Here is a 118651-nt window from a genome sequence, read left to right on the forward strand (position 1 = left end):
GTTCCCTCTATCCTTTTAGTTTCTTGGGTGAGACATCCCTGTAATAAAAGATTAAAAGAAGATAAAACGAAAGTTTAAGTGACAGAAGTATTTCCTGAATATGTGGGAAGAGACCCAGGAAAACTGAGTAACTCACCAAAATGGCTGAGGCCGCCACCATAAATACCATTTTCAGCTGAAGACAAAAGATGTTAGCAGCAGGAGTGAGTTGTGGGTTACCAGGTGAAATACAACAAATAAAGAGTGAGGTTGCCATGGGGGATAAGGAGTAACGGGTTACTGGCAACGTCATTTATTGAACTTAGAACCGATTTTAGACAGGAGGGAGTTCAATTGGATATTCAGGAAGAAATAGCCAGTTGGCAACTGGATAAACCCATCTAAGGCTTCAGGTCTAGGCTACAACAGTATATTTGGTAGTAAAAAATATATGCGTGGGTGAGATTATCTAACATTACATTGAGGTGAAATCATAATAGTAAACATTTAATAAGAGTGCTTGGTATGTGCCAGGCACTGGTTCCAAATCCTGAACATGAACTCATGTAATTATTACACCTCCTGTAGGAGGAAAAGAGCCCCATGGAAGCTGGGTAAGTACTAAAACTAAACAGGAAAGCAAAGTCAACTAAGAAGAGCTGGTCAGGGAGAGGAAAACTGCGGGAAGGGTGTTATGGAAAACTAAGATAATTTTAAGAAAGCTGAGGCAGGCACAAGATCAGGTGGATCTGACTACTGAGTTATTGAAGACCTCAAGAGGTACTGTCACTAAGCCAGAATGCAGATCGCAGGTTACCTAAGGAAAAGACAGAATGAAGGGCTATTAAGTGTTGGACCAGGAAACCAAGCAGGTGCAAAAGAGGAGATGCTGAGTACAGGGAGTAGGTGCACCTGCCTCTTTCCAGACACATGGTAAGGACAGGTGCTGGAATGAGTGGATGGTCTTACAGAAAGTGTTCCAGAAAGTGGGGGAGTTTACAGCTCATGACCTCTGGGTTCCCTGGTCATTTGGTAATAAGCAGGGTGGTGAAGGCCGGAATTGTTGCTGGAAGGTGACCTCAGGAATAAAATGAACAGACTTCTGATCACTGTTCAAAAGCCTGGTGAGGCTGGAAAATGTAGACGCGTCAAGCTGTTGTTATGTGGTCCTTCCCCAACATGCTAGACAAGGACTGGATTGGCCAGAAGTCCGTTATGTTTTTTCCACACGATGGCTGTAATAGTATTTAGTTGACTTTAACTTCAATCAAAACAATCTTGTTAGATACTATTGTGACAGCTGTCATATCAGTGTGCATTACAAAAAAACTTTGAATTTTTGTGCACCCATATTAATATTGAAGATGGAAGAACATATACAGTATTTTCAGCATACTATGCTTTATTATTTCAAGAATGGTAAAAATGCAACTAAAATGCAAAAAAAGATTTGTACAGTGTATGGGGAAGGTACTGTTGACAGATCAAACGTGTCCAAAGTGGATTGCCAAGTTTCTTGGTACTACTGACATTTTGGCCAAATCATTCTTTGCTATGGGGCTGTTTTATGCACTGGAAGATGTTTAGCAGCAGCCCCGACTTCTACCCGCTAGAAGCCAATAACGGGAGATAGCTGACATATTCAAAATATCCAAATCAAAGTTACTGGTGAAAATGAAAAATGTTTCTTATTTTACAGAAAAAACATAACAGACTCTTTGGCCAACCTAATATAATAATTGACGGTTCAAAAGGGTTGAGATGAAAAGCCATACAACTACTAATGGCAATCACCAGCATCACTCCGATCAGTATACCCTGTCAACGTGTTTCCCGATCTAAACCATCAGTATACTTATTCTGAAAGAAATACACAAACCATGTTCAGGTACAGCAGTGGAGAAAGCTAGGTAGCCTTGGCTTAACCTCATTAGAGCCAAGTGACTAGAGAATATTACTAAAAAGTTGAGTGTCTTCAGCTGTCTTCCATAGCACATGACTTACAGTCTTAACAAATGCTTCCAAAACCAACAACTGTCTGGGGAGAGGTGCAGGTCTGGTGTAATCTCTCATCTTTGCCCTACAGCAGCACGGAAGGCATGACTCAACACGGAAAACTGCGGTGCGAAGAGGAATACGATTAATTACCAAGGCACAGAGTACAGGCTTTGAAAGCGGAAATATTTAGGAAATGTTTAAAGAGGCAGAATTTGGTTTCCTCTCAAATGGGATAAGAATCAGGTGAGTTTTTCTTTGAACTTTTATTAAAAAGTACCATCAGGTATGTTTATGGGAAAGATAAGAGATCACAAAGGGAGCTGTTGGGTTATAAAAATCGCTGTCAACTCTAGTATCAGATGAAATGTACAATTAAAGGCCACAATATATTAAGTATCGGTTTATTTAAATTTCTGAAAGATGTAAAAATAGACTTTTCTTTGTAGTAGAAAGAGCATTAAGATGTGGAGTCAGACAACCTAGCCTGGTGTAAAACTAGGAAATTCACAGAATCCCTCTGGTACCTCCACTTCCTAATCTGTAAAAGGGCCTAGAGTATTATTGTTCTTCCTAAGCCTCAAAGAGTATGATTGAGAAACAAAGCGTCATGATTTAAAATCTATATTCTTTAAGTGCAGCCAACATTAAAATAGTAAATTCATTATGGTAAGTAAAATATTATAGTTCCTGTGAGTGATTAGAAAGGAAGTGACAACATGCAGTTATTTGCCAAATATGAATGTAAGAGAACAAAGCAGAAGGATCTCTTACGCAGCAGTTGGGAAGGAGAGGATTTCCATTCTTAGCTAAAATGATGTTTCAAACTAGCTTTTGAATATTGTTATAAATATCACCAGAGACCAAAATGCAAGATAAATTTCTATATTTCAGAAAACCTACTTGAATACACTTTGAAACAAGAGTACAACAAAATAGAATATACTTCAAATGTTGAATATACAAACTATTATAGTTCAAATCTGAACACTGGTACTTTCCCTCTTTAAATTTCAACAAAAAACGAAAAAAAAAAAAAAAGGAAGAAAACTCCAGGTATTAAGCATTACCTGACAAAAATTCATGCTGAGCCTTAACTTCCAAGTGACAGGAGAACCGAAACTGGTGTGTGTGCACAGACGCCAGGGCTGAGTGACACAGGCAAGTCACAGCAAAGGCCAGGGCCCACTGTTCATTTGTCAACAATCAAGAAACTGACAGACTTAAACTACCATATAAAATGTTACATGTAAATTCTATAACAATACTGTGCTAGGTACAAGGTTTTTAAAATTTTTCTTTTAATAAAAAAAGCTTTACACAAACAAGCCATTAGCTTATTTCAATAAAGAAAATCGAAAATTAGTCTAAGGCCTTTGTTTTAAATCAGCTTAAGCTATATGATATAAAAAAAAATCGCACTAGATCTTTTTTGCTACCCTCTTTCTGAAGCTTTTGGATCCATTCTTCAGTTCACATTCTAAAATACCTATATTAGCAGAGTCTCCACATAGCACCAGTTAAGTGAGTTCTGTGTGAACACAGTAATATTTGCTGGTATGCATATAAAATGCATCAAAAATTGCTCTATGTAACAATGAGATCACCCATCCCAACCCCTCCCCACTGAAAACTGTAACCTCTTACAGAGCGTTAGTGTTCCAAGTCTTAGTGTAACTTGATAGTGTAGTGAGCTGCTTGGTCCCTTTCAGTCCTCCTCCTCATTGATGGGTTCAGTTGCTTCCTCCTGTAAGAGGCAGTTTTCCGTCAGCATCTCAGTATGGAGTTCACGTCCCACTGAAACATGGGATAGGTAACGTATTTCCAGTAAGTTGATTGTTTTCCTATATGCATTAAAAATGTTTGAAAGTCTCCTTTTCACCTCCCCTGATGACACCGCTCGCAAATGCCTGTCAGCACAAGCACCGACAGTCTTGGGTCCGCAGGAGCCGCGATCTATTTCTCACACGTCACCAGTCCTTCCGTTTTCATTGTTACGGGAAGGGCGATCGCCGAAGGCGCACTCACAACCACCACGTGGGTCACTGTCTTATTTCCGTCAGCCGGTTTTTCTTCTTGTACCAACTGCAAAGTTTTCACATCGTGTTCCTGCTTTTTGGCCGCGGCCTCTGATTTAACCTCCGGCCCTTTTATGACCGCACTGATAACTCGGGGAGGAGTCTGGCCAGGTGACTGCTGAGCAGGCACGGAGAGTCTCATGACAGGCGCGCCATGGGCTATGGACACGGGAGTAAGCGCTCTCACGGCCAGTGGGGTCCCGACAATGTTAATGCTTCCCGACCCGGACAGGTTTGACTTGGCCTGCAGCTGGCACTGGGCAAGTTGTGTGGCCGGGATGGTAATGATTTTGGCGGGCTGCATGGTGATTTTGTCTCCGTTTTCAGCAGAGGCTGGCATCACGGTGGGGATCGTCTGAATAACTACCTTTGGAGAGGCTGCTGTGGTTGGACTAGTGCTGGTTATTAATGGGGCACCTGCATTAACTGACTGAACTGCCACAGTGGAAATTTTCTGACCCAACGATGTCATTACAACAGGAACTTGCATTGCCACACGAACTGTCCTAGTGAAAAAAATAAATAAAAACGTTGATTGCATGTAATGCTAAATTAATTAGAAAACAGGTCTCTTGAGCAAAAGATGAATGCAAATACAAAATGTAGAAACCAGTGCTCCCAAATCCCTGACATTTAGAATGTGAAGTACCATGAAATAAATATATTTAGAGAACTAAAGCCCACATTAAGTTCCACTTATAAAACCATAAAAACCAGCCACGGTTAAACGAGACATCACCTACTTTAACAACAACATACATTTAAAATGTCAGGTACTTTTCTAAGGCCTGACCAACCGTGGATTCTTAGAATGCTAATATTTCTTAAAAACAAAAGAAACATCGTTTTGCCACGTTTTCTAAAAAGCAATTCTAACTGCCAGTGTCCCGCGCTTACCTGGGGGCCGCTGTTGCCGACACAGATGTGGCGGCAGGAGGAGACCTGGACGAAGAGTCCTGACCAGGGGAAGTGATGTTCACAGCTCTAGCGCCGCCCTTCTCTGCCCTGGAGCAGTTTAAAGGAGATGAGTTCTTCCCCCCGCGAACAGAAGCGGCTTTCAGCAGACTCTCTGCAGACAGTGACACGCGTTCCAATGACTTTTCATCAGCAGCTGCTGCTAAATCTTCATTACAGGCGTCACTTTTGTCATCGTCTATGACCACTATGTTTTTGGGCATATCCTTGAACTGATAGACGAGCCTCTGTCCTTCAACCTTTGCAAGAATGCCCCTTTGGTAATAATACCTGTAAGGAAAGATACTCCGTGACTCAGGTACATTCCATCCCCCACCCAACAACACAAACACCACCACCACCACCATACAGAATGGATACTGACAGAAACATTCACTTCTTTCTGTAAGAGAGGAAGGAGCTCTTCCTGCTGGGATTGTTCAAATGGCCGAGAATGTGAAGTAGGAACAGAGCTGCAACCTGCTGCCATAGGCCCTATAACCTTGAGATACATAAAGGAGCTAAAAGCTCCTTCTTAAAGGAAGTGATGTAACCTAAATACAGACTATATTTTACTGTATTTTACAAACACAGGGAAAAATTCAACTCTGATTTACACAGGCTATAAAAACAATCTGATGTTATATGGAAAAAGTAAGCTGTGCTTCATAGAGATGAATCTGTGGATATGTTAACTACTGTCACGTAAACTGTATGTTCCTTTAGAAGCCATGTACATTACAACTTTGTGGGTTTCACAAGCTGGCAATACTTAAAAATAATTTCCGTGTCAAGATAAACCCTTTATAAACAAATTCACAAGAACTGAAGCAAACTAACAATCTGGAAACTGTTTTGTTTGGGTTTAATTTTCTTCAACGTCTACAACTTAACTTTGTATTAAACAAGAGTCCTAAGTGTAAAAGCACATTTTCTGCAAAAATGGATTTTCCAATCATGTTGAAATTTTAGACATCCAGGCCAAACTCTTCTTTCCCAATCTATCTCCACATCTAAGAAGCTCCTCTAAATAAAAGTTAAAATAAATAAAAAATTTTCACAGCTTCTCTTTGAACAGCTAACAGACAATGTAAAGAGCTACGTAAGTTTTGTCTGAAAACTTGTTCCTTTGTGCTCTTACCTCAAAGCTCGTCCCATAGTTTCGTAGTTCATGTCTGGCTTGTTCTTGTGCTTCCCCCAAAGCTTAGAGACAGCCTTTGAATCGACGAGCTTGAATATGCCTTTTTCTCTCTGAGTCCACTTAATATATCGGGGACAAGTATTTTTATCTTGAAGTAGATCTAAAAGAAACTCCCACAAATAGGTTGTGTTTCCTTTGAAAACAATGACAGACATTGATTAAGAATTAACATAATTAAACACACAATTAAAAGTAAATATTTAATTATGCTGGATAAAAATCAATTCATGTACTAGGAGTGTATCATTAAGTGAATGACTATACTGGCAATCTTTGTACAGTGTCAAACTATGTTGTTTAGTAAGTAATATAAAGTATCTTTCATTATCAGAAAATTCATAAATATGCTTATTTGTTGGATTTTTAAAATAACATCCTGTGAATGTTTCCAGTCATGATACTAATAGAGATCTTGGATGTTTCCTATCCTATTACCCTGTCCTAGATCTTGAATTCAATAAAGGCCGTCATAATGCATAGCACAAAGTAACCTAGAACAGAATCACGTTTATTAATTTACAGATTTAAACTCTGAATAAATTTGAACCTATGTTTACTATATAAGCCCAAATTCTACAATCAAAATTCATCAGAAGGCATTTTTTAATTTTTTGAAAAGGCAAGCAATATGCAATGAAATTGGCAAAACCTTTAGGAATTGGTCTTATGGTTTGTTTGTAGGAAATATACTTTGCTTTTATTTTTTAAAGATTTTGTTTATTTACTTTTAGAGAGTGGGGAAGGGAGGGAGAAAGAGAAGGAAAGAAACATCAACGTGTGGCTGCCTCTCGCACGCCCCCAACTGGGGACCTGGCCCGCAACCCAGGCCTGTGCCCTGACTGGGAATCGACCTCCTGGTTCACAGGGCAGCACCCAATCCACTTAGCCACACCAGCCTCCTGTAGGCATGCATTGTGAGGTACATATGTTATGAAGTGCAAACTACTCGTGACTAGTTAAAGCTTCCTCTTATCATCTTTGTCAATGCAAGCTACTGCCTCTAAAAACAGATTTTTTAAAACTGCTAATCTTTCTACTGATCATATCCAGTGAAGATAATATATTAGAAGGATTTCATTATATATGAACAACTCAGTTATATAAGACATTTATGCTTCAGTCTTAATACATGAGCTCCTCAAATAGAAACACTAAAAAGTAATATGCCAACTCCTTAGTCAAATATTCATCAAATGTTAAAAATATAACATTTGATCACACTACACAAAAAATTTGAAAATGAGTAAAAATGTTGAACTATTTCTGAAGAATAAAATGAATTTCATCACCCTATGCTTAAGTGTAGTACAGGACACTGAGAAGCATTTAAAACCTGGTCCCTGCCTCAGGAAATTGATGCATTTATTGGGGGGAGGGGAGTAGATGCAAGTTAAACATCGTCGTCGGCAGCCGTCCGTCTCAAGAGACGATGGTGTAGCTTCCTCAGAGTCTATCTGCACCGCCGAGAATGGCTGTGCAGTCCGACTCGGGAGTGACATGGTATCTGTCTCCTCCTGTGTTGAATTGACATCTTGCGATGACGCTGAAGCTACAGAGCCTGGGCAGGGTAATATGGAGGGTCTGCTGTTGCCCATGCAGCAGACCCCCCCTCTCTTCGCAGCTGAAGGGTCCAAGGGAAAGACGGAGTCGATACAGCTTGGGTTCAGGTGCGCCGCAGGAGTTGCCGGTGTTGACTACAACGTCAAACCGCCTTAGGGACTCCGGCTCCGGATTTTCTGTCGGGGTTTACTCCCTTAGCCTTTCCCCTGAAGAGGTATGCCGCAAGGCAGCGGAGGTTTTTTGGAGTCAGAGTTTTCCTTCTCTGATGTACCCTGACTGGAAGATCGAACCAGCGACACTTAGCTCGCAGGCCGACGCTCAATCCACTGAGCTAAACCAGCCAGGGCGATGCAAGTTAAACAACAATGTAAGAAATAAATAATGGTATGAAACCATGAAAGATACATCACCAGGCCATGCATAATTCTATTTCAGATGAATGCTAGAATATAATGTCTGCGATTTCGGGAGTAATAATAAAGTATATTGGAAAGACATCATGAAGTCTTAGAAGATGGCTAAGACTTGCATATAAGAAAAGAGTAGGTGAGCTAAGGAATTTAATCCCAAAAGGAAGAAAGCATCACTTTCTTTTCCTTTGGAAGGGGCTGAGCGAGGGAGAGAAGTGGGCAGTGGTTATGAGAAGGCCAGGCTTTACATGCTGCTGTTTTTCTTTTATTCCCTTTGTAAGCCTCTAGGTGCAGAGATTCTTAAATAGATGCAAGAACATAAAATAATCCTGAGGAAGAGTAGAATGTATATGCCACCACTGAGTCACCAGGTCACCTCTAGGCTCCTACTCACAATCCCTTTCCTATCCTCAAATCCAGATCCAAGGTACAGGCTGCTTGAGAAGAACCTCTAAGGGTGGGAGGCTTTCACACCAAGCCAATGCTACCCAACCTAAACCTGACTGTTCTTCCTCTAGCATTTCATTTTCAACAAGTGGTAACAGTTCTGGAGATTGTTAATCCAGGTGTGACTTCAATCATTTTAACCTTCGCATTACAACATGCTGCCTCAATTTTAATAAAGGCAAAAATTTTAAAGAAAGGTCATTTCATTGGTAAAAATAGATCATCACAAAGTTTTACTCCATTGTTAAGTATAAGGTCTTTGAATACAAGAGATACCAATGATGATTAGAATTACTTAAAAAATAGTCATAACAGACTTCCGGGCAAGATGGAGGCATAGACAGACACACTGCATCTCCCTCCACAACTAAGAAGGAATACAACTACCTCAAAACTATAAACAACCAGAAGTTCCAGGAAATCAAACTGCATGGAAGTCTAGCAAACAAAGATATAAAGAAGAAATACTCATCCAGACAGGCAGCAACAGACTGGCAAGCAGTATTCAATGTGATGAAAGGCAACCTGCAACCAGGATTACTCTACCCAGCAAGGCTATCATTTGGAATGGAAGGGCAGATGAAGTGCTTCCCAGACAAGGTGAAGCTAAAGGAGTTCATCATCACCAAGCCATTATTATATGAAATGTCAAAGGGACTTACTTAAGAAAAAGAAGATCAAAACTATGAACATTAAAATGACAACAAACTCACAACTATCAACAACTGAATCTAAAAAATAAAAACAAAATCCAACTAAGCAAACCAGAATGGGAACAGAATCATAGGTATGGGGATCATTTGGAGGGTTATCAGCTGGGAGGGGGGAGGGAGAGAAATGGGGAAATGGTGCAGGGATTAAGAAGCATAATTGGTACAAAATAGACAGGGGAAAGTTAAGAATAATATAGGAAAGGGTGAAGCCAAAGAACTTATATGCACGACCCATGGATATGAACTAAGGGGGGTGGGATTGCTCGAGGGAAGGGGGGATACTGGGCAGAGGGGAGCACAGGGGCAAAAAATTGGAACTACTGTAACAACATAATCAATAAAATATATGTTAAGAAAATAGTAATAACAATTTATAATAACTATATTTAGCTTTCTCATATTTACAACTATTATGTAAGTTTTAAAGTTTTCAATATATATTAAAAAATTAATCCTAAGATGTTAGAAATGTAAAATGACCAAAGACAAACAAGGAAATAGAAGTATCCCTAAATCTGTCCCATGTGGAATTATCAGTTCCTAAATAAGAGTTCACTGTAATTGGATTTTGTGTGTGTATGTGTGTGTGTGTGTGTAAATTTCTTGGTATGCTTATTAGAGACTTCACTTTTACTTGAATTATTTAAAATTAGGTACATCAGACCACCTGTTGAGGATGGAATAAATTTGAATGTACTAATCCAAAATGACCCAACTACTAAATATTGGCCTGGAAACATTTATTCATGTAAGTGATAAATTTTTAATCACATTACCAGAACATACATCCCTGAAACCATTATTAAAATATTACTCGACACCAACTTGCACAACAAATGAGGAGTGCAGAACGTAGAAGGCTGGTTGCTTTTTTTGTTTGTAATGGGAATAAACAAATTCTAAAGCAAAAACTGGTAAATTTCTGTTTTGACTCCTGACATGACTCAAATTTGTTGAGTGGGAAATTAAAGTCAGCTTGTTTAATTACTGTACTGCTTCTATCAGTTAAGAAATTGTTATGAAAAGTAAGTCTTAGCTGTAAACTTCTTTCAATTCTCAGTGGGCCTCCGTGAGGGTGTATGCTGTCACCCTTACAAACATGCTCTCGGATGATGGTCCTTAAGAAAGGTGTGCACAGGACCTTTCCCAGACACAAACGCCCCCTCCCTTGCACTTCCCTAGTGTATCTATGGCTACAGAGTCTCACTGGGGTCGGGACGGGGTGCTGACAGTTTGAAAAAGTCCCAGGGATGCTAACACACCCCTGCCGACAAGTGCTACTAAGGACAGTGTTCCCACACGGGCCTGTGCTAGAAGTAATTTTCTGACAAACGCAAAAAATGTCACCTGACTGGAAAAAAAGAATTTTGCCTCCAAAATAGCCCTCTCCAAATTACCTTTTCCTTCTCTGGGCTTCTTCTTTATACCCAGCTCAGGAGACCCATTGGAAATGGGTGATTGCTGGGTCTTTGGTTTACGGCCAACTGAAAAAGTAAGATATTGAAACCATACATTTAAAACAAGAATAGTAAGCATGACTAGCACTCTTTGATAACACATTATTCATGAAACTGGACACTAATTTGTAGACTAATATAATCAGTATATATAGTAATATTTATCTGTACAAATCAATCAGTAATAATACTAACATCATATGGTCTCCTAAATTCAAGCACAAAAGCCACTTCCTTAATAGAAAGGTTAGCCCAAAAAGGCTTAATTGATTTTCTTATAAAGCAGCATTTCCCCAATCACATTCTTGAGAAACAGATAATTCATCAGTAGGCAAGGATTCTACAATCAAATAAACTTTTAGAACAATACATGCTATCTTCTCTCAGGAATTCACAACACATATTAGTATATTAAAACCTCTATAAATACAAAAGGCTGGGTTATTAAATAACCGACCTAACTATATGTCCCAAATGTACTTAGCCATAAATAAATAAATCAGTAATCTTACATGTAATGTTTAAGTGGTCATTCAGGTCATCTATTTCTTTTTTCAAAATTTTAAAAAGATTTTATCTATTTTAGAGAGAGGGCTATTTTTAAATATATAAAATCAGTATTGGCAAATTATTTCCTGGTTTATGTCAATACACATGGGTTAATTCCATATATCAACCTGTTTATCTAGAGGTCTTGGTTCCCTAAATGATCAGTTTTTCACAGCCCTTAGCATCTTCTTTTATTTTTTAATTTTTAAATTGCTTTTAACTAATTAAAAACAAGTATTAATACGTGATGCTTATTTTTTAATCTAAAAATTTAGCCCTGGCTGGTGTGGCTCAGGGGATTGAGTGCCAGCCTGCCACTCAAATGGTCGCTGGTTCAATTCCCAGTCAGGGCGCATGCCTGGGTCACGGGCCAGGTCCCCAGATGGGGGCGCACAAGAGATATCTGCACATTGATATTTCTCTTGCCCTCTTTCTCCCTTCCTTCCCCTCTCTCTAAAAATAAAATAAATAAAAACAGTATGAGCATGTTAAATACAAAATTAAAATCTTAATTTGTTGATTCTTTTGAGAATATCAATAGTTAAGATCACATCAATCATAAATCTACAGTATGTATTTCCAACATCCCTTGATAGGGTAAACAATACCAGAAAAAAATGTCACCCACTTTTCCAGAAATGCATAAATATATTCTACCTTTTTTCTTTTTCATTGGTTCGTGGCTATCCGGTGATGTAGGAACAGGAGAGGTATCCATTGGTTCAGATTCTTCAGTTGACACCTCCACTACAGTTTCTGTTATGACATCTGGCCTCATAGCAGCATGAATAAATTCTGGAGTTGATACACAAGGAGGGACAAACACTTCCACTAAAAAAAAAAGTTGAAAAATTAAAATTTCCCAGCCCAATTAATGCTTCTTAAAGTGGACAATTCAATATTTAGTAGAGGTGAGGTTTATTAAGAATTCATCAAAACAGGATAAGACCTTGAAATTAACATGCAATTTCATCTAAAGTATGTAAGGAAATAAAATGCAAGAAAAGTCTACTTTAAGGAAATGTTAATCCTTTGGGTAAGGGAGGGATGAGTAGTAACTGTAACTCTCTGTTTTTACACTTTATAGACAGGGAGGGGAAAAAGTAGGTTTACAGTTGTTCATATGGAAAATAATACAATACTATACTCTGTTTCACATACAACTGTAAATCTACTTTTTCCCCCACTCTGTATTTTCAAGCTCACTGTACAGACTCTGCATTATTTTGACAACTGGAAAACTATGTGAAAATAAAATAGGGAGTTCTTTAATAATTACTTTCCTTCCACATACCCATCAGTATTCTCTAGATAATTCATGCACACAGTATAAAATTTAACATAATAAATGTGATTTCAGTAACAAGCACTTATAGTTCACTTTAAAATAAGTGATTTCAATGACAGGTAAGCACTTACAGTTCATTTAAAATATGAAGGAAAATCTGCTCATTACAGCCAAATGAGTATCACCTTTCAATATTTAAAACTTTATTTAATGGAACAGCCCTGAATTTTGGGTCACTAAAACAGTACATACAGATTGCTATTTGGTACTCTATTACATACAGTAATGTTGTTCTAGCTTCCTTCCAATGTGCATAAATAATCAGGATATGACATTTCTATTTCAATTTAAGTTAATATACTCTCATGGATTAACACATATTCTAATTTTCTTCTCTTACCTGTGAATACATTAGATTCCTATCCTACTTTAAAAGTCTGGTTGCTCTTAGTATTTATTGTAAAACCCTATAAGAAGATCCAAACTTACTATATCAAGTCGAAATTAACATCTGAACGTTAAAATTAGGGCAAATTGAAAATTAGGACAACATAACTCTCAAAGGCAGTCTTAAAGAAAAATAAGGGACCAAAAGAAAAGGAAAACTCTCAGCCTGAGGCAGCGTGAGGAACTAGGGGAAGCTACTCCTACCTCCACAAGGGACGACTCCCTGGAGTCAACGCCTATCTATCACTGAATAAAGAACGTAAAGTGGCCCTGGCCAGTGTGGCTCAGGTGGCTGGGCAGCATCCTGCAAGTGAAGGGTTGCCGGTTCGATTCCTGGTCAGGGCACATGCCTAGACTGCCGACCCGGTCCCCCATTGGGGTGCATGCAAGAGGCAACCTGTTAATGTATCACTTGTACATCGATGTTTCTCTCTTTCTTTCTCCCTCCCCTCCCTGATCTCTAAAAATAAACAAAATCTAGGCACAAAGTTATGTGATTATGTGACATGTTTAATATAAAAAGGGCAGTTCACATACCAGGACTTCTTGAATCCCTCAGGCAGGTAGGAGACTCCATATGAAGCAGGGCTTCAGCAGCTTCAATGGTCTTATCCGTACAGTGCGCATTACTGCCATGAACGGACGCTTCCACTGGGGGAAAGAAGCGCTGCTCAATTACAGTGCACCCAACACAGTACTAAACGGAAACACACTGCTGCAGAAGACACAAACTAACTCTCATGTGTGTAACCAAGTCATCGGCACATCTTAGTCTACATAAACTATCTACAGAAATACTTTAAACACCAGAACAATCTAGTACCCTCACTTTGTAAAATGAATGGTGGTTATAAAGCAACTACTGAGACTCATTGGAAATTACTGAGAAATTTCTGAATCTCATCCAAAGGAAAACAAAGAACTTGAAATTTTAAACTTGTATCATTTTTAGACCAAAACTAACGTAGGCAAAAAAAAAAAAGATGGCTGTGGATTAACAATCCTATAATAAAGTCAGTTAATATACTGTTGCTAAAATCAGGAGTGGTACCTATCGGAACCGGTCAGAAACACATTCTTCTAAATTAACTTAATGAGCCAGTCCAATCCCTACAGCCCCTCCTGGGTGAATGCATTAGCTACAGCACCAGAACACTCGGGAATGTTCTTCACAATAACCTTGCTCTCTCCTTCACGACCGCACTGGACTTTGCTGGGTTTTATCCAAGAAATTCTTTTTAAAAAGTTTTTGTGGTTTTTTTTTTTTTTTCATGAAGCCTTTTCTAATTTTACCGCCTTCTGCAACTCTCTCCTAGCACGTAGTTTATGCTTTGCTGATTAAATTATCTGTGGAGCAGTCAAATGTGCGGCAGTGGTTGGGCTTCCAGGTCCAACGCCACATATCGTTTCTGCTACCCTGGCCAGCAATTTAACTTCTTGTAAGGCTGGGTTTCTCCTGTACAGAACAGTAGTATTTCTTACCTCATCTAGTTATGATACTTAAGTGAGGTGACGCCCATAAAAAACACAAATAAGAATTCAGTAAGTGGTGATAATTCCTTACCACTCCTGTAAGATTATAAAATCTTTGATATCAGAAGGGCTATATTAATTCATCTTTATTATTATGTCTCCTAACACAGACTTTTAATATAGTAGGCATGCAAGTGTGTCTTTTAGGTACTGAAGAAAAACCCACCAACTTTAAAGAAAAATAGGCAATTCAAGCACAAACATGTTATCTTAATGAAATACTAACTTCACATCCTGACTTAAAATATTCAATGTTTTACTTGGTAAAAAGTTCTGAAACATGAATATATAAGTTTCTAATTCGGTCAATTTTCCTCAAGGTGTCCTCTAAAACTAAAAGGAAATATTTATAGAAATTCTATGAAACCATATTACAAACTCTCAAGTTCTACACACTGAAGATATGAATTTTTTAAAACTGTTTCCAGGGAACTTTTAATTGAAAAAAAATTTCCCTTAGTCTCAAAATTCCCCAAATGCTAGGGCTCAGCCTTAAACACCAGTCATTTGAAGAGCATTTATTTAAAATAAATAAATAAATCCGGCGACTGTTTTAGCACCTGTTGCACATCATCCACACTCTCAACCAAGGTACTGGGTCTCTCCAGTTGCTCTTTCCATTTATGGAAATCTGCTCAAAGCTAAACGGTTCCAGAGCGGCAGCCAAACCTCTCAGTAAATCTATCTTTAGGTGACCCTGCTTACTCTTATCTGCAGCTTCACTGAGGCAAAGGATTCGATCAGTGCTTCCAGCTCAACTTTAAGAAACTGAGTGTTAGTAAGTATAAAATGTATTACAATCCTCAAGTATTTTTTTCAAAGTACCTCCCTATAATACATACACTAAAGAAACAAATTTTCAGGTTTTTAGAATTTATACTAGGAATTCTTTCTCTGTAAAGGACGCTTGTGTTGCAATTTAGCTGTTGTCTTAGGTGCTATTAATAAACAATTCTGGATAAACTAATTCCTTATGTAATTGTATTAAGACAAAACCTAAAAACTACCACATTAAAATCAGAGCTTCAAATACTGGATAATACAGCAACCGAATTTTATCAGATATTTAAATTACAAGCAAAATGAAACTTGCCTAGAAATTATATATAATGCTGCCTGGAGTTCTTAACATAGTTTGAGGTACATTTTCAAAACCATAATTTCATATTAGTTATGTGAGTGGGAACTGTGTTCTAGCTCATATTTCTGACCTCAACATACTATTTATTATATTATTTCCCAGAAATATTTCACATTTACAGATTAAAACAAATAAAATATATACAAACTCAAGAAACTTTACTTATTTATCCTTTAAATTTAGAATGAGAAGACAGAAAATGCATAAATTGTCTACGAAGTACCGATCAGAAGATCTAATCCTCTCTGTGCAGTGGCCACGTGGTTGGCTGAGCGTTTACCACGTGCCCGACCCTATGCTACAAACCTGAGACGCAGCAGCGTCACTAGATTGCTGGCCTCGTGCAGCTTATACTGATAGTTCAGAGAATGCCAAAACAGTAATGGAAGTAAAAGATTTCAAAACTAAATAAAAGTGCAAAAATAATTTAAAGTTACACTGTAAGCTAAAAGCTTATTAAGAAGAGCGCCAATTTCCTTTTTTTTTTTTTTAATGCTTCTGGTTTATTTAGTCATTTTTATTTCTGAAATAACCCTACGCACATCTTTAAAAAAATGAACCCCTAAGAACTCACACTTAATTTACAATAATGTCCCATGATAGTCACCAAGAATATTTCACCCATTTTATAAAAGTAAACACTATTTCTTTTTACTTTCCTCTCATTGACATAGGTCATTTCTGATAACATAAATTTAAGAAATATTGATCCTCTTTAAGTATCTATAATTTTCTCAAAAACTTTTAAATACTAGTTTGTTCTGATCAATAATTCAAACACAATTTAAACTAAAAATTTTGCACAACTCTTAAGGATAAACATGAATTTAACAATGTTATACAATCAAAATAAGCAAACTACTCTATGAGCAAGGGCTGAAAATTCCTTTTCTTCCTCTTAAAACCTGATTTACTGGTATCTTTCTAGACCTGTGTATGAAACATATGGAAGGAAGTGATAAGCAACTCATTTTAGAAAAAGAAACAAAGACGCGAAAAGTAATCTGACATATTTTCTAGTTAACACTAGTAGTTAGTGTTGCTACTTAATACTCATGGAAGAAATAAATGTATCAGATAAATTTCAAAACTATTTTATTTTTAAACATAGTGTCATTAAATTCGCTTATGCCTCCCGTTACTATTGCTAAGAGTCTTCTTGTTCCATTTCTAGCTTTCTAATCAACTGGTGTTTGGATGGTAGACCATTCCAGACTCACTCAACAGCTGTTACTAAATACCAAACTTGGTAATTAAGTCTGACAAGAGACATACCTCTCAGCTTTGCAGAAGAGAATGCTGGCAATGGATCTAGCTCATAACAATGTTCTCAAAGTAAAAAAATAAAAAATAATAGCAATTTAATTTAAGAGCAATGGGAAAAAATTAGAAAACACTTCATTAAATGATAGTGGTATTCCCCTCCAAGCAGGACCATAAACAGTGCAAGGTCATCACTAAACTGCCACTCCTGACTTACTTCGGCTTATCCTCTAATGCCCCAGGGCCCGAAGGCCATAGGTAACAGGTGAGGGAAGAACACAAATGAATGCAGTGAAAAGAGGGAAAAAATAAAGATCGGGGACACTCCATCTTTGCCTGTTCCCCTTTGACTTTCTAATCAATATAGTTGTGCCATAAGGTTGTTTTCTGTTTGTTTGTTTCCACTTTTTTTATTGTTGTTCTATTACAGCTGTCCCATGTTTCCCCCATTGTTCTCCCCTGCCCCGTGGGATGTAAGGTTTAAAAGGGGAAAAGAATAAAATTATCTTCTAACAGTAGAGCTGTCTGACAAAACTACAACATGAACTACATAATTTTAAAATTTCCAGTAGCCATATTTAAAAAAGCAAAAGGTGAAATTTAATTTTTATTTAACCCAGTATAGCCAAGATATTGTCATTTCAACATGTAATCGACAGTTTTCCACTGCTTCAGCTTTCACATTTAAGCTAATTTTAAAATCTTTTAATTAAAAATTTAGTTTCTAAGCCATATTTCATCTACTCAATAGATCATGTGGCTAGTAGCCAGTACTGAAAAGTGCTGGCTAAATAAAACTGTATTTCAGCTATTCTCAAAGTGTTTTGGTAAAAGGACCCTTTTACACCCAAATTATTAAGGATTGCAGAGATTTTGTTTGTATAGTCCTATGTATATTTCTCCTATCTGAAATTAAGAAAACTTTAAAATGCTTATTAACTCATTTAATAAACTCAATACTTGTAAGTGCAAGTAATTTTTTTAATTCAAAATAACCTTTCTAAAATAAAATAAAATAATTAGTGAGAAGCTTTGTTTTACACTTTCACAAATCTTTTAAATATGTGGTAGATAACAGCTGGACTCTCCTATTTGCTTCCTCATTCAATCTGTTGTAACAACAAGTCTTGAAGCCTCCAGAAAACTCCTCTGAACACTTTTGAAGAGAAGAGGTAAATAATGTGTTAATATTATTACAAAAAATTTGACTTCACAGACTCAGAATCCCCAGACCAGAAATTTTAGGTGTTTAGAACTGCAGCTATAATTATCAGATATAATTAATAACACCCAAATTCTATCCTTATGTTTCTGTGAGTTTTAGCATCAAACATAAACATCAATGTATAAATTAAAATTTATGATTCCATTTCCATAAGCGCAACAGTATTTTGTCCACTTACACATAAAAGATTTTTAAGTTTTTCATAAATATTTTGTTGCATTCTTTTCATCATTTAACCTACAGATAGTACAAGGCGTTCAAATAATTATCAAGAACACTCTCATGCCCGCCCCTCTCCACCAAATCTGTTTCTGAAGGAAATTGTTTTATGTTGAATTACCCTAACTGACTACACTGATGTTACTCTAACTCGGTTTTTATATGAATTTTAGTACTAATGCTGCAATGAATTCTGAAGAGTAATTTCTAAACTCATTTTCAAGAAAATGTTAAAAAGATAATGCCATTCTTTCAGTTTTATTTAACATATGCTTCATCTTTTCACATCCTGCTAAACTTTTTCCAAACTGCTCTTTTCAAGATTGATATTAGATATTCCAATATATGATAAATTATAAATAGGATTTTCAAGTTCAAATTTCACGAGGATCTTTGACAAACCAGATACATCTTTTGTCTTGTTAGTGAAAACAGTAAGGCTAAATTTCCAGAAAAAAATTTCCCCTTTCATTGAAAACTGCCTTAAAGTAGAACAAAGCTTCTGGTGACCCTATTTCTCAATTCTCAAATTCTCAAAAAAAAAAAGAAAGAAAAGTCAAGGAAAAGATGTTTGAGAATAAGAGGGCAGAGTATTTTAACTTGAAAATCTTCTAGAAAATCCAGACTATACCTACACAACACTTCTGCATAAACATTAAGAAAGTAACGTTTTTTCCCTACAGACAACCATTTTTCCTATAATACGCTATATATACATATCCACTAGAAATAAGCTTACATAGTTAAATAAACTGTATCAGTCATATTCAAGTTCCAATTTAGGACAAAGACTAGCTAAAAGAAACTACCCTCCCAATTACATAACCTTAGACATATTCATTCACATGGTGTAATGTAAAGAAATCCAAGAAAAAAAGAAGCCTTGACCTTCTGTTAAATATTTGAGCCACTTATAACTGTAGAACCTTAAAGGTTATTAGAGATCACCTAATCAATCCTAATGAAGCCTTAAAGAAGTTCAGTCACTAGTATACAGACAGTTCAGTGACAGGTGGCTGCAGGTCCACATCTCCTGACTTCAGAGATAAGGCTCTTTCTCACATATCCTGTTGCCAGTGGAAGTTTTATAAAGTATGTCAAATCTTCACCACAAAAATGTTTTGTATGCTGAGTGATTTTTATTGACTTGAGAGACACAAACAGACAGACATTGCTTTGCTTTGCTGTTCCACCCATTTATGCATTAATTGGTTGTTCCTTGTATGTGCCCTGACCCAGGATCAAACCCTCAACCTTGGTGTATCAAGATGATGCATTAACCAACTGAGCTAGCCAGCCAAAGCTGAAAGTGATTTTTAATAACACTAAGCTTATTTATTTCACTCTTTAGTCAAACTCCTCTAACAGCATAAATGTTTGTAACTAAAGCTGAAGTTGATAGCTAAAGTTGATACTTAAGCCTCTAAAGGAGGGAAATAAAAGCAAAATATATCCTCTAGTACCTTAACAAATAACAATAGTAGTGATAACACTAAGTGCCTTATTACTAACTTAGAAAAAATTTATGCTAACAATATTCGACTTAAAAGCTTATCTCCTCCATAAGTTTTCCTTATTATCATTCTACACTAATCATCAACGCATTATAGCAATCACTACATATTAACATTTATATATTTATATATAGATTTTCATCTGTGTCTTCAATTAAGACTGTAAAATCTTTGAGGAGGAATTATGTGTAACACCTGATGACTTCCCTCAAGATATCACTATGTCCATTTTACAAACATTACAAACTACTCTCCCAACCGTCACTGGAAACTAGCAGCAATAAAAATTTAGATCCATGATTCTTCATTTTCTGGGCCACCTTTCCTCCCCAACTTTTAACTCACTGAATAAGCCTTGGGTAAATCAGCAAACCTATATCAAGTTTCCTTCTAAAATAGGGCTTGTAAAGGAGTCTCAGATTACATGAACATGATTGAGGAAATACTTTGAAAACAATTACACGTAAAACATATTCTTTAGAGGACATTAAAATCATGATGCAAACCTCGACTGTAAGGTTTGTATATACTAAAGAAATGCAACAGGGCTGAAAGTCAACATTTAAAAAAAGAAAAACCCATAACAAAGAGAGAAAAAATTGTATTTTCAAACTGTGGACTGTCTACACTGTCTACATGTATCCAAGCTAAATATCTACAGGTCACATTCAGTTTCACCAATAATTCCAAAAGCTTATGATACCTTCCACCGGCAAAATTAAGCCCTCTACCTTTACAATATTTTTCAAAATTCAGACTGCAAGAGTTATTCTAAGGTTCTCTCGGTAGGTTCAAAATCACTGGAAAGACTTCTTGAAATGTACACGTTTATCACTCACAGAAATATCACTGACCCAATCAATCGTATAAAGCCAAAAATTCCATCCTTTAATTCACAGTGTTATTAGTGGACTGAGCATACACAAAGAACCAAGTTTTCCTTGGACTCTGACTCTTATTCACTAACACTTTTAAGTTCTTGCCCTGATCAGAAAACTGTCAAATGTGTTTTAATCACTACTCAGTAAACTGATTTTTCTTTGGGACCTTTGAAACGTTTAGTATTACATTTTTTAGAGTAAAGGTTGGTCCCTCGTTGTGTTACATAATGCATATGGTTATACTGTAATATTCCAGACTATTTAAAGTTGTTACATTTAGAGACACACATGTGGTCATGATTCTCCCTAACCGAACAGAATCACAGTTTCACCAACCAAACTTAATTTCACGTTCCCTACCTAAAAACAATGGAAGGGAAACAGAGGGAAAGATCTTTTACAGCATTACTCTTTGGTGCATATTTCCCACCTTCTAATTCCCATCGACGGCGATATGAAACAGAACCGGGGGAGGAACATGTATGTTTATTATTCCAGTAAGTAAATAGGATGCGAGCACCGCTGCTTCGATTCCGGACCCTGGCTGCTGTGTCTATTAAGCAAAGCTGCTTTTTCTCTGTAACTTAAGTCCGTGCCCTTCCGCTGCAGCAGTGGCGCTGCACATCCCCCACCCCCGCGGCCACTTCCGTGTTTACACTCCTCTTCCCTCCAATTCCATGCGTACATTGTCAGCTCCACTCCCGCCCAGCCTTCATTGGCCCAGCGCGGGCCCGGAGTCCCGCCCCCAGAAATCAACGTTCTCAGTTGGAACGTCTCAGCGAGCAGATTGGAACCCGAGGCCTGTCAATCCCGGTGGTTCTGTCCTCTCCGAGGCGCTTCCGCTATGGTGGGAGGTTTGGGGGGGAGGGGGAAAGGGGGCAATTCCGTGCTGAGACTTCCCTGGGGCCAAGACTCCCTCCCGCCGCCCCACTCCTTCACATTCACCCACTGTTTACAAAAATAAGTCCTCTTCTCTAACGCCCCAACGCTCCGGGTCAGGGGTACACGAGATATTCCGTGTCCTTCCCATTCTCTCCCCATTAAAAAAATAAAAAAACCCACGAGGGAAGGGGCATAAGCCTACTTCTTCACAGCCACCCGCTCCCGAAGGAAAGGAAGGCGGGTGGCCAAAAGAAACGGCACCCCGGGCCGCCCCGCGTTCAGTGACCCTTTCCAGAACCGTTACTCCCGAGATTACACAAGGTGGGGATGCGAGGGTGGTGGGTCAGAACATTTTTTTTTTTTTTTTTTTTTTTGGCGGGTAGCGGTCTACCGGACAAGGCCCGGGGCTGCCTCGTCCACGCGGAAGTCGTGGATCTGCGGACCGAGCCCGAGAAGAACGGGGCGGGGGTGGCGAGCGTTCACCGGGGGAGCCCTCCGCCCCCGGCCGCGGGCGCTAGCGGCCTCTCCGGCCAGACAGCGTGGCAGGCGCAGCCCAGACAACAGCCTCACTCACTTCCTGGTTCCTCGGCAACTGGGGTGAAGCGCACAACTCGTCCGCCCCCGAGTCCCCAACTTAACTGCGCCTCGGTCCCCCGGCACCCGCTGCCAGCGCTCCGCCCGACAGCTGCCGCCGCCGCCCGCCGAACCCACCCCGGAGCGAGAGCGCCGGATTCGAGGCAGGTTACTCGCCAAGGTGATCACTTCCTGATTCGTCGCCTCCATTACTTCATTCACTACCCCCCTTTCCCCCGGCCGCCCCAGCGGCTGAGGTGCACACTGTACCCCCGGCACTGACCACCGCAGGGGAGTCACCCCGCCTTCTGTGCACCCCTCTGCTGCCGCCCCGATGCGCAGGAGGAAAGTTCCCCTGCCCTTACCAGCCCGAATGAGCAGATCCAGCTGGTTCGTGGGTCCCTCATGCAGAGACGTCGCCATGTTTATCCCGGGGCTGGAGCTGCTGCTGCTTCACATTGACTTACACCGTGAGCAGCGGCGGCGGGGGAGGAGGCGGAACCCACGGCCGGGGCCACGCCGTGCGGCCGACACACACTCACGCACTCGCACACACTCAGACGCCCAGATCCTTGCGCGTCCTCCGACAGGAAGCCGAGGCCGGCCCGCCTCCCGCCGCCGGGCTGAGAAACCCCACCACCTAACGGCAGGGGCAGGGGCGGCGGCGGCGGCGGCGGCGGCGGCGGGGGCCGCCTCGGCTGGCAGCGCGATCCTTCCGCCCCGCGCCAGACAGGAAGTCCCGACGCCCGCCCGACAGGGCCCGGCCCGCGGCCACAGGGACACCTGAGGCTGGGAGCCGCGCCGGGCGCCGCGGCCCGCACGGGGCCCCTCGGCAGGAAGAGGCACATTTCACGCTCTGCGCACGGAAACTCGGCGATTGTCCCCACTCTGGAAACGAGCCATTAAGTCAAATGTTCTTCCTGGAAGAGATCGAACACGTCGGCCCGCGGCGGTCAGTGAAGGTGGCCGCTGAACTTGTTGGGCCGTTTCAAAGCTTATGCAACATGTACGCCGCTCACTTGAAAGGGCTGCTCTTTAGAACAGAAATACCAACCCAAAAAGTCATACCAAGTATTCCAAAAACTGGACTTGGAAAGTACTTTCGGAGACCGACTGCGTCCTTTTTCCTCTGTGGAAGGCACGCTAAGCAGGCACTTCTTTATAAACAACAGGACATGCCAGCCTCTGGGAGCTTTGATTAGCCTCCCCCAATGTGCTGGTCGTGAAATTCAAGCACCCGTTCATTTCTAGTTGGTTTCGTTTGAGAACAAATAAACGCATTCATTTACAGCATCATCTACTTTTAAAAATCTTTTCCGTAAAGACATTATTACCAATAAAGTTCACATTAAGATACAACAGAAGAGGGAAATGAATTGTCATTCAGTGACACAAGAAATCAAACCAATAAAATGACTCAGATGAGGTTTCATTTAAAAAAGTTTCCCTGGTTTAAGAATTTCATAATATAAAAAATGTTTGAAATAAAATCTGCCCTAATGTTGCTCCTACACAAAATTTACATAACTGCCTCCTACACAGTAAGTGCTCCATAAGTATTTGCTGAATAAACATAAAAAATGATTTGGCAGTTACAAATTTAGAATAAGGCATAATTTTTATGATCTGGAGTGAACTGGGCTGATAATCTAGAGGAAAAAAATTTTCCAGTGGTAATATTAATGCAATATCATTTGACAAATATTTGTCCAACATGTCAGTGCAACTTAAGACTTTTTTTCTTTCTTTCCATTTCTTCTAAATATTCATTTACTCTCTGGCCCCTTTCCCTGGGCCCCTCACTGTGATCCCCACCCTCCCAAAAAAGAACCTATAGGCCATTTCCAAAGTACAACTCCCCTTTGAAAAAAAATATGGATCTCTTTCTTGCACTGGGTAACCTTCCCACCCATTGGCCCAAAGGAAGTATAGGACTGGTAGTTTGTATTTTTTATTTCTAGTCAGTTTAAAATAAGGATCATAGGTTGATAGGCAGCATCTGAAGACAGCCAGGTTCCAGATGATAAGGAACACAAAAGGAGTAACTGCTGGCTTTAGGCAGATAACTGAAATTATAACAAATCCAAATTTCCACTCCTATCAATCCGTTTTCCAAGTATTGTATTTAGAAAGGAAAAGAGTACTGTAAGCCAAAGGTTCATTTTTCCCTGGATGTGACAGGTAAGCTTGGCTCAGGAAGGAGTACTCTCCCCAACGTAGGCGTCAGTTTCAAGCCTGATGCCTAACTTTTACTTTACTAGTTGCTTCCTGATCTGTATCTTAAGCAGTGAATAGTATGTGTATAGGTGTGTACTTACTTGCTGTATATCTTAATTACATGTATCCATGTCAACCTTATATTTTAAATTCTAAAAAAACAGAAGCTATATCCAATCCTCCATTATACATCAGTTACTATACACACACCTATATACTAGATATGCATGTGTGTGTTTAAATGACAGAAATTAATGAAGAAAAACTGATTCCTATATATTTAGTGCTCTTGTGAAAATACAAGTTCCTGGCCTTTACTGCACTTCTGAGATGCTATCATCGTAAGGGGAATTCGGCCTTGCTACTGTAACTAGGCTTTCAAAAGCCGCCAATACTTTTTAGGAACCAGTAATACTAGACTAGGAATAGCAAGTAAGGATAGACTGTTGCTAGTAAAAGAAATTGACACAAATTTTCAGGAAAGCAATGTAGCATTATGTATCAAAAGGGTGAAAGAGGTTCATATATTCTGACCCAGGAATTTCATTTCCAGGGTCTAGCCTGAGGAAACAATCAGGACAGTCCATGGATTGTGCTATTAAAAACGTGTTTGAAGAATTTAACATGGCAAAATATTAAAATATAAATGTGGCAGGATTTAAATATATATGTATTTTTTCCATACAATGTGACTCAAACCATGTAGTATATATGAATATACTTGTATATATATAATATGTATGCGTGTGTGTATGCACACATCACACACATATCTGCATTTCTCAAGTCTTTAAGATGAAGCAGATATTAATAAGCAGAATAAAAAATTGAGTGAAAAGGTAGGTTAACATGGTAGACATTAGAGAGCAAATTCATATTCTGCTAATAACATCACAGAAGGCCATCTTCATATAAATGTTACTGCTGTGTCTTCGCAGGAAAAAAAAAAAAAGTAAAAAGTAGCCAACTCTTATTGAATGGAAAGCCACTATGCTAAATGCTTCCTCTTCCCTTTTCTCACTTAGTCCTCTCTGCCTTACTAGGAAATAGATATTACTATTGTGCTCATTTTATAGATGAGGAATCGACAGCTCCTTGACTGAGGTGTGAGTTAATGGAAGGCAGGGCCAGGATTTGAACTCAAGCACCTCTGACTCGTATCCTCAAACACTCCCCAACCACCAAAGTAACAAGGCCTGTTTATCTGTTATGATGCATTTAGCACCTATGGATTTTCTTGTCTGAAAAATTTTTTTCTATTCCTCCCTTCAAGAGGGGGAGCCTTATTCCTCTTCTGCTTTTGAGTGTGGGCTGAACTTAATGGCTCACTACCAACAAACAGGAGAAAGCTTTAAGTGATGGTGTGCGACTTCAGAAATTCTCTGCATGACCTCTGCCTTTTTAGTCCCACTCTGGAAGGAAGCCCACTGCCATGTTATGAGTATACTCAAGTGACTCTGTGGAGAAGCCCCTTAGTCATGTGACAGAGCTATCTAGGAGACAGAACCTCCAGCCCTAACCAAGCCTTCAGATGACCGCAGCTTTTTGAAAGTCCCTGAGCTAGAACCACGCAGTTAAGCCGCTCACCAAACCTCAACCTCAATACCATACAATAAATGTTTGCTAAGATTTTTTTTTTTTTTTTTTAGAAAAAAGGGGAGGGGAGGGAGAAAGAGAGGGAGAGAAACATTAACGTGTGAGAGAAACATAGGTTGGTCGCCTCTCACATGCCCCCTACTGGGGACCTGGGCCCTGACTGGGAATTGAACCTGCAACCTTTTGGTTTGCAGGCTGGCACTCAATCCACTAAACTACACCAGCCAGGGTTAAATGTTTGTTGTTTTAAGCTGCTAAATTTGGGGTAATTTGTTAATCAGCAAAAGACGAATAAATACAGAAGGAAGGAACAGTTTAAACTCCCAACTAGTGACATTTCCCAGCTTAGCTAAAGGAAGAGCAGGGTGAAGTTTGTAAATGACCTCCAATTTTCAACTACAAAGCCCTGCGCAGTTCTCTCCATTCCTTAATCCTTTATAGTCTGGGCATTGAGTCTTTTATCCTCCCATCTCTCTATTTTGAAAACAAGTCTTTATATTATAATAATTATCATTAAAGTCTAATGAAACTAAAAATAATTAGATATCCTTGGCTATTCAAATGATTTTATGGTCCAATAGTAACCAAGGTGGGAAAAATTCTTGGGTGATATATAAATATACAACTGTTTCTAATACAATATAGGTTTTCAATTTTGGGTTTTTTTTAGCTTGCCCTGGTGATTTCACTTGTGTTTTCCTTTTATCTGGTACACAGAATCATAAAATGTTACGGCTGGAAAGGAGCCTAGAGACAACATCACTGAGAGGTTTGCAAAAAATAAGGGACCTGAATATCACGATCTCTTTTCCTGACTACCATGAATGAAATACATATTATGCTTTAAACACACACACACACACACACACACACACACACACACACACACACAAACTGTATGCTCTATCAGATACTAGTAAAAAAAAAAAGGTCAAAACAGGCTTTAAGGTTTAAAAAAATTATAGGTAGGCCCTGGCTGGTGGGGCTCAGTTGGTTGGAGCAGACCAGAAGGTCACAAGTTCGATTTTCTGTCAGGGTACCTACCTATGGTTCAATCTCTAATTGGGGTGCATACAGGAAGCAACCAATCGATGTTTTCACTCTCAAATCGATGTTTCTCTCTCTCTCTCTCTCTCCCCCTTCCCCTCTCTCTAAAAGTGGTGAAAAAATGTCCCCAGCTGAGGATTTTTTAAAAAAATCAATAAAAGGGAAAATGCCATTTAAAAAATAATAAAAATTAAAAATTATAGGTTGGAATCAAAGGGAAGAGATATTCTATCCATTAATGTTGTCTTTCTATAATTTGGGAAAAGGATGCCAATTTCCTACTTTAGTAATACTGACAGCTCTTTAACGACCAATGGTAGAGTTATTTGAGAATCACTGATTTTTCCCAAAGACCTCATTTTACACATCAGGAAACTGAGACCCCAAGAAGTGAAATAATTTGACCAAAGTCACACAGTATCTGTGATTTCAAAGACAAAAACCCTACAAAACAATCTTCATCTATAACACATAGAACATACAAAATAGATTAAAAATTAAATCAACTGTAAATTGCAAAATGGTGGTTTAGCTTTTCTTTAATCTCAAAAACTAAAGCAATGGTTAATCTTTCTAAGAAAAAATTTCTTAAAGATTTTACTTATTTGTTTTTAGAGAGGGGAAGGGAGGGAGAAAAGAGATGGAGAGAAACACCAATGCGTGGTTGCCTCTTGTGCGTCCCCAACTGGGTTCCTGACCTGCAACCCAGGCATGTGCCCTGACTGGGGATCGAACCAGCGACCCTTTGATTCACAGGCCAGCGCTCAATCCACTGAGCCACACCAGCCAGGGCTTGAAATCTTGTTTTTAAGTAGAAAAAAATTTTGAGCAGTGAATGGTGAAAGAACAATAAGAGGAGGCCAGTCTTAAGCTTTTCTGATCAAACTAAGGAGGAAATCCAAAGCTGGGTTTGGTGTGTTGGGCATGTTTAGGAAGGAAAGAAAGGGTCAAGAAAACTAAGTGAGCAAGTGATTTAGGACCATTAAGTAAAGCCTGGTTCACCAACATTGGAAAATAGGCAATAAATATAGGAATGCAGTCTACAGATGTACAAAGAGGAAAGAAAATGAATTTTTTCATATTTTTATACTACTGTTTAATTCTCTGTTTGCAGTTTTTCTACTCTTATTCTATTTAATGGTCAGGTTTTATAAAATACTATTAAAATGAAGATGTTTGAGCCCATAATCACATATTCATTCACTTATCCAACAAATAATTATCCAGCACTTCGAGCAAGTTTCTGTTGCAGGCACCTATTCCTGTACCTCGTAGCACTAAATGGGACAAAAATAATAATAAATAAGTTTTCTCAACTCACACAGAACCCCCACTAAGGATGAAATTCTCAGAGACAGTATGATATACGGAATTGCTTAGTGGCCATATGCTACAGTTTGGGCTACTACCCAGGAAAATTATATTATTTACATGTATAAAAGCCTTAAGACATGGACTTTTTTTTCTTTTCCGGTCCTCAACGGAGGATATGTTTATTTATTTTAGAGAGGAAGAAAAGGAGGGAGAGAGCGAAACATTGATGTGAGAGAGAAATATGGATCGGTGGCCTCCCACAGGCTCCGGGACCGGGGATCCAACACACAACCTAGGTATGTGCCGTAGGTATGTGTGGGAATTGAACCCGCAACCTTTTTGGCGTATGGAACAACGCGCCAACCAACTGAGCCACCTGGCCGGGGCAAGACATGGACTTTTAATAGGGGTTAGAAAAACATAAAATTTTGTTGGCAAAATGTACATTTTTTTGAGAAGGGCCATGGCTATTTTAAGATTTTCAAAGACATCCGCAACTCCCCAAAGTTATTTTATCCTAAGTTACGCTGCCATATGCATTTATGGACCATGAAAACCCTATGATGAATAAGGATCCAATATGTACTTAAATTTTGAGACTGATGATGTGGCTTAGGTTCATGTTTTCTGCATTTTACTTAAGTTATCCCTGGGCCAGACTCTCCTTGACACTGATTCCTCACTTTATGGTTTATCCCGGGTTTATTCTTAGCAGCCACTCCTAGAACACTGTCAACTGATTATTGTAGGTAGTCTTTCCTAATGGATGGTAGACAAACAACTGTTTTCAAATAGCATTTACAATGCACCCTTTTGTGCATGACACCTTGAAAAGAGTTAAAATAGTTAATGAGCTCTAAATTTTAACCCTTTGCGTGCCAACATCGCTGTGGGAGACACTCACAAATTTTCCCAAAAGTGCCAGCGTCGCTCCCAGCGACTCTTTTTTCGATGGCTATAAGTGTAAATAACAACGGGATAATTTGTATTTTATGTTTTGTTCTCTTTTTTGTACCTCAGGTTATATATTGATGTAATTTTTTCTCATGTTGAGCCAAATTTCAAATTACATGTGGCACTCAAAGGGTTAAGTAACACATAAAACAACTGATTTCGAGGGCTTGGGTTCTTTATTATCATTAGCAAATGTTTAGACACTGGAAAATTTTTTTCAATTCCTGTGAAACTTTACAAGGGCTAAAACATGATTCTTTTTTTAGCATGTTGATGAAGAAATTGACTACAGATTTCTTAACCAAAACACATTACAACTACAAGCCAAATTCTATTTTGATTGATTCCAAAAGGAATATTAACTAATTTCTCTGTGCTCTCCCTGCCCTTGAAATATAGGTTCTGCACCCCACCTACCCATTGGACGGTTCCTCAAAAGTCAACACTGAGCTTTCAAATGGGGGAAAAAATCAGGACAACTGTAACAGCATAATAAAATATAATTTTTTAAAAAAATTTAAGTCAACACTGAACTTTCAATTACCAAACCCACAACCTCCTCTTAGTCTTCACCTGACTCTACCTATCCAAAAACCAGCATTACTGACCACCCCTTATTGAAACCCATCCTTTCATTTGATTTTCATGATAATAAACTGTCTGGCTTTGTTTTTATTCCTATTTGTTTCTTTTCAGTTGACCTCACCCACTTTTCAACAATCCTTAATCGTGGCTGTTCCCCCAAAGTATCACTCTTAGCCACCTTCTCTCTTCATTCTCTGCTCTACCAAGAGTGCTATTTAGCATCCGTTCACTGCCAAGGCTTTCAGTATTATTTCCGCACTTACTCAAAAACCAACAGCTCCAGGCTCGACTTACTATTTTTTTAGCTCTAGCTAAACAGATTTCCAATTTATGGTAAGCATCTTCATTTGGAAAATCCACTGACACGGGAAGGTCTTTTATATACAAATCTCCTTTGTTTCCTCTGTCATCCGCTTCACAATCATCCCAGGCTAGAAATGAGTCATTTGTGTTTCTACTTTAGGAACTCATCTCATACAGTTTTTGAGAGGGATTTAATTACAAAAAACAATGTTACAATCACGTACCCATTACACAGGACCAACTGCTTTGTTATTTCATGGCTCGAAGGTGGGGTTGTCCCCCTAAGAAATAGCATATTAAAGGTGAAGATGACATCTTTGAGAATTACCTCCAGTCTTATTCACCATTCGGTCTCTCCAAAGAAACCACTAACATGAGTTCTGTATATATTCTTTCATTCTATTGTTTACACTTTTATTTTTGTGTGTGTATATATATTTGTGTGTGTCTGTGTGTGTGTATCTCAGAATGATATATAGCATTATTTTGCATGCTTTGGTACATAAATAACATTATACTACATATGCCATTATAAAATTTACTTTTTTGATTCAAGATTTGTATTCTATATAAATATAGCTGTGCTTTTTAGATGCTACAAAGTATTTCAGTACATCAATTCACCCCATTTTATTTATCAAATTATCTACTGGTAGGAAAATTAAGTTGCTTCCATTTCTCACTTTTATAAATAAGGCTGCAAAAAAATCTCTTCTAGGTTTTCTTAATTATATATGTTAGAGTCTCTCCACAGTATATACCTATGAATATAATTTTTAGTACACAAAATAAATGAATTTTTTATTTTATGTTACTCTCTCCAAAGGAGATGTGCAAGTCTAAAATCCCACCAGTGATGTGTGAGAGATCCCATTTTTTCTCACAGTCTTGTCAATAAAAATATGATCACTTTTTAAATTTTTGGCATCTGTTGGGTGACAAGAAATTTTACACTGTTGTACCAATTTGCATATACTTAATAATTACTGATAGACATTTTTTTTATACACCTATTGGCCATTACAGTTTCCCTATGAATTGCCTATTCATAGCCTTTGTCATTTTTCTACATCTTTTGTCTCACTAATCTGTAGAATGTTAACATACTCTAGATAATAATTCATATATAAGTTCCAAATATCCTCTGCCAGCCTGCTGTCTGGCTTTTAATTTGGTCAGTCTATGGTATCCTTTGTCCTACAAAAGTTTTTAATTTTGATAGAGTTTAATTAATACATGTTTTCCCTTATAGTATATGTTAAGTAGTCCTTGGAATAAAAAGGAAATCATAAAGGAATTTTAAAATATTTAGAAATTAATTACAATAAAAAAAACCAACATGCCAAACAATGTGTGACATAACTAAAATAATACTAGAGGTCAGGAAATTAAAAATTTTTTAAATAAGTGAAGCACATTCACTTCATAGGCATGGGTAAATTAGCAGAACAAACACAAACAAGAAGGAAGGAAATAATGAAGAACAACCAAAATGAAATAAAGCAATAAATTTTAAAACACAAGATTCACAAAACCAAAAGATGACTTGAAAGATTAATAAAATAGATGGACCTCAGCAAGAGTTATCAAGAGAAAGTATAAATGTAATGTAGAACAAAGGGAGCAATAACTATAAGTATGATATTTAAAAATATTAAATCAGTTCTATAAAAATTATAATCTAATAAAGTTAAAATATAGATAAACTGTATAAAGGAAAAGAATTAAATAGAATAGTAAGTAGGAAATAAATCAAAATGTAGTCCAAAGCCTTCTTTCCACAAAATAAAATCCTTTAAATGTCTCTTTAGGTAAATTCTTACAAATTATAAAATTAATTCTTATCTTACAGAAATTGTTGCAGAAAATAGAAGACAATAATAAATGAAAGCACCCTGGATTGTTTAGGAGCCTAGTATAATCAATTCAAAAACCAGATATGAATACACAAGGAAATTATAGTTCCTTATCACTTACGAAAGGCCCTTATTTTAAAGCAAACTAAAGCAAAATGATAAGCAACATGTATTCTGAAATGCAAGGAGAGTTCAATGTCGAAGAATCTGTCAATTAAGTGACATTTAAAAAAGAAGGCAAATCATGACATATCAAAGGAGGCTGAAAAAGCACCTGCTAGGACTCCATTTTTTTATATATATAACTAGCACATTTAATTGTTTTGTTTAACTGTTAAAAATTGCACGGACTCATGTTACAATCACTTGTGATTTTAACATAATTTCTGATGTTTGGGACTTATTTCTACTACGTTGATTTATGATTTGTGCTTCCAGGTTGCTTTCCTCCTCTGTTGCCCTTCGTTAGATCGGTCATGTTTACTGCATTCTCTAACCTACCCCCCAACTTCGTCTTTTGGAAGCTGTGTCTTCTACGTCTAGTATTTTAGTACCTCCAGCTGCTTAAAATAAACGTCCTTCATTTCACGTCTCAACTTCTCCGGCTCATGTTTCACACCGTTCCTGTTTGATTCAAGGGCCACCACAGCCGGGAGGCACTCTGTCTGTCTGGCGTTCCGTCTCTCAACCACGTATCTCTCTACAAAGCCTAACCTCAAGTTAAATTACAGTATTTGTCCGTCTCCAACTAAAATACAAAGTTCCTGGCATCCTGTTCTGATTTCACGACGTCTTCTCATTCACTCCCTCATTCAACAAACACTTGGCTGAAAACCTCCTAGGAATCTGGCTCTGAGCAATACCAGTGAACACAGGACACAGGGTCTCTGGCTGTATGAAGCCCTGTGTGGAAACATTAAACACACACACACATATACACAGAAGAGTAAAGTAAAACGTCGTTCAGTGACCCGGTCACAGCGTCCCACGTTCGCCTCGCTCCTCCAAGCGCAGCCAGCGGAGCGCACAGGTACCACCAGGGGGCACCAGACCACAGCCGGATCTCAGGCTGCGGAGGACGCCTCAGCCCCGACCCGGCCCCTCCGGACTCACCCACTTCTCACACAAGAGCGACTCGTGTCACCTTATTAAACTCACAATAGTGCCTCAGTGGACGCCACTTGAAAATTCTGCAGTTATTTACCTTTTCGTGGGAGCTTATTGTATCACAAGCTGTAGGTGCCAAATGCCTCCCCCACAAAAATAATAGAACAGTCCTGAGATTGAAGTCTCAGCTAAAGCCTCTCGCTCAGAGAAAGTGACATTCAGACTAAGATCTAAAGGATGACCAGGAGTTAAAAGCTGAAAGAATGGAAAGTAGTATGTCCCAGGAAAACAACAACAACAACAACAACAAAACCCGCATATGTGAGCGCCCCATGAAGAACGGATTAATGAAAAGGCGGAAATATAACTGTGTGTGTCTGATCCGGGGGTGGAGGGTGGGGAAGGATAATAAAATCCATCATACTTAACAGCTTGGGCTCTGGAGCGCCACTTACTGAGTTTAAATCCTTGCTTTACCACTTCAGCAGATGTCTACCCTTGGCAGAGATATCCAGCCTAGGGTTGCTGAGAATATTAAATATGTTAATATGTAAAGACCCAAGAACTATTTCTGGCAATACAGTAAAGAAATGTTTGTTTTCAGGGTTTTGTTGTTGTTTCTAGCTAGATGAGAAGAGCCAAGTTATTCCGGGTCTTGAAATATCCTGAATATATCCTGTTTAATGGGAACCCACTGGAAGTTTTAAGGGAAGGGGGCATCGTGATTCAATTTATGTCTGTTTTCAGTCACTCTTGCTAGTTTCTGAAGAACGGATGGCCTGGGGTGGCAGGAAAAAGGGACAAGAGATAAAGCGATGTCTGATCACCCTGGCCTGTCTTCAGCAAGAATCTTCGTTAGGTCAGTTTAGCCAGAACCCCGCTTACTCCTGACATTTCCTCTTAGCAGTCCACACACAGACCCCACCCTGCTCCTTGGCTACACAGCTCCCCTTGCCCACTGTCCTCAGTGCTGGGCCCACTCTCTCTGTCCCCGAGTACAAAATCCCATTGCAGGGGTCTCTAGACGCACCTCCCCGCCCTGAATAGTTTTCCTTCGTGTGCTTTAACAGGTGTCAGGAAGTTTGTTTTCTTCTTAACACTCCCCAAACAAACTTTTATTTATCCTCCCAGGCTCAGCTAAAATATGAACTTTCCATCACAGTAGCTAAGGGCTCTCTCCTCCTCACCCTCACTGATTTTTATCAAACCTTCAGTTATAAAGAGTTGTTTTATGTATTTTCCCTAATTGAGAGCCAGCTCCTTTACAGTAAGGGCCATATCTAGTTTCTTGTTCTAGCCCACACACACACAAAAAGTGCTACCCACACCACACGCAGTCTCAAATAACCCCACAAACGATCTCAGAGAAAGGGTGGTGCCTCGCACGTTGGCCTCCCTTTGGTAAGCAGAAGAAAAAGTCAGCCTGCTTTCTCCTCCCTTCAGCTCTTCTACCTTTTGGAATTCTGTTTCCCCTCCAACTAAATGCAGAATTAACTGGTTTCTCATTACCCTCCCCATTTCTTGCGGCCTTCAAAACCAAGTTTTTAGGGATTTAAGCACTTGCTACTACCTACTATTGAAAAGCAGAAGGTAACCAAATGAAACATGATTTTACAGTGGGGGTCTCTAACGTACGGTTCCCATGGGAGACGGGAAACTGAATGCACTGACTTCTGCCCTTTACTTTTATTCCCAAGGGTGAGGTTCACCAACAGTTCTTCGTTTTTCTGTGGGGGCCTCTGTTCCCAGAGCACAGGCCTGCAGATGAAGCCTAGACAGACGGTGTCCTGGTATCTCAAGCAGATAACTGGAGCTTCTGAGGGCCTCCTGAACAGGCATGTGATGGGAGCAATGGAATTAAAAACAGATGGCCAGAGCTTAATGTTGTAAACTCAAAGAGATGCTAACTGAGAACCAATGTCTTTAGAGAAGAAAAGGATGTTCAAGTCTATTCAAAAAAGCCAATGTCTCAAAAAGAAATCAGCACCTTTGATTTCTTTGCCCTCTTGAACCAAATCCTTGGTTTCCTCTTCTGAAGAGTTTCTTCCTTCTAAGGTATTCTAAATCTTTATTTTCTGTGAACTCAGTAGCAGGTGCTATAGAAAAAAAGGGTTCCAGTTTCCCTAAAAGTCTTGCCAAACACATAAACAAGAAGCACAACCCCAGCTGGTGTGGCTCAGTGGATGGAGTGCCAGCCTGCAGACCAAAGGGTCACTGGTTCAATCCCATCAGGGCACATGCCTGGGTTGTGGGCCAGGTCCCCAGTTGCAGGGGGGTATGACCGGCAGCTGATCCCAATCCAGATTGGTGTTTGCCTCACACATCAATGTTTCTTTCCCTCTTTCTCCCTCTATCTAAAAATAAACAATTTTTTTTTTAAAGAAGTACAGTTGGCCCTCTGAATCCAAAGGTTTTGCACCTGCAGATTCAACAACCTCAAATCAAAAATTATTTCATATATATGATGTTGTTGCTGATTTGTATTATGTAGTTAGACCTACAACGGTTGTGTGATTGAGTACTGCACATGTATAGACATTTCTTGTTGTCGTTATTCCTTAAGCAACACAGTATAACAACAATATACATAGCATTTACATCGTATTGGGTATTATCAGTAAGCTAGAGATGATTTAAAGTATATAGGAGAATGCGCCTAGATTATATGCAGATACTACACCGTTTTATACAAAGGACCTGAGCATCCAAGGATTTTAGTGTCCACAGGTGCCCTGGCCCCAATCCCCCTGCGTTACTGAGGGGGACCACTGTATCTTTTTGCTAACTAGATCAGAGACGCAACTCTTCTTTTTGATGTAACACTTTCGTAAACTCACTTGGTAATAAGAAAATCTCTCCCAAGTACTGGCTACCAAATAATTCATTTTGTTCAAATATATTCTTAAATAAGTCCTGAAGGATAATTCATATTATCACCACCTAGACTAATATAGAACATATGAAAAGTCTCTTTAGTTAAATAAAAATATTTAATTGTTCATCCCTTTTCAGTAGTATATATAGTTTGGCTGATTTACAAAGTGAAAACAAATCAAACGTTCAGTTATGACCAAACACTGACCTTAAACTTGGAGAATATGGAATATCTATTATACAAACTGGTACTCTATCTTAATAATTCTCATGGGAAGAGAGGAATTAGACTACAGTCTTTCTTCTCTTGATATCACTCAATGAAAAAAATTATAGAAATGTTAAAGGAAAAATTACTCCCACCTCATCTCCTAATCCCATTCCCAAACTGTAACTAACCACTGCAAACAGGCTGAGTTCTTAGCACTGGTTTCCCTGACTTTATGTGAACAGAAAAAAGAAATCACTCATGGGTTTTGATGGTACTATTTCCATACATAAAAACATGAAATAAAAATGGTGAAATTTAGAAATGCTTGATTCTATCTGACCTGCTGCTCTGCCCAGAGCGCTTCACTGTCAACTATGCCCTTCCGATGAAATTTCAATATGACCCCCTACAGAAGCAATAATGCGGTCCGGAACCCTGAGATGAGCTCCCATATTTAGCAATTCTTTGTCCTTCCTCACCTTCCCCAGCCTTATCTACTCCATACAATGTCCTTGAATGCTTGCTTTTTTCTCCCCTTCGTTGGTGGGTAAACTTTGAGGCCACGCACCGCGTCTCATTCCACTTCCTCCCTGGGAGCTATGACAGTACTCTGTGTGTAAAAGGTAGTTTTTACATTATAAATATTAAGTTTACCAGTATCTCAACTGTAGTTAATATCTGTCATATAGAAGAGGAGGGGGAGGGAGAATTTACCTGCTGCTGCAAATGCTTGAAAGGAAACGATTCAAGTTTGTTATTTTAGCTTAACTGCAACTATTAACTCAGAGAACAATATCAGGAGTTGTTAATTTATGTAATGTGATTTGTGACAAAGCAATTTTACGGGGTGGTGACCTTATCTGCTTTCTCCACTCGACTCCAAGCCCCATGAATCCTGAGACATCACCTGTCTTGTCTACCGGTCTAGCCCCAAGCCTAAAATAGAAGCTGCAATACGGAGGCTCAATGAATGTTTACCGATGAATTAATAATAGGAATGCATTCTGTCATCTCATACGCACCTGAAAGACCTTCAGTATCTCTCACCCCCAATGACAATTATGTGCGATGGGTACGATATAATAAAGAACTACAGTATTAGCTGCGTTTCCACGATGGCAGCAGCTCTCTCTTGGTGCTGTCGTTCCCAGCCATCGAGGTAACAGCTCTCCCACGTACGAACCCTGAGCCAACCCTGGGTCAACAGCATCAGCCTCGGCATCACCTGGGGACTTACTGAAAATGCCAATACATGAGTCCCACCCCAGAGCCACTGCACCGGAAATGTGTAAGGTGGGGCCTCGCAATTTGTATTCTTTTTTAAGGTTTTATTTATTTTTAGAGAGAAGAAAAGGAGAAAGAGAGGGAGAGAAACATCAATGTGTGCTTGCCTCTCACACACCCCCAACTGGGGACCTGGCTCCCAACCCAGGCCTGTGCTCTGACTAGGAATCGAACCGGCAACACTTCATTTCCCAAGCCAGCACTCAATCCACTGAGCCACACCAGCCAGGGCACTTTTTAAATAAGCCTTTATAAAAAATGTGTTAAATGTTCAAATATAAGGATGTTATAGGATGAGTTAAATTAAGTCAATCAATTAAAGGGCATGAAAAACTACCACTACCTAGTTGGGAGGCTTTTTGTTCCTTAGCAGGGATCTTAAGACTGTTCAATAAGTGACACATTTAAAATGGCTTTCAGATCCCTCTGATGGGTTCGTATTAGGGAAAAGAGACTCAAGGAGGAGCAGACAGAATCTGGTAGAGGAAAGGCTGAGGAGAAGGTGGATGAGAGCTAGAACAATGGCATGAGACCTGGGAAAATGGTTTTTTAGATTCTAACTGAATTTCAGCACTTTAATTTTAAATAAAGGTACAAACTACAGTAGTCTGGGCAGTATCTGTGACTTTGTGACCAATGGGATCCAATATTTTCCTATCGTATTATAGTTGTTATGATGGGGGAACTCAAGAGTTGGAAATGTTTAGTTTTAGGTAATAGTTAATGAGCTTAGTAACTTGATGCATGTAAAAAGCTACTGTTTCAGGGACTGAAGGTGACCACAGCAAGTCAACCTCTGTGCTCCGGAAGAGACCATAAGCCATCAAGATGGTACCCGAGCCACTGTGTTCCAAGGAGAGACATCTTGTCACCCGGGGGACAGATAAAGAAAATCATCCATGACACAGGACACAGGACACAGGACACAGATAAAAAAGAATCACCATAAAGATTCAATCGCTGTCTCCATTTATTGGTTCTGGTGACAGGCAGCACGAATGCCGGCTTCAAAATAAAATTTATGGTCATCACTACTTTCAAATTGTAGCAGTAACTTAGACCTGCCACTAGGCCTTATTAATGCATATTCAAGAACCATATGGGGGGGAGTGGGAGATGGGACAACTGTAACAGAAAAACATTTTTTTTTTAAAAAGGAAGCATATGCATTAATATATTACAACTAAAACAGTCTGAAAGCTGTATTTCAATATATTTGGTTCTTAGTAACCCTAGGTATTTTATATTTTTTATTTTTATTTTTTATTTTTTTAAAAGATTTTATTTATTTACTTTTAGAGAGAGGGGAAAGGAGGGAGAAAGAGAGGGAGAGAAACATCAATGAGTGGTTGCCTCTTATGCACCCGCAACTGGGAACCTGGCCCACAACCCGGACGTGTGCCCTGACTGGGAATTGAACCAGCAACCCTCTGGTTCGCAGGCTGATGCTCAATCCAGTGAGCCACACCAGCCAGGGTTATTTTACATATTCTAAAACATGGTTCTGAGAAGTGCACAGGCTTCACTGTATGGCCAAAAACGGTACCGGGTTAACAGTGAATACCTTTGTTCAAAGTGTTCATGACCTCCCTCTAAGGGATGAATCTAAGAAAACTTACGGGCCCTTTTCCCAGCTTACAAAAGGGCCCAGAGGACGCATACGGGCCAATGATACCTCAGCCTTCTAAAGAGCACTGTAGCAAAGCACCCAGCTTCTAACTCCAAAAACAAAAGCGAGCTGTGCAACCTCCTCATCTGTACGCCTTTCAGCTTAGCAGGCAATGAGCATGCTCACAGCGCACATCTGGAGAGGCAGACTACGCAGTGGAAGGTGAAGAACAGGTGACTACCAGGTATCTGTGAATGAGGAGCTAAGGAGTCAAGACCTTATTCTAGGTGATGCTTTGTCTTATTCTGCTTTTCGCTTACAGTCCTATTTTGGAAACAACTAAATCTGTGTAAAAAACATACTTTAAAACTCTTAAAAGGCTTCCCACTGCCCTTTGCACAAAGCCCGACAAACATGCCAAGTTTACCAAGCCCTCGGTAGTAAGGTGTTTTTTTTAGCTCTTTAGCCTCACCGTAATTCCCTTTCCTTCTCACAATCCGTGTTCTAGCCACACTTAATTCCTTTCTGCAATTCAAACAGGCATGTTCTCCTTCCCCCGAACTTCCAACCATGCTGATCTCCGCTTGGCTAATTCCTTCAAACCCCTCAATTCTGTTGAAATGTCACTTCCTCCTGCTATCTCCTCTTCTAAACCTTCAATTAATCCTATCATAACACTCATCACCTTTCATTGTAATAACATGTGAAATTGGCCACCTTCTGCACGAAGCTGAAAAGCCTGGCGAAGGCACAGACAGAGTCCTGTTTCCCACCAGGTACGCAGCTCTGAGCCCAACGTGCCGCAGGCCCTCAGCAAGCGCTGGATGGTCGAGGGTGAATGAATGTATGAATCTGCCTGGAGACAGGTTTTAAAGCGTTCCTTTCTGTACATCTAAGAGCCTTGAGCTTTCCCTTCTTGGCAACACCTGTAACCTTGAGTGCCACCTATTTAAAATTATAATTTGTATCTAGCCTTCTCCTGTCCGAATTTAAAAAGTTGTATTATTTAGACATATTGTTATATAGTAAAATTGTCACCTAGTTTGTTTGTTTTTTAAATCCTCACCGGAGAGAGAGAAACATCTCCCAACCTGCAACCTAAGGCACATGCCCTGACTGGGAATCGAACCCGTGACCCTCCAGTTTACAGGAAGACGCTTCAACCAAGGAAGCCCCACTTGTCAGGGCTGTCACTTTGTGTTTTTCTTTTCGGGTTTTTGTTTGTTTTTTTAAGTCTGAGTGGAAAGAAATAGTATTCCACTAGTTTCCAAAACCAAAGAAACATCATTTAACTGTCTATTCTCTAGATACATGTACTTAACTTTCCTTTTATATAAATTTCTCTTTAAAAGTATACAAATACCATTTTAAATCATTCCTTTTCACATCTTCTTTATTAATTGACAGGGCAGTTAGTTCTTTGTTTTTGGCCACTATGTTCTTCTTCACACAGTTAATAATCTGTAAAACATGTAATCAAGTACATGAAAAGTTGGTGGCTATTTTAAAGAGCCTTTAAAAAATCCTGCTTTAAAATTATAGTTTAGAAGGCAGTAGGGCAGTGGAGAGCAATGGGGGGAAAATTGCAACAACTGTAATAGAACAACAATTTTTAAAAAAATAGAAAGCAGAAGCTTTATTTTTAGATCACAAAATCCAACTTAAAAGTGACAATTATCATAAAACTATCTTTTTGTATATTTTATTATGTTGCTACAGTTGTCCCAATTTCTTTCCCTTTTGCTCCCCTCTTCCCAGTACCTCTCTTCCCTACATCAATCCCACCCCCCTTAGTTCATATCCCTGGATCGTACATATAAGTTCTGTGGCTTCACCCTTTCCTGTATTATTCTTAACTTTCCCTGTCTATTTTGTACGAACCAATTATGCTTCTTAATCCCTGCACCATTTCCCCATTTCTCCCCCTTCCCCCTCCCAGTTGATAACCCTCCAAATGATCTCTATACCTATGATTCTGGTTGTTTGCTTAGTTGGTTTTTGTTTTTATTTTTTAGATTCAGTTGTTGATAGTTTGTTGTCCTTTTAATGTTCATAGTGTTGATCTTCTTTTTCTTAAATAAGTCCCTTTAACATATCACATAATAATGGCTTGGTGATAATGAACTCTTTTAGCTTTACCATGTGTGCGAAGCACTTGATCTGCCCTTCCATTCTAAATGATAGCTTTGCTGGATAGAATGATCCTGGTTGTAGGACCTTGCTTTTCATCACATTGAATACTTCGTGCCAGCCCCTTCTTGCCTGCAAAGTTTCTTTTCAGAAATCAGCTGACAGTCTTATAGGCACCCCTTTGTAGGTAACTCTCTGCTTTTCTTTTGCTGCTTTTAAGATTCTCTCCTCTTTAACCTTTGGCATTTTAATTATGATATGTCTTGATGTGGTCCTCCTTGGGTCTAGCTTGTTTGGGACTCTCTGTGCTTCCTGGACTTGTATGTCTATTTCCTTCACCAAATTTGGGAAGTTTTCCTTCATTATTTTTTCACATAAGCTTTCCATTTCTTGCTCTTCCTCTTCTCCTTCTGGCACCCCTATAATTCGGATATTGACACATTTAAAGTTGTCCCAGAGGTTCCTAAGCCTCTCCTCATTTTTTTCAATTCTTGTTTCCTCATTCTGTACTGGTTGACTGTTTTTTTCTTCCTTATGTTCCAAATCATTGATTCGAACCCTGATTTCCTTCTCTTCACCATTGGTTTTGTGTGAATTTTCCTTCTTTTCATTTAGCATGGACTTCACTTCTTCCTTTATGCATTTGCCATATTTAAGTATATCTGTCAAGCCTATGAGCATCTTTATCACCAGTGTTTGGAAACCTGCATCTGTTAGGTTGGCTATCTCCTCATTGCTTAGTTCCCCCACTGGAACCTTGATCTGTTCCCCCTTTTGGGCCATACTTCTCTGTCTCCTCGTCTTGACAGGCTCCTGTGTTTGTTTGCCTCAGTGTCTTAGATACAGCTGCCGCACCTGTCTGGATGAGTATTTCTTCTTTGTATCTTTGTTCGACTTCCATGCAGCTGGATTTTCTGGAACTTCTGTTTGTCTCCAGTTTTGAGGTACATGTATTCCTTCTTAGTTGTGGAGGGAGACACAGCATGTCTATCTAGGCCTCCATTTTGGCCAGAAGTCTGATAAAACTATTTATTGATTTAAGTAAATGTGTTATGTTAAAATGCTTTTTCACCCTGGCTAGTGTGGCTCAGTGGATTAAGTGCTGGCCTGCGAACCAAAAGTTAACAGGTTCGGATCCCCACCAGGGCATATGCCTGGGTTGCAGGCCAGGTCCCCAGTTAGGAGTATACGAGAGGAAACCACACATTGATGTTTCTCTCCTTCTCATTCTCCCTCCCTCCCTCCTCTCTTTAAAAATAAGTAAATAAAATCTTTTAAAAGTATATTCTTTCATCTTCTATATGCTCTCCATAATTTAATGCTCTATGGTTATTCTGTATACTTTTAAACAATACAGTTAATGTTTTGTTTTGTTTTTTATTTAAATACTCTCTTTTAAAAGATAGTAAAGAATTTAGAGATCTTGGGAGGTTGCAGAAGCATGAAGAAAGTAAAGAGGGTTAATACATGGTGACATGAGGAAGCCAGACTTTGGGTGTTGAGCACACAATGGATTATAAAACTGTACACCTGAAACGTATATAATGTTATTGACCAATGTTACCTCAGTAAATGTAACTTTTTAAAAAATTTTTAGAGATCTTAATCAGCACATACAGGGACTTCCACAACTGCAACTTGCCTCCATTTTTCAAATCCAATTTTAATGTCCAATTTCCAGAAAATAGAAATTTTATAACACTCATAATTACATACCATATTTCATTAATTCTAAGATGTACTTTTTTTTTTCACATTTTGACATCTCTGAAACCAAGATGTATCTCACAACTGATGGTCTCCTAAAATTTATAGTTGGTAGCATGTTTTCCTTTTAGTGGCCGAAAAATAATGTTTCTTACAATTGATGGCATCTTCGACTAAATGGAACAGTTATTAAAATATTAAAGCTTTTCTCTAATAATGCTTTCTAATTGAACTAAATCACAGTACAATTACAATTCAAATAATTCTGAAATCAAAACTTAAGATCCACATTTTTATGTTTTTAGAAAACTAGTGCCTAGACGAAACTCAGGAAAACAGATAACTGGAAGAAACCAGTTCTTTTTTTAAAAAACTAGGAAAACCTAGAGTAGAGGCAGAAATACCAGAAATAAATATTTTAAAAGGCTTGAAGATGTTCAGTAGTAGCTTCCAGGGAAGTGAAGGCATGAAATAGCTCTAGAGCTTTATCTATAAAAAGAAACAAATATTAGCAAGAGGGCGGGGGGGAGCTCAGAGAGCAAACTATTTAGGAGGAAAAATGCTATACAGCATTATTCCTTCCTCTTTCAGGAGGAATCATTGTCACCTTTCAAACAAAAATATGGTACGGGTAGTGAAAATAATTGTAATTAGATATAAAGTTGTAAATATCCTTAATAAAGTAAAAACCAACCTACCAGCATTGTTCTCCTTCTGGCTCAATCTGTTTCACCTTCAGGTGATCCTAGGACAGGGACTCCTTTTCAGGTCCCCAGTTTTTCACGTCGATCTTCTACCTCCCTGTGGCAACAATATTTTCTCATTAAAAGAGTCCTTTGGTGCCACAGGGAGGATTTCTGATGATATAACAAATGCAAAAACTATCACAGCTCATCATGAAGCCAACTTAGTGTTGAGGTTCTTCAAGAAAGAAAGTGAACTCATCTTATTTTTCAAGAAAGAAATCTAGCTTTCTTGAGCTGCATTTTTTAAAACCTAAACTTTCATTTATTTAAAAAAAAGAAACTGCTTTCTTGTTGCGTTATATAAAAATCTGTATCATTCATCTGCCTTTTCAACTAATCTCTGAACACAATTTTGTTAATCACAAAAAATGTTTCCAAGTTTTCTTGATAATTACTTTATTTACTAAGTTCAACTTTTTATGTTTTTATATCTGTTAAAAATCAAAGTCCTGTTCCCAATGATCAGAAGAGAAAAGGAGCTACCAGACCCCTTTCAGCCAATGTTTGTTAGTAAAGATTAGTAATTCTACATGTATTATATAACACCATGTTAATTATGCTTAAAATAAACATTAAAAAAAGGTCAGCAGTAAGCACAGAAAAGCAGTAGTTACTGTTGAGATTCTGGTGAGATTACAGAGGGGTTTCATTGTTTATTCTTTGGAGTACTTCCCAGTTTTTCCAATGAGCATGTATTGCTTTCATTGTAAGAAAAGAAAATTTAGGTGTAAGCAAATGATTAAAACCTACTTTGATTTTAACATAATATTAATCTAAATATGACAATATTATGGCTTTGATATATTTCAGATGACCATGTATATTTTTTGGATGACTACCTTTTCATATTTTAAATAACTTTAAGGTTTCAATATTTAGCATATAAACAAAAAAAAAAGTTTACGATTTTTACAGATGGTTCTTGATTATGCTGCCATGTACGTCAAAACTGAATCTGTTTCAGTCTCTATTTCCTAACAGTTATGTGTTAAACACTATATTATATACTACATTTGACAAAATGAAAATATATGGTCTCTGTCTTCAAGGGACTTACACGCTTACTTTGGAACAGTATAAGAAAGTGAATGATCAGTGCTTAAAAGGAGACAGTCTCAGAGAAGGTGGCGAAGGGAGTGTTTAACACAGGCCACAATCACATGGAAAGTTTCTGGTAGTGGGACCTTAAGAATGGATGCTACCTGAACACATTCTTGGTGAAAACTATTTGAGCAAAGCCTCAGAAGCATAAATAGCACAGTCCATGCTAGGGGCAGTAAGAAAAACAGCAAGAATACAGTGTTTCAGTAGATAAGAAGGACAGATCAAGAAGCAGCTACTAAGGGGAGATTCTGTGGGTCACTGAATTTGGCAGAGGAGTGGCCTTTGAAATCTGATAAATAAAGAGATTCAGGAGAATGATAAATGCAGTTGCCAAAGCACAGTAAGTTCAGGGAGGAATGACTAGGAACAAGTACAGACTGAAGGTATGAAGCATTTGTTTTTTTTAAACAAATGGAAGTGAAAGGAAAGACAAACATGTAAAAGAGAAGTAAACAAACATTCCGTTTTAATGTCCAAAAGGGCCAAAGGACAGAAACAGCTCGGTCACTGCTAATGCCGAGTGCCACCCCATCTCTATGATCGTCCTAGGCTTGCCCACAGGTCTGTAACTAGCCATTTACTAAAATGTTCCTTTAATTATCCTAATTTGAGTACGCCATCTGTTTTGTGATGGGACCCTAACTATACATTTGAGCATCTGTAAATACCCAAATACAATATTCCCTCACTTATTGTGGGTATTACATTCCAGACCTCCCCACAAAGTAGGAACCTTACATTTATTCTACACTCTTAAACCTACGTAACTTTAACAACACACGTATACAGTAACGCAAGATCCCGCAATACAGTGAAAAATCCACGATAAATCATTAAATATAACATTTTTTAAAATCCCATGATACAGTGAGGCCACGATAAGTGAACCACGATATAGAGAGGGACTACTGTATGTCCCCCCCAATGCTGTGCTTCATCTCAAAATCAACACGCCTATTACCAAACTCCCCTGCCTCCCAAAACAGCCCCGCCTTCCTCCAATCCCTATGCAATACCATCGTCATCACTTCGTGTCAAAAACTGAGTAGTATCTGAACTGCCTCTCCCCGTGAGCTGCCATGTCTGGTTAGACCTCACATGGTAATACAGTTCACGTAAGCCTCTCCTGTTCCTCCACATCTAACCTTGTTTGAATGTTTCTCAAGCCATCCCTTGGCTCCTGCTCCAGCGGCCGCCCTTCCTGCCTCCCCTTCTCCCCTACGGCTCGTCCTCTGTCTGCTGAGATGCTAAAGACATAGCACTTCCCACTGAAAGCCTTCCAAATCTGCATTTTACAGAACGAATGGCCAACGCTTGGGTTCCCATCACAATCCAGTCACAACTCTCAATAGAACCTCCTGTCAACGTCGTATTTACTCTATACCGTCTACACACACCTTGGGCTTCAATGTCCCGCATATTTACTAATGACGTTTCCTTCGGGCTCAAGCGCCTTCGGCTGACGGACTTCCCATCTGCCATCCAAACCCTACCACCTGTCCTCCTGCTTCACTTTCTTGAAAACATTCCCTAATCCTGTGAATTGAAAACAGCACCCTTGCACATAAAAAATGCCAAGTACTTATTAATATGTCCTCATAAATTTAAGTGAATGGTTAAGAGGATAAATACAGTAAGTTAAGGTGCCAGATGAAGAGGCAAATTCTAAACAGCTCAATCTTCTCAGACAAGCATTGAAAGATTTCTATCAAAACTTACTATTCAGCCCTGGCCAGGTAGCTTGGTTGGTTAGAATGTTGTCCCAACACACCAAGATTGAAGGTTCAATCCCCAGTCAGGGCACATAAAAGAACCAACCAATGAATGCATAAATAAGTGGAACAACAAATCAATGTCTACATGTCTCTCTCACTCTCTTCCCCTTCCCTCTCTCTAAAATCAATAAATAAAAATTAAAATTAAATAAAATGTACAGTCATATATATGTGTGTGTGTGTGTGTGTGTGTGTGTGTGTGGTTGTTTTCTTTTTTTTTTTTTTGCGAGGCCATAAAAATTGCATTTTCCAATCCTAGGGGATCCAAGAGATTGCTCTCCCTGCCTCCAGCTCAGCCCCTCCATCTAAGGAGCAGCCTCCAGAATTGGTGGGACTCAGCAGTCAGGACCACCCTTCATCCACACTGCACGGCTGTTCCTCTGAGGCTCTTTAGGATTACTAACCCTAAATTATCCTCAAAAAGCAGTTTATAAGTTTAGATGAATATGCTATTTTTTTAAATCCTCACCTGAGGACATTTTTCATTGCTTTTAGGAAGAGAGGAAGGGAAAGGGAGAAACATCGACGCGAGAGGGAAGCATCGACGCGAGAGGGAAGCATCGACTGTTGCCTCCCACACGTGCCCAGACCAGGGATCGAACCCACAACCCAGGTAGGCATCCTGACTGGGAATCGAACCTGCAACCTTTTGGTTACGGGATGATGCTCCAACCAACTGAGCCACATGGGCCAGGGCTAAATATGCCTATTTTTAAACTTTCAAAACGTATTTGGTTTTTCCTGTAGATTTTAAGAAAGGATTACTATTACATATAAGCTCTGTAAGGGAAACATAAACTTTTAGATTATAAAAAGGTGAAACAAAATAGCCTATAATTACACCTAACAAAATTAGAAATCGTTTTATTCAAAAAAGAATGAAGATGGCTAAATATACGGCATTGGGTTTTAGTACTCCTGCCTGGATGACATCATGAACAGTCTCTGGTATGGAGGTATATGCATGGGTATACAGAAATGCAGATGACTGATGTTCCTCTCACACATCACACATCAGTGTCTCGCCCTCCCTTCCCCTCTCTCTAAAAATAAATAAATAAAAATTTTAAAAGATTTTATCTATTTATTTTTTCTAGAGAGAGAAGGGAAGGGAAGGAGAAAGAGAGGAAGAGAAACATCAATGTGTGGTCGCCTCTCATGCCCAGGTCAGTAAGTATAATGACAAGCATTTTTAGATTAATATAACCTGAGTTATAATGTAGGAATATTCCAGGAAGTGCTTCCTGGATGAACAAAAGGAAATCTTATTCTATATAAATCTCATTTCCACCCATTCCCCAAATAAAATCTGCTATAACCATCTTATAAATATTACTTTGTTTTTCTTCCCACTCAGCTTCTTCTCCAAAGTTTACATGTCTGGAATTTTAGTTAAAACTTTATACCCCAAGAAAAGAGCCTGATCCTAATCCACTGCCCAAACGGAAACATGCATTAGTATAAAGCCATAACAACCTTCATTCATTCATATAAGTTCTAGGTCTCAGAAGAATGAAAATATATTCGGATTTTAATTTGTTTAAAAATGCATTTGAGTCTTTAAACAGAAACAAATTTAAGCTCAGAGTAGCTATTCTATACTAATCTATGTATACTAAAGACCCTTATAAAGTTACATTAACATCCATGAGCTGTAATATTGTGAAACAACAGTCTACTGTAGAATCCGTGGTCTGCATGCCTTATGATGAATAAATACGAGTGTTTTAAACTGCTGTCGTTGTAGACGTATGAGCCAGCAGTTTTCAGTATGAATTTGGCATTGCCTTTTTAAAGAGTTACATCTGAATTCTAAGTTTTACAGTGTTGTTCTGTAATGAGAGAGAAATAGCTATACTATGCTATTCTTCATTTTTAGAAGTAATAAAGCAAGCATAGATTTCCTTAAAATCCATGAGCCAGTATGCAATTAAAAATTAAGATGAACTTCTCAGGTACATTGAGACTACTTTAGCATAATGTGAGTTATTTGCTAACATTTCATTTAGTAATGAAGAAAAAATAAATCTAAAAAATATTGTGTTCAAAACCACTTCTAAAAACTACCACAAAAGGAGCTGTTATTTTACCCAGACTTTGTATAGCGTCTTTTTCAATATCACAGTCACTCATATCTATGTCCTACAAATGATATCATCACAGTCAGAGTTCAAGAAGACTAAGACAATTAAATCCCTTAAACGGATGATATTTGCCCCCTATTCAGAACTGTTTTTACCTGAGTGATTTAAATCAATGAAGCACTGACCACTAATTGGTATTTTAATGTAATAAACACTTTATGGTAAAATAATTTTCTACCCATGAAAACTTGGTAGTTTTCATTTTTCACAGCTTCTAATTTGCTATCAAAAACAGTCTTCCATAGGCCTTTTAATATTTTCCAGAAAATTCAAACAATTCTATTCTTTCATTCAACTTCAGCTATCACACTTTTGTTCTTGTACTATTAGTTTTCTGCTTAAGTATGCTCCTATAATGAAATTAGTTACAAAAGCTACTTCAAAATATCATCATACATAATGCTTTTAGCTGCTCTTCCTATTCTCAAGAAGAAAACTCATCTCTGCCACTTGACAGAATTCTAGCTTCTGACTGAAAAACTCTCCAAAGTATCTTTCTGCTACTTGCACTACTTTATTTTTTCTAAGGTTTCTTAAAAATTAATTTATTTAGCCCTGGCTGGAATGGCTCAGTGGACTGAGTACCAGCCTGAGAACCAAAGGGTCACTGGTTCGATTCCCAGTCAGGGCACACGCCTGGGTTGCAGGCAAGGTTCCCAGTTGGGGACGCACAAGAGGCGACCACACATTGATGTTTCTCTCCCTCTCTTTCTCTCTCCCTTCCCTTCTCTCTAAAAAAAATAGATAAAATATTTTTCAAAAATTAATTAACTTATTTACTTTTAGAGAGAAGGGAAGGGAGGGAGAGACATGGATATGTAAGAGGAACATTGATCAGTTGCCTCCCACATGCCCCCAACTGGGGACCCAGCCTGCAAGCCCAGGCGTGTCCCCTGACCAGGAATCAAACCAGCAATCTTTCAGTTCACAAGCCAGTGCTTAATCCATGAAGCCACATCAGCCAGGGCTGTGCTATGTATTTTAATTCAAGTACCACTGACAACTAAAAACATGAAGCCTATATGACATCTGTGGCAATCATTTTGAAAAGTAAGATCACCACTTCACGTGGGGTTTGCTGGCATTGTTGTCACCATTGCTCTGAGGAGCAAGGGGGCTTCCAATCCCTCAGCTCCACCAAAAATAAATCTGGGGGAAAAAAAACAGCTCTAAGCCAGAAGAACTGGTCATCCTAGGGAGTGTATCGAGCCTCCGCAAGTAGAAAGACATCAAATACTCACCATTTTAATCATGAGACTTGGCTACATTTACAGAAATTTACCTAAATACTTAAGAATAAGTGTTATGAGGATTATACACCAAGCATAGGGATTCTTTTTCACCATTAACAGCTAACGATACATTTTAATATTTATCATTATAAAATAGTCACTACAATCCTTCTGGTAAAATACTCATTTTCTTTATGGTCAATGGCAAAAATTAAAAGTTTTCTTCAAGAACTGTACATACTAATCCCCATTAAACATCAAGTTACATCACCACAGACAGACTGAAATAATACAATTTCTAAGACAAAAGGGAAGAAGAACCTGATAGACTACTGCAAAGATGCTTCTGACCTAAGAAAAAAGGATCACACTGTTCCAGCGATACTGATTCAAAGGAACTCTCCATCTGTTACAGACTGAGAATACCATACTTATCTTTTGAATTAAAAAGTTACCCTCATAGACTAGCCTACTGACCTCTATAATTAACAAACAACTAGTGAATTTTTACACTCCCAGAAAAAGTATAAAAATAATTTTTTATTGTGAGCCTGCAATTTTGTACTTTGGATTCACGATATGAGATTCTGTTATACTGCAAAAAAAGTTATAATGGAGAACTTCTTATATCCATATAAATTCTCTTAAGAGCTATTTCACTTGTTTCCAATCTATACTAAATAGCATCAGAAGGAGGCTTTTTGGTACATTATTCATCTGGCAATAGGAACGATGACACTTACAAAATGAGAAAGTGAGAGATAATAAACATTTGATGAGATGTCTACCTGTTTCCACATTCTCGGTCTCAACTTCTTGCTCTTCTGCCACATCTTGCATCATATAAGTCTCATCATCATAAACCAGAACCTGGGCCGCATAGCCCTGCTCTAATCTGGCACTTGGAACTGGCTCCACAATCACTGCTGGGTATTCAGAAACATTTTCACTTTCCTACAAGAGCAAATTTAAAAAACAATCAACCTTTTTATTCACAGATGCGGATTCACTTATAAACTCTTCAGTTCATCAAGTCTCAAGGAGTCCACACAATGAGTTTCTTGTATTATAAACATGAATGCAAAAACCCAAAACAAGGGATGAAAAGGACTAACTTTAACCATCGGTGGCAAGTTAAGAGGTGAGGCTGAAACTAAACATTTTAACTAGTCGAGGCTTTAGGATGAAGATGGCAAATTAAACGCACACATAAAATTTCACTTCCTCATGAAAGCAGTAAAAAGACTTTTAGACATAAATCCATCGGGAGAAGAGATAAGAGTAACAAAACCCTTGGAAGACTGAAAGGGGATGGGGGAATGTTATTAAGTGGCTTAGCAGACCCAGGAAAGCCAAAGCACAGCCTGGCACATGACTCTGGAGCATCCTCAGAAGGCAATTCCAGTTACTTCTGGACATGGAAGGGCAGCAGGTGGTAGAGAAAGAGGAGGTTCAAACAAGGAAGATCCCATTAAACCTGTTGGAAAAGCACTTGAATTCCTAGACCCACCTGCTCCTCCGTGAGGCTAGGCCACAGCCCTCCCCACCTTAGCAGCAGATTAAAGAGGGAGAAACAAGAGTGACTTGGAAGTATATTAAGGCATCTCTGGTAGTATCACTACTGTACCAAAAACAGTTTCCAATCAGCTTTCTCGTCCTCAACTTCTTTTTTACATTTCTTATAGCCACATTCGGGGGCCTTAATGACGCTAATGTCTTTAAGGCTTGTAACACGGCTTTACTATTGCCAGTTTTCTCTAAATTTACGCAGAAACACATTCAGGTAAGCAGACTCACTGGCTGGCTTTAGTCCTCAACTTTCAATCGTGAGCAGACAGCCACGTATTACAGTTCTCTAAGACACAAAGACGCAGAATATATACGTACACACACACGCATATATATCCACATTTCTCACAGAGATAAAAAATATGATAGCCATAAAACAAGAACGGAATACAATAAATAAAATTTAAAATAAAAGAGTTCTTAGAAATTAAAAACATAATACCTGAAATGAAATGACAGAAGCTTGGACGACTACATTGAGGCAGTCTTCCAAGGACCAGAGAAAAAAGATAAAGGGATAGAAAATAGGAGAGAAAACAGAACAATATTAGAGGGCCAGTACAGAAGGTCCAATATCTGAATAGCAGGAGTTCCAGAAAAAAGAAAATGGAGGGGGAGAGGGAGGCTGGAAAGAAATCAAAGAATTCCAGGAATTTTTCTAGAGCTGAAGGACATAAGCTGCCCACTTGAAAAGACCTACCAAGCGTTAGCATAAAAAATTAGGGGAGACCTACAATGAGGCACACCACTGTGAAACAGCCTAATACCGGGGGCAAAAAGAAGATTCTACCAGCTTCTAGAAAGAAAACACACACCACACACAAGGACTCAGGACTCAGTTCCGTCTTCTCAACCATCCTACTGGAAGGAAGAGGGCAATGGAGCCATTGCTTCAAAATTAGAAGGGAAAAGCATTTCCAACCTGGCATTCTTCACCCAGTCAAACCATCTTATGAAAGCAGAATAAAGGTTTTTTTCAGACATGAAAGAGCTCAAAACATTTACTTTCCCTGCATCCTTTCTCAAGAAGCAACTGGAAGGTGTTTTCCATCAAAATAAAAATTTTTTTAAAGTAAAATTTTAATAAAAAGATGACCGAGCACGTGGGGGAGAGACGACAGGACTGTTCAGGGAGGCCCCAGCAGGCCAGCTGTGCGTTGGGTGTGCAGGGGAACCAGGCCAGCCTGCAGCAGCGGGACTCCTGAGACGCCCGATCAGCTGTCGTCTCCCAGATAAACACTGACACTGCTCCCAAGCACAGGGCGCCCGAGAAGCCTACCCCAGACTGTCTCGCGTACCCGTCCGCCCCCGCTGGCCTTGCTGCCTGGGTCAGCCGAGAACGCTCATTTCACCTCCCCGCTGCGTTCTGCTGTGACATACATGCCCCAAAGCGCTGAAAGGCTAGAAGGAGCGGAGAAACCAAACCTGAAGGACAGCGCTCTGCCCGCGGGACCGCACACCTGTCGCCCAAACATGCGCGCTGGGGTCCGCGCTGCAGCCCTGCCAGCTTCCTGCCCAGGCTGGCCTGGGGTTTCCAGGAACTGACGCAGGACACGGCTTGAACCTCGGCAAACCCTGATGCCCAGCTCCTCCGCCCATTTCCTGGACGCCTGCATCTCACTGTGGGAAATGCCGCCCTTTCCTCACTCAGTCAGCGGGTACTCTGCTCATTTTCTCAAAGGAATAACACTATTTCTCACAGACAATAACACTAGAAAGAAAAGAAGTAACACGTAAGTCAGCATAATGGCACTTCTGGGGACAGACAGCGTAGAGACAGGAGAGAGGGACACACTTCTTATTCTAAAATACTAGTCACTTCTATTTTTTAACCTGAGTGACAGGTAATATACATTCTTTTTGTTATTCTTAGGCTGAAATGTATATATTTTATACACACTTCATTTTGTATCAAACACTTTACAAAATTTTTAAATTACAAAAAGATACAGCAAATTTTTTTTAAAAGGAAGTAAATGCTGAATATTAACATTGAATTTCCTACTCTGTATAAGGCAAAAAATGTGAGTCTAACTTTTCACCATTAAAAAATAACTCTGGCTGGTGTGGCGCAGTGGATTGAGTGCCGGCCTGCGAACCAAAGTGTCGCTGGTTCGATTCCCAGTCAGGGCACCTGCCTAGGTTGCAGCCAGGTCCCCAGTTGGGGGTGTGTGAGAGGCAACCACACACTGATGTTTCTCTTCCTCTCTTTCTCCCTCTCATCCCCTCTCTCTAAAAATTAATAAATAGAATCTTTCCAAAAGAAATATTCTTTCCCACACATTGAATATAATCACAGCTGAATCACAATGCTCAGGTCCGTAACCACAGCCCACAGGCAGCCACCAAGCTATAAAGTAGCTGCTAACAAGAAGCGTGGCACAAGGAAGGCGGATGCAGTCTCCTCTTGTTAGAAACTCAGAAAGAAGCATCATCAGAGCGGCTGAACTAGTATTAAATCAAACAGTGGCTATTTTATTTATATGTAATCCAGGGGACTTATAACTTTGTTCACTCCTCTGAAATCTAATAGCATATTTAATAGTAATATTAATCTGAGATTATTTTATATTGTGCATCACCCTATCAGTAGAAAATAAGTCACATTTTCTAAACCATGAAATATGTGAGGACTAGAATCCTGTAGAAGGCTAATAGTACTCTTTTCCCCACCAATTAAGGTTCTGGGCCCCTATATTCTCTTTGTTTTAATATTTCAATGGTTCCTTCCATTTAATCCTAAAAAGCAAAAACCTTTATTAAAAAGTTCATCTCTTCTTTCTAATCACTGTATATACCTCTCAAAATGACAAGCAATCTAACCCCTTGACTTGTTTTCTACATATACCTTATAATCTGGATCCCACCACCTCAATGACTATTCACTCAAAGTGTCAATAAGGACATTCTATTTCTGTTTTCAAAACGCTCCCCTGCCATTCTGAAAACAACACACAGATCATCACGTCATTCAAAAAATTCTTTCTTCCATCTTTTTTTTCTCTCCTCTGACTCTTCTTCCTTCTCCAGTGACTAGACATAGCCAACTATAAGGTTCTGTCTTCAGCATTTCCTTTTTTTAACTCTATACTGCCATCCCCATCAAGCCTGCCCATTCCGATGGCTGCGAAATAGCACCTCTAATGCTGATGATTACTAAATATTTGCTTTCCAGCCCCTCAGTGTGGCTCATGTGGTTGGGTGTCCTTCCACAGGGCGAAAAGTCGCCGGTTCAGTTCCCACTCAGGGCGCATGCCTGGGTTGTGGGTTCGGTCCCTGGTTGGGGCGTATGCGAGAGGCAACTGATGGATGCTACCTCTCTCAGACAGATGTTTCTCTCCTTCTCTTCCTCCTGCCCTTCCCCTCTCTCTAAAAAATAAATAAATAAAATCTTTAAATATCTGCTTTCCACTCTGACCCATCCCCTAAACTCCAGACCCAGATTTTAAACTACCGACCTAACATCACTACAGGAATATTCAGCCAATACTTCAAGCGTAACGTGTCTAACTAGAACAAATTTATCAACATCTCTCCCTATTCCCCTACCCTGTGTTTTTCTCCAAACCTCAGTTTCTCCGTATGTAAAAGAGATTATAATATTCATGTTTAAAGTCCCTTGAAAGTTAAAAAGGCACAAATTAGTGAGAGCTATTTTACAGTGTAATAATAGTATACAAACATACTGTACTTGCCCTCAACTTTGGAGGTTATCTTTTCACATTACAATCAGAATTGTTTGTATTACTTCTTTGTGCACAAAGCTTTCACGATTTCCATTTGTCTAAAAGGAAAGCTTAACATACGAAACACTGGCATTTACACACTCTTGGAAATATAAGCCTCATTCCTTCTATTAGTTGAACTGTGCCCCCCAAAAGATGGTGAAGCCCTAACCACCAGTATGGGTGATTCTGACCTTATTTGGAAACAGTCTCTGCAAGGTGATCCAGTTAAGATGAGATCATCAAGGTAAGCCATAAACCCATCTGAGCATGTCCCCATAAAAAGGGCAGATTTGGACACAGACACACATACAGGAGGAAGACAATGTGAAGACACAGGGAGGACGCCACCTACAAGCTAAGGATCCCCAGAAGTCACCGGTAGCTAGGAGAGAGACATAGACAAGACCCTCCCTCAAGCCACAAGAGGGAACCAACTCTGCCGACACCTTGATTTTGCACTTCCAGCCTACAGAACTGTGGGACAATAAAGATGCTCTGTTTAAGCCACCAGTTTATGGTACTTTGTTCCAGCAGCCCCAAGGAACAAAGATACCACCTTGGCAGCCTTATTTCCTACATGATGTCACACAGCTGTTCAGTTACTTGCTTTGCCCCTAATTCCCAGACGCAAGAGCTTCCATGGCCTCTCAACTGTTTACCCCCAGAAACCACTCCAGATGTTCCTAAAATAGATTCCGTATGCTTGCTACGCAAACGCAGGTTGAAGAGAAGATCCCTAACCAAGATGATTATAATGCAAAAAAAAGGAAAAAAAGAAAAAAGGAAAAAGAAACAAATACACCCCTCAGATATGAGCTGAATAACTACTGTATATTCACACAATTAAAAGGTTAAGGTAAAATATCTGTGTATCATCATGGAAAAATATCAGTGATACAAGTAGGTGGGGAGAAAAATGGGCAACAGGACAGGGCTACTGTATCATTCTGCTTATATATGTATTTGCTTTACATATGCATTAAAAAGTCTGGAAGAATATGTCTCAAAATATTAATGATCTGATAAGAGAAATCTACTCAGATAAAAGAGGGATTTTCATTCTTCAGTATGTCTGAGATTACGGGGCTTTTTTTTTTACAATTTTTTATATAACTAAGAAGAAAAATCAAAATACTTTTTTCTTCCCATTTAAAAATAACAAATGGAACAACAAAAACAAAATACTCTAAAGCCTAGAGGGGTGATCTGAAAACTTTTTAAAAAATGCATTTGTATAATATAAAACTTGTGGGAGAATCTATCTCAACAAATAAAATAAATCATTTCTTTTTTATCAACTTTACCTAGGTATTTTCATGAATGCAGACATCCGTGCAATTGCCACCACAATAAAAAAATAGAACAGTTCCATCACACCACCAGGCTCCCGTGCTGCCCCTACCGGTAAAATCCTCACCACCACTACCTACCCTCCTCCCCCCACGCACATGGGCTTGGCAACCACCAATCTGCTTCCCATTTCTAAAATTTCATATACATGGAATCAATCGTTTGTGCTCTTCTGGGTCCAGGGTCTTTAAGTCAGCATAATGTTGAGATTTATACATGCTGTTGCATGTATCAGAAGTTCTTTTTATTGCTGAGAATTCCATTGCATGGATACACCCACTGTTCAGCCAGTCACCATGTTCATGCGGCTGTAGTGCTCCTTGTAATGTCCTGCTCGTCCCCCTCCCTTTGCACTCCATTCCAAATTTACCTACAAGTCAGACTACCAGATCACATGGTAACTGTACATTCAAATTTTAAAAGGACTGTTGAATTGTTTCCCAAAGGGGTTATTTTACATCCCAGTACAAATGTACATGAGTCCCAGTTGCTCTACATCCTTCCCAGTACGTGGCACTACACCCTTCTGTGTAAGTATGTAGCAGTATCTCCTCGTGGTTTTACTTTGCATCTCCCTGATGGCTAATCCGTTAGACCTTGTTACACGTGCTTATTGGCCATTCTCATCATTTTCACGTCAAGCCGTTTTCCAACTTATTATTTTGTATATTCTGAACATAAGTTCTTTGTCAGTAGATGTACTGTCAATATTCTTTCTCCAATCTTTGGTTAGCCTTTTCATTTCCTTAAAGGCATTTTAAGAGCAGTTATTCATTTAAGCTCAATTAATTTTTTTTTCTTTTTTTTTTTTCCTCTCCTCAACTAAGGACATGCTTATCGATTTTAGAAAGAAGAGGGGAGAGGGAGAAAAACAACAATGTGAGAGAGAAACATTGACCAGCCTCTGGCACACACCCGAGGCCGGGACAGAACCCACAACACAGGCATGTGCCCTGACAGGGAATCGAACCCAACTTTTCAGTTTATTGGATGATGTTCCAACCAACTGAGCCACACCAGCCAGGGCCACCGTTTTCTTTTCTTTTAAAGTTAATGTTTTTGTGTGTGGGTTCAATCGAAAAAAACCATTGCCTGTTTCAAGGTTGAGACAATTTTCTATTGTGTTTTCTTCCAGAAGTTTTTATAGTTTAAACACTTAATTCTACAATTTTGAGTTATTCACTGTACATGATGTGAGAAAAGATTGTAGTTCATTTATTTGCATAGAGATATACAGTTGTTTCACTATCATTTGTTTAAAGATTATTCTGTCCCCACAGAATTATGTGAGCACCTTTACTGAAAATCAATCAGCCTTATGTGGGTCTATATTATATTCCATTGAGCTGCATGCCCCACTCTAAGGCATGACTCTCCGGGAGTCTCTCATGAATGTCATGGGCTCTCTAGTCTACTCTAACTGGTTGAAACTCTAATATCTCCCAGCCTTGAGTGAACTCCATAGATTTTTCAGTCATCTATTGAGTTTACACATATTCTGGCCACTCTTTGCCTGGCTTCACAGAACTTCATACTACACCAGGGCAGCTCATTCAGCTCAAGACCAGGACAGAGCGATGGTCTTCTTCCTCTGTTCCTCTGAGCCTCAAATGAGTTGTGCCAGCCTCTGCAAATTTTGTTTCCTCCACTCAGTGAGACTGCCATACTCTGTTCAGATTCTTCCTCCCTACACCGTGGTCCAGAAAGTGCTCCAAGCATTAAGACTGTATAATCAGACCTCTTCTCCCAGGAAGCACAGTCCTGCATTGGGGTCCAACTGTTTTAGTTCTTTCCGACTGCTATTATAAAATGTCATAAACCGGGTGGCTTACAAACAGCAGAAATTTATTGCTCACAGATCTGGAGGCCAAGTTCAGGGTGGCAGCATGACTGGGTGAGGGCCCTCTTCAGGGTCAAAGACTTATTGGTATATTCTCACATAGCAGAAGCACCCAGGGATCTCTCTGGAACCTTTTATAAGAGCACTAATCCCATTCATAAGGATTCCTCCTTTATGACCTAATCACCCTACCTCCTCACACCATCACCAGTTTTTGTTAATTTTCTGAAAGGGCTCTTATTCTCCATGACCTTTTCTAACTAAATTACAGTCTTTATAAAAGAAAGCTAAATATTTTTTGTGTTAATTTTGTACCTGCCAAACTTTTATTTGTTCTAATGGGTTTCCATGGATTCCATTGATTTGCCCAAGTAGAGAATCACATTATTACAAATAATAATTTAGACTCATTTATAATATTTTTTCATTATCTTGCCTGATTGCAAAAAATATTATATAATAGTAATGTCAGCGCTTATACTTATCATCTTTCCAATTTTAAAGAAAATACTCCGGTACTTCACCGTCAGACAGGATTCTGACTGTTGATTTGCAAGCTATTTTTTATAATGTTAAGGAAGTATACATCTATATTTATATTATTAAGAGTTCTTATCAGGAACGGATATAGAATTTCATAAAATTCCACTTCCTTAAGTATTTTATTCCTACTAATATATATGTTATATGTCATATTAATGGTTTCCTTAATATTGAATGATTCCTGTATATCTAAATCCTTTTTAGTAACTAGAATTTTTAAATAGTTGCATTTTTTATATTTATTACTATTTTATTTATGACTTTAACATCTATACAAATAAGAATATGATTGCAGTTTACATTTTTTGTCAGAACCAGAATTATCCTAATTTATACTAATTGTATTACTTTTATTAAGAAGAAAGCTATAAAATATAAACCCTGAAAAGTTATTAATAACTCTTCAAATGCCCACCACTTTTATTCTTGGTCAACTATTTTTTACATTTTGCTTTCAATACTATACATTATATTAGTTTCAGGTGTACAACACAGTACCCACCACTTTTTACACATTTATCTTTTTCTTCAGATCCTGGAGCTCTGATTATAAAACCTTGACCTTTTTTCAACCCACCCTACATTTTAGAGTATAGATATTATATATTCCTGAAAAGCTGCTTTCAGATTAAAATCTTTCAAATACACTATCTCCAAAACTCCCTTTGTAAAATTACAAGATATTTCAGATATTACCAGCTTTTCTTTCTTCCTGGAATTCTCTTTCCCCAGATGTTTCTCTTGCCCATTCCCTTACTTTATTTAGATCTAAACTAAAATACCATTTCTTCAGAGAAGCCTTCCCTGACTACACCCTAACTAAAATACCCCCTATCACTTTTCCATCCATCTCTAGCCCTGATTTATTTTTCACGACCATTCTGAAGGAGTTTATCCCTAGTGCTTAAAGAAGTTACTGACACAAGGTTAAACAGTCAGTTAATATTTGATGATGAAAAAGTTCCCCAAGAATAGCTAACCCCACCTTGGGGCCATACTAATCTTTAGTCAATGATGCCTTGGTAAAATGACTTCATTGATCAGATTTTTCCTTCCATGACAATCAGTTCCCCAGGCCAAGGACACCCAGGATCCCATGTAAAGGAAGAAAAACGAGTCTTCCAGAAATAAACTGCTGTACTCTTCTCCCATATTGATGGCACCCAATCAGCAAAAGGTAAATATATTCTGCCTATTCTTCTTGGCGGCCCCCTTCACAGGGTTAAATACAAACAAAGTAAAACCACAAAGAGAAGCTCTTGAAGAAGCGATAAGTGGTTAGGGTCATATGGATAGAAGTCCTCCAAGTCCCCAGTCTCTTTGGTGAATCACACCTAGAAGTGATCGTTCCCAAACTCAATCTTAAAGGAAGAAGCAGACATTGATCACTAGAATAAAGTAGGTTCTACAGCCATGGTTTCTCTTAATGACTTGAACCAGCTTCCGATCCTGGCAGGACTGGAACGTTGGAGTTACAAAGCACTGGGAAGAAAGGGAAAGCAGCAACCTTTGCTGTATCTCCTTCCCACTGAATTTACCCGGAGCGCCTTGGAAGACAGAACAGACACCAAGCAAGTAAGGAAAGGAATCCAGGTTCCAAAGCACACAGCCTGATGTCCTAACTTGTTTATCAGTCACGTCACTATACCACTACGCTGGTACCCAGTGCCAGCAACCGCAGCCTCCTTCACAGAATAGAGAGAAAACAGATTTTCTAGATACAGCAAAGTCTCCATTTTCCCACCTCATCACTGACCAAATACTTGTCCATTAGTGTGACAGCATTATTATATTTTAATTTGGCTCCTTCCCAATATTGTCTTTACTGAATGGTGGGAACAGAAGCCAGGCCCTGGAAGTCCATATATTTCTGGTACTGTTACAATTTTCCTACTCCCATCTCTTGTTCTTTAATGTTATCAGGAACAAGAAAATAACCAAAAATGTTAATGATGTAAAAAATTTCTACATGTATAAAATTTGAAAGCCTGAATTTATTTTCTGAGTTACAAATTATCTAAATTCTTAAATACACACACACACACACACGATTAAAATATGATGGAACCCCCACACTGAATTAGATATAACAAAATAACCAAAAAACAGATTGCAACTAAAGGAAATACAGAATTCTAATTTAAGGTGAATTTAATTTAGGTACAGTATATACCTGTACCCTCTATAATCCAAAACAATATTTTACCAGAAATTAAATCTTCTTTCTCCACCAATACTACAGCATTCTTGCTCTCGATTTTTCCCTCCCCGTTCATGCCAACATATCCACGTTCCAGCAACTCAGGTGAGCCCAGCAGCACATTCCCGCAACCCTCCAGTACATAAATTATATGAGGACACGTGATGTATACATGTACGATTTCATGCATTGTACATTTCTATTCTCAAATACTTGTTTGCCATTAATTTCAAAACTATTTCGTGCATTGGGTCCTAGGAACAAAACAATAATGTAATACATTGGACGCCTAACCTCTTGATTTTCTGCTCCATTGCTGGAAAGCTCCAAAACAGAACCTCCACTGTCAACCACTGCTGATGTCATTGTTTATTCCCTGAGGAGGCTTGACACGCTATTAATCAGTGTAATTAAAGGTTCATGGATGACTGCCAGTGTTAGAGGTTTGCATTATCGTGTCTTAAAAGTCAATAGAGTGGAGTAGATATCCAGAAATCCAGTCTTCTAAAGATGATTGACCAGAGAGCCTAAAAAGAGGAAGAATGTGAAAAGTTATTAAAAATATAGAGGAAAGGTATAAAGCACAACCTAGTCTGCAATCTAATTTTTAACATTTTATATAAACTAAGAAAAAGGAGAAAGGCTTATACAGCCCTGTGTCAAAAGAGGGCAGTAATGAGCATTGTTCCTTAGCATTGTCAAGTTCACGAACATGCTGAAATTAAGTTCTTAACAAGCTACTGCACATTCGTGACATTATGATATTTACGTTCTAAGAGGTAAAATGTTATCACTTTCTATTTTTATGAAGATGTACTTTCATTCCTGAAGTATTTTCATAGTAATTTTTAAAATCTTTTATACATATAAAAACATAAAATGTGCTGGACAGAGACAACTTTGAAAATTATTTCCCTCTATTACAAATTAAAAGATTTATTGGTTTGTAAATATTTTGCTCTTCTTCTTTGTCTCATTTGGGTTATTCATTTGAATAATTATTGACTTTTGTTACAGCAGCAATCTCATTTTGTGTTTCCATTTTGAATACTCTACCAGAACCATAAAACAGATCAATTTCAGCTGCTTATACTTGCAAATAGAGTAGTTTGAAAATAAAGTAGTGAAATCATGTGGAATGCCTTTAATATTACTTTATCATTCTTTCCTGAATAGATTTTTGGTTTTCTGGGGTTTTTTTTTTTTTTTTTTTTTTTGCTATTGGTTCAATACGCAATATAGGAAATGGTTTCAAGTAAACATAATTCAATTTTTCCCCCGTAGAGATGAATGTCAATATGTACATCATCTAAATTTATGCAATAGATTATTCCAAAAAAGTTACACTTGTTATTTGATTTTGTATATGTTAAATTTTTCATAGAGAAATTACGTTTATTTATAACAGGATTTTTTCATATAAAAATTAAAGGATGCAAAAAATTTTAAGTATAAAGAGAAAATGCATATCTAATGAATCAATTCACTAATATTATGTCCTCGCTTAAGTTTAACTACTGGCACCATAACAGATATAGAAATAAAATAATAAGGAATTTCCATAAGCTTCTACAATAAAAATAAATACCTGAAAAACAAAAGCAGAAATTTCACCTCACTACCTAAGACTATTATTCAATACTACTAGTCCCCTTTCTGATCTTATCAACAGAAAATGGAAGAAGTATTTGTATCTTAAGAATAAAAATTAAGGACCCTGACTGGTGTGGCTCAGTGGATTGAGTGCCAGCCTGCAAACTAAAGGTCGCCAGTTTGATTCCCAGTCAAGGCACATGCCTGGGTTGCAGGCCAGGTCCCCAGTTGGGGGTGCACCAGAGGCAACCACACACTGATGCTTCTCTGCCTTTCTCCCTCCCTTCCCCTCTTTCTAAAAATAAATTTAAATCATTTTTTTTTTTTTTTAAGAATAAAAATTTAAGCCCTGGCTCGTGTGGCTCAGTGGATTGAGCACCAGCCTACAAACCAAAAGGTCACTGGCTCGATTCCCGGTCAAGACACATGCCTGGGTTGGGGCCAGGTCTCCATTTGGGGGCATGAGAGAGGCAACCAACTGATGTTTCTCTCACACATCCACGTTTCTCTCCCTTTCTTTCTCCCTCCCTGCCCTTCTCTGAAAAAGAGAGAATAAAAATTAAGAAAAATCCACAGTCCCACACACTGAAGCTCATCATTATCTTATGAAGTAATGACTATTTTCAGTTTCTGTTTTCTAACATATAGATAATAATAGCAGAAATAAATTTACTTACAATTTGAGCTTTAGGTAGTTTAAGCATCCTTCACTATTTTCACACGTTGGCAAGAGCAGGTCTCTGGAACTAGTAATGGGGGGAAAAAAGACATTATTAATATAATTCTATTAAAAATATTTTTGCCCAAAATAGGTTTGATTCAAACAGTATAAACTTATTACTAACCATCTCCAAATCCTGATGGCCTACCTACATTATATAATAAACCTAATAATAAGTTATTTCTAGGCTACTGAGGAATCAGAAGTTCTTATGAAACTTAAAATGCAAATCACCACTAAATAACAATTACTAAGTAAGGACAGATTCAACATACATAGCCTATGCCCCAGATTAGGGCTTATATTTCAAGTGGCTGCAGGGATAACCCTGATTCCCAGGAATATAAAATCAAATTTTTAAAAACTAATCCCAAAAACTACTGTGAAGCAGTGTTGATATCCTATTGCCTATTAAGTCACTTTCCTGTTCCCAAGCCTCTTCAAAAGCCCTCCTCCTTTCAAAGACTAGTCCACTGACCTGTGCACTGTGGCTTAGGCCTTGCTCCATCAATTAGGTCCTCTTTTCCCCTCTTTAACAGCGGGTCCTTTCCCTCAACATCTAAACATTTACAAGCCTCTCTCATCTGAAACATGGAAGCCCTGGCTGGTGTGGCTCAGTGGACTGAGTGCCAGCCTGCAAACCAAAGGGTAGGCGGTTTGGTTCCCGGTCGGGGCACATGCCTGGGTTGTGGGCCAGGTCCTCGGCTGGGGGCGTGCAAGAGGCAACCACACATTCATGTTTCTCTCCCTCCCTTCCCCTCTTTCTAGAAATGAATGAATAAAATCTTTAAAAAATAAAACATGGAAAAGTGCCCCTCCATGATCCTGTGTACCCCTCCTCCAGCTACTGCTCTAGTTCCTGTCTCGGATAATGTCCTAGAAGAAAAATCTTCTAAACTCTGTCTCCACTTCCTAATTTCTCAGGTACTCCTCCTTCCAGTTGGCAGGGATGGAAGTCTGCCATCCATCACTACCAACTGAAATTGTTACTAAATTCTGGCTGTTAAATCCAATGGATACATGTCTGTCTTCAGGGGCACTGCTGCTCATACTCTCCTTGAAACTCTATCCTGAATTCCTTCCTCTCTCTCTAGCGCCTCCTCTTCAACTTCCTCTTAGAGACCCACCCTTAACTTTCAAGGAGTTTGGCGCAAAACGACAGATAGAAACCCATATACCATATGTATAAATATTTTCAAGTTGTAAATCAGGCTAACAAGCTCTTAGATTATCATTCTATCTTCCTATCTTGACATATACGCTTTTATAACAGCCTAAAAGGCTAGGTTCTGATTTGGACTTCTCCCACTCCCTCAAATTCTACGGAGTGCATGGGAGAACCATACCCCCGCCTGGCCTACAGCCTGTCCCTTCTTCTCTTCCAATTTTGGACCCACTCCATACTACAAGGAGCCTTGCGTGCATTCATGTGGCCATCCCAAGCTCTGTCCACATGCCTACAAACTGCCACCCTATGACCATCCCTTCGGCCTAGAGAAGCACATACATGTAGTATGGTCGAGAGGAGAGAAGCAGAAAAGAGGCCCGTCAAGGGGTTCAAATACTCTGAACTTGGTCTTGACAGTGGTACCAGATGGACTAGTTCCATTGGCCCCCTCAAACCCTAATCTCATCAGGAGGGCTATAGCTGGAGGAAGGCCACAGGAGGAGCTCTAAAGCAGAAGGCCCAGAGCAGGGTTCCCACTTGGCTCAGTCTAAGGACAGTGCTGTTCTGTGGCCAACCCTCCCATGCAGGCATTTCCAGGATCCGACCCATCTCTAGTCCTCTGTGACTCTACACTCTCTAAGCTGCCTCACGTTCTGCCATGTCTTCCCTCCAACCTCGTTTCCAGTCTAAACCATACCATGGGCTCCAGATTGTCTACCAGACACTTTCTTGCCTCTACTTCACATGAAATTAGAGTATATTAAATCATAAGCACCTATTCCAGGATATCCCAGGCATGCCATTAATTTATATAGTAATTCAACAAATATTAACTGAGTACCTACTATATGCTAGCACAGTTTTGGGTGCTAGAGGTACACCAATGAATACAACAAAAGTTCTTGTCCTTATGGGCCTTTAAATTCCAGTGGGAAGAGATGAAAATAAACAAAATATGTATAACACACATGTAGACGGTGATAAAGGCTAAGGAGGCAAATGAACCAAAAGGAGAGAATATTCAATAGGGAAGAGGGTTGCAATTTCAAATTGAATGGTCAGAGAAAGATTCAGCGCAAAAGTGACATATGACTAAAGACCCAAAAGTAGGAGTATGCTATGTCAACAACTGGGGAAGGACAAAAGTCAAGATCTGCAACAGGAAGTACACCTGATTCATTCAAGGATCAGCAAGGAGGCCAGATGGTTGGAGAGAAATGAGCAAAAGAAAGAACAGAAGATGATGACAGGGAGGTAAGGGCCACGTAGGCCTCCTGGAACAAGGACTCTGACTCTGACTCCAGGAGGAGGGTTTTACATGCAGGAAGAGGACCTGATCATTCATTCATTCATTCATTCATTCATTTTTAGAGCCTGAGGGTAAGGGGGAGAGAAACCGATGTATCGATCTGATCAGCTGCCTGTCGTATGCCTCCAGCCTGGGACCTGGCCCGCAATCCAGGCACGTGCCCTGATAGAGAATCAAACTGGTCACCTTTTGGTTCACAGGGCGGTGGCTCAATCCACTGAGCCACAGCAGCCAGGGCACAGCCTGATTATTACAAGGATTGTTCAGAGGCTGCGTTGAGAACAGACAGGGGACGGGGAGATCAGTTAGAAAGCCCCTACAATGGAGTGAGAAATGATAATGGCTAGGGCCAGAAATGGCAGGGTCTGGAGAGAATTAAAAGTAGTCAACTTTGAGATATATTTTGAAGGTAAAATGGAAAGATTTACTAGCAAATTGGGTATGGGGTGTGAGAAAAAAAAAAAAGAGTCAAGAATGAGTCCAAAGATATGTCACAACACCATTAAATGGAATGGAGAAAAGTTTGGTAAGAGAAGTCCAATGTGTCCCAAACTAAACTCATTTCCCTTACCCCAAGTTTCACCTTTCCTTTGTGCTTAGCTCAGTAAGTTACCCCAACACCCACCCAAGTTGCCTAATAAACAGAGATCCGTGACCCCTTTCTCCATCAACACCAGCACGCTCTCACTGTGGACCCCTTCTCTACAGTCTCCTATCCTCTGCCCCAGTTGAGGTCCCTATCATCATTTCTCTACATTGTTATAAGAGCCACAGAATGTGTCTCTCTGCCTCTAATTTTCCCCCCTCCCTGCTAGCCCATCTACTGCAATAGCAGGGTGATCCGAGACTGAATAATGTCAGGCCCCTCTCAGGTCTTCAGTAGTTCCTCATCCCCTGCAAGGTGAAATCCCAACTTCTTTGCAAGTGTCCTCATGTAGCAGGAACCAGCAAGGGGTCTAGGTCTATTTTCAGAAGTTATGAAACACTCATTCTGGTATGTTCAGGGATGGAAGTCATGTATCTAATCCATACTCACTTGTCCAGCCTCACCTTTCTTCACTCCCTCCATCTAAATTTTAAAATTTTACTTATTGATTTTGAGAGAGAGAGCATGCACACAGGGAAGAGGAACGTCAATTTGTTGTTCCACTTACTGATGCATTCATTGGCTGATTCTTGTATGTGTCCTTACTGGAGATTGAACCTGCAACCTTGGGGGATTGGAATGACCCTCTAACCAACTGAGCGACCCAGCCAGGGCCCCTCCACCTAACTTTATACCACAGTTGTTTGTCTGTAGTTCCCCATCTTCTTCTCTCTTGTCTTGGACATTTTTCCCCTGCTTTCCCACTGGGCCGATTCCTAGCTGTCTTACAGGTCTCAGCTTTCATGCAGCCTCATCCCCTCACAAGTTCAATATCATTTTCTATAATTCTCTTCCCCCAATCACATTATATGCCTCCCTCACCAAAAACATCCGGGAAATAACAGCCTCCAGCAGATCACCCACTTGCCACCTCCCACCCACCATACTGCGCCCGACACCTACGCCTTTCCTTCAGTGCTCTCTTCACCTATTCGAGCTATTCCCTGCTACATTCCAAAAGCACCAGGTTTTAAAACTCTCTGTGTCCCGGTGTTTAAGACCTGTGGTTTAACCACCTAAACCAGGGCCCTTCACAGAGGAGGGACACAGTCAAGATGTGACGAATACAAGACGAAGCAGATATGCTCCCATCAGACACGCACCTCCACAGTTCACCGCTCACACAGCGCGCGTGCAAATCCCCAGCCTTTGCCGGTGCTCTTCTGGCGCCAGGAATGTGCTCTGCGCTTATTCGAATTCCACCTGTCTTCCAAAGACAACTTTTTCCCAACAATGACATCACCTCTTTCCTATCTCTTCCTATACCAGTTCTTCCAGTAGTATTTATAGAACACCTAGTATATACCAAACAGCACTATGCCAGAAACACAAACATGAAGTCAAGACTCAGCCTTCAAACAGCTTCGAGTCTGGTAAGGAGGAACACACAGAGGCAATTACAATGTCAATGCTACACAGAAAACTACAAAGTACAGAGGGGTCACAAAAAAGGAACACCCCAGTTGGCTCTGGGGGGTTCTAGAGAGACTTCAGAAAGGAGGCACCATTAGGTGGGGGACTCAGAAGAAGGAAGGGGTGAAAACTGGTGTAGCAATAAGAAAAACAACTTCGAATAATGAATACTAAATGAATTCTCAGAATTCTCAGAACCGAAGAAAAACTCTGTGTGAAACGATAGCAAACCTAAGTACCACCCAGACGCACATTCTGCTCGTATAATAATTTAGTTGCCTAGAGTATCCACCATATTCTCATCAAAAAGTTTGTGTATGACCTTATTTATATAAAGTACAAAAACAAGGAAAATCTGTTCTATATTAGAAACAGGATACTACAGAACAAGGGGCTAATATTACTAACATATAAATAAAGTGTAAAGTAGAGGAATAAAGGACCAAAAAAAACCTCAAGGAAAATATACAAGTCACAAAAATAGATATAAAAAGGACCCTTAAACATATGAAAAGACACTCAAATTCACTGAAAGAAAAAAATGCAAATTTTAAAAAAGTAGTATGCCATTTCTCTCCTCTATCAGACGGGTGAAAATGACAGCGTACGACATCATATCCTGTTGCTAAATTGTGCAGGCTTAACATTGCTTCTGGGAAGACACAGTGGCATGGCACTCTGAGAGGGCAACTTGGCAATAGCTAACGAAACTGCATATGCGTTCGCCATTTTTTAAACAGCTTCATTGAGCTATAATTAACATAAAAGTTCATCCACTTAAATGCATATAATTCAATGGTTTTTAGTTGCATGATACCGCCCCAATCTAATTTTAGAACCTTTTCAGCATCCCCCTCCCGCACCCCACGCCCATCAGCAATCACTCCCCAGCCTTCCCCAGTGCCTAGTCCCTGGCAGCCGCTACTCTACTCTCTGCCTCGAGAGACTTGCTTGTTCGGGCTATTTCGTGTAAACAGCATGATAGAATATGTGGACTTCTGTGACCGGCTTCCTTCTCTTAAAATGTTTTCAATATTCGTCGGTGGGTAGCATGCATTAGTATTTTATTTATTTTTATTGTTTTTTAGAAAGAAATGTTGGCCTGCAACTCCGTATTAGCAAGAAATGATTCTTGGATACAGGCTTTATGCCCTAATTCAAATGGACCCATACTTCAGGGAAAAGGAATACCTGGAGCCAGAACAGAAAGTTTCTCATAGTGCGAAGTAGAAGGGCCTCCTGGAAAAGCAGCCAGAAGGAAAAGTGCGCCCACAACCCCATTAGACAAGATCGTCTCCCTTTACCTGACTAAGCCAAAAGCCTACAGCCTCCTCCACAGGGGCTGGCGCATGGGCACCACGGGGCCTGCAGAACACACATGGAATGAATGAAGGAACAAGTGCAGGGTTATTTTTATTTGAAGGACTAAATATCACCTTCTTCACTGTACCTGGGACTCTAATCACCAGGCAAAGGGAAATAAAGCTCTTCCACAGGCGTTAAAACACAAACCTCCAGCCTCAGCAGGGCAGAATCGTTTTAGTTTTGAAGAAGAATGTCAGGGGTCTCACCGAATTCGGCCTATCACTGTGCTCGTGGCTAGAGTAAGGACATACAGAGGGGTCAAGAAGGAAAAAGCCACAGGTGGAATCTGGAGGACTCCATCCGCAAGCGTCCTATGCCCTCTCCTTCCCAGGGGGTGCCCGGCAGAGCGTACTCCTCCCCCAGCACCAAAAACGCACCAACGCGAGTGCAGTGTTTCCGCCCGCAGGCCCATCAGAGACACGGCACTCTCGGCTTCCCTGCAGGCAGGCCCCAGGGCCACCCTCTCTCTGCCGTGTGTGTCCCAAACTTCCAGACCCCCAGAAGAGTAGCAAGTATTCAACATACACCACACTGTTTGCACAAACAGTCTAGGCACAGTGAGTCACCCTTATCAGTTACCGGGAACGCCCTGAGAGCCAGGTTCCCAGATGCCAGCCAAGGGCCAGCCCTGCAAACAGGCCTTTCCAACGCTAGCAGCTCCAGGCCTGCTATGTTAACTATTTTCTAAGGACCAAGCTATTTAACTTCCTGAAATCTCAGAAACCATAATGATCTGGAATGAAGAGAACAGACACCATCTTCCCTGCATGTACTATATGGGAGATCTAAAATGCGTCATCAGGCCTGGCTGGTGTGGCTCAGTGGACTGAGTGCCAGCCTGTGGACCAAAAGGTCGCCAGTTTGATTCCCAGTCAGGGTACATGCCAGCTATTGCTTGTTTGATAGGATTTAGGAAGGTGTGAAGCCTGAGCCAGATTAGTTACTATCAATGTCAATGATCCAGAAGCCTGAAAATTTTATGATATTGATGGTGTGAAGTACAAACCAGCCCAGGCCAGGTGGCTCAGCTGGTTGGAACATTGCTCTCACACCAAAAGGCTTTGGGTCTGATTCCTGGTCAGGGCACAAACCTAGGTTGTGGTTCAAGCCCTTGCCCATGGGGCACATACTGGAGGCTACCACCAATGTTTCTCCCTCACATGAATTGATTTCCCTCTCCCCGGCCCTCTCTCCCTCCCTCCTTTCATCACTCTCTAAAATCAATAAACATCCTCAGGTGAGGATTTAAAAAAAAAAAAAAAAAAAAAAATGCTCTGGCTGGTGTGGCTCAGTGGATTGAGTGCTGGTTCACAAAGCAGAGGGTCACCGGTTCGATTCCCAATCAGGGCACATGCGTGGGTCAAGGGGCAGGTCCCCAGTTGGGGGCTTGCCAGAGGCAACCACACATTGATGTTTCTCTCCCTCTCTTTCTCCCTGCTACCCTCTCTAAAAATAAATTTTAAAAATCTTATTTTTAAAAAAAGGAAGTACAAACCAGGTTATTTTGAAGCAACACTTAACTAGTTTAAATTTTATAAGGTGCCAGAGGGAAAATCAGAAAACCATTTTGCTTTTAATAGAGAATTCAAAAACAAGGCTTTTACTCTTTAAATGACTAAATCTAGAGGGGCCCTGGCTGGTGTGGCTCAGTGGATTGAGCACCAGCCTATGAACCAAAGAGTCGCTGGCTCGATTCCCAGTGAGGGCACATGCCTGGGTTGTGGGCCAGGTCCTCAGCTGGGGGCCTTTGAGAGGCAACCGATTGCTGTAGCTCTTGTACATCAATGTTTCTTCCCCCTCGCTTTCTCCCTCCCTTCCCCTCTCTCTGAAAATAAGTAAAATCTTTTTAAAATATTTATTCACATAAAGCTTTGGAAGACTCTATTTCAGACTGTCTAATCTGAAGTAATGTGAAATTATAATTTTATGTTAATATTAGTTAGCCAAACAAAAATAACTGTGACAGTTTTTATGAGTGAAGTAATGAAAGAAAAAATGTTTATATACCAATTTATTTAGAAAGTCGGTCATCACACAACTACATGGCATTTTCTGTATGTTTTAGCCCATAATTATAGTTGAAAGTATACTTTTATAATACTGATATAAATTTGTTAAAGTTGTTAACACAAGAATCTTTGCTATTGTTATAATTATAATACAGAGTTTTATACATCAGGGATTTTATTTTATTCTTAGAAAGTTAATTTCAAAGAATAGCAAGAAAGTTATTTTCCCTGCTATTCTTCATAAAGCTAAAATCATTTATTAAAAAATCCTACATATATTTACTCACATTCAGAAACTGTTCGAGAATTAAAATTAAATCCTGAGCTATAAATAAACGTTTAGTCAAGAATCAAGGTCATTTCAATATTTTTCCAGTGGGCTCCCACCATACTCAGAAAAAACCTAAACTCTTTAATACGGTCTCTGTAAAGGTCAGCCCAGCGCCAGCCCGTCCATCCTCTCTGACCTCATGCATCCCGCATCTCTCCCTCACGGGCGTACTGGGCCCCAGACACACTGGCCCTGGCCCTGCAGAGCACCGCGCTTATTCTGAACCTCCTGTTCTCCAGGACAGAAGGCTCCTCCAGACCAGCCGACAGAATCTGTCTCACCCCTCATGCAGACATCACTTCAAATACCATCCCTTCAGAGGGGCATTTCCCTCTGGGCTCCCCTCCCCAAAATTATATTTAATTTTCACATAGCTGCCCCATCACTCTCTATCTGGTATCATATTACCCTATTTTATTTATTCATTATATTTATCACTTCTAAAATTATCTTTTTTAAAAAAGACTTTATTTACTTATTTTCAGAGAGAGGGGAAGGAAGGGAGAGAGGGAGAGAAACTTTGATGTGCCGGAGAAACATCATTTGGTTGCCTTTCACAGGCCCCCAACGGGGAACCAGGCCCACAAGCCAAGCATGTGCCCTGAGAGGGAATCGAACCAGTAACCTCAAGGTTTGCAGGCCAGCGCTCAATCCACTGAGCCATACCAGCCAGAGCTGTAAATTTATCTTATTTGTTTATATATTTAATGTCTGTCTTCCCTACCAGAATGTAAGTTTCACGAGAAACTTAGGTATGGCCTAACACATTGGGGCAGCTTCAATCGTACTTGTATATTTGAGATGACAGAAAAGAGTTGGTGAACTTGAAGATATAGCAACAGAAATGACTAATTCTGAAGAAGATAAAAGGATAAAAATTTTTTTTTAAAAAGGAACGTGATACCATCAGACAGACCAACATACATGTCAGGAGAGTCCCAGAAGAAAAGGACAGAAAAAATATTTAAAGAAATTATAGTCAACTTACCAAATTGTTTAAAAATATTAATCTTTAGATTTTAGTTTTTATTCCAAAATAAACACAAAAAAGAGCCACATCTAGACACATCATAGTGAAACTGTTGAAAATAAAAAAAAAAAAAAAAAAATCTTGAAAGCACAGAGAAAAACAACTCATCACAAACAATGGAGACCAGAAAGCAGATGACATACACAAGGTGCCGAAAGAAAAAACCCTTTAACAAAGAATTCTATATCCAGCAAAACTATTCTTTAAAAATAAAGACAAGATAAAAACTATCCCAAAAAAACAAAGACTAAGATAATACACTCATAACAGATTTGCCATACAAGAAATCCCAAAAGAAGTCCATCAAGCTAAAGGAAATAGCCAGACGGTAACTCAAATACAGACACATACACACACACAAAAAGAGCAAATTAAAAGGTAAATAAATATGCAAATATGAGTTTAAATACATTTCTTTTAACTGTTTGAAAAAACACAAAATGGCAAAAAATTATAAAACTGCATTGATGGGTTTCTAATACATATAAAACATACATGACAATACTAACAGACAGGAGAAGGGAGAAAATGAAACTAAATTTCTATATTTCACCACAATTAAATTAGTCAATCTGAATTGGCTGTGAAAAATTAAGATACATATTGTAATTCTTAGAGCAACCTACAAAAATAACTCAAAAAACCTAGCTAAAAAACTGACAAAGGAATACAAAATCCTAGAAAATGTCTATTAACAGAAGAAGAGGCAGCAGAGGATGTACAAAGATATAAAATAACTAGCAAAACTGCAGATATAAATCTGACCATCAATGATTACATTAAATATGAGCAGACTACACTCTCCAATCAAAAGGCAAGCACAGTCAGACCTTTTAAAAAACATTTTAATACATACGGCTTATTAGACACATTTTAAATTCAAAAAAATAAACAGGATGAAAGTAGAAGTATAGAAAAAGATACACAATGCAAACAGTAAGCATAAGAAAACTAGAGTGGCCACACTTATACCACACAAAACATTACTATAAACGAATAGGGATTTTCATAACAATGAAAATGTTAATTTATCAATAAGATAAAACGATTATATTTGTATGCCATACCTATTACCAGTACCCCAAAAACATGAAGCAAAAATTAACAGAACTGAAAAGAAAAAGAACAATACTATTTAAGTACCTCACCCTCAATAATTGGTATAATGGATAGACAGAAAATCAGCACAAACACAGAAGGCTTGAAAACTATCAACCAACTTGACCTGACACCTATAAAACATTCAGATCAACAACAGCAGAATATATATTCTTTTCTAGCACAGATGGAACATTTCCTCAGAACAGATTACAAACTAAACCATAAATATGTCTCAATAAATTAAAAATGAGAAAAATCATACAAAGTATGTTTTCCTACTACAGGGGAATTAAGTTAAAAATCAACAACAATGAAACATGAGGAATTCCTAAATAATTGGAAATTAAGCAATACATTTCTAGATAATCCATGGGTCAAAGAAGAAATCACAAAGGAAATTAGAAAATATTCAGAACTGAATGAAAATGTTAAAAAAACAGAACACGTATGGGGCTGCCCTGACTGGTGTGGCTCAGTTGGTCGGGTGTCCTCCCATGGACCAAAAGATCGTTGATCTGATTCCCTGTCAGGACACATACAGGTGTTGTGGTTCAATCCCCAGTCTGGGTGAGTACAAGAAAGCAACCAATTGGTTTAAATTAAAATCTTTTAAAAATAAAAATGTATGAGGTGCAGCTAACACAGTATTTGGAGGAAAATTTATAGCTTCAAATGTCTATATAAAAAAGGATGATCTCAAATCAGCAACCTTACCTTCTACTTCAAGAAACTAAAAAAAAAAAAAAAGGCAAACTAAACCCAAAGCAAGAAGGAAGGATATTATAAAGATTACAGTGGAAACCACTGAAATCAAAAACAGAAAAAACTGAAAAAACCCCGTTGAACCAAAACTTGTTTCTTTGAAAAGAACAAAATTGACAAACCTTTAGCTAGAATGACCAAGTGAAAAAGAGAAAAGACATGTATCACTACCTACACTAGAAAAATATCACTACCTACACTAGCAAAATTAAAAAACATATATAGGAATATTACAAGCTATGTCCAAAATATCACATAGCTTAGATGAAATGGACAAATCCATAGAAACACAAGTACTGAAACTAACTCAAAATCAGAAAATCTGAAGAGACCTACAACAAATAGAGAAATTGGTAGTTTAAAATTGTCACAAAGAAGAAAAACCAGGCCCAAATGCTTTCACTAGTGAAGTCTATCAAATAAATTCAAGGACATGATATCAATCCTTCACAAACTCTTACAAAGCAGCGGGAATATCTCTCAATTCATTCTATGAGGCTAGTATTATTGTTACAAAATCCAAAGACATCACAAGGAAACTAAAGAGCAGTAGCCCTCATAAATGAAGCCACAAAAATGTTCAATTAAACATTAGCAAACTAACTCCAGCAACATAATAATTAATACTATGACCAAGTGAGATTTATCTCAGGAATATAAGGCTGGTTTATTATCTGAAAATCAATTAATACAATACACTATAGTAATGCAATAAAAGACGGAAAGCACATAATCATCTCAGATACTTGTGCGACCAACCATACTGGTTTGTCCAGAACTGAGGGTTTTCCCAAGATACAAGACTTTCAGTGCTAAAAGCAGGACAGTCCTAGGCAAACTACGATAGTCATGCTAACAGGTGCAGATAAAGCACTTGACAAAGTCCAACGCCCATTCATGATAAAAACTCTGAACTAGGATTAAAAAAGAATCCTCTGCCAAATATAGAGATCTGCTATAAAACACTGTGCCTATACTTAACACTACTGTATTGTACCCTTAAAAAGTTAAGAGGACATATCTCATGTTAAGTGTTCTTATCACAACAAAATAATTTTTTAACTATAAGGTTTGTATAACTACAAAACGTCACTGAAAAAAATTAAAGATCAAAAACTGGAAAGAAATTTCCATGTTGATGTATTAGAAAATTCCATATTGTAAGGTAGCAAGCCTCCCTAAGTTGATCTACAGGCTCAATGCACTTCCTATCAAAATTCCAAGACTTTTTTGCAGACATTGACAAGCCATCTGATACAGGATTCAAAATTGACACAATTTTTTAAAAACAAAAACAAAATTGGAGGGCTAACACTACCTGGTCTCGTACGTAGACTATCATAAAGTACACTAACCAAGACAGGATGGTACTGGCATAAGGACAGACATATAGATAATGGAAAAGAATTGAGAATGCAGAAATAAATCTTTACATTTACAATCAATGGAGAAATAACAGTCTTTTTCGACAAATGGTGCCAAGACAACCAATATGCAACTGATGAATTTAGACCCTTATTTCCCACCATACAAAAAAGTTAATTCAAAATAGATAAGTCTAAATGTAAGAGCGAAAACTATAATAATAAAACATCTAGAAGAAAACAAAAGAGAAAATCCTCAAGACCTTGAATTAGGCTGAGAGTTCTTAGACAACAAAAAATTAATCTATAAAACAAAGAAATGAAAAATTAAACTCCATCAAAATTTAAACTTTTGCCAAAAGAAATTAAAACATTTGTGCCTCAAAAGATTCTAATTTAAAAATGATATGATAAGCCACAGACTGAGAGAAAATGTCTGCAAATCATGTATCTAAAAAAGACTTAAATTCAGAAAATATGAAGTGTTACAGCTCAATAACAATAGGATAGACAAAAAACAGGCAAAAGATTGAATATCTATTTCACCAAAAAGAATAATCATACCAAGAAATGCTCAATACCTCAGTCTTTAGGAAAACAAAAGTTAAAACCACCACAATGAGTTAGTTAACCACTTCATACCCACTAGAATGGCTATGATTTAAAAAAAAAAAAAAATGTAACAAATGTTGGCAAGAATGTGAAGAAGCTGGAAATGTCATAAACTGCTGTTAGAAATGTAAAATGATTGGCTACTTTAGAAAACAGGTTGGCAGTTTGTTTTTTAAATTTAAACAGATGACCCAGCATTTCTATTCCTAGGTATCTACCCAAGAGACTGAAACCATATGTCCACATAAATACTGGTATTCAAATTTTCAAGCAACATTAATTGCACCAGTCAAAAACTGGAAACAATTCAAATGTCCATCAACTGGTCAAGAGATAAAATGTTGGATAAGCTATACAATAGAATACTAGTCACCAATTAAAAAGAACATTACTGATACATGCTACGATAAAGATAAATTCCAAAAATATTATAAGTGAAGGAAGCCAGATGCAAAAGACTACCTATGATATGATTCCATTTACATTATCAATTCCCAGGCAGGGCACATGCCTGGGTTGTGGGTTCCATCCCCAGTCAGGGGGTGCGCAAGAGGCAACCAATGGATGTTTCTCTCGTGCATGGATGCTTCTCTTCCCTCTTTCTCTCACTCCCTGCCCCTCTCTCTAAAATCAATAAGAATGTCCTCAGGTGATAATTTAAAAAAAAACACAAAAGGCAAATCTGTAGAGACAGAGCACAGATCAGTGGTTGCCTCAGGCGGAGGGGTGAGAAGGAGGGTTAACTACAAACAGGCCCGAGGGAATTTTTGGAGGTGAAAGGAATGTTCTAAAACTGGTTTGTAGTGATAGCTGAACACTTCTATATATTTACTAAAAATCAGTGAATTGTGCACTTACAATGGATTAATTTTTGGTATTAAGTCCAAAAGCTGATTTTTAAGTGTACATACCAAGAGAGAGGAAAACATGTCCACAGAAGAAGTTGTACACAAATGTTCATAGCAGCATTATTCATAATAGCTGAAAAGTACAAACTCAGATGTCTATCAACTCATAAATAATGCGTGGTCTATGCACACAATGGCATATTACTCAGCAATAAAAAGAAATGAAATGACACGCCACAACATGAATGTGCTTTGAAAGTGTTATGCTAAGTGAAGAAACCAGTCATGAAAGATCACATATTGTATGATTCCATTTATTTATATAAAATGCTCAGAATAGGTGTTGGGGGAAAAAATTAAAAGTGGCTGCTAATGGGTATGAATGGGTATGCGGTTCCTTTGTGGGGTGATGAAAATGTTCTAAAATTGATTATGGTGAGAGTTGGCAAAACTCTGAGTATATTAAAAATCACTGAATTGTACACTTTAAATTGGTGAACCGAGTGGCATGTGAATTGTATCTCAATAAAGCCTGGTTGGTGTGGCTCCGTGGATTGAGCACTGGCCTTGAAAGGAAAGGGTCGCCTGTTCAATTCCCAGTCAGGACACATGCCTGGGTTGCTGGGCAGGTCACCAGTTGGGGGCGCACAAGAGGCAGCCACACATTGATGTTTCTTTCCCTCTTTCTCCCTCCCTTCCTCTCTCTTTAAAAATAAATAAATAAAACCTTTTTTAAAAATCTTGATTACCATCTGTGAGTAGGTAAAGGCCTTCAACACTGGTAGGCCCAACCACTGCCACAGTTACCAATCTATTAACTTAAGATAGAAAAATCTCAGTTACAAATTCTTTCCAACAAAACTGATTTTGTGAGTATGTATGTCTGAAATGAGAAGCAATGATTAATCAATTAATTAAGTCACTGAGCTAAAAAACAGGCTGACGTTAAATATTCATATTTCAGATGCCCAAGATATTTCAGTTTTCTACTTCATGTGTTTACTAGGAGAGACCTCCATAACATTCGTATGAACTCACTGTGTAAACTGTGTTGCACTATATATAAACTTTCATTATTCCTAAATTCCTTTAAACCTAACTTAACAGCTTCCAGTCTTATATACAATCATTCTACCTTCTGAGAAAAGAAACTCGGGAACAAAAACACCCAATCCAGACTTAGAAAAGGGCACATACATTCCCCTGTGATTCTGGCACTCTTCTGTGATTATGGCTCTAGAGAAGGTCCTTAATTTACCTCTCCATAGAGACTCACAGATAAAAAGGAAAGCAAATCTGATTACCAAACACACGACTACTGTTCTCTCATCACCAGATTAAAATTTAAACCACACAGCTGAAGTAGATGTTCACGAACACAAGAAAGGAGGGAAGTCCACAGTTTTACAGTGAAGGGTCCCCTCATTCATTTAATGGAGTGCTAAACTACAAACTTACAGGCTGTTGGTGCTACAGCGAATCTAGCGCCTGGAAAAAGACAGCCCAGGATGCTGGCCCGTGAGAAATATCAGAAACTGTGCAGTCTGGATTACTCTTGGCGGTTTAGAATATTTTCTCCATTCTTGACTGGCACAGAATAAAAATGCCCAACTGGAGCAACAGAGGGGCTCTGCTGCCCAGCTCGCAAAGCTGCGGGGGCGGTCGGCACCGGCCCCCGCAGAGCCCGCCCCGAGCTCCTCCCGCGCCCCCCCAAAACAGCCCTTAGCACGGTCCCCGAGGGCCAGCTTCGCCAAGGGGGTATCCAGAAGGCGGTCACTGGACGCGCGTTCCGGAGCCCGTTTTTGTTTTGTTTAAAAACAGATTCCTAACAGAGCCGAGCCTCCCTACCCCCGGGGAGCGGGGGAAGTGGCAGCAGGGGGCCGACGTGGAGCGCGAGAATAAAAGAATGACCAAGTACAACCTGCCGAGCAAGCCAGCAGCCCCGGACAGGAAAGGTAAGAGGCGGCGGCCAGGCCCGCGGGGAAGGGAACTGGTCGCCAGCCCTCCACGCCACCCCAAGCGGCCCGAGCCTCCCAGGTCCCGCCCCGGGCCGGCCGCCCTGCCCCGGCGCCCGCCGCCGCCTCCCTCCCTACCGGACCCTCCCAGTACGCGCTTCCTCCAGAGTCGGACCCCCGCCCAGGCCTCCCCGCGGGAGAAGGCGGGTCAGTTCTGTCCGCTTCTCGGCAGAGGTGACTCGCGCGGAGATGTAAACACAGCGATCCCAGCTGCGCGCGGCCCATCCCCCCCCCCGCCGGGGTCCGTAACCTCTTCCCTCTGCCCGGCCCCGCGCCCCGCACTCCCCGCGGGCCGGCGCGTAGCGCGCCTTCCCCTTTCTCCAAGTCCGGCTCCCCGACCGTTGCCCGAGGGCACCAGCCCCCTTCCCCCGCGTCCGGCGGGTGTCACGGCCACAGCCTCCGGAAAACCCCTTCGCAAACCCCGGAGCAAACAACACAGGCGCCGGGAGGGGGGCGAAGAGGGAGAAGGCGGCACTCGGGACAGCGAGGCTTCCCCGCCGCGCCCTCCGCGCTCCCTCCCACAGCCTCGGCTGCCCGCGCTCTTACCTGCTCTCTGCGTCGCCTGGGAAGACCGCGGCGTCGCTTTCCCTCCCGGCAGGGCCGCGGACTCGCCGCCGCCGCTGGCCCGGCGTCCGGAGGGAGCCGGGGCCTCCCGGCAGCCCGAGCCGCTCCACTGGGAGAGGTGGAGACAAAACAGCGCGCGCCGCCCAGCGCAGCGCCCCCCACCCGCGCCGCCCCACGGACCCCCCAACCGCCGAGGCGACGGCGGCGACACAGAGCCCGGCACGGGGAGCAATGGTGGCCCCCGCTCCTCTCCCTCCACCCCCTGCTCGGCTCCTCCCCCTCGGCCTCCTGCCGCCGCCACCAGGACACTTGAGTCCGCCTCCCCCACCCCGCCCGCTCAGAGCGCTCCTCCCCTCCCCGCGCTGCGAGGGGGGGCGCGGCACCGCCAGTCACCGCAGCTCCTGTCAAAGCGGGGCCGGCTATTTATACCCCGCGGGGCCAGCCGCGCTCGGCCCCCACCAGCCTGCCCAAACCTGCCTCCACGGCTCTCTCGAGTCCTGCCCGCCCCTGATCCCCCAAGTTCTCCCAAAGCTGCCTTCTCAGGTAATGACTCTCCCCACTTGTCCCGCGCCCTGCCTGGAGCTCCCCCATTCTGCTTCCCCGGCTGGCGCAGGGGCTCCGGCGCGCCGGCCGCCCGGGCGTATTGGGGGCGGCGGGGCCGCGCGTGCACCTGCAGCGCCCGCCCGCGTCTCCCGGCCGGCCGGGTCTGCACGCACACACCCTCGCCACTCTTGGAGCGCCCCCGCGGGCCCGGCGGGCGCCCCATCCCTGCCTCGGGACTCCCGCCTTTCTCCTCCAGGACCGCCCGCGTCGGGCAGTCTGACAGTTACTGGGGGCCGGGGTTGGCAGACTCCGAGCCCGCGTCCCTGCTGTCTCCACTTCTCAGCCGGGCTGAGTGAAAGGTGGGGGCGCGGGCGGGCAGCAGCCAGCCGCCCCCTGGGCCCGGACCCCGCCCCGGCCGCTGACGCTCGTGGCGCACCGCCCAGCCCGGCGCGCGCCCCTCGACACCGCCCGCTCCTCCCCGCCCGGCCTAGTACACCGGCGGACCCCGCCCCGTTCCCAGAAATTACCACCCGCCCAACGGCCGGGCCGCGCGGCGGTTGGTGCCCGCGTTTGCTGATGGTCGGGCGGCTGGGCTCAGCGCGCAGCTGCGGAGCGAGGCGGACGGCCCCTTGGCGCGGCTCCCGAAGCTGCGGGCTCCCGCACCGAGCCATTGTCGCTCCTCGCTCAGTCAGTGACTGAGAAGTAACTCAAGTGCAAGTATTGTTGGTGCGAGAATGCGGGAGCGTGCTGGTGCGGGAGTATTTTGGTCCAAGCGCCTGCAATTCGAAAATGAGAAGCCAGCCGCAGCTGCACGCTTTTGGTTTCCCCACTTTCACACAAAGGGGAACCTCTCAGCAAGGCACTCTCACCCGCCTTCAAGTGCACAAAGCCAATGACACGGTGCCCTGGGCTGTCCTGCGTTTGAAGCGCCTCATTAATGACCTTTCTTATGCACAGTAATGCATACAAACGCCTCAATCTATTCACACACACACACACACACACACATACACACACACACACACACACTCACTCACTCTTCCCTGCCGCCGCATTTTCTGGTACAGTGTTTGTCTCTTTAACAAAGAGCAGTGACTGCCCCGTGCGCTTGGGGACTCATTCTGCTCCCCTCGGGCTCCAGCAGTCCGCTCGGTTGGACGGACCTGGCACGGTACGCACCAGTTTCATTTCTGGGCACCTTTTGCTGCTCCACAACCAGCCTTAAGCAAGGAAGAAATCCTGCTGAATGTAAGTGGTAGCTCTTCTTGCAAGTAACGTGGGAACCATGGAAATAACACTAGGATGGGGCTCAAATATCAGAGAACCACAGGAGGCCCCACTGATTTAAGTCCCTAAAGAACCTGAGAATGTAATGATCTTCTTTCTTTTTTTAAAACTATTAATGCCTCTTTATTTATTGGGGGTGGGGGATGATCCTTCCTTTCCTATCTTAAAAAGCAACTCTGGGGACGTTTTTTCTTAATTAAGCGACTTACTTTTAAACAAAGGGGAAATTCGTATAGCAAATAGGGTTAGTCAAAAATATCCTCTTAAAAAAAATAAGATTCTCTTAACTCTAATGATGATTTATGGATTCCTGAGTTCTAAAACATGACATGTTTTTGGCACCCTTTTGAACTAAAGAATTTATAAATTTGTAACGTTCAAGCTGTTAATACACAGTAAACAGATTACTACAAGCGCAGCACCTTTTCTAGGGTGCTATTTCTAATCCCCTATTTACTGTAAAATAACCTATCACTTGTGGGAACCATTGTCCACTTTGATATTTGAAGGAATTAGTGATCAATACTACTGCATCTCCATGACAAAAAAAAAGTGGCAAATTAGGGCGCACGCAAGGACAAAGCGTGATTGCTGGAGTTAAGAAAAGATCTCTCCTGCAGGGTCGAATCATTCCTGTTGTCAGCTACCATTAAAAGAAATACATCTCCCCTATTGCCGATTGCCAGTAAGCGGAAAGGTTCCAGGTGGGTAACCTTGGTAGAAAACATTATTTTTCCCAATTCTTCACTGCTCCAGGCATGCACACCCTTTGAAATGTGGCTTTGTAGTTCCTCTCATTAGAGATAGAATGTTTCTCCACTCCACTGATGTACATGTAAGTCATTCCACTTGCCTTTCGCCAAAGGAATATGGACAGAAGTGACAGGGTGACAGTTCTGAGCTTGACCTTAAGAGGTACTTACATGTTTCTACTTTCCACACCTGCCTTTCACGGTGTGAAGGACATGCCTGGGTATTCTGCTGGTCTAAGAAAAATGAGAAACATGGAACAAGTTTAGAACCATCCCCCAACTTGGAGCCAGTGACCCACGGAGGGGAAAGAAAGATTGTTTTAAGCACTGTGTTGGGATGGTTTGCTACCCAGAATTAGTGTTGCAGTTGTTGATTGACACAATAGAAGACAGAGCAATCTGTTCTCTTGGGATTGGCCTTGAAGGTGCCAAACTTAGTATCCCCGAGGCAGTTCATTGATAGCAAGTCCTGGGAAGACACATCCCTGATGGAAGCTGGCCAAGTGAGAAGCCCAGAACGTTTGCAGCCCAGCATTCTCAACGGCTCAGGTTCAGGAAGAATGAGCTGATGTGGCCCACAGTCCTAGAAACATGCACATAGGGTTTGTCTTGTGTCGTAACTAGATTGCTTTTACTTCTGTTTTTTTTTTTATATTGCACAGTTCATTTTTAATTATACAGTCGTTCATCAATGTACTCTCACCATCAATTTTCAAGTAATACAAAATAGTTTTTTTTTAAAGCCAAGTCTTCTTTCCTTCTCTACTTTTCTTTCTACTCCTCACCCTCCACACATATCCAGCCATACCATACCTCTGCTCTTCTCACAGGTAACCATAAATTACAGCTGAGCACTTAAGCTTCCAGACTATTCTATGCATTTATATACATATACATGCATTTATAGGGATTAAATATAAATGAGATTATATAACATGTTTATTAGGCAGAATGCTTTTGTACGTCTTTTTCTCTGCTTATTTCCTTTTTGTTTTCTCTAATTATCTAAGACAGCCTTTATAATTTCAGCCCATCTTCAATAAGATAGGCTAACCAAAAGAAGAGGTTTTCCTGCTTTTATATCACATTTCTCTATCTTACATGGGAAGAGGGCCCAGTTTAGGGATGGGAGTAATAATCAACATGAGGAACACAGAAGACTGAATTCTTTCAGGGTACCCAGGGAGTCATTTGCCTCTCCCAAACTATAAATGCTCTTTCTCGGGCTAATGCTTGGAAGCTCTCAAAGTGAATAGTCTGAGAGAACAAGGGGAAGCTATGCTATCTTTTTTCTGATCTAGCGTCTGGAGTCACTCTGCCATATTCTATTGGTTATACAAATCAGTCCCAGTTCAGTGAGAGGTTACACCACACAAGGACATAAGTGCCAGGAGATGAAGAACCACGGGAACCACGTTAGGAACTGGCCGCCACGAAGGGCAGCTGAAGTAATGATTCTGAGTTGACTGACACAATCTTTGAATTTGTTGGATTCCTCATTACAGGTGGGCAAAAACCCGGGTTACTAACAACTGTGCAGACTTCGCAAGAACACCCAGAAAAATCTCTTCGTTTGCCTCTCCTTAAAGAATTAGTGGTTCTGGGCAACTGCCCAGTGATATCCTGGTGTTAAGTGACCTTACTTGTAGGCCACTTGATCCCTTCCTCCGACCACCCCTTTCTGGGCTTCCATAAAGATGATTATTCATAAGTCTCCCATACTCTGGGAACCTAGTCCCCAAACCCACTTTTGGTTTTAGTATCAAATTGCCTTTTATAAATCAGAATCTTTTAAACATTGTATAGTAAACAAATTATGACAAACCTGCCTTAGAGAATGACTAACACCAAAATAATCTAGGGGGACATGTTAAGTTTCCAGAATCCAATGAAACGATTCTTAAGCATGGCATTTGTACCTTCAAATACAATCAGGTAAAACAAGCAGAAAATATAGTTTTGAATATAGAAGAGAAATTGAATTGTCATGAGTTGCATGTATAATTTTACCATGTAATATTTCTAATAAAATGAGTACTTAAAGTTATTTTATAATTTCAGTTGTTGAAAGTAATCTTCTCTTTAAAATAGTACTCTAGTTGGAAGCATTTTATTAATTTCATCCACAGATCAATTAAAGAACATTTTATTGCTTTATTAAAATATTTGATGTGTTTAAGATGGATTACACTTTATTTTAGTTAGAATTTATAATATTTTCAATGTCAAAACCAATTTTTTATAGGGATATTTTGCCTCATCCTTTTTTTAAAGGATTTTATTTATTAATTTTTAGAGAGAAGAGAAGGGAAGGAAGGAGACAGACAGGGAGAGAAACATCAATGTGTGAGAGAAACATTGATTGGTTGCCTTTTGCATGCCCCTAAACGGATACCTGGCCTGCAACCCAGGCCATGTGCCCTGACTGGGAATCGAACCAGTGACCTTTCAGTTTGTGAGCCGGCGCTCAATTCACTGAGCCACACCAGCCAGGGCTCCTTATCTTTATTGTAAAATTAAAAGTCAAAGTGAAATGTTCATGATGACATTTTATTAGTGATTTAAGCTCATATTAATCTTTAAAGTTTCTGAATAAACTGGTTTCTTAATAAAATTCAGGATAAATGCTATAGTAGTTCATTAAGAACACAAAGATAAATATCTTTCATGGGAAAAAATCTGAAATACAATTTCATATTTGTGAGGTAACTAGTTTTCAAGGGCATTTAGCTCTGTTTTTTTCCATTCTATAAAGTTAAAATTAATTAATAGAATCTTTAAATTTTATTTCCTGGATCATCTTAAAGAATAGAAAAATAAACCAAAGTCTTGCGTTCCCCATTATTTATTTGCTTTCTTCTCTGGAGGTTTTTCCTACTGGCGAGCTGCTCAGAGTGGGTGGCATTATTTCAGTTATAGTAAATAATAATAGCTATAAAAACAACAATATCAGACACTATCAGTAGACTACTAAATACTCTCTGTTCATTAATCTTATGAGTGCCATATAATTATCTCCATTTTACAGTTCACAATGAAGGTAAGAAACAGTTAGCCAGTTGTTCAAAGTTACACAGTAGACAGTGGAGTTCAAGACCGAATCCTTCTTCAGAGCCTATGTTCCTAACCGTTTCTAAAATGCAGCTTTGTTTTAACTGTTCTTGTCCAAACATCAGGGATAAAAAGTATTGCTTTCTGCATCAGCCTGGACACCAGCCTTTTGTCCTCGTCCCCCAAATTTGTAGACACTGTTGCCACCTTGCAACCCTACTCACCTCTGGCCTTCCTGTGCGGCCTAACAGAACCGCGGCCAGTGGAGTGTTTCTGGCCCTGTTCACTACCTCCCTCTGTCCAGACCCTCCCTTCTCCACTGGCTGCCAACACATTCCCTCCCCTCGGGCCTGTGGCTCCTATATCCTGTTCCTCCTGTCTGCCTCGCTGGGTCTGAGTAGACTTTCCATATCTGCTGATAAAAGACTGCTAAGCAAAAAGAGAAATTTAAGGCCGGGATAAGAAGTCAATCAATATGGCGGATAAAAAGGTCACAGGAAGACCATAAGAGAAAAGAATGGAATAAATGGGAAGAGTAGTTGAGACTTTTAAAATACTGTGGATCTACGTGAAAGACTGTTAACTCCTCTAATGCAAATGAGAGAGGGAAATAAAAAGAGTTCCATGGTTAAAATTAGTGTTCAAGAGTCCATGAATAGTAATTAATAATATCTGTACTTACATGACGCATGGTCAGAGCCCTAGGTACCAACAACATAACTTTTGAAATTTAGCATCATCTGAAACAGTGTTCACTGACTGTGTGTACTTTCTTTTCATCTTTTCTTTTAATCCTCGTAATAACCCGATCAAGAAGGTATTAACATTATCATTGCTGTCCCCAGACTCTGCTCTTCACAGGCTGCACAGCTTCCTCCTGCTCCTCTTCCTCGTTGTCACCTCCAGCTTCTCTCTGTCCTGTGTTCCCCTTATGAATAGGCCATACCTTTGACATGTGATCTGAGGTAGCTGAAGGAGCCCAGCCAAGACTCACAAGCCTGAAGGTGCTTTATATTCTACTAGTAGAGAATTTCAGAACCCACTTACAAAGTCTGCATTTTTATTTGGTTACGTGAGTGGGGAAAGGAAATTTATATGTCAACAAGAATTCTGTTACCGCCCAGTGTGACTGGGTAAAGTGTAGGTCCTTTTGTGATCAGTACAAACTAAGCTTCCACAGATGGAAGAGGCACGGTTGGAGTCCTCAGCTTCCAGCTTTCGGTTTCTTAGAGCGATCAGAAATATATGTTTAACCGAATCACCCTACAGCAGAAGACACTGAGGCCTAAAAAAATGAAGGGACTTGCTTCTGTGAATACAGCTAAATGGAGTTGGAATTTGCATCCAAAAAATTATTTTTACCAGCTCCCTTTTTGAGGTCGCCGAGATAAGAGCTGGAGAAAAGGAAGGTCTTTGGAATGTTCATGCCCTTGAGCCTAGTAGAAGGAGCTGAGCAACAACATACTCCCTTTAATTGACTAGATAGCCCCTTCCGCCCTACTCCCCCCAGGCAAGACAGGGAGGGACCGAGTGGGATGGTGCAGCGCCCAAGGCCAGGTATGGAATGACAGAAACAGGCTTGGATCTAGTGAGGCAGGGAGAGAGCAGGAAAATCAGGGAGCTCAGGCAAATCGTAGGGAAGAGCTAAAATTGGTTAGGCGACGTTCTAAATAAACATGCATATTCATATCTAGTCTTATATCAATAATTATTTTTTTAAATATTTTATTTATTTATTTTTAGAGAGAGGGGAAGGGAAGGAGAAAGACAGGGAGAGAAACATGGATGAGCAAGATAAACCTCGGTCAGTTGCCTTTTGCACGTCCCCAACTGGGGACCTGGCCCCAACCCAGCATATGCTCTGACCTTTCTGTTTGCAAGACATCACCCAACCCACTGAGGCACACCAGTCAGGGCAAAATTCTTTATTTTTTTAAAAAGAGAGCCCCTACACTGTATAAGTGTCAGGTCCTATGAAACTTTGGAATGATTGGACCTAGAAACTTCCTTCTTGTTCTCTATTGTCTGTTCCTCCCTGGGGCTAAGCCAGAGCTGAAGAGGTTCTCTGTGCTCAGTTTGCTTATCACTCCCCCACAACTACCAATGCACATGTACAAGGTTCTAAACACGTTAAGAGTCTGTAGGCCCTGCCCGGGTAGCTCAGTTGGTTAGAGCACCCCCCCAATACACCAAAGTTATGGGTTTGATCCCCAGTCAGGGCACAGAAAAATCAGCTAATGAGTGCATTAAGTAAGTGGAACAACATATCAATGTTCCTCTCTCTCTGAAAATCAATACATTTTTTTAATATTTTGAAAAAAAATGAAAAAGAGGCTGTAGATGGCCCGTTGGTCCCAATTCCAAATTCCCGAGAGAACAACTACAACAGGCCCAGTTTAGACAAGCTGCACCTTGTGAGAGATAAATCACGAAAATGATAGATTTTTAAAAGCTGAGCACTACCTTAAATGTTATAAAATCTAGAAAAAGAAAATATATTATACTTTTTATTAATCTACTGTCCGACATATTTCTAAAATAATTTTCCTACATTCATTGGCTACATATTATCACATTATTTCTTAATGTGATGATTTTGCAATATTGTTTTCTGTGGAGAGAATAGAATGTAATTAAAATTCTCCTCTATCAAGGAACTAGTATAAATGACCCATTAACGTGGACAACAGGGTGGGGGTTGACTGTGGGAGAGGGGGAGGTGGGTGGGACAGGGGAGAGCAGTGGGGGGAAAAATGGGACAACTGTAATAGAACAACAATAAATTTTTATTTCTTTTTTTAAAAGATTTTATTAATTTTTCTAGAGAGGAAAATGGAGGGAGAGAGAGAGGGAGAGAAACATCATTGTGTGGTTGTCTCTTGTGTGCCCCCAGCTGGGGACCTGACCCCCAACCCAGGCATGTGCCCTGACCGGGAATCCAACCAGTGACCTTTTGGTTTGCAGGCCGGCACTGAATCCACTGAGCCACACCAGCCAGGGCAACAATAAAAAAATTTTTTAATGATTTTTTAAAATAAGATTTTTTTAAGTATATTTCATTGATTATGTTGTTACAGTAGTCCCAATCTTTTCCCCTTTGCTCCCCCCTGCCCAGAGTACCCCCCTTCTCCCAGCAATCCCACCCCCCTTAGTTCATGTCCATGGGTCATGCATATAAGTTATTGGCTTCACCCTTTCCTATGTTATTCTTAACTTCCCCCTGTCTATTTCGTACCAAACAATTATGCTTCTTAATCCCTGCACCATTTCCTCATCCCCTCTTGCCCCTTCCCAGCTGTTAACCCTCCAAATGATCACCATACCTATGATTCTGTTCCTATTCTGGTTTGCTTAATTAGATTTTGTTTTTATTTTTTAGATTCATTTGTTCATAGTTGTGAGTTTGTTGTCATTTTAGTGTTCATAGTTTTGATCTTCTTTTTCTTAAATAAGTTCCTTTAACATTTCATATATTAATGGCTTGGTGATGATGAACTCTTTTAGCTTTACCATGTGTGCGAAGCACTTTATCTGCCCTTCCATTCTAAATGATAGCTTTGCTGGATAGAATGATCCTGGTTGTAGGACCTTGCTTTTCATCACATTGAATACTTCTTGCCAGTCCTTTCTTGCCTGCAAAGTTTCTTTTCAGAAATTAGCTCATAGTCTTATAGGCACCCCTTTGTAGGTAACTCTCTGCTTTTCTTTTGCTGCTTTTAAGATTCTCTCCTCTTTCACCTTTGGCATTTTAATTATGATGTGTCTTGATGTGGTCCTCCTTGGGTCTAGCTTGTTTGGGACTCTCTTTGCTTCCTAGACTTGTATGTCTATTTCCTTCGCCAGATTTGGGAAGTTTTCCTTCATTACTTTTTCACATAAGCTTTCCATTTCTTGCTCTTCCTCTTCTCCTTCTGGTGCCCCTATGATTCGGATATTGGCACGTTTAAAGTTGTCCCAGAGGTTCCTAAGCCTCTCCTCATTTTTTTCAATTCTTGTTTCCTCATTCTGTACTGGTTGACTGTTTTTTCTTCCTTATGTTCCAAGTCATTGATTTGAACCCTTGTTTCCTTCTCTTCACCATTGGTTTTGTGTGAATTTTCCTTCATTTCACTTAGCATAACCTTCACTTCTTCCCTTATACGTTTGCCATACTCAAGCATATGTCAAGCCTGTGAGTATCTTTATCACCAGTGTTTTGAATTCTGCATATGTTAGGTTGGCTATCTCCCCATCTGTAGGTTGGCTATCTCCTCATCATTTAGTTCTCCCACTGGAACCTTGAGCCGTTCCCCCTTTTGGGCCATGCTTCTCTGTCTCCTCATTCTGACAGGCTCCTGTGTTTGTTTGCCTCTGTGTCTTAGGTAGAGCTGTTGCTCCTGTTACATTGTAAGGGGTGGAGCCTTAGGGCTTCGTCAGTACAGGGCGACTCATTTCACCACGTTGTGGCGCTGTGTGTGGGGGAGGGGTCTGAGAGGGAACAATGCTGCTTGCTCAGCACTCACCCCTTTTCCAGGCACTTCTCTCACTTCCATATGGGACTGGCGCCTCTCTAGCTGCTGCCCTGGCCATCATTCCCAGAGTGGGTGGGTCTGTGGATGTTCTAGGACCCTGGGGTCCCTTTAAACAAGCAGACTCTGCTGAGAGACCAGCAGTTTCTGCCTCCACCACAACCCCCACTGGTTTGCACAGTCAGAAGCAATGAGGCTTGATTTTCCCTGGTGCTGGGACCCTGAGCTTCCGGGTCTAGTCAGGAGCTGGGAGCGCTCCCCAGGTGTTTCTCCTGAGTTTTTAAAACGTGTGACTATGCTTCCCGCCGGCCCGCCTCTGTAGCCACAGCTGCTGCCACCACCGCCACACTGCATCCTCTCCACCCTGGCTCCACCCCTCCTACCTGTCTGGATGAGTATTTCTTCTTTATATCTTTGTTTGCTGGACTTCCATGTAGTTTGATTTTTCTGGAACTTCTGGTTGTCTCTAGTTTTGATGCAGTTGTATTCCTTCTTAGTTGTGGAGGGAGACACAGCGTGTCTGTCTAGGCCTCCATTTGGGCCGGAAGTCTCAACAATAAATATTTTTTTAAAGAAAATAATAGAATAATGCCTTCTGAAATAAAAAAATGGGACTGTTTATATGGAAAAGTTTTTTTCTTCTAGTTAGAAAATTAAGTTTTTTCCTACCATTGATAATTTAGATGAGTTGCTATCAGCCTCACATCCTATTACTGGTAACACCTATATTTCCAGGCTTCCTTCACCCCCGCTATTCTTGATGGACTCTGGGCACCATGACTGGCTCCTCACTGACCACTCCCTGAGCTTTCCCACCCATGGGTTCCTCCCTGCTCAGGAATCCCCTCCTACATATAATGCCCTCACTCTGGCTGCCAGGGCCACACAGCCTTCAAACCCTGTCTCAAATAGCCTCTCCTCCATGAAGTTTCTCCTGATTTCCCAGAGATCCTCCCACCCCCTGAAACTAAGTGAGTTTTGCTCTCCTTTGACTCATCATAGCTTTTGGTTCTTTGCCAATAATGCTATATTTTGCCCTAGGTTATAATCATTGTATATAGCAGCCTTACACATTACAAAGGTATTAGACTCCCAAGTCAGTGAGCAAGTTAAAAAAAAAAAAAAAAAAGAAGTTATACTCCAAAAAATTCCTGGAAATATCTTAAGAAGGTGCCAATTTAGAGAGCAACTCACTGTTCTCCCTAGATCAACCGCACTGTCCTCCAGCATTAAAAGAGAGCACTGTTGCACCCCAGATGGAGTGAATTGGCCATTATAAGTATCCCAGGATCTTCAAAGCTACATTCCCCTGCAGCTTGATGAAATGGCCACACTTCGAGTCATAGGAACGGAGCAGGACAGTTCATCACACATAATGCGTTCCCTCCAAAGCACGTGCCGACTGAGCAGAATGAGCAGGGACCTTACCCATTTAAATTCTTCTGGTCTCTCAGTGCATATGGTTGAGTTCATGTAAATTAAATGCACATATAATGGGATTTTATAGTAGAGAAAGTACATTGAAAAGTGGTTAAGATACAGACTCTAGCATTAGACTAGGTGTGCTTGATTCCTGGCTCCATCACTTACTAGATGTGTAACCTTAGTTAAGTTTTTTAATCACTTATTTTCTCTACACCTCAGCTTATGTCTGCAAAAAGGAAGGCTAATAAGGCCTAATTAATAAGCTTGTGAGGATTAATATAGTTAATCTGTAAAATAATATTACATACCTTCTAGGCTTTCAGTGAAAATTAAGTGATCTAATATATGTAAAGCACTTAGAATAGTGTTCTGGCATATGGTAGTAGTCAGTAAATATTAGCTAATAGTCTCTCTGTCTCACTTTCTTCATATGCTTATAAAGGATTAAATGAGAGGCACTTAGAATAGTGCCTATAAAATAGAGCAAGTACTCTCTAAGGGTTGGCTATTATTAGTTCACTATTGTATCCACCCCATTGCAAGTTTCTTGGGGACAGGGACAGGGATACACAACTTTGTATTCTTGCAGTGACTCAAATAGTGCTGGTATATATGAGTTACTCAAAAAATAATTGTAAAATCCAATGTTTCTCCCCCAAATATTGAATTACATTGATTTTAATTTTCATAAATTCATAAAGTTCAATAAAAGAAATGTATATTCATGAATACCTGAATAACTTTCCTACCTTCTTAATCTGCCTATACCTTCTTCTGCAAAATTCTTCATTGCAAGAACTCCCCCAGGTGGCACTGAATAACTTCCTAAATAAAGAGTTATTCAAGTACCAGAGGTGAACTGTAAATTATTTGGGGATAAATGTTGACTTTGGGTGCCTTCCCTGAGTTTTACTAGGGACATTTTCATTATAGGAGCTGGTCTTTAAAACTAGTAATTCATGATCTGTGGTTTGAAGGCACCTTAGAAACGATGCCAGGACACTGAGAAATACATAATCCTAGATTTGTAACTGACTGCAAACTTTTTTGTATCTTAGTTCTTCTGTCTTTTAAATAACACCAACTGAACTCAAAAGTTCGGTGACAAGTAACTGACACAATTCTTAGGACGTTAATATGACCGCAGTCTATCAGTTAAAAGATCCTATCATCAAAGATGATAGTTTTTCCCATGCGTATACTTGTTTGGGAAGGTTTCCCTGTTTCACAGCTCACATTTTCCGAATAGACCCCATGGAGAGGTAGAGAACACAAGATTCTCAGCACCACCCAAGAACCTTTCTGATCAGCAGGGTGGCAGAGTTGTCAGCCAGAGAGAGTTCTGTTAACCCAGGTAGGTGTCAAATACTCCGCTGTCTTGGTTTAACAAAACAGTAAATGTTATTCTCCCAGCAACTGGTGTGATCATTTCTCTTAAGAATGAGACCCGCCTTTGCTGGAAAATTCCATGATTAGGCTGCTTGGAAGCTGGGACCTAAGTGTGAAGAACGGCCCAGCCCAGCATAAAGAGAGGATGTGTTGATTGCGCCAGTGGCAGAGGGCGGAGGAGGAGCCCCTGAGATGATAGGAGGCTGGCTGTGCCCTGTGAGATGCATCCACCCAGCAACCCCGCAAATCCTTGGCGAAGGTATTAACTTCCCGAAGTGCTTGGCAGGCGTGGAATTCCAGGGGAAAGCGGTGAAAGAGTGTATCTGATGTCCATCTCAGCCAAGGACAGAAACACAGGACGACCTGAGGAAATAAACCTCAAGGAATTTCCAGAAATCTCAAAGCAGGATCTGGACTCTAATAATTCATCAAATAAATAGGTGCTGGCACGAAGTTTTCCCAAATCTCCAACGGTGGGGAGGTTTCAGTTCCATGTGGTTTACATTAGTAGTAGTATTAAAATGAAGGTAGCTTATCGTCAAAATTAAGAATATTTAAGTGAGTGGGGAGAAATAAGAAATAAACATTTTTAAACAGTAGACCAGTTTTTAACCAGGCAGACCACGTTCACTGTCAGAACAGAAAATAAATTATAGAAGGAAACTTCCTTGCTACGTTAACAATTTTGAGCAAAATGTGGGAAAAGTATTTTAAAACAGAGTTTGCTTTACTGTGTTGTATTACCTACCCACATCCTATCTTAAGGGTCCTCACCCTTTCTTAGCTAAAGATTTAATTATTTTTTAGAATAAGGTTGGCCTTTTTTTCTTACTTAAAAAAGTAACATGCCCTGGCTGGTGTGGCTCAGTGGATTGAGTGCTGGCCTGAACCGAAAGGTCAGTGGTTCAATTCCCAGTCAGGACACATGCCTGGGTTGCAGGCCAGGTCCCCATTTGGGGGCTTTTGAGAGGCAACCAACTGATACTTCTCTCCCTCTCTAAAACAAATAAACAAACAAACAGCAACAACATCAAAAAAAACGAAAAGAAAAGTAATGCATGGCCATTTTGGAGAGTATTCAAATATGAGAGAATAAATCTACACCTTTTAAAATTATAAAGTAAATTGGTCTCTAGCTTCCCTGAAATACAAAAATCATTCTCAGTAGTATCCCTGGCATGCATAGCATATGCTCTTGTACTTTTAGAAAAGAATGAAAGAACTTTGGACTTCATCCACTGAATTATCAGGACTCTTTGTGGCACATGGCAAAAAACTGACTTGAGCCAGCTTAGCCAAATAAGGTGATAAATTTACTGGCTCGGGTATCCAAACCAGGGACAGGCAAGGACAATTGTGATAGAGCAGTGGTTCTCAACCTTCCTAATGCCGCGACCCTTGAATACAGTTTCTCATCTTGTGGTGACCCCCAGCCATAACTAAAGCATAGTGATTAATCACAGAAACAATATGTAATTATATATGTGTTTTCCGATGGTCTTAGGTGACCCCTGTGAAAGGGCCATTCGTTGAGAACGGCTGTGGTAGAGCCACTCACTTTCAGGATGCTCTCTCTCTGTCTTCCTTCTCTGCTCCTTGGTGGTTCGGGTTTATTCCCTGGAGCCAGCTTGCTGCATGAGACATTGACTGTGCCCTACCGGCTGTGAGGAGAGGGAATACCCTCTCTATCCTGCTTGAGTTCTTGTGGCTACTAATAAAACCGGCACAAGACAGAACTGCAGGAGAAAATCCAGTGTTTTGTTATGTGTCCACGAGAGAATTAGAAGAATTAAGGAAGGGAACGGGCCATTTCTATACCCTTTACATAAAGCAGCATTAAATGTGTGGGGACTAAAAAAAGACAAAGAAGCACATGTCTGGTGGTATGTAGTCAGTAAGAAATTTAAGTGTAATGGATGGGCAGGACCGTAAATTAGTAAAATTAACAAGGGCGTGTTTATAGAGGCTTCTCAGCTCTAAATCCTCTCTCTCTAGCGAAGGCAATCTCCTCCGCAGACTGCTTGTTGGCCCCTTCACGGGACTGAATCTACCCAGAACCAACACCCAGAAAGGTTCACCTCTCTCCTTTGCTTGGCATAATAGTGTGATCAATCTATCATCGGTTTGGAGTATGTCATTTCTTTATTAGCCTATTAAGAAACGTTATCCTGTGTGCTTTTGGCTTGTGAAGAATTATTTACTATAAATTATAATTCCGGCTGTGAACTTATGTTAAATAAATTATTGGCAAAGGCGATCTCAGTCTCTTGGCATACTTTGCCCGCCAGGAAACACACACACACTCCCTCCCCTTCGGTCCCTTTCTCCCTCCCTCCCTCTCTCCTCGGGTGAGAATGGTGTTTGACTCTCTGACTTAGTGCCCTCTTCTGTTTAAAATTTTCAGTGCTCATCAGGCTATGTTACCGGTTCTCCAGCTTTCTGAAAGAGCTTGAGACTGTTGGAATCAAACCTAGTATATTGTACACAGGACAAAAGTTGTGTAAATGCAGGGAAAACAAAGGAATTCAGAATGAATTGTTTTCATTATCTCAACAACACGACACCTGAAAATTAGATTTGTCTCTTTCCTTTTCCAAAACTATGCCTAATACTTTTTTAAATACCCAACATTTCTGAGAGCCTTTGAGATCTTGCTTTCCAGCATGTGTTGTCAGTTTGGCTCAAATAAACTTATAACAATTCCCAAAAAATAAAATAAAATAAAATAAATTCCCAACATTTCTGATTTAGTGAACATCAACACTTTTATAGGTAAACAAAGCCAGGTCTGCTTGTTTTCTCTTTAGGCAGGGTATGTTATATACATATCTCATTGCATGAATGTTATGATTCTTTAAAGTCCGTTCTTCTGCTTAGTACCTTTAATTCAATCATTTAGTCACTTATATATTCATTTATTTACTCGTTTATTTCTATTGTCATCCAACATAAATACATCAAGTATTTGATGTCTACACCAGAGGTGGTGTCTTTTAATTTTTTTAAAGATGTTATTTATTTATTTTTAGAGAGAGGGGAAGGGAGGGAGAAAGAGAAACATCGATGTGTGAGAGAAACATCTACTGGTTGCCTCTCACAGACCCCCAACTGGAGACCTGGTGTGCAACTCAGGCATGTTCCCTGACCAGGAATTGAACCTGCAACTTTTCAGTTCACAGGCTGGTGCTCAATCCACTGAGCCACACCCACTGTGGGTTTTTTTTTTTTTTCCACTTTAACAGTTGCCTTTTGCATTCTTTGCCTTTACAGTAAGACAACGAAAAGCAATACAATCTGCTGATTGATACAGACTATCGTAAATGTTGGTTTTAATTTGTTTTTGAACACATTAAAATGAATGTAATACAAAATTAAATCAGAGGTATGATATTAAACTCTGATCCAACAAACGTTGTTTGGAAAAACATTACTACATCAGTTTTGACTCAAAACAAATCTAGTAAAATGAGAAAAATACCTCCTTAATTAATATTTAAGACTCAATATAAAGTAAAGGTGTATTAATACTACATGGAGGAATTTGATTTTCTGACTGAAAAATACCTAGAATATAGATCTCATAAATTTTGAAAGGAAAATTATAAACAGAATTATAACTGTTAAATGCCATTGGCTTTTCATTAAAAACCAAATTATTGCAATCATTTATCTGACTTTGAAGAATAAAAATGTCACCTCTTGAAAATGTAAGTAAAATCATCTAGCGTCTTTCATTTTGCTCCTCTTTTATTTTATTTTACTTTCTCTTATTTGTCTGTTTTTAGAGAGAGGAGAAAGGAGCAAGAGAGGGAGAGAAACATCAATGTGCAGTTGCCTCTCACACGCCCCCAACTGGGGACCTGGCCTGCAACCTAGTCATGTGCCCTGGCTGGGAATCGAACCCACAACACTTGGTTTGCCGGCCAACACTCAATCCACTGAGCCACAGCAGCCAGGACCATTTTGCTCCTCTTTTAAATGAAAATACTCTAAGTTAAGCAGAATCAGCATCAATAGCCTGACACGGAGCAGAGTGTAAGGAGAGCCTGTCTTTCTCCTCCCCCCACGCAGGCAGCGTTCATGCTCTGGGCCTATTCGGCTTCTTCACACCAGGAATCTCAGCGTTTCAATGCTGCAATCCTTCAGAGCTCTGCGGTCTTAATTAATTAATTAACACATTAATTAATGTGACAAAATGGGTGCTAACTGATGTTAATGTGGCACACTTTTCAGATAAATGATTTGTTCTCAACATAAGGCTTTTCTAAGGACAACGTTTTCACCCAGTGAAGCAATTCTCGCTGTATAATTTGTGGGGCCCAGAGCAAAACAGGGCCCTGTTCAAAAATTAAGAATTTCAAGACTGCAGCAACAGTAGAACATTAAACCAGGCACAGGCCCTTCTGAGCGTTGAGGGCCTGGGCAGGCGCCCGGGTTGCATCCCTGTGAGGCCAGCTCTGCAAAGCAGAGACGCCAAGTTAGAACTTGAGGCAACATGGCAGACCACGGTGGGAGATGGTTTGCGTGGGCCGTTCTCTCGCCACCCTTCCAACCACAGCACGTAGGCAAGTCTCTGCTGAAACCATTTATGAAACTGTGTTTCCTGGGGTGGAGAAAAGTCTAGCTCTCTGGGGGTCACTAGGATGTAGGAAGAAAGAAGAGTCAATAATAATAGATTGCCAGAGAGGTTTAACGATGGACTCAACCTCACATATTCAGTCCTGTTTGAGCGACAAAAGTAGTGTTGGAGAGTTCTGGTGTCTCCCCCCCTTCTTCTGAGGACACCAGGCTTATCTGATCATTATCATTACAGCCCCATCCTTATGACCTCATTTAACCACAATTACCTCCCGAAAGGTCCTAAGCTCCAAACACAATCACGGGAGAAGGAGGTTATAAGGCTTCAACATTTAAATTTGAGGGGACACAATCAGTTCAGAACAATATTTTTTATCAAATTGTCTTTCAGAAAGTTTGCACAAATTTATACTCCCACTCAGGCACAGTGTTTGTATTCTCCCAAAGAGGTTAACATTTACATAATCTCTATCAGGGGTCCCCAACTTCCAGGCAGGGGACAGTACCTGTCCAGGCCGCTCAGCAGGAGGTGAGCTTGAATGTAATGCACTTAAATCATCACAAAACCTCCCCTCCACAAACACACTGAGCCCCAGTTCATGGAGAAATTGCCTTCCACGAAATTGGTTGTTGGTGCCAAAAATGTTGGGGACTGCTGATCTAGATTATTTTGAAAGTGGACTTTGTGGATCTCCAGAGTTGGACAAATATTCATAACTGTACAAGCAGGAGGCTGGATTGAGAGACTTGGGTCAGGATATACATTTCAACACCAACTGCTCCTTAGACTCTTAGATTCATTTCCTTACCTGTGGGCTCCATACACCTGCAAGCCTTGGTGCATCTTTGGGCCTAGGAGGCACCCACACCTCACAACTTAAAGAAAACTTCCGTGTGCTCTTCCTTTGCTAAAACCTTGATGCCTTAGTGCTAGGTTTGAAAAAGATGAGAATGAACTGCTGAGGAGGAACTAAAGTATATTCTGTAAATAAATTAGATGGAATATTAAAAGAATGTGAAAGGAAGTGTCATCCTGAGTACTGGGATTGTGAAAAATTATTTGATAGTGAATTCCATAGCCTTACGGGTATTTTATTGGACCAGAGGAGCTTTCCTAAGCCCCAGAAGCTGAGTCTTAAGGAGCTCCCCTCGCTTTTTTTCATTCAAATTGACTAGGGAAGTGACCACCCCTTTCTCTTTGTGGATCTCCTTACCAGACAGGAATAGGCCGTATATTTCTAACTTTCAGACCAAGAAAGTACAGCGGACTTGTGTGTGCATACTGAAGTCCTGTTACAGACCACAGAGATCAGCTGCATATAAGAGAGGAGAAAGTATCCCGTCTTGGCTTGCCTTCTCTCCTTCTCTTCATTCCTAGGGACAGTGATTTCACTTTTTTGCTAATGAACATGGCTCAGGTGAAAATGGCAGAGCAAAAGTACTTGGTACTTATTTTATCATTACATTTAACAGCTTTACTGTTCTTTGTTTGTTTGACTGATTTTTATTTTTTAATAATACATGCCGCTCTGACCAGTGTAGCTCAGTGGGTTGGGCATCAAAGCGTCTCAGGTTTGATTCCCAGTCAGGGCACCCGCCTGGGTTGCGCACCAGGTCCCCTGGCTGGGGGCACGCAAGAGGCAACCGACCGGTGTTTCTCTTGCACATCCATGTTTCTCTCCCTCTTTTTCTCTCTTCCTTTCCCCATCTCTAAAAAAGTAAATAATATCTTTAAAAAATAATAATACATGCCCATTTCAACAAATTCTAATACAGAAAAGTGTAAAGCACAGAGTGAAAGCAATCTAGACACTTAACCAAGACAAGCTTTGTCATTATCATTGACCTGTAAAAAGAATTTTATACAAATGAGCTCATAGATACATATAAAATAAAAAAATAAATGACAAAAAAGATTAAAAACAAAAGAAGAAAAAATGAGCCCATAGACGTATTCTGTGACCTGTTTTATTCATCCATACACATGAAAACTTTTCAAGTCAGTAAAACAGGGAAGAACATCATCATCAGTAATACTGAGATGAATGTTTTTGTGTGTGTCTTTCACTACCTTTAGAAACATTTAAATGAGCCTGTCTAACGTCTTTGGGAGTAGCAACCCATTAAAAATCATGCAGTCATACTTTGCATAAGTTAAAAATATGTAAAACCTCTCTCTTCTCTATGTCTGTAGAAAGTAGTCATCTCTATCCTCCTGTGGAATAAAAGGATTTTGATATGTTTTAATTTCGATCACCCCCTCATCCTCTTCCCTGTCTCATGTGATATTTGTGCTCAGAATTTTGGGTCTATATTGTTGCTATTTTCATTATTCTTTTACTTAATTTTTTTTTAATTTGAAAAATTTCAAGGTCACAGAAAAGTGAAAAACACCTCAGTAAACCTCATCTAATTTTATCAGTTGTCAATGTCTTCTCCCTCTCTCCCCAGCCCCTCCCCCTTAGAGATATTTCCAAGATATCTGTTTAAAGGAACATTAATCATACTTTATCCAAAATCTCTAGGTATTATATGGCAAGAAGTTTTTCAGGTTATCTTGTTGGATACACTGCCAGAAATGGAAGTCCTACATTTATCAATCTTCTCCTTTTCTCAGAACAGCACATAATTTTTTTCATAGTCCCACAGAAATAATTGGCTGCAAAGTTATTTTTTATAGTAATCTGAAAAACAATGAAAGTAATTAATGAATTATTTCTTCAGAAACAATAACGGTGTTCAACTTATTCTGCATGTGGCTTGGGTGGTAATATCCTCAATTTTTTACATGCCTATTTGTACTGTATATATATTTTTTGTTTTATTTTTATAAAAATTCTGCCCTCTGACCCACATTTTGCCTAATTTTTAAAGACAAATCTAAAGTATGTTGAATAGGGAAAAGGTAAACAGACACCAAACTGCATTGCATCATGCTGTGTTTCTCAGACACCAAGAAGATTCAAGAAGCCTTCCAGGGAGAGGGACTTGCATATACAAGAGCCCTGGGGAAGAAAGAAGCAAGACTCATTTTCTAGGACCAGAAAGTAGGCCACTGTGTTGGAGCAGAGTGGATGAAGTGAATAAGATTGGGCTGAAGAGGGAGCTGGGGTTGACGCTCATGACCTGGAAGGCCATGTCAAGGATTTCAGTGTGTTTTTTTTATGAGTAATGCTAAGCTACTAGGGGTTTTGATTAGACTTATATTTGAAATGAAGACTGACTACAGTGGGGAGAACAGTGTGGAAGGTACAAGAGTGGGTATGGGAAGACCAGGAGGAATTATTGCAGCAGTGCCAACAGGAAATAATGGCTTGGAACGGGGCAGCAGCGATGGAAAGAAGTAAAAGAGAAAAAGCAGAGTTAGAAAATGGATCTTGCCAAAATGATGAGTAAGACTTTTTTTTTAAAATTTTATTTACTGAGAGGGAGAGAGGGAGGTGGGGAGTGAGGGGGGTAGTGAGGTGGGGGGGAGAGACGGAGACTCAATTTGTTGTTCCACTTATTTAAGCATTCATTAGCTGATTCTTGTATGCGTGTTGACTGGGAGCGAACCCTCAACCTTGGTATATCAGGATGATGCTCTAACCAGCTGAGCTACCCAGCTAGGCAAGCAAACATTTCTGAGGTTCCACTTGGTCCTGTAACAGGATGGGAAGCTGGCTGAAGAATACAAAGGTCCCTGGTGTGGAAGTCAAGAAGGTACATGCTTAGATCTCTTTTGAAGGAACTTGCTGTTCAGCTGCAAGAAAGTGTTCGCCTGGGCTTTCAGGTGTAGGCCACGCTGTTCTGGGCAGCCCCAGACAATGACTGAGCGTGGCAGGTGTCCTGGGTCTGGTCGTTTCTGCCCAAAGCTGGATTCTTCTCATAGGCAATCTGCTCTGAATGGGTGGGCCGAGATTTCATCAGATCTGCACTGGCCTGAGGTTCTCTCTGCCATTATCTTCCTCCTTTTCCTTTTACAAGCCACAGATCTGCCTCACGGTCTGATGGCTATCTCTGCCCAACCCTGTACCCTCCTCTCTTTTAGAGGCTTTCTTCACCAATAAATCTCCTAACTCCATCTCATTATCTGCTTTCCTTAGGCCCCTACTGCACACCTGCCAAATAATGAGGTTACGGCTATCAGATAAAGGATACATGTGATCAACTGTGACATTATCTCCACAAAGGTCATAACTGCTAGGCCATAAGTCACTAAATGTCCTAAGTTTTCTCAGAGCATTGGGCGCGCAGATTCTCTCCCAGGCTTCCAAGGAGTCTTGCATGTTGTTTTGAAGTAGCTGTTTGGAGATGCAGAATTCAGAGGGCTCTGACATTCAGGCCTTCTCTTCTCTTCTTTTCATAACAGAAGAAACAGCTATGAAAAGAACTAGCTTAGGCTTCATGTAATTCGCTGCAAATAGTGTCATTGATGGGTTTACCACCCATGATGGTATTCAAAACTACATAACCCAGACTTTGGAAAATGTGTTTCTGAGCTGCACTGTACAAACCATAGGGCTAGAATTCACATCTGTGTATGGGGGTGAATTCTTCTGTGACAAATTTTTCTCTGAGAAACTATGTTCCCACTGTCACTCAACTTGGGAAAAAGTTGGTTCAGAGACAGAATAAGAAGCTGAGGACAAAGAGAGGTAGGCGGGGCCTCACCAGAGAGAAGGTCTTCCTGCGGTCCTGGGACTCAGCAGGGGCTGGGGTGGAGGCCAGAGGTACAGAGATGAGGGTGGTGAAGCTGTTTTGGGGGTAACAGAGTGAGCTGTCCCAGATGAATCACAGTAGTCAGGAGCCAGCAGGGACCCAGGATTGAACTGTAGTTACATGATTTTCTGTGTTGCACTCCCTCCCTGAGCCTCCAGTAAAATCATGGCTTAAGTTATGTTATAGAGAATCAGTTAAAAGTTCTGCCCACACTTAGGCAGATCTGTGAAAGAACAATGCCTGGCCTATATGCCCTTGGGAACCTCACCCTCCCTGCTTATTAGGATGTACAGGGTCCAATGAATGATACAGCTGTTACCTGCCCAAGTGTGGCACCAACTGAGAGAGAGAAAGAAACCAGTAAGTAAGGCGGATTAGGTATGTGGGCCAAGGGGGTTACCTAATATTTCACCCCTGAACTGAACTTACGTACCTCATCACAGGCAGTGTGGGACAGCCACAGAGAAAAGCAGAGCAGCGCTGTGCACCCTGCGGGCAGAAAAAAGGCAAAGAGAAAACAAGGAGGAAGAACTCAGACATGGTCAGCTTCTTCTCCCAGACTCTCCATTCAAATCCCTCCCTCTTTACCTGGGGACCAGAAAGCGAAGGGAGCAGAGAGAGGCCCAGCACAGGGGACAAGGAGCCAGAGCAAAGGAGGTTTCTCCTTTCCCCAGACAGATGCAACAGTGAGTGCCAAGGCTAATCGTTGTGAAAATCTTCATTATAACAGCATAAATGGTGCTTTGCTGAAATGAAGACCAGAGAAATAAACATGTGAACATGTATTCATTATGATTGCCTTTATTTTGTACTCATCAACAGAACACCCAGACATGCAATAATAATTAAATTCATTTATTTCTAATGTTTTGTCAATTTTAGTCATATTTAAAAAAACAGCTTTACACATATTTTTACTTTATTATTCTGTAGGCATATTATTCTAAAGGTAGAGTTTACTAAATGATTTGACCACTTGATTGATAATCTCAACATATGTAGTTACATGACACGTGGCCTTCATTTCCATTCTTGTCTGTGTTGCAGCCCTCATGTAGGAATGCTCTTGGACAGGGCTAGGAGAGGGAATGAACCTATTCCTTGCTTTTGTGGAGAAATAAACAAAATTTTCTATGTGGAACTTGAACTTGGCCATTCACCATATGTCAGTATGAAGGTGGCATAAGCATCCCTACCACCCACAATATCCAAGGAGTTCTAATCTGGTGGGCAGAGCATGTCAGCAGGAGCCTCCTAATGGGGAGATGTTATTCAGAGTGAGGTGAATAGCAGTGTTAAGTGGTCCATGGGGCTTCTAGCAGGACCCCAGATAAGCTAGAGGGGTTGGAGGCCCAGTCTAATACCTTGGAAAGAAAAATAACAAAACCTAAGCATATTTTGAGCATCCAAATTCAATAAATTAGTAGTCAGGAAAGATTTCACTTCTGACAGAGGGTTCTTGTGTCTAAAGCAGACGGCAGCAAAGGTTTAGACCCACACACCCAAGGCAAACACAGCAGGTGGTTGCGAAGGGTTGTTAGAGATAAAGAAGCAAGCCAGTGACTCACAAACCAGAAGGAGATAACTAACAGATGAATCACGGAAAAGGGGCCAGGAAGTGACATTCTGCAGCTCCTCACACATATCTCTGGGATCAAAAGGAGGAAGATTGTCCTCACCAAACACAGAGAAATGGGAAGATGTAGCTAGATAACTTTGCAAATAAGTTGGAGTTAGACCTATAACTAGATTACCCTAGTTAATCACACCCTGAGTTAAGTAGTTAATCATGTTAGATTGTGAACCCGGATTAACCAGTAACGGAGAAACTCGGGAGAAGGAGAGGGAAGAGGGAGCTAATCACATTAGTATAAAACCAGTTTTCTTTGTCTACTTTGTGCGCACATTCTCCTGGCTGGTGGTGCGCCCAACTCTGCAGACTCGTGAATAAATGCCTCACTTTGCTGCTCAAGTCCTGTGTCCCGGCGTTTTATGGTGAGCATTTCTTACAGGGTGAAGCTCAGAGGGTAGTTACTAGGGTCCCAGATCTCACTAAGGAAGTGTGGAGGTTGCAGGACTATAGGACTAATAAACAGTACAGTTAATCTGAGATTCCACCTGTGGGTTAAAATGGGCTCTAGATATAATGCCTGTCTTGCTCAGGACTGTCCCCAAAAGGCCAACGTTACAGTACTAAACCTGGAAAAGCAGGAAAGGTCAGGCTTCAGTAGTTGGCTGCTAGAAAGCTGTTTTTTGACTAGAAAATGTCCATCATGTACAGCATTCAAATTTCCTGCTCTACAAAACATTGATTTTAAGCAGAAACAAATAAATTCTGGTTCATGTTTTTAAAATGCAAATATTTTTAAATACTCAGGTTGCTGAGTGACAGTGTACTGTAAGGGTTGAAGCAGGGTGACTGATCAGAAGACCCTAACAATGGTCTCCATTATGACCAGCGCACAGTGGTGTCTTGAACTAGAGAGGGAATACGGGAGGTGCAAGTAAGTGGGATCATCTGGTAGCATAAAGTTGAGGAAATTACAAAGGGAGAAAGATGAGAAAATTACCAAAACAAAATCCTTCGGAAGAAGGGTGGGGATAACAGCAGAGCTCAGGGAAGGGCTGGCTTGGGTCTTGACTGTAGTAGGAGTGAAGGTAGACAAGATGGAACAGAGGCTACATAAGATTCATTCAACACCTACTATGTGCCAGGGCTGTTCTAAGGAGGTCCATGCACCTTAATTCACTCTGTCCTCCTAACACCCCCGTGAGCCGGGTCTTAGTTTCATCCTCATCTTACAGAAGAAGAAACTCAGACACTGAGTGGGTAACTTGCCCCTGGTCCCAGAACTAGCAAGCAGCGGAGTCGAGGTTTGAACTAGGGCAGTGCGGTATGCACGTCCCTTGATCACTTAACACCAAACTAAATCTCGCCACGTGAGGAGGCTGGTAGATCGGATGGTGGGAAGAACTGCAGAAAATGATAAATTACGCCTCCCATAAAATTTGCTTTATACAGGGCCCCCAATATGTAAAAAGGAAACATCTCTTATATGAAATTCCCAAATGTAGTAGGTCTCTCGTTTAGGACTACTTGAAGAACCTGGGATGCGATCCGACTAAGAAATGTACATCCTTTTTTTTTTTTTTGGCCACTAGGGGGAGGAGTGGAATGTCAAAAAACTTAGACATCTTCCACAGGTTCTCAATGGCTGATAATTCTTACTTTTTTCCCTAACTTTAGCAGTACTAAACCTTCTTTGTATTTTTTACTTGTGAGGGATTATTTTCCAATAAAACTCATTAAGCATCCATAAACAGTTTCTGCACCTTCTATAGATATTTGTATTACCCTAAATGAAAGTAGACACAAGAGACCACATGATGTATGATACCATTTACATGAAATGTCCAGAAAAGGCAAAGCCCTAATAACAGAAAATAGACAGTATTTGTCCTGGGTAAGGGCTCAGGGGATGGGGATTGATAATAAATGTACATGAGGGATCTTGCCGAGTGAGGAAAATGTTCTCATACTCATATATAGTGATAGTTACACATCTAAAAGAGTTTTTAAAAAACTGTACTAAAAGTCATTGAATTGTACACTTGAAATGAGTGAATTATGTGATATGGAAAATATCCCTCAACAAAATTATTGAAAAAAATGAAATGTAACATTTTACACAACAAACAAAAAAACCCTATGGATTCAAAAAGAATAAAAATATAAGTTTATATATGCAAAAAATGTCTAAAAGGGTATTCACCATGAACAGTGATTAACTCTCAGAAATGCTATTGTAGGGGAAAACTAGGAACTTTTTATACTCTGTCTTTCTATATGATCTTGGGGGCAATATAATTAAAATTTTAATTAAAATGTTTTTGAGAGATTGGAAATTAAAATATATAAAATGTAATGGAATTATAAATATCATTACCTCTGGATAGTGGGATATGGCTTATAGTTTTGTCTAGGTTTATTTTCTAATTTTATAAGTGATTATATATTACTTTTTACAATAAAAACTGGAAAGAGCTTATTTAAAATAAAAAAGTCAGGAAATATTCAGGTAGCTTTTTAAAAATCCACCTTTAGCACAATGTTTATTGTATTTCACTGGCTGGTTTGGCTCAGTGGATTGAGCGTCGGCCTGCGAGCTAAGTGTCGCTGGTTCGATCTTCCAGTCAAGGCACATCAGAGAAGGAAAACTCTGATTCCAAAAAACCTCCGCTGCCTTGCGGCATACCTCTTCAGGGGAAAGGCTAAGGGAGTAAACCCCGACAGAAAATCCGGAGCCGGAGTCCCTAAGGCGGTTTGACGTTGTAGTCAACACCGGCAACTCCTGCGGCGCACCTGAAGCCAAGCTGTATTGACTCCGTCTTTCCCTTGGACCCTTCAGCTGCGAAGAGAGGGGGGGTCTGCTGCATGGGCAACAGCAGACCCTCCATATCACCCTGCCCAGGCTCTGTAGCTTCAGCTTCACTGGAGAGGACACTCCAGCGTCATCGTAAGATGTCGATTCAACACGGGAGGAGACAGATACCGTGTCACTCCCGAGTCGGACTGCACAACCATTCTCGGCGGTGCAGATAGACTCTTAAGAAGCTACACCATCGTCTCTCGAGACGGACGGCTGCCGCCGCCGACGATTTCATATATAACAGGATATTTTTTAGCTCAACAGAGGCCTGGGGCTTAGAGACTTAGTTTAAACGAGATAACTGCCTCTTGGCATTTCAGCTTGGATGCTGTCTAGCGAAGCTGGAAGGGATTCTATTCTCACTTTTATTTGCATCTACAAATCTGGGTAGGAACAGGAGAAAAAAAACCTTTGTGGTATTAGAAATTGGGATATAGATCTCTTTTTTTAAGGTTTACTTTTATTGGTTCATGTCTGACGGCAAAGACAGCTGTGGAGAGCCTGGTAGGAATCAGACGGTTAAAATGGCCATGGCAGAGGAAAATCGTTGAGCAGAGTTCACTAGAGGGGAGGGACAAGCTGCACTGATGTCCCAGACCTTTCTGCACGACCCGACTCCTTGGAGATAGATGTTGACTTGGGCACAGTGTTCAGTTGAGACAGAATTTCTCCCTACTGGGATACTACAGCAAGTCTTGGGGAAAACATCTGTGTGTAATGAATTAGAAGAGCCGTCCTGAGAGGGCCACTTGTAAGAGTGACACTGGAGCAAAGAACCTGGAAGAAACGCAGAGCCCCAACCTCAACGTCAGAGACCTGAATCAGTAGCCATGGAAACGGAGGGCAGGGCACCAGGGTTAACAAAAAGGTTCCTTAGAACAGAAGCCCCTTTAGGGCATCCCAGGCGCCGAAGCAAGCATGTGGCGGCCTCTGTTGCAAAATTCCGATTTCCCTAAGTCTTCCAGTAGGAGCTGTGATCAACTGTGGTGACAGCACGAGGGCCAGAGATGTGTGGACATCCTCTGTGCAGGGGCTGGAGGGGCGACTGGAGAGACACACTTCCCGCTGCTAGTGTGGGAGGCGTGGTGAGGGCCACAGTCAAAACAAGGCAAGCCAGGGCTCAGGAAGGGGGTACACCCAGCAGCGGTAATTCAACAAGCATTCACACTGGAGAAAAGCTGGCGTATTTCGTTATTCTGAAGGTAATGCGGGGGTCATAGTCAACAATAAAGTTGAGATGAAACGTTCTGCCAGACAGGACCGCTTGTAAAGGAATTTGTTGCCCAGGATTGCAGTCAGTGCTGGCAGCATTGCATGATTCTCAGGTGTACAGCACTCCCTCACTTACTGCGGGTATTACGTTCTAGACGCCCCCGCGACAGGTGAAACTCCGCCAAGTAGGAACCTTACATTTAGTTTAGTATTTATATATATTTTAAGGCTTTATAAACCCTTCCCACACACTTACCAACCGTTCCCAGTCCCTTATTAACCTTTCCCACTCTCTTACTAACCTTTCCCACACTTTTATAAACAGTACTGATGTTTTTAAACATATTCTACACTCTTAAATCTACGTAACTTTAACGACATACCTATACAGTACCGCAAAATCCTGCGATATAGCGAAAAATCCGCAATAAATAATTAAATATAATATTTTTAAAAATCCTGTGATACAGTGAGGCCACAATATAGAGGGACTACTGTATTTGTAAGGAACAAAAGCCATTAAAATTCTTCCTAAAAAAGGCCTGGCTGGTGTAGCTCAGTGGATTGAGTGCTAGCTTGTGAACCAAAGGGTCACTGGTTCAATTTGCAATCAGGGCATATACCTGAGTTGTGGGCCAGGTCCCCAGTTGGGGGTGCATAAGAGGCAACCACAGATTGGTTTTTCTCTCCCTCCTTTCCCCTCTCTCTAAAAACAAATAAATAAAATCTTTTTTTTAAAAAAAGAATATAAGCCTCTTGAAGACTAGGATTTTTGTCTGTCTTGGTGCCTGATTAGAACAGTGCCTGATGTGTACTAGGTGCTCTGTAACTATTTATGGAATGATGAAAGGATGAGGGTATGAGTGGCAGCCCAGCCAAGCCCTTGGCCTTGGTACTGTCTGGGTTTCAGCAGGACCACAGGTATCCTGAGCTAGAGACAAGGTCCCTGGAGGCCCCAGGGAAGGGCAGGCCTGGAAGCCAGTGATTGGGAGTCAAGGGTGATTTATAGTGATCCCTTACTTATCGTGGATATTACGTTCTAGACCCCCAGCAATAGGTGAAAATCCGCGAAGTTGGAACCTTACATTTATTTTAGTATTTACCGTACAGTACCACAAAATCCCACGATATAGTGAAAAATCCGCGATAAATAATTAAATATAATATTTTTTAAAATCCCGCGATACAGTGAGGCCGCGTAAGTGAACCGGATACAGAGAGGGACTCGTCGTCGTCGGCAGCCGTCCGTCTCGAGAGACGATGGTGTAGCTTCCCAAAAGTCCATCTGCACCGCCGAGAATGGCTGTGCAGTCCAACTCGGGAGTGACACGGTATCTGTCTCCTCCCGTGTTGAATCGACATCTTGTGATGACGCTGGAGTGTCCTCTCCAGTGAAGCTGAAGCTACAGAGCCTGGGCAGGGTGATATGGAGGGTCTGCTGTTGCCCATGCAGCAGACCCCCCCTCTCTTCGCAGCTGAAGGGTCCAAGGGAAAGACGGAGTCAATACAGCTTGGCTTCAGGTGCGCCGCAGGAGTTGCCGGTGTTGACTACAACGTCAAACCGCCTTAGGGACTCCGGCTCCGGATTTTCTGTCGGGGTTTACTCCCTTAGCCTTTCCCCTGAAGAGGTATGCCGCAAGGCAGCGGAGGTTTTTTGGAGTCAGAGTTTTCCTTCTCTGATGTGCCCTGACTGGAAGATCGAACCAGCAACACTTAATTTGCAGGCCGACGCTCAATCCACTGAGCCAAACCAGTCAGGGTAAGAGAGGGACTACTATACAGGCAAAAGGATACCATTTCACTAGTTCACTCTAGAAAGTCAAGAGTAAGGGTGGTGTCATCCCTCTGGTGACTGGGAGTGATATAACTGACCTTTCCTGGTCACATGTGCCCTCCTGGAGCTGCGACTGGCATCACGACCTTTTAGCACAGAGCACACAGCAAGTTCTCGACAGAGGTATGCCAGATTGCAGAAACAGAACTGATCACTTTGTGTGGTCCAGAAACACAGCTGTAATCTTGCAAAGAGTTTTGGGTCTTGGGGTTTTTTTGAGGCGTGGGGGGAGGTTGGAAGATAGAAAGGATATCAGGAAATATGTTTTAAAAAATGATATTTTTAAAAATGTACCTCTGAAATGGGTCATACTTAGAGGTTAATGGTTAAGCTGTATATGTATGCATTATTCTTTCTGAAAAATGAACGTTTAAATTCAAAAAGTCTAGTAAAGCGCCTTACTATACATTCCTGTCTTCTGAACCAAGACAATGCCAAACGATATCATAGTTGTCGTAATGTTTTACTGCCTTAGAAAAGGGGGGGGGGGGCTTTTCGTGATTGAAAAGTAGTATAATGCAATCCAAATGTGTTAGCTGAGGCAAAGAATAGTCAGTAAAGTACTTGACTAATGGCAAAAAGAATTGCCTCTAGGTATTGGTGTTCTGATTATATAACAACCACATTTAAAAAAAAAAAAAAGTAGGTCATATGAAGGCATGGAAATGCTTTAGGCAAGCAGATAATGCACACAGCAGGCACTTGTGTGGAAGGACCAGAAAGACAACGGTTCCGTCCAAACATGTACCTACTCTGTGATTAATAGGGTTCTGTTCCAAAACGTTAGAGCTCCAGGTAGCACTGGCTGTCACCCAGCATACATGGCGGTACACACTCTAAGTAAAGTAGTAGCAGGCTCTAAGGAATCATCTGCAAGCTCCAGCCGTCTTAGACTCTGAATGCTCACCCTGACTTCTCCCTTCACCTGGAATGCCCACTGACCCCAGTGCTCACTTCTTCATCTGACTAGCCCTACTCATCCTTCGAACTCAGGTGAGAAATTATCTTCGCCAGGATGCCCTCTGTGGCCATGACTCCCTCCCTTCTCCTCCTAGAGGCTTCCATAGCTACTTTCCCATTTCTGTGTCCCAGTGTATTTTATATCATTTTGTTTATTTTCTTTCTCCCCAACTAAAAGTTACTTCTCGGTCTATCCACACTACTACAATGTCAGACCATAACAGGCAGGCCAGTAAATGTCCATTAATAAATGTTATTCAGAAAGGTGAAAAGTAGTGAATTGATTTGACCAAATTAAAAAAAAAAAAGGTCGCTTAGAGAACTCCATCAATAAGACCTGATTCTGCAAAATTTTTCAGGGGTCATTGAAAAAACCAATTGAGAAGCATGGTTCAGTTTTTTTTCCATTTCTTTTCTACAAGAGGACACTAAGAAATCACTCTGGCTTTCTTTTCACGCTCAGAAAAATCTAAGAATGAGGATAATCACCCTTCTTTCCATTTTCAGCAAGTTTTTGCTATATGGCAGGGTTTGAAGGACAGGCAAGAACTTATAACCAGGCACTATTCTGGAGAATGTGGGCAGGCACTTTCTTCTAAGTTCAGTATTCCCAATTCCCTCTTGACCGCAAAAACATAAAATAAAATAATAAAATAAAATCCAGGCTCAAATCTGCAACCCCTTTGGCTAAGGAGAAAAATTGTCTTTAAATTGCCATTTGACAGACAAATTCAGATGCAGTCCAGCGTAACCATTGGTCTTTGATCGCTCAACCAGCCACAGAACTTGTAACAGACACCAAAAAGGAACCACAGGAGAGTTTTCGTTCTGTAGCCCCGGCAACCTCAAAATGGAGCCGGAAGCTCATTTCATACTAATTGTAGGGTGATCAAGTGACAGATTTTTATGTTTTTAGTCCCATCATTTTTAACCAAGTATAAAAGATGGCAAGCCTGTACATCTCTTCATTCAGCCTTATATAAGGATTATTCGTCCTAAAGTCTGGTAGCTCTTTCTTCATCCCCACCCCACATTTAACATTTTTGAAAGTAAAACAGGAAATTACTTCAAGAAAATGCCTGGAAGAAAATAAAATATTTTCCAACCATTCAGAGACAAAGGAATTTTTTTTTTTTAATTTAAAACTTGCCGAAGGGGAAGTAAGTAATGTCTAATTCTTGACATTCCAAAGAGGAAAAAAAAAACAACTATTATACCTCTGCCTACGCCAACATAATTAGACAGCCCTCTCATTGAGTTCATTATTGTTCCTATCTGGGCCTATGAGGACCCTCTCTGTCCTCTGAAGTCCAGCAGGCCAAAGGAAGGGGAAAGGCAGCTGTCTTCTCGCCGTGGAGAATGCTTCGGCTGTCACCTGCAGCTGTGCATCATCTGTAGTGACTGGGGACGCGCTAGCTGGTTTTAACTTTTCTTAGTGGGGAGGTTGCACTAGGGAAGCAGAAGTGCCTTCCCCAAAATGCCATTTATTTCTGTGTTCTGGGTCTCTGGCAGAGACTCTGGGACTCATGCAAGGCGGCAGAAAAAGGAGTCTCGGTATGACCTTTACTAAGTCCGAAGATTTTGAGATGTCATAAGTAAGACTCATTCTCATTGTACTTGAATAAATTTTCATAACTATTTCTTTTTAAAAATATTTTATTTATTTATTTTTAGAGAGAAGAGAAGGGAGGGAGAAAGAGAGGGAGAGGAACATCGACATGTGGTTGCCTCTCCTGCACCCCCGACCAGGGACCCGGCCCACACCCCAGGCATGTGCCCTGACTGGGAATGGAACCGGCAACCCTTTGGTTCGCAGGCCGGCGCCCAATCCACTGAGCCACACCAGCCAGGGCCTAACTGTGTTTCTTTTCCATGGTTAGGAAATAGAATATCCATGCTCCTTTAAAACTAAAATTACAGTGTAGTGAGTGGTTAACTTTGAGTGGGAGGTTTAAGTGCTAGAAGAGCTTATATGTAATAAAATTACTCATGAATCTATAATTATCGCCTCTTCTTTCTGCCCGTTTTCACATTTCCCAGCATTAATTTTCACACAGTATGAATGTGACTTTTTGCAAGTTACTGCAAATATCTTTTGCAGCCCAGGAAGGTAATAGTATAAGGAACAAATGCAAAACTCCACTGCCCTGGTCATCATTAACTAACTTGGAGTGCATGTGTGTGCTGGCACTCTCTGCGGGCTGCGGAGCCAGGCTGCGGAGCCAGGCTGCGGAGCATTTTCTGTCCTTATTCAGATGGAGGTGTCCTGCCCTCTTCTGAAGCCAAGAAAGGGTTTTCTTCCAAAAACGTCAGAACTTTTCTCCTCAGTTTTCAATTGTTAATTCATTTGGAATTTTGCCTGTGTGTATTGTGAGGCAAGGGGCTAATTTTATGTATTTTTCCATGTGGATGCCCGATAATCCCTGCACCACTTACTAAATTCATCATTTCTTCACTGATTCTAATCAGCTAGGCAGGCCCATTCCACATACTGGTGGCCTTTCTCAGCCCCCTATTCTTTTTCATTGGCTATTAGTTTATCCATCTGCCTTTATCAGGTATCTTAAAATCTAGTCTAAGCTTTTATATCTAGTAGAGTAAGTTCCCTCCCACTCCCCACCCCCACCCCCACAACTTTCTTTATTCTTTAAGCTTATATTTTTAGCCAGATGTTTTTATTAGACTGCAAACTTGACTAGACAGAACTCATCCACACAAAGCCGTTCCACCCAGTCCAGATGATGGCCAACTGTGTACACTGACAAGAATATGAGAATTTCTGCTTCCAGTTAGTACTGAGTGATGAGAAAACAGGAAATTGGCTTCTAGGGAGAAGCAGAAAATATTACTATAACCAAAATGCCAATAGGTATGAAAAAGTTGAGACGGAACCCTGCTTCATTACTGATGCTTTCATGGGTGAATCTTTTGAAGTGAGAATTATTGTCAGATAAGAAATGTCTTTGCAAGAACTTACAGAAGCCCTCACATCAACTTTATTATATTGACTTGAGTTTTGAAAGAGGTTTGAGGATTAATATGAAAATGTCAGGCCTTCTGTTCAACTTCCAGCTTAGGAGAAAGCCAGTCCCTGGTAGGAAGAGTCATGCATAAACACGTGGGAAACAAGTTCTCAGGAACAGTGAACCTACAATAATGTGAGGTGGCACGTGTAATTGCACTGGAATCTGCCTGCAGCTACAGTTCTCATGGAACTTGATTAGTGTGGTGATGCTTGTTCTGAAGCTGGTAAGGCTCCCCAGAGCACTGTCGAACCGAAACCCTGTGCATCTCCTCTCTAGACTCATCGTCGTCGTCGGCAGCCGTCCGTCTCGAGAGACGATGGCGTAGCTTCTTGAGAGTCTATCTGCACCGCCGAGAATGGCTGTGCAGTCCGACTCGGGAGTGACTATGAACAAAGATATGCAGGGAAAGCGTCTAGAGACCTGAGCAACATATCTGTAAATGTATGCTTTCTTTTTTAACAAGTACAAAAAGGACAGAAAGTAATCACAGAAGAGTTTTCATCCTGTAGCCCCAGCAACCTCAAAATGGACCTAGGAGCTCTTCCTATACTAATTGTAAGGCGGTCAAGTGGTAGCTGAAAATTTTCTTCAGAATAATAAGTGGGCTTTGTACTGAGACAAGAGAACTATAGGCTGATTTTTTAAAGTATATTTTATTGATTATGCTATTACCATTGTCCCAATTTTTCCCCTTTTGCCCTTGTCTGCCTGGTAACCCCCTTTCCTCCAGCAATCCCTCCCTTAGTTCATCTCCACGGGTCATGTGGAGAAGTTTTTGGCTTCTCCATTTTCTATACTGTTCTTAACATCCCCTTGTTTATTTTTATAGGCTGATTTCTTTATTGAAAAATTATATTTGGGGATTTCTTCAACTGAATTTCCAAATAATCCGAGAAAATTCCAGGTTTGCTTTAGAAGTTATAATTACTTAGTGAAGTTAATCATCTGAACTGTTCTCAAGACTTACCTGTTGGGATATATTGAGGTTGAATCCTGTGAAACTGCTATTTCTGTAGGTCAAAAAGGGCTGCATATCAGCACTTTCATGGAGTCAACTCTATAAAACAAGCCATAATTCCCTGAGCCTTAAAATTTCATTCAACACACATTTTTTGAGGGCCCTAATATGGTTTTTCTCCTCAGACCATTCCCATTCTATTCTGAAAGTCTAAAATATAAACAGATAATTGAAAAACAGAATGATAAGTGCAATAATAGAATAAGGTACAGAATGACACAATGGAAGGTGTGATGGATTCAGCTCCGTCAGGTGAGGAAGGGTGTTGCAAAGCACATGTTGTTAGAGCTGAGTAATGACAAGTTGAGTTAGCTGAGCGATTGGGAGTCTCTTTCCAGCTAGAGTGAATTGCATGTACAAGATCCCTGAGGCGCAAACCAAACAGGATGACAAGTTCAAGTAATGAGGATGTTAAATCACTGAGGCTGTCTGGGTCATGGGAAAGGGAGGGTGGCTGGAAGCTGCAGGGAAATCGGAATAAAGGCAGAAAATAAGATTGGAGAGATGTGTTTTGTGGAGGGTCTTGGATGTCATACCATAGAACAAAAATTTTGACTGTAAAGGACTAATAAATTTAAATGTCCTCAATTGAATATTGGTGGGTTAGTGAAAAGTTTTACACTAGGAGATAACAGGACCTACTTACCACTTTAGAAGGATAGCTGTGACTTGAATAGCAGGAAGATCTGCTAAGCAGTTAAAGGTGTAATTGAACCAAGGTAACAGTTGGGGACAGTCTGGAGATGGAGAGGACTAGGAGGAGGGGGAGATGTGATGGTGGCAAACCCAAAAGGGCTTGGATCCAGAATATTTTGCTACTAGTAAGAGGTCCGTTAAAAATGTACTATTTTCCTTACTGGAAGTTCTATATGACTAAAATAAATGGCTTCATAAAACCTGCTATTCTAAATCTCTTAATAATAGAATAAAACCACTGCATGATAAATCCAATCAATTATTATCTGATCTTAAGATGAAGTTTAATAATCAGTATAATTGGTCATTCTGTTTGGTTTCTGCTTGAGACGTAAGAGATATAACCACAGTCTACACAGAATCTTCCTCCCCAAAGGAGATTCTTTCCTTAGTCCTGAATGAAAGCATTTCTGATATATGAGGAGAGATTCTTATTCTTTCTTTTAAAGATTATATTTATTTATTTATATTTTCTTTAAAATATTTATTTGTTTTTAGAGAGAGAGAGAAAGAGAGGGAGAAAGGGAGAGAAACATTGATGTGTGGTTGCCTCTCGTGCACCCCCAACTGGGCGCCTGGCCTGCAACCCAGACATGTGCCATGATTGGGAATCAAACCAGTGACCCTTTGGTTCACAGGCTGGCACTCAATCCACTGAGCCACACCAAGCAGGGCAGATTCTTATTCTTAAAGGGGGAGTAATAATGCCCACAATCTCCTCATCTTCATGTCATGTGGTGAAGAAAAAAAACTAATTTTCTTTTCATTCTCTTCCCCTTCCCCAGAAATAATCTCAGAAAATAAAAGTTTTTATGTTAGTTTAATCATTAATTTGAACCATAATTACTTAAAATTATATATCCATGTGAAAAATTAAAATATTAATATATAAATTTACAAATTCCTCCAAATCATTCACTAAAAACTTAGCCAAAAAGATAAATAAAATATTTTGTTTCTAGAAATTTTTTAAGCGGGATATGTAACTAGGAAAAACATTATATAATGTGCTGTATTATAATGGACAGTGTTGCTTCTGGCCAACAGATGCTATCTGATGGGACAAATACTTGGCACAGAAATTACTAACACATTCAGAAACTAATCTTTCCTGAACCCAGCAGCATTTCTCAAAAGCTGGCTTGAAATACACTGTCCTTTGTAATAGGAAATTCAGGTTAAAAAAATAGACCGAGCAGTGATTTCAGATCCATTGTTCAGGATTGCGCCATACATTTCTTTCAACAATTAAAATCATATTTAAATTTGAAGTAATAACTTAATTTTTTTTCCTTTTATTTTTTGGTTTTTCAATTATAGTTGTCCCATTAATAACTTAATTTTAAATAAAGTGATTTTTAAATGACATCTGCAGCTGCATTTTTGTAAACTTAGTTTTCCTTCATATCCCTGTCTTCATCAAGAGAACTAACATGGTTATCTGATTCTGCTGCCGGATTGTAGCTTTCACATGGGGTTTCACATTCTGGGCTCCACACTCTATTCCACTCTGACTGTTTAATGTATATTTTTTATTTTATTAAAATGGTCTGATAATAAAAGTGCTGCCAATGGAAACTGTTGTTAAATTTGCATTACACTGCTTGTTAAAGTTGAAAAAAGTTAATAAAATATAGGTTGCTTTCGGATGTGATAGCTGCTGCTTCAAAGGATTATTTTAAATAAATGTTGAATTTTAAAAGGAAAAAAAGAAATCTTTGGTATGCAATCACATTTGGCATTTAGTATTTCTAAAAATGTTTTTAGAAACGGCAGTGATTGGCCAGGGGGTTAAGCTGGAAAAATTCTAGATCTGCTGGGCACAGCTAGTTCTTTCTCCATCCCTGTTGAGGAATGTGAAATGCAAGAGCATGAAAGCAAGTCTGCACCAAAGTCAAGGTTAAGTTTCATTTCCTACCTAACTACATATCGCTGCTTAAACTACCCCGTTTTCACAGCATACTACACAGCCATCTTATTTGCTCACAGTTACGTGGACCAGAAATTTGGTCTGTGTTCAGCCGGTGACCTTGCCTGGGCTCACTCAGATGATTACAGTAGTCTGGCCTCCAGGCTGGAGCTCGGTGGTCTGGGATGGCCTAGTGGTGGGTGGGGCCTCTCTCTCCACATGGTCTCTCATTCTCATGGAGGCGAACTCAGGTCTCTTCACGTGGTGGTCTCAGGGGTCCAAGAGTATGAGAACTCTCCCAAAGTCACTTCCACAGGATTCCGTCAAAGTACAAGGCAAGCCCTGACCAGGGTGACTCAGTTGGTTGCGCATCATCCCACAGGGTGAAAGGTCGGTTGGATTCCTGGTCAGGGCACGTGCCTGGGTTACAGGTTTGGTCCCCCAGTCAGGGCACGTATGAGAGGCAACCAGTTGATGTTTCTCTCTCACTTAAATGTTTCTCTCCTTCTCTTTCTCCCTTCTATTCCCTCTCTCTAAAAATAAATAAAATGAATCTTTCAGAAAAATAAATGTACAAGGCAAGCCCAAGTTCTAGGGGATGGAATAATAGTCTTCATCTTTTATTCTTTTTTTTAGATTTTATTTATTTATTTTTAGAGAGAGGGGAAGTGAGGGAGGAAGACAGGGAAAGAAACATCAATGTGTTAGAGAAACATCAATCAGTTGCCTCTCGCACTCCTTCAACTGGGGTCCTGGCCCGCAACCCAGACATGTGCCCTGACTGGGAATTGAACTGGTGGCTTTTTGGTTCACAGGCTGGCCCTCAATCTACTGCGCCACACCAGCTAAGGCTAGTCTTCATCTTTTGATGGGAAGAGATAGAAAGTCACATTTCATAAGACTGTGCATACAGGAGAAGAATTTGTGGTTATTTTTTCCCAATCCACTACACTAACAACGGCTTGAAATTCAGAAACAACAAAGAAATTTGATTATCTAAAAATTAAAACTCTCTTGCACTACAAAAAATACTTTAAGAAGATGAATGACAAGTTAGAAGAATATTTAGAATTTATATCATAGAAAAATGTTTATCATCTCTAGTACATAAAGAGCTTCTAAAAAATAGAATAGGAAAGTACTGACA

General features: G+C 40.4%; 1 protein-coding gene, 1 long non-coding RNA gene and 1 other non-coding gene across 5 annotated transcripts; 1 reads left to right on the forward strand and 2 right to left on the reverse strand.

Moving 5' to 3' along the window:
- Positions 1-3251: 3251 nt before the first annotated feature.
- ELF2 (E74 like ETS transcription factor 2) lies at positions 3252-80394 on the reverse strand. 3 transcript variants are annotated; one of them, XM_090288889.1, is made up of 10 exons: positions 80168-80394; positions 63605-63673; positions 61629-61861; positions 50893-51058; positions 13616-13729; positions 12001-12174; positions 10735-10821; positions 6148-6340; positions 4950-5297; positions 3252-4558 (listed from the first exon to the last, which is right to left on the reverse strand). In XM_090288889.1, exons 3-10 carry the CDS (start codon positions 61698-61700, stop codon positions 3931-3933), a joined length of 1782 nt encoding a protein of 593 aa, XP_090145015.1. In that variant the 5' UTR covers positions 61701-61861; positions 63605-63673; positions 80168-80394; the 3' UTR covers positions 3252-3930. The 3 variants fall into 3 exon arrangements, with proteins under 3 accessions (XP_090145015.1, XP_090145017.1, XP_090145016.1); XM_090288891.1 differs by lacking the exons at positions 50893-51058; positions 61629-61861; positions 63605-63673; positions 80168-80394 and adding an exon at positions 22675-22953 and having other exon boundaries at positions 12001-12138; XM_090288890.1 differs by lacking the exons at positions 50893-51058; positions 61629-61861; positions 63605-63673; positions 80168-80394 and adding an exon at positions 22675-22952.
- On the forward strand, positions 22123-29918 carry LOC149999227 (uncharacterized). Its single transcript, XR_016513389.1, has 3 exons — positions 22123-22490; positions 28676-28779; positions 29837-29918. It is a non-coding gene; the product is annotated as an uncharacterized LOC149999227 (long non-coding RNA).
- On the reverse strand, positions 51782-51911 carry LOC149999228 (small nucleolar RNA SNORA33). Its single transcript, XR_016513842.1, has one exon. It is a non-coding gene; the product is annotated as a small nucleolar RNA SNORA33 (small nucleolar RNA).
- Positions 80395-118651: the final 38257 nt, after the last annotated feature.

This window comes from Furipterus horrens, unplaced genomic scaffold, assembly GCF_987537825.1.
Source record: "Furipterus horrens unplaced genomic scaffold, mFurHor1.1.pri manual_scaffold_10, whole genome shotgun sequence".
In the NCBI taxonomy this organism is placed as follows: domain Eukaryota; kingdom Metazoa; phylum Chordata; class Mammalia; order Chiroptera; family Furipteridae; genus Furipterus; species Furipterus horrens.

What these genes read in the sequence shown, in the direction of transcription:
- ELF2 (XM_090288889.1), bottom strand. Translation starts at nt 61,700, where the DNA reads ATGACATCAGCAGTGGTTGACAGTGGAGGTTCTGTTTTGGAGCTTTCC. An exon ending in GAAGCCCAGAGAAGGAAAAG is followed by an intron (nt 6,341 to 10,734) that starts GTAATTTGGAGA and finishes TTGTTTTCAAAG; the next exon opens with GAAACACAACCTATTTGTGG. An exon ending in ACTATGGGACGAGCTTTGAG is followed by an intron (nt 5,298 to 6,147) that starts GTAAGAGCACAA and finishes CTTTCCTTACAG; the next exon opens with GTATTATTACCAAAGGGGCA.